Source organism: Convolutriloba macropyga, chromosome 1 (assembly GCF_964194025.1).
Source record: "Convolutriloba macropyga chromosome 1, txConMacr16.3, whole genome shotgun sequence".
Classification (NCBI taxonomy): Eukaryota; Metazoa; Xenacoelomorpha; order Acoela; family Convolutidae; genus Convolutriloba; species Convolutriloba macropyga.
The window spans coordinates 24433839-24578017 of record NC_134468.1 but is presented as its reverse complement, the minus strand read 5'-3'; the positions used below and the strand labels follow the sequence as shown (position 1 = coordinate 24578017).

Below are 144179 nucleotides of genomic sequence, written 5' to 3'. Positions count from 1 at the left end.
GACTAGATAGACTAGGCAATTCAGACAAATCAGATAGATTAGATAGATCAAACAGACTAGATAGATAGATCCGGTAGATTAAATAGATCAGATAGATTAGATAGATCAGATAGACCAGACTGATCAGTTTAATAAGATAGATCAGAAAGACTAGATTTATCCGACAGATTAGATAGATGATATTGACTCGATAGATCAAATAAATTCGATGGAACAGATAGATTAGATAGATAGATCAGATAAACTCGATAGATTAGAAAGGTCAGATAGTGTAGATACAATAGATAGCTGAAAAAAAATTAAATAGATCAGATAGAATAGATAGATAAGAGAGACTAGATATGTCACAAAGATTCACAACATTAGTTGTATCAGATAGATTAGGTAGATTAGAGAGTCTAGACAGATTAGACAAGTCAGACAAATCAGATAGATTAGATAGATCAGATAGACCAGACTGATCAGTTCGATTAGATAGAACAGATAGACTAGATAAATTAGACAGATCAAACAGATTAGTTAGATCAAATAGACTAGATAAATCAGATAGATTCAAAAGAATAGATAGATTAGGTGGATTAGTTAGATCAGATTGAATGAATAGATTAGACAAATCAAACAAATCAGATAGATTAGATAGATCAGATAGACTAGACTGATCAATTTAATAAGATAGATCAGAAAGACTAGGTTTATCCGACAGATTAGATAGGTGAGATTGACACGATAGATCAAATAATTTAGATGGAACTGATAGATTAGATCGATAGATCACATAAACTAGATAGATTAGAAAGGTCAGATAGAGTAGATACAATAGATAGCTCAAAAAAATTAAATAGATCTGATAGAATAGATAGATATGAGAGACTAGATATGTCACAAAGACTCACAACAATAGTTGTATCAGATAGATTAAGTAGATTAGAGAGTCTAGACAGATTAGACAAGTCAGACAAATCAGATATATTAGATAGATCAAATAGACTAGATAAATAGATCCGGTAGATTAAATAGATCAGATAGATTAGATAGATCAGATAGACCAGACTGATGAGTTCGATTAGATAGAACAGACAGACTAGATAAATTAGACAGATCAAACAGATTAGTTAGATCAAATAGACTAGATAAATCAGATAGATTCAAAAGAATAGATAGATTAGGTGGATTAGTTAGATCAGATTGAATGAATAGATTAGAAAAATCAAACAAATCAGATAGATTAGATAGATCAGATAGACTAGACTGATCAGTTTAATAAGATAGATCAGATAGACTAGATTTATCCGACAGATTAGATAGATGAGATTGACACGATAGATCAAATAAATTTGATGGAACAGATAGATTAGATAGATAGATCAGATAAACTCGATAGATTAGAAGGGTCAGATAGTGTAGATACAATAGATAGCTGAAAAAAATTAAATAGATCAGATAGAATAGATAGATAAGAGAGACTAGATATGTCAAAAAGATTCACAACAACAGTTGGATCAGATAGGTTAGGTAGATTAGATAGACTAGATAGATTAGGCAGTTCAGACAAATCAGATAGATTAGATAGATCAAACAGACTAGATAGATAGATCCGGTAGATTAAATAGATCAGATAGATTAGATAGATCAGATAGACCAGACTGATCAGTTTAATAAGATAGATCAGAAAGACTAGATTTATCCGACAGATTAGATAGATGATATTGACTCGATAGATCAAATAAATTCGATGGAACAGATAGATTAGATAGATAGATCAGATAAACTCGATAGATTAGAAAGGTCAGATAGTGTAAATACAATAGATAGATAAGAGAGACTCGATATGTCACAAAGATTCACAACAATAGTTGTAACAGATAGATTAGGTAGATTAGAGAGTCTAGACAGATTAGACAAGTCAGACAAATCAGATAGATTAGATAGATCAGATAGACCAGACTGATCAGTTCGATTAGATAGAACAGATAGACTAGATAAATTAGACAGATCAAACAGATTAGTTAGATCAAATAGACTAGATAAATCAGATAGATTCAAAAAAATAGATAGATTAGGTGGATTAGTTAGATCAGATTGAATGAATAGATTAGACAAATCAAACAAATCAGATAGATTAGATAGATCAGATAGACTAGACTGATCAGTTTAATAAGATAGATCAGAAAGACTAGATTTATCCGACAGATTAGATAGGTGAGATTGACACGATAGATCAAATAATTTAGATGGAACTGATAGATTAGATAGATAGATCACATAAACTTGATAGATTAGAAAGGTCAGATAGAGTAGATACAATAGATAGCTCAAAAAAATTAAATAGATCTGATAGAGTAGATAGATATGAGAGACTAGATATGTCACAAAGACTCACAACAATAGTTGTATCAGATAGATTAGGTAGATTAGAGAGTCTAGACAGATTAGACAAGTCAGACAAATCAGCTATATTAGATAGATCAAATAGACTAGATAGATAGATCCGGTAGATTAAATAGATCAGATAGATTAGATAGATCAGATAGACCAGACTGATCAGTTCGATTAGGTAGAACAGATAGACTAGATAAATTAGACAGATCAAACAGATTAGTTAGATCAAACTGACTAGATAAATCAGATAGATTCAAAAGAATAGATAGATTAGGTGGATTAGTTAGATCAGATTGAATGAGTAGATTAGACAAATCAAACAAATCAGATAGATTAGATAGATCAGATAGACTAGACTGATCAGTTTAATAAGATAGATCAGATAGACTAGATTTATCCGACAGATTAGATAGATGAGATTGACACGATAGATCAAATAAATTTGATGGAACAGATAGATTAGATAGATAGATCAGATAAACTCGATAGATTAGAAGGGTCAGATAGTGTAGATACAATAGATAGCTGAAAAAAATTAAATAGATCAGATAGAATAGATAGATAAGAGAGACTAGATATGTCAAAAAGATTCACAACAACAGTTGGATCAAATAAGTTAGGTAGATTAGATAGACTAGATAGATTAGGCAATTCAGACAAATCAGATAGATTAGATAGATCAAATAGACTAGATAGATAGATCCGATAGATTAAATAGATCAGATAGATTAGATAGATCAGATAGACCAGAATGATCAGTTTAATCAGATAGATCAGAAAGACTAGATTTATCCGACAGATTAGATAGGTGAGATTGACACGATAGATCAAATAATTTAGATGGAACTGATAGATTAGATAGATAGATCACATAAACTTGATAGATTAGAAAGGTCAGATAGAGTAGATACAATAGATAGCTCAAAAAATTAAATAGATCTGATAGAATAGATAGATATGAGAGAATAGATATGTCACAAAGATTCACAACAATAGTTGTATCAGATAGATTAGGTAGATTAGAGAGTCTAGACAGATTAGACAAGTCAGACAAATCAAATATATTTGATAGATCAAATAGACTAGATAGATAGATCCGGTAGATTAAATAGATCAGATAGATTAGATAGATCAGATAGACCAGACTGATCAGTTCGATTAGATAGAACAGATAGACTAGATAAATTAGACAGATCAAACAGATTAGTTAGATCAAACTGACTAGATAAATCAGATAGATTCAAAAGAATAGATAGATTAGGTGGATTAGTTAGATCAGATTGAATGAATAGATTAGACAAGTCCAACAAATCAGATAGATTAGATAGATCAGATAGACTAGACTGATCAGTTTAGTAAGATAGATCAGATAGACTAGATTTATCCGACAGATTAGATAGATGAGATTGACACGATAGATCAAATTAATTTGATGGAACAGATAGATTAGATAGATAGATCAGATAAACTCGATAGATTAGAAGGGTCAGATAGTGTAGATATAATAGATAGCTGAAAAAAGTTAAATAGATCAGATAGAATAGATAGATAAGAGAGACTAGATATGTCAAAAAGATTCACAACAACAGTTGGATCAGATAGGTTAGGTAGATTAGATAGACTAGATAGATTAGGCAATTCAGACAAATCAGATAGATTAGATAGATCAAACAGACTAGATAGATAGATCCGGTAGATTAAATAGATCAGATAGATTAGATAGATCAGATAGACCAGACTGATCAGTTTAATAAGATAGATCAGAAAGACTAGATTTATCCGACAGATTAGATATATGATATTGACTCGATAGATCAAATAAATTCGATGGAACAGATAGATTAGATAGATAGATCAGATAAACTCGATAGATTAGAAAGATCAGATAGTGTAGATACAATAGATAGCTGAAAAAAATTAATTAGATCAGATAGAATAGATAGATAAGAGAGACTAGATATGTCACAAAGATTCACAACAATAGTTGTATCAGATAGATTAGGTAGATTAGAGAGTCTAGACAGATTAGACAAGTCAGACAAATCAGATAGATTAGATAGATCAGATAGACCAGACTGATCAATTCGATTAGATAGAACAGATAGACTAGATAAATTAGACAGATCAAACAGATAAGTTAGATCAAATAGACTAGATAAATCAGATAGATTCAAAATAATAGATAGATTAGGTGGATTAGTTAGATCAGATTGAATGAATAGATTAGACAAATCAGACAAATCAGATAGATTAGATAGATCAGATAGACTAGACTGATCAGTTTAATAAGATAGATCAGAAAGATTAGATTTATCCGACAGATTAGATAGGTGAGATTGACACGATAGATCAAATAATTTAGATGGAACTGATAGATTAGATAGATAGATCACATAAACTTGATAGATTAGAAAGGTCAGATAGAGTAGATACAATAGATAGCTCAAAAAAATTAAATAGATCTGATAGAATAGATAGATATGAAAGACTAGATATGTCACAAAGACTCACAACAATAGTTGTATCAGATAGATTAGGTAGATTAGAGATTCTAGACAGATTAGACAAGTCAGACAAATCAGATAGATTAGATAGAACAGATAGAATAGATAAATTAGACAGATCAAACAGATTAGTTAGATCAAATAGACTAGATAAATCAGATAGATTCAAAATAATAGATAGATTAGGTGGATTAGTTAGATCAGATTGAATGAATAGATTAGACAAATCAGACAAATCAGATAGATTAGATAGATCAGATAGACTAGACTGATCAGTTTAATAAGATAAGTCAGAAAGACTAGATTTATCCGACAGATTAGATAGACGAGATTGACACGATAGATCAAATAAATTAGATGGAACTGATGGATTAGATGGATAGATCAGATAAAATTGATAGATTAGAAAGGTGAGATCGAGTAAATACAATAGATAACTCAAAAAAATTAAATAGATCAGATAGAATAGATAGATATGAGAGACTAGATATGTCACAAAGATTCACAACAATAGTTGGATTAGATAGATTAGGTAGATTAAACAGACTAGACAGATTAGACAAGTCAGACAAATCAGATAGATTAGATAGATCAAATAGACTAGATAAATGTATCCGGTAGATTGAATAGATCAGATAGATTAGATAGATCAGATAGACTAGACTGATCAGCTCGACTAGATAGATCAGATAGACTAGATTTATCACACAGATTAGATGGATCAGATTGACTCAATAGATTGAATAAAATAGATGGAACAGATAGATTAGATAGATAGATCAGATACATTCGGTAGATTAGAGAGGTCAAATAGTGTACATACAATAGATAGCTCAAATAAATTAATTAGATCAGATAGAATAGATAGATATGAGAGACTAGATATATCACATTGATTCCACACAATAGGTGGAGCAGATAGATTGAGTAGATTAGATATTAGATAGACTAGATAGATTAAACAAGTCAGACAATCATATAGATTAGATAGATCAGACAGACTAGGTAAATCCGGTATGTTAAATAGATTAGATAAATTAGATCGATCAGACAGACTAGACTGATCAGTTCAATTAGAAAGATCAGACACACTAGATAAATCAGAGAGATCAAAAAAATTAGACACATCAGAGAGATTAGGTTTATCCGACAGATTTGATTGATCAGATTGTCTTGATAGATGAGATAAACTAGATCGAACAGATAGATTAGATAGTTAGATCAGATAAATTTGATAGATTAGATAGGTCAGATATAGTAGATACAGTAGATAGCTCAAAGAAATTAAATAGATCAAATAGAATAGATGGATATGAGAGACTAGATATATCACATAGATTCCAAACAACAGGTGGATCAGATAGATTAGTTAGATTACATAGATTAGATAGATTAGACAAGTGAGACAAATCAGATAGATTAGATAGATCAAATAGACTAGACAGATCCGGTATGTTAAATAGATTAGATAAATTAGATAGATCAGATAGACTAGACTGATCAGTTCGATTAGATAGAACAGATAGACTAGATAAATTAGACAGATCAAACAGATTAGTTATATCAGATAGACTGGATATATCAGATAGATTCTAAGGAATATATAGATTAGGTGGAATAGATAGATTAGATAGAATAAATAGATTAGACATATCAAACAAATCAGATAGATTAGATACATCAGATAGACTAGATAGATCCGGTAGATTAAAGAGATAAGATAGATTAGATAGATCAGATAGACTAGATATATCAGATAGAATTGGATGAATAGATAGATCAGATAGCATAGGTAGATCTCATAGAGTTGTTAGGTTACACAGATCAGACAAATTAGATAGATTAGATAGATCAGATAAACTAGAAGGATCCGGTGGATTAAACTGATCAGATAAATTATATAGATCAGATAGAATAGATATATATAAGATTGAATTGGAGGAATAGATAGATCAGATAGCGTAGGTAGATCACATAGAGTTGTTAGGTTACACAGATCAGACAAATCAGATAGATTAGATAAATCAGATAAACTGGACAGATTCGGTAGATTAAATAGATCAAATAGTTTAGATATATCAGATAGACTAGAGTAATCAGTTCTATTTGACAGTTAAAGCAGACTAGGTTAATTAGATAGATCAGACAGATTATATTGATGAGATAGACTAGATTGATCATAAAAAATAGATGAAACAGATAGATTACACAGATAGGTCAGAAAAAAATGATATGTTATATAGGTCAGATAGATTAGATAGAATAGATAGATCAGATGGACTATATAAATTAGATAACTCAGAGAGATTATATAGATCAGATAGAATAGAGAAATCAGAGAGTCTAGATATATCAGATAGTTTCGAAAGAATAGATGGATCAGATAGATTAACTCAATAAGATGGATTAGATTGATCAGTTGATTTAGATGGATCAGATAGTGTAGGTAATTTAGATAGATCAAACAGATTAACTGGATAAAGTCGACTAGATATATTCGATAGTTTACAAAGATCAGATAGACTAGATAGATCAGGTAAAATAGATGGAAATTTAATTTAGATAGATATATCAGTTAGCTTCGACAGAAAAGATAGATCAGATAGATTAGGTTGATCAGATAGAATAGTTAGAATACACCGACCAGACAAACCAGATAGATTAGATAGATCAGATAAACTGTAAAATCCGGTAGATTTTTTAGATCAGATAGTTTAGAATTATCAGATAGACCAGAGTGATCAGTTCTATTAGATAGAACAGGCAGACTTGGTTAATTAGATAGATCAAACAGATTATATAGATCAGATAGACTAGATATATCAGATAGCATTGGAAGAATACATAGATCAGATAGAGTAGGTAGATCACATAGAATAGCTATGTTACACAGATCAGACAAATCAGATAGATTAGATAGATCAGATAAACCGGAAAGATCCGGTAAATTTTTTAGATCAGATAGTTTAGAAATATCAGATAGACCAGAGTGATCAGTTCTATTAGATAGAACAGGCAGACTTGGTTAATTACATAGATCAAACAGATTATATAGATCAGATAGACTAGATAGATCACATAAAATAGATGAAACAGACAGATTACATAAATATATCAGAAAAAATTGATAGATTAGATAGGTCAGACAGAGTAGATAGAATAGATAGATCAGATGGACTAGGTAAATTAGATAGCTCAGGGAGATTATATAGATCAGATAGAACAGAGAAATCAGAGAGTTAAGATATATCATATAGATTCAAAAGAATAGATGGATCGGATAGATTACGTAGATCAGATAGATCAAACAGATTAGAAAGGTCAGATAGACTAGAAGCATCCGGTATATTAAATAGATGAGATAGATTAGGTAGATCAGATAGACTAGACTGATCAGTTCGATTAGATAGAACAGATAGACCAGATAAGTCAGACAGATCAAACATATTAAGTTGATCAGATAGACTAAAATATCAGATAGATTCGAAAGAATAGATAGAATAGATGCATTAGGTAGATCAGATTGAATAAAAAGATTAGACAGATCAAATAAATCAAATGGATGAGATAAATCAGATAGACCAGATAGATCCGGTAGAATAAAAAGATCAGGTAGGTTATATAGATCAGATAGACTAAACCGATCAGTTCGATTAGATAGAACAGATAGACTAGATAAATTAGACAGATCAAACAGATTAGTTAGATCAAAAAGCTAGATATATCAGATAGATTCGAAAAAATAGATAGATTAAATGGATTGACTAGATCAGATTGAATGAATAGATTAGACAGATCAAACAAATCAGATAGTTTAGTTAGATCAGATAGACCAGATAGATTAGGTAAAACAGATGGAAAAATTAATTTAGATCGATAGATCAGATAGCTTTGATAGAATAGATAGATCAGATAAAAAGATAAAACAGATAGGTCAGATAGACTAGATGACTTAGATAGCTCAGCCAGACTAGCTGTATCAGATAGATTCAAAACAAACTACATCTCAGATAGATTTCAACCAAAATTTCACGTTTCTTGTCAAAATATGATTAAATTTTGAAGTATGAACTCAAAGAAGGACTTTTGTAAGCCTTATCCATAATCTTTACAGTTAGATGAAAGCGTAAGAGTCAGCAGCAATTGGCACACCATTATATTTACCTTGTTTCAAGCTCATATGACAGAAAACTTAGAATCAGACCCGATCATTTTAATTGCGCGAAACAGTAATTGAAGCATGTAAAATCAAATTTTTGATAAGTAGCTTCAGATTTTTTTTATTTAAATCACTCTCGGCTGTTTTTAATGATGAAACTAAGTTTTTTGAATTAACAATCCATTTAGCTGTTCCTTTTTCTGGCAAATTAATATTTTATTTATTTCAATGGAAATCCCCCAGTGCTGTTTTTCATTATGGATAAAATTATACTTCTAATTGTTTTAATAAACAACCCCTCAATGTTATTTATTTTTCATTTGCAGATTGGGTCATTAGATTATATAGATCAGATAGAATAGAGAAATCAGAGAGACTAGATATATCAGATAGTTTCGAAAGAATAGATGAATCAGATAGATTACGTAGATGAGATAGATTAGATTGATCAGTTGAATTAGATAGATCAGATAGTGTAAGTAATTTTGATAACTCAAACGGATCAGCTGGATAAAGTCGACTAGATATATACGATAGTTTGGATAGATCAGATAGACTAGATAGATCAGATAAAATAGATGGAGAAGTTAATTGAGATAGATGTATCAGTTAGCTTCGATAGAATAGATAGATCAGATAGATTATATAGATCAGATAGAATAGTTAGAATACACAGATCAGACAAATCAGATAGATTAGATAGATAAGATAAACTGGAAAGAACCGGTAGATTAAATTGATCAGATAGATTAGATAGATCAGATGGACTAGATATATCAGTTAGAATTGGAAAACTAGATAGATCAGATGAAGTAGGTAGATCACATAGAATAGCTATGTTACACAGATCAGACACATCAGATAGATTAGATAGATCGGATAAACTGGAAAGATCCGGTAGATTTTTTTAGATCAGATAGTTTAGAAATATCAGATAGACTAGAGTGATCAGTTCTATTAGATAGAACAGGCAGATTGGTTAATTAGATAGATCAAACAGATTATATAGATCAGATAGACTAGATAGATCATACAAAATAGATAAAACAGATAGATTACATAGATAGGTCAGAACAAATTGATAGATTAGATAGGTCAGGTAGAGTAGATAGAATAAATAGATCAGATGCACTAGATAAAATAGATAGCTTAGAGAGATTATACAGATCAGATAGAATAGAAAAATCAGAGAGACCAGATATATCGGATAGTTTCGAAAGATTAGATGGATCAGACAAATTACGTAGATCAGATAGATTAGATTGATCAGTTGAATTAGATAGATCAGATAGTGTAGGTAATTTAGATAGATCAAACAGATTAGCCGGACAAAGTCGAATAGAAATATTCGATAGGTTAGATAGATCAGATAGACTAGATAGATCAGATAAAATAGATGGAAAAGTTAATTTAGAGAGATATATCAGATAGCTTTGATAGAATAGATGGATCAGATAGATTAGACAGATCAGATAGAATAGTTAAAATACACAGATCAGACCAATCAGATAGATTAGATAGATCAGATAAACTGGAAAGATCCGGTAGATTAAATAGATCAGATATTTTAGATAGATCAGATGGACTAGATATATCAGAAAGAATTGGAAGAATAGATAGATCAGATAAAGCAGGTAGATCACATAGAATAGCTATGTTACACAGATCAGACACATCAGATAGATTAGATAGATCAGATAAACTGGAAAGATCCGGTAGATTTTTTAGATCAGATAGTTAAGAAATATCAGATAGACTAGAGTGATCAATTCTATTAGATAGAACAGGCAGATTGGTTAATTAGATAGATCAAACAGATTATATAGATCAGATAGACTAGATAGATCATACAAAATAGATAAAACAGATATATTACATAGATAGGTCAGAACAAATTGATAGATTAGATAGGTCAGGTAGAGTAGATAGAATAAATAGATCAGATGCACTAGATAAAATAGATAGCTTAGGGAGATTATATACATCAGATAAAATAGAAAAATCAGAGAGACCAGATATATCGGATAGTTTCGAAAGATTAGATGGATCAGACAGATTACGTAGATCAGATAGATTAGATTGATCAGTTGAATTAGATAGATCAGATAGTGTAGGTAATTTAGATAGATCAAACAGATTAGCCGGAAAAAGTCGAATAGAACTATTCGATAGGTTAGATAGATCAGATAGACTAGATGGATCAGATAAAATAGATGGAAAAGTTAATTTAGAGAGATATATCAGATAGCTTTGATAGAATAGATGGATCAGATAGATTAGACAGATCAGATAGAATAGTTAAAATACACAGATCAGACCAATCAGATAGATTAGATAGATCAGATAAACTGGAAAGATCCGGTAGATTAAATAGATCAGATATATTAGATAAATCAGATGGACTAGATATATCAGAAAGAATTGGAAGATTAGATAGATCAGACAGAGTAGGTAGATCACATAGATTAGTTATGTTACACAGATCAGACAAGTCAGATAGATTAGATAGATGAGATAAACTGGAAAGGCCCGGTAGATTAAATAGATCAGAGAGTTCAGATATTTCAGATAGACTAGAGTTATCAGTTCTATCAGTGAGAACAGGCAGATTGGGTTAATTATACAGATATAACAAATTATATAGATCAGATAGACTAGATAGATCATTTAAAATAGATGAAACAGAAAGATTACATAGATATATCAGAAAAAATTGATAGATTAGATAGGTCAGATAGAGTAGATAGAATAGATAGATCAGATGGACTATATAAAACAGATAGCTCGGAGATTTTATATAAATAGCAAAGAAAAATCAGAGAGAACAGATACATCAGATGGTTTCGAAAGAATAGATGGATTAGACAGATTACGTAGATCAGATAGATTAGACAGATCAGATAAACTGGAAAGATCCGGTAGATTAAATAGATCAGATAGATTAGATTGATCAGATAGACTAGATAGATCAGATAAAATAGATGGAGAAGTTAATTGAGATAGATATATCAGTTAGCTCCGATAGAATAGATAGATCAGATAGATTATGTAGATCAGATAGAATAGTTAGAATACCCAGATCAGACAAATCAGATAGATTAGATAGATCAGATAAACTGGAAAGCTCCGGTAGATTAAATAGATCAGATAGATTAGATTGATCAGATAGACTAGATAGATCAGATAAAATAGATGGAGAAGTTAATTGAGATAGATATATCAGTTAGCTTCGATAGAATAGATAGTTCAGATAGATTATGTAGATCAGATAGAATAGTTAGAATACACAGATCAGACAAATCAGATAGATTAGATAGATAAGACAAACTGGAAAGAACCGGTAGATTAAATTGATCAGATAGATTAGATAGATCAGATGGACTAGATATATCAGATAGAATTGGAAGACTAGATAGATCAGATAAAGTAGGTAGATCACATAGAATAGCTATGTTACACAGATCAGACACATCAGATAGATTAGATAGATCAGATAAATGGAAAGATCCGGAAGATTTTTTAGATCAGATAGTTTAGAAATATCAGATAGACCAGCGTGATCAGTTCTATTAGAAAGAACAGGCAGATTGGTTCATTAGATAGATCAAACAGATTATATAGATCAGATAGACTAGATAGATCATACAAAATAGATAAAACAGATAGATTACGTAGATAGGTCAGAAAAAATTGATAGATTAGATAGGTCAGGTAGAGTAGATAGAATAAATAGATCAGATGCACTAGATAAAATAGATAGCTTACAGAGATTATATACATCAGATAAAATAGAAAAATCAGAGAGACCAGATATATCGGATAGTTTCGAAAGATTAGATGGATCAGACAGATTACTTAGATCAGATAGATTAGATTGATCAGTTGAATTAGATAGATCAGATAGTGTAGGTAATTTAGATAGATCAAACAGATTAGCCGTACAAAGTCGAATAGAAATATTCGATAGGTTAGATAGATCAGATAGACTAGATAGATCAGATAAAATAGATGGAAAAGTTAATTTAGAGAGATATATCAGATAGCTTTGATTGAATAGATGGATCAGATAGATTAGACAGATCAGATAGAATAGTTAAAATACACAGATCAGACCAATCAGATAGTTTAGATAGATCAGATAAACTGGAAAGATCCGGTAGATTAAATAGATCAGATAGATTAGATAGATCAGATGGACTAGATATATCAGATAGAATTGGAAGAATAGATAGATCAGACAGAGTAGGTAGATCACATAGATTAGTTATGTTACACAGATCAGACAAGTCAGATAGATTAGATAGATGAGATAAACTGGAAAGGCCCGGTAGATTAAATAGATCAGAGAGTTCAGATATTTCAGATAGACTAGAGTTATCAGTTCTATCAGTGAGAACAGGCAGATTGGGTTAATTATACAGATATAACAAATTATATGGATCAGATAGACTAGATAGATCATTTAAAATAGATGAAACAGAAAGATTACATAGATATATCAGAAAAAATTGATAGATTAGATAGGTCAGATAGAGTAGATAGAATAGATAGATCAGATGGACTAGATAAAACAGATAGCTCGGAGATTTTATATAGATAGCAAAGAAAAATCAGAGAGAATAGATATATCAGATGGTTTCGAAAAAATAGATAGATTAGACAGATTACGTAGATCAGATAGATTAGATTGATCAGTTGAATTAGATAGATCAGATAGTATATGTAATTCAGATAGATCAAACAGATTAGCTGGATAAAGTCGAATAGAATTATTCGATAGTTTAGATAGATCAGATAGACTAGATAGATCAGATAAAATAGATGGAAAAGTTGATTTAGATAGATATATCAGATAGCTTCGATAGAATAGATGGATCAGATAGATTGAACAGATCAGATAGAATAGTTAGAATACACAGATCAGACCAATCAGATAGATTAGATAGATCAGATAAACTGGAAAGATCCGGTGGATGAAATGGATCAGACAGATTAGATAGATCAAATGGACTAGATATATATGAGATAGAATTGGAAGAATAGATAGATCAGATAGAGTAGGTATATCACATAGATTATATGTGTTACACAGATCAGACCAATCAGATAGATTAGATAGATCAGATAAACTGGAAATATCCGGTGGATGAAATGGATCAGACAGATTAGATAGATCAAATGGACTAGATATATATGAGATAGAATTGGAAGAATAGATAGATCAGATAGAGTAGGTATATCACATAGAATATATGTGTTACACATATCAGACACGTCAGATAGATTAGATAGATCAGATAAACGGGAAAGATCCGGTAGATTAAATAAATCAGATAGTTTAGAAATATCAGATAGACTAGAGTTATCAGTTCTATCAGTGAGAACAGGCAGATTGGGTTAATTATACAGATATAACAAATTATATAGATCAGATAGACTAGATAGATCATATAGATCATTTAAAATAGATGAAACAGAAAGATTACATAGATATATCAGAAAAAATTGATAGATTAGATAGGTCAGATAGAGTAGATAGAATAGATAGATCAGATGGACTAGATAAAACAGATAACTCGGAGATTTTATATAGATAGCAAAGAAAAATCAGAGAGAATAGATATATCAGATGGTTTCGAAAAAATAGATGGATTAGACAGATTACGTAGATCAGATAGATTAGATTGATCAGTTGAATTAGATAGATCAGATAGTATAGGTAATTCAGATAGATCAAACAGATTAGCTGGATAAAGTCGAACAGAATTATTCGATAGTTTAGATAGATCAGATAGACTAGATAGATCAGATAAAATAGATGGAAAAGTTGATTTAGATAGATATATCAGATAGCTTCGATAGAATAGATGGATCAGATAGATTGAACAGATCAGATAGAATAGTTAGAATACACAGATCAGACCAATCAGATAGATTAGATAGATCAGATAAACTGGAAAGATCCGGTGGATGAAATGGATCAGACAGATTAGATAGATCAAATGGACTAGATATATATGAAATAGAATTGGAAGAATAGATAGATCAGATAGAGTAGGTATATCACATAGAATATATGTGTTACACATATCAGACACGTCAGATAGATTAGATAGATCAGATAAACGGGAAAGATCCGGTAGATTAAATAAATCAGATAGTTTAGAAATATCAGATAGACTAGAGTGATCAGTTCTATTAGATAGAACAGGCAGACTGGTTTAATTATACAGATCAAACAGATTATATAGATCAGATAGACTAGATAGATCATATAAAACAGATGAAACAGTTAGATTGCATAGATAGGTCAGAACAAATTGATAGATTAGATAGGTCAGGTAGAGTAGATAGAATAAATAGATCAGATGCACTAGATAAAATAGATAGCTTAGAGAGATTATATAGATCAGATAAAATAGAAAAATCAGAGAGACCAGATATATCGGATAGTTTCGAAAGATTAGATGGATCAGACAGATTACGTAGATCAGATAGATTAGATTGATCAGTTGAATTAGATAGATCAGATAGTGCAGCTAATTTAGATAGATCAAACAGATTAGTTGGATAAAGTCGAATAGATATATTCGATAGTTTAGATAGGTGAGATAGACTAGATAGATCAGATAAAATAGATGGAAAAGTTCATTTAGATCGATAGATCAGATAGCTTTGATAGAATAGATAGATCAGATAAGAAGACAAAACAGATAGATCAGATAGACTAGATGCCTTAGATAGCTCAGACAGACTAGATATATCAAATAGACTCAAAACAAACTATATCTCAGATAGACCTAACCCGAAATTTCACGTTTTTATGTCAAAATTTGATTAAATGTTGAAATAAGAACTCAAAGAAGGACTTCTGCAAGCCTCATCCATAATCTTTACAGTCAGATGAAAGCGTAAGAATCAGCAGCAATTGGCACACCTTTATAATTTTTTATTTCAAGCTCATATGACAGAAAACTTAGAATCAGTCCCGATCATTTTGATTGCGCGAAACAGTAATTGAAGCATGAAAAATCAAATTTTTGATAAGTAGCGTCAGATTTTTTTATTTAAATCACTCTGTGCTGTTTTTAATGATGAAACTAAGTTTTCTGATTTAACAATCCTTATTGCTATCGCTCTTTCTGGCAAATTATTATTTTATTTATTTTAATGGTAATCCCTCAGTGCTGTTTTTCATTATGGATTAAATTATACTTCTGATTGTTTTAATAAAAATCTCTCAATTTTATTTGATTTTCATTTGCTGATGTTTGGGCTCAGGAAAAACAATTGTATGGAAATTGTTGAAATGATCATGCAAATTCTAATAAAATAGATTTCATATGGATCTAACTATAATATAATCATTATATCATTGGCGCAATGAATATAACGGAAAATGTTGGACAAATTGCAAACACAAAGGGTCAGTTTTAGTCCAAAATTTACGTATGGCACGTAATTAAAAGCAAAAAGAACGCCATTTTACTTTACTGCAATAAATTCGCAAAATTGGAAAACAAAATTTTTCCATAATTGAATTGTCATTGGGGGAACACTTGGTATTTGTTGTATGCATTGTTTTTTCAACAGTTTTAAAACATCAGGGCATTAGGATGTGTTTATGCCTGTAATAACGTTATGTTGTCTCTCTATTTTAATCAAATCACAGTGATCTCTACAAAACAGTTCCAATGTCAAATTCGCTATATCGCCAGATTTTGCAGTTTTCAGCGAATAACGGGCTGATGATGTGTGTCTAAGAGACCCAATGCACGACAAATTAGTTGCGTCAAAATCAATAATTCCTGAGTACTCCGAATTTAATTTTTAGTCGCCTTTTATTATTTTACCAAACTTAGTTTCTCTTCTTTTAAAGTCAAAATTCACGTTAGAAGTCAAAAACATATGGAAATAATTAATTTCATTTGTTATTGATTTAAAATACAGTAATTACTGAGGGACATTTATACAAAATCCGTCATATATCAACTTTCATTGTTAATTTGTCATTGTTCATCGGTCATGTGTTGTAGTTTTTTCTTTGTTAGTGTTCTTTCATCAGCTTTGAATTTAGACTCTACTCCTACTCTATTGGGATGACAGTTTCCCTTCTTTCTGTATGAAACATTCTTTAAAGCAATTAGAAAGAATTGGAGCAATTAATCTGATTTTTAACTAAAAATTAAAGATGGTTGTGAAATTCAAAAAAAGGATGATAAATACGCAGATAAAAGTGACATTGAGGTTCTAGATAATAGCGCCGCTGATAATGCTGACAATGAAGTCAAAATTGGCCCAAAATATTTAGCTTAAAGTCGCAGCAATTAGTTAGTATAGCGCGAATGTCAGTGACATAAATTTCTCGAAAACAAGGACACAGATCCCTCGGTGCTAATTGCTTGTCGTTAAATTCAGCAATCGTTCATATCGGTAACGATTATTTCCAATTTTTAACAGATTGGAACTCGTTTTACTTACTGTTTTTGCTTTCCATGAAAGCCTATAACTCCGCAACTCAAAACATGGGGGAGTGGACAATGATGACATTTGCTAGCGAAATTGCATGCTCAAAATGTAGGTTTGACAACATATTGACTGAAATTGCCTGAATTTTTTTTTATTATTTCAGATTGAGGTTGTACGATATCAGTTTAACTTGTTTGATATAATTTTATATAAAATTTTGCTAAACTTTCTTGGGTACTTTTTTCCTTTAATACAGTTTTCGTCGAATGAAATTTCCCATTTTAAGATCTCGACGCGAAAATATAGTTGCAGCAAGCAGCTCAACCTAAAAGACCGTTGTAGTTGTAGCCAAAAAAAACTGTAGAGAACTTAGGAAAGATTAATTTTTATGTCAAATTAGATGTCGTTAATACGCTTTCTTGGAAATTTAATTCATTGAATCGAGATAGTTAGTATGTCATTGTCAACTTATAAGCAATGAATTTAGTTGGAGGTAATATAGTTGTTTTGATTAAAGAAAATTATATGTTTTTATATTTGTAATAGCACAGTTCCTTTCCAAAATTAACTTCATCAACACCAAGAATTTTTAACTGCTATTATGTTGAATAAGTTATATCTGCACTAGCTGATTTTCAAAGTTCATGTAAAATGTTTGGTTCTATGGAAAAAATATGATCAAACTAAGTTGGGCATCACTTTTGGGTTGAGTTATTGGCAAGTACCGTAACTAGCGTCCAGTTAAAAGTCAATAATTTTGGTCAGGCTGAAGTTGAGACCAACACATAATTTGAACTAATGTTCTTTCAAGGACTCTTTGAGCCAATCAAGGGCTTTTCATAGAATTTTTTTGAACGAGCTTGGTCTTTTATAAGTACTTTATTCCTTGCTAGTGACATAAATTTTTAAAAAATATGGATTGATCAAATAATTTTTGTCAAAATATAGTAAACCGCGCTCGTCAATAATAGTGAAAACTATTTAAAGGATAACCCAATATAAGGTTGAACAAAGTCCCCAAAATCACCAGATTGTTTTTATTATATCAGATTTATCAATTATTATTACATACACATCGAAATAACTTGCATCCTTTTAATCAATTGCTCTCTGTAAACGGTCACACTGTTTCATAGTTGAATACCTACCCACGACTTCAAGTCAAAGAGGGTTTTCGGCCTCTCTAGAAGCTCGATTAATGGAAAATGGCGAACGAAAGACCTGGACCCTAAACAGATAATGGCAATAAGTTACTCCTTCAGAGGTGCTACCATAGCAGAACTGACCAGAAACCTTCAAAAAATGGAGTAAAAAAAGCATTACGCACTGTAATGATAATTGGTGGTTGTAATGATGGTTATTTGAAGGCAAATGATTTTTCCATTATCTCGACAAACTTAAGGAAAAAAAAACAATGACAAAATTTATCAGCGCTTCTTTTTCGTTCCGAAACTATTGTCTCCAGAGATAATTGATTCACATTTAATCAAACTAGCAATCTAAGTTATGCTCTATATGAACAATTAGTTGTTTTAATTGTTTAGCAATTCAATGTGTTTCCTCATACCTCAACTTCCAAGTTAATGACCTCTGCAAAAATTGAAAAGTTGTATACATGTTTCTATCTATGCTAACCATATTTTTGCTTGTTATTTGACCGGTATGTGTGAATTCTTAAATAATTTAAGGTTTTTAAACAATCTTTAAATATTTGTATGTTGTTCAGACTACTAAAAGCCTGCTTTACACAAATCCATCTCACAAACGCCCAAGCAGTCACAATGCTCAAAATGTTTGAAACATCTTAGAGGTGGAGGTAATTGATGTTCATCATGCACTGCTTTTTACCACATTAACTGTAGTGGACTCAGCACTAGGCAGGAACATCATCAGAACGTCTGCTGTGAAAGCTCCGAAACAAAAACAACACTATACACCTCAATGTCAACAACTCTAAGCTATGCAGCTGACGACGACCAGACATCGCAGACTATTAGGGAAGACTGATCTAACCTCAGCAGCTACTTGCTTCACCTTAGGCAATACATAAAAGAGCCCTGGAGGAACGCAGGCATCTATCAGCAATTTGTTCAGTGGAAAGCAATCTTTTTACGTTGCGAAGAAACAGAAAAGACTCATTTTCACCTATAGCTTGAATTGAAACCTGTCTCCGTCTCTAAAAGGTTCGGCCGCAGAAATGGCAGTCTACTGCGCAATGGTTATGTCTCATCTCGTTCTTGCCAGCATAAGAACAAAAGACGACGCATCAAAACAACAAAAGCATTGCAAGAGGAATAGATCAATTGACAAAGTGGGACTTCGACTCCCTATTTCGCGATGCAAAGGATATCCGGGAGCCCTTGATTTTAACTATAGCAAACAGATCTGGTGATGAGTAAACAAAATTTGATAAATACATAACGGGAAAAACATTCCGATGCAATTCGAAGTGTTACCGAAGAAATTTATTGTGGTTTCTCTTCTCCTGTTGATAAAGTTGACAATAAAACAGTGATTGATTTCCAATTTGAAGAACCTCCAGAACCAAGCAAGGCAAATTTAAGTTAATCTAGTTGGCAGTCCTTACATCAGTCCTTATTTGTTAAAAATTCTGCTATGAAGACGCATGGTTACCATGGCCCTTGTGGTACGGTTATGTCCTAATTTGAAAAGCGTACTAAACTCTTAGTTGTCCTTGTATCATTAAAGTAAAAGTTTATTCCGCATTGCAATTCACCTAGGTAAACTTTACCTCCGACTATAAAGTCAAATTTTCAATTGTGTTCACACTCTCCCTTTTTATTACTTAAGCTAACTTTCATTCACTTATTAACATTTCTGAAATTCAGGTGTTCTCAATATCTCTTGTTTTGATACAAGAATAGCTCTCTAAGAAATCGAGACCACATTCCACGTCATCAGAATAGTGCCACATTTGTAACACTATTGCTTGTTATAGTTAAGAACTGTAATCTTAAACTAAACATAGTACAGTGGATTCGCTCCTCGAATCCAATTTCTCTAAATCAACAAGCGTTCTTGGCGCAAATACATACCTTCAAAGTAAGAGGTATCACATGGCGCAGTCAGCAACTAAAGAACGAGCCCCTCTGGGAACAGAGCCCTTTTGGGAACGTCCTACATCGGAACCACCGTTGAAAGAGGAACGTTGGAGAATAATTCTCAAGCTGACCATTTTTTGCTAAAGAGGCGTTTTGATCAACATCTTACAGGAAGCACCACCAGATAGGGTTACTTTTCCCCCTAAACCTATCTATGAAGATGTGGGCAATAATTCAACTGAAAGTGAAAAAGACCGAAGAATTGGGAACGAACAACTTAAGATTGCGTGGCTCAACAAATGTGAGAAGATTGAAGCGGCGGGAATATTGTGTGGTGATAGTCCATGGAAACTCTGTGACACCAAAACCGTCTCTCTCACCTATCTTACCTCTGGCATGGAAGGCCGTCAGATATTTGGTTCTCAGGAACAAAACATTCAAATTGATCAAATCTCGACAAAGGACCTTTGAGAAGGTTTAGATAACGTTCTAACTGAGCAGAGAAATATAAACTTCGATTGTTATACTTTTCTAACACGAAAACAACTCAAAGGGAGCCGGTTGAAAAATTCTACGGATGTCACGAAAAACCTATAATTAGAGATGTTTTCATTGCGAATTTGTAAGATGGAGAAATACAGAGAGAGCTACTAAAAGAAAAGAGGTCGGCTGAAAAAGATTAAAAGAGGCGATAAACAACAAGATGGGCATCCAAAACCAACTGAAAAAATCCGGAACAGCTGCTCACACAATTTCGAATCAGGTAGTGAATACGTTAGTCAATAGCATCCTAAACCTTTGGAACAGAGCCAGAGCATCATCAAATACCTTTGTCAAGCCTACGATTTGCCCTAATTGTGGTTATGGATGCTCAGCTAGTGACCGTCAGAACTTTTCTGAACGAAGAAAAAACTGCAAAAATTGCGGAATAGCAAATCATTTTGCAAAAGTTTGTCGAAAGACGAAAGTACAAAAGGAGCCAAAAGCAACAGTAAACACTGTAGGTAATACTTCTTCTGAAACTGCAACTATCGATACTTCCGTCACGGCAGGAGAACAAATAAATCAGATTGAGACTATGTTGCAAAGATATAAATGATTATGATTCTAACTACGACTCTGATTATGATGAATTTAGTGACCAATTTTTTTAATATGCTTGTACAATATCAGTTTAATTTGTCTGATATATGTATTTTTAAAACTTTCCGAAATTTTCCTGGGTACTTTTTTCCTTTATTACAATTTTCGTTGAAAGAATTTTCCCATTTTAAGATCTCGACGTCGAAAATTGCAGTAAGCAGCTCAACGTAAAAAGTCGTTGGATTTTTATTTTTAAAAGAACTTTACAGAACTTAGGAAAGACTAATTCTTATGTTAAATTAGATGTTGTTAGTACTCTTTCTTGGAAACCTAATTCTTTGAATTAAAATAATTAGTATATCATCGTCAACTTATAAGCAATGAATTTAGTTTGAGGTAATATATTTGTTTTGCTCATAGAAATTTATATGCTTTTTGTATTTGTAATAACACAGTTCCTTTTAAAAAAATAAATTCATCTACACTAAAAATTCTTAGTCTATTTTGTTGAATAAGTTATATCTGCACTAGCCGATTGTCAAAGTTCTTGTAAAATGTTTGGTTCTAATTAAAAAGTATGATCGAACTAAATTGGGCATCCCTTTTTGTTGAGTTATTGGCAAGTACCGTAACTAGCGTCGGGTTAAAAGTCATTTATTTTGACAGACTAAAGTCGAGATCAACACATAGGTTGAACTTTTGCTCCTCCTTGGATTCTTTGAGTCAGGTATGGTCTTTTCATAGATTTGTTTTAATCGCGCATGGTCTTTTTATATGTGCTTGTTTCATTGCTGGTGACATAATTCTCTAAATAATCAGGACAATTTGGTCAAATAATTCTTGTCAAATTAAATTAAACCGCGCTTGTCAATAATAGTAAAAACTATTTAAAAGAGAACCCGATATGAGGATAAACGCAGTCCCCAGATTGTTTTTATCATATCAGATTTTTCAATTATTGTTATATACACTTTGATACAAGTTGCATCCTTTTAATCAATTGTTCTGTGTAAACGGTCACAGCGTTTCGTAGTTTGATACCGACCCACAGCTTCAAACCAAAGAGAGTTTGAGGATTCTCTAGAAACTCGATCATCGGAAAATGATGGACGAAGTACATGGACCCTAAACAGACAAAGGCAATGATTTACTTTAGGTGCTACCATAGGTGCTACCATAGCAGACTTGTCCACAAATCTAGAAAAATATAGGAAAAAAGCGTTACGCACTGTATTGATAATTGGTGGTTTTCTAATGATGATTACCTAAATGAAAATGAACTGTCCATTATCCCGATAAACTTAATGAACAAAACCAATGACGTATTTCATCAGCGCTTCTTTTTCGTTCCATAACTGTTGTCTCCACAGATAGTCGTTTTACAGTTAATCAAACAATTAATCTAAACTATGCTCTATATAAAAAGTTAGTAGTTGTATTCATTTAGCAATTCAATATGTGTCCTCATAATTCAATTTCCAAGTTAATGATTTCTGTAGAAGTGGTATACAGGTCTCTTTTTAGGCCAAACATATTATTGCTTGTTACTTTACCTGTATGTTTGAATTCTTATTTAGTCGTTTGTTTTTAGATAATCTTAAAATAATTGTATTTTTTCAGACTACCAACAGCCTGCCTAGCCCATATACCACTCAAAAACGTCCGAGCAGTTGTAATGCTCAAAATGTTTGAAACAATTTAGAGGTGGAGATAGTTGATATTCATCATGCGCCGCTCTTTATCACGTTAGCTGTAGCGGATTCAGCACTAGGCAGGTATATCATCGAAAGGTCCGCCGTGTAAGCTACGAAACAAAAGCAATTCTATGCACCTCAATGTCAGCAAATCTGAGCCATGCAGCTGATGACAACCACAAATCGCAGAATTTTAGTTCTTTTAGTTAAGCCTCATCTAACCCCAGCAGCTACTTGCTTAACCTTGAGCAATAAAAAAAGAGCCCTGGAGGAATGTGTGCACCTATCAGCAATTTGTTTAGTGAAAGCAATCTTTTTACGTTGCGAAGAAACAGAAAGGTCTCTATTTTTACCTATACCTTGAATTGAAACCTCTCTCCGACTCAAAAGGTTCGGCCGCAGCAATGGCAGTCTACTGGGCGCTGGTTGTGTCTCATCTCGTTCTTGCCAGCATAAGAACGAAAGACGGCGCATCAAAACCACAAAAGCATTGCAGGAGGGCTGGATCAGTTGATATAGTGAGACATCGACTCTCTATTTCGCGATGCAAAAGGTCTCCTGGAGTCTATGATTAGAACTATAGCAAAAAGATCTATTGATGAATACACAAAATTTGATAAATAAATAATGGAAAAACTTTCCAATGCAACTCGAAATGTTACTGAAGAATTGTAAGATGGTTTCCTTTCTCCTGCTGATAAAGTTGACAATAAAACAATGATTGATCTGAACATTTGAATGTAAAAGAAACCAATTTGTCAAATTAAAATTACTTCCAATACTTAAAACAAACGTTTTCGAACTTTACGTTCATCGTCAGGTTAAAACTGTTTTAAAAATTGTTAAAAGATAAAATGAATATGTATTTACATTTGTCTGAGATGACAATTAAAACAATTCTAGGAAACATTCTAAAAAATTCAATCGAAAATTTTTCCTTATGTACAATATTTAGCCTATTTACAACACATATTTACATCTGTTATCAATTTACTTAAAAACATTCCTATTCCGGATTTTTCGATTTTGTCCATGTTCTTGTATTTTTAGGGTTATTCCGAATTTGCCCTAACCATAAGTATCCCTCTTGTGGAGGTTTTGCAAATTTCGTTTTGTCATGCACAAAATGTTTTTTGCCCTATGCATTCACATTTAGTCAAAATTATGATTTGAACTAATATTTTAGCGTGAGTTCCCTCCCCCTATATTCGTCGCGTGTGTTTAGTGCCGGCTTCAGCTTGCTGATATATATAGCTTCGATGATCATTAGTTTTTCTACTGACCGACAGGCGTCCAGAATTCTCCATTCAATGTCATTCGTGGCGCCACGACATTCAACTAGATGTTGACCTACCTGTGAATCCTTCTTTTGATGTTCTGTTATCCTTGTGGTAACATGCCGGCTTGTTTGCCCAACATAGATGGATCCGCATCCATTACATTTAATTTCATATACCACGTGGGATTTCAGATCTCTATCAAAGGATGATTTCAGGGTGGGGAGGCACGATCTTAATTTTCGCGTTGTAAAAACTACTTGCAATTCGCATAGTTTCTTCAATTTGCTTGCGAAGTTTTGAGTGAGGTTGCCTCTGTATTGTAGAAAAATAGTTGGCTTATCATTAGATTTAGTCTTGCTTTTTTGATGCTCTTTTGGTGTTGTTCTTAATTGGTCTTTACCGCCACTTATTATTTTTTCTAGAGGTACTTCCGGAACCAAGATAGGCAAGTTTAATTCAATCTAGTTAACATTGACCATCAAAAAATTTTGTTGTACCGTCCTAATTTGAAAAACTTGACGGTTGAAAAATCTGTCATGAGGACCCATGGATGCCCTGGCCCTTTAGGTCTAGATGTCAACGATTTGCAAAGGACTTTGACATTTTTCAATGCGTCGTCGACTGGTCTATGAAAAAACCATAAAAAAACTGGCTGTTCGCATAGCAACTTCGTATTTGACATACATTCCTCAGAATATTTCATGTCAGCTGGTAGCTTTTGATAAATGCCCAGGTGTACGCAGTTAGGAATTTGAGAAATTCCAATGCGAACTACTGGAGGAATTATTGTTAGGTGTGTTAAATCAGAAAATTTGATATTAATAAAGCTGATCTTATCCTCGGCATTCATTTAATCACCTCGTACAACCTAAAATTGAAGATTTGTTTTAAGATTTGAGAACTCAATCAGGGAAAGCTGTTACCAAATACTGTATAGAATCCGGCGTACAAACAAAAGTACAGGAATATCTTTGTTGCCAATAAAGGAGGGTGGCTAAATATCCTTAAACCTGAGGACCTTTCAAACAACCTATCAGTTGAACGTTTACATCCTTTATGCGCAATTCGAAGCTGAACTAAAACGGCATATCATATATGAAATTTAAAAAAAAAAGAGGAAGAACTTGGTATCAATTGGCAAAGACAACAATTAAGAGAGAAGTCGATAAGAACGAGATTCGATCACTTGACTTAGCTGGTGAAAAAGTGATTATACATCAGGGCCAACGGATTTGGGATACAAATTTAATTAATTCTTTTTTGATGTAAAACTTTGCTACCCGCTACCAAAAAAGGAGAAAATCGCCCGAGTTCATAGCAGCGGCCTGGTACGGCAGTTATCTCTGATGAAAATTTTTATCCATTTACAAGGATAAGTCTGTTCCCAGTTCATACCGGAGTAGTTTCAAGTCAACTTCTTTAATTTAGGCTTGACGTTCGGCATGACGTTTAATTTTGGCCTGACCTTTAAATCGTGAAATATATTGGTTCCCTGCTGTTGCAGAAAATTGACACGGAAACCAGATCTGTGCCAAAAATTCTGTCTCGAGGCTTCATACTTGATTTTTAGTGTTTTAGTTTATTAATAGCAGCGAAGCGATAGCGACTGTTATCGGGGAAATCTGGGTTTTTCTTAAAATTCAAAGATTTTTAAACATTCTGTTTCTTACCCCCCCCCCCCCCCCCCAGCTTAGTGATCATAATTTTTTTATGACCCCAGGCGCATCTGCTGCTTACATACATAATAACGTCCTATATAACAACATATAATTTGTAACGGAGGGTAAAAAAACAGGGCGGCTCTCAAACAGAATAGATCCAGTTTTGAATTGTATTGGGGCGCTGTCTTGAGATCTGTTCACACATATGATTTTTCAGGTCAAATTGGAGTTGTGATTTTGGTAACGCCGAAACAGGAAGTGGAGCGAAAAAGCGAGTGAGTTTTGCGGCGTGAATTTTTTTTTCACTCGAATATTCAGGTAGAGTAAGAAATCGATGTTTGAACAAAAATTCGCTCTCTCGCTAGTGGTTTTTTTGCTTACACGCGGTGATTTCATTTGGTTTTTACTGTTTTTTAGATTTTTTGGTTAAGATTTTTTTTCTAAACAGGCTTCCCAATCCATTTATGGTTCATTCTAGGCCTAGTTTTTTGTATGAAACAATTGTCTTTTCTCGCTAGTGGTTTTTTGTTCACTTTCGGCAGTTTGACTTTGATTTTGTTTAAGTTTTTTTATTTGAGTTTTTTCGATGTGGTTTTCCCAATTCACTCAAAAAATGACTTCTGAACTTAATTAATGAACTTTAAATTTTATGAACATATACTGGTTAAAGATCAATAGTGAGCATCTAAGTAGTGCCCAACGTATATGCCCTCATTCTTGAGTATGAGTGTTCAGTTTTTGGAGTATTAATTTTGAATAAGCTCTATTAGGGCTTTTTCCTTATAGAGCAAATGTGTCTCATAAAATTGACAGTCCAAATCTAACCCAAAAAGTATAGTGGTGGTCTATTAAAGGACTGGGGTCAATCTGTCTATCTTATATCTTTAGTTGTTTCAATTCCATGGAATGCCACAAGCGTCTATCACGGCTATTTTCCGGCAATCTGCCGGTTATGTTTTCTACTGTTGCTCTGATACGCGGGATTCAAGAGGAGAAGGGGCACAAAATAAAAACATACGCAGATTTCAATTAACTCAACAAATTTGAAATGAGGACTGTTTTGTGTAATTGGCCCTCATTGGGTTACGATACCTTTCCACTGTTAGAAATCATATTTCATTTACATAGCAATACATTAGGCATTAATATAGCAGTTAAGCTTTAGCATTTATCTGCTGCCTCTTGGCTAAGGGAACAAACGGCGAATACTTGTATCATTCATATCATTCGTATTTCAAATCCGAAATGTGAATACTATCATTCTTATTTCAGAGGTACGAAGTTCCAATGAACGCCAAAAATTTTAAATTGAGACTTTTAGAAGAATACTTGATCGAAAATTTATCCATAAACAGTTTTTCGACAGCTCGACTCGCCCTTCCTCTCTATGCCTTATTTGGAGACGTTTTCTACAAAGCGCTTGATGTTGTTGAAAACGGAATTGTTCGCAAATGCGTCCTCCTAGATAACCAATCCCATGTGTTGTTCACCGTAAGCTGTGATAAAGTTGATAGCAGCTACATTGTGCTGCCTGGTGACTACATCTGTTCATGTAATGAAGGAGATGTTGATTTTGATCAACTAGAATGTGACGATGTATGTGAACATTCTGTAGCAGTTGTGCTCTGTGAAAAGCTGAAGGTTGTTTCCTCATCTTTCTATAACAAAGAAGAATTCGCATCTAATTTATCTCACTTCAAATTGAAAACTCTTCTGTTATCGGGTTTCTAAGGATGGCGCGCGCCTGAACTGATGGTTAATCCATCTCAAAGATTTGACTGCTATTGCAGATAATATGGACAATTATAAATTGATTTCACATTTCAAAGAAGTTGAAAAGGTCGGATTGGATATCCAGCGGAAAAGAAAAGACATTGTGGCTTTTGATTCGCAGCGGCAAAGCAACCGAGAAGCTGTACGGGCTTTGGCGAAAAGTGACGAGAACACAGTTTGGTGTTGTGTTGGTTCTACTTTTCTGAAACTTTCGGTGAACAATGTCTCTGGGAGGCTTAAAGATGATGTGCGAAAATTGGACCTTCAAATTAAAACAATCAACGATGAACTTAAAAAAGATGTAAATTCGTTAAATGATTTAGAAAACAAAGAACCACTCAAAGGTTTTGATTTGGAGGCTGTCAATAAAATCGTATAATTTTAATCCTCCGTTTTACTTTTTACCGTTGATCTCCGGTTTTATCTGTTCTAGCGTTGTATTTTAGATATTGTTTATTATGTCTAGCACATCGGAACATTTTTGTCGCAAGAGGCCTGTGGATAAGTTAGAAAACACCATACGAGTTAATAACAGTAATCAGTCAATATATATAAATAATAAGTCGTCGTTCAAAGCACAGTTATCCAAAGTACAGAAAGCAGTAGATTCTGGATTCAATGAAATTTATATTCACGCAACTGGTGGTAGTATTACTCGAGCAGCACAAATAGCTCTACAAGTCAACGAAGATAATTACGATTGCTTCGATATTCGTCCGTTCACAGATACAGTAACAGTTTCGGATGATATGGAAGCGCTGCATGATGATGCTGAAAGTTTTAAGAAAACTAGATTGAATCCGGCTATTCATCTGCACTTGATTTTAAAATCGTCATAAATGTATTTTTAAATTGTTTAATTTAAGTTGTGTTTTGTGGATAATTATTTAATAGCTTTTTAAACGGAACAGGTAAGTTATTTGGCAAGTTTTTCAGATAGATTCTTGTGCCATTTAGTGTCCCGTCAGTTACGATGTCTTTTGCTTACGATGATGATGAAAGCAATCCTTTTGCCGATCCATCAGTGAGGCAACATACACAGTTCACCCCCGCTGGTACGGGTCAGCAGCCGTACGGTGGAACTGCGAGACAGGTATGCCTATCACTCAATTCTTAACAAGTGTCAACTGATTTGAACTAAACTGACTTTTGCTGAGATCTATTGTGTGGGAATTTTAGGGACCAATTAATCTCGACGAATTTTAATTTTGTCAATCGTTAGTTTGAAAAGTAAGACAATCTATAAATAATATCCGCTTTTATGGAATTCCTATGAAAACAATTTAATTGTTAGGAGACTAACAGAGATAGCGGAATTATGTTACGATTTAATTAGCAACGAAGGTCTCTTTATCCAGAAAGTTTGTGTCTGGCATTTTTCGTTTCTGAGACTCGTGCCCTTGGCTTTAATTTGTGTCAGAAAAGAATTTTGCCTATAGAATATCGGTTTCTTGAATTTTGCATAGCTTGATTTCTTGTTGCTTGCCTGTTCGCACTGCTGTTTTTTGCATGTTTACTCGTTAACTAGGGAAGCCTGATTTCAACTCAGAAGATAAATGCAAGTTAAAAATGGGTTGGTTTGATCCATTTTGCTGTTTCAAGTATTTTGTTGAGCATTGGCCCCATGCAATTCTGTGTCGACTTGCCCCCTGTCTTCGAATCACAAAATATTGTAGCCCCGCTTGACTATGCAGTTCTAACAAGTCTCTAAGTAAAGGATTGAGCAAAAAACTGCTGAGAAAAAGCTTCATATTGTTTATGCGAATTTTATTTCTGGACGACTTTATTTAGAATCGAATCTGCAAGTCTTCCTTATTCCTTTTACTTGTTTTCTGCTACAAAATTTGCCGTGAATTGTTGTTTTGTATTAGTTAAGTATTGAAGAGAAATGTCACTATTTTTGAACTGAGGAATTTTGCTCCGTTTTTCCGTATTGAGTTTATCCGTATTTCTCTGTTGATCCGTATTTCTCCGTAGAAATGACGGTAAATTTTTCTGTTTATGTTTGATATATATTTGAGGAGACTATTAATCTTTTTTGATGTAAAAGCACAGTTAAGTGGAGTTTACCCGAACGTGATCGTACTTTTGTGTTTCGCTATTTGATTCGATGCATTTTCCGAAATTGAACATGATCATTGTGTATTCATAATAATTATGACGATTCTTTGTCAATATACTTTCTTGCAGATAGATATTTACTCCGATGACATAAGAAATGTTGTATCCACACATGTGCGGGCTAGACATCTATTCTTTTTAAGTCTGTTTCAAATTTTTATCTCAAATGTCTCGGTCTCCTTTATATAGCAGGACCTATGTAACGTTGATTTTAATGAAAAAGTTAGTTCTGTAATGCTATTTTCTTCGTTATAATACGGCTCAAAGATTTGGCATCTTTTAATGTTTTTTTTTTGTTTGAAAGAAAAAAGTTCGGGTTTTTTTGGTTTCCAAAATTTTGGTTTCATCTGTTAACGAAAACGTGCCATTCAGTTTATGGTATGCTGATAGCGATTTCGTATTTTACTAGTAAGTTTCATTAATTCATGCTCTGAGTTGTTTCTCGAATTATTTCAGACATGTTATCATATTTTATCATTGTTAATTGTCCAACATTTATGTATGTGCAATATAAATTGTCCAATTGTGCAATTGTCCACATGTGCAATATAAATTGTCCAATTGTGCAATTGTCCACATGTGCAATTTTCCAACATTATATGTGCAATTTTGTTGTTAATTGTCCAACATATAATTAACATCCAAATTTTTGTGTCTAGCTTTTCAGTGCAAATTATGCACAAAGTTCAAAATCTTTGTAGGTGAGTGACGTGGTTCCTCAATGAGAGAAGTTGGAGCGGAAAATGCAATTTCGCAAGGAATGCAAATCAGAGAAAAATGTAAATTTGTTTTTGTTATGAAAATCAGATTTGTCTCTTTTTGTCTTAACCTCTGCTTGCTGACAATTTTTCCTTGTTACTTTGGTAGTGTAATGAAGTTTTCGAACTGAAAACAAGCCTTTGAAAAAGAATTGTTTAATGATTTATTAAAGTTAAATTTTTCAATTATTAAGTTTATTTTCCCGTAGATTTTTTTTTGATATATAATCATTAGCCGAGCATATGGCAAACCGGTGCTTCTGTTTAATTGAGATCTTTTAATCTTTGTTTTGTAATATAGCATTTCATCTGATGGTAAAAACAGATTAAAGCAGGAATAAGAAATTGTTTGTTGGTCAGTTTCCTACTTTTTGAAGTAAAAATTGATTTTTCTATTCCCGTTACTCTTCCATTGCTGTTGCTGCGAAAGACAACACCTGGTCAACTTTTCTAACTTGCTTGGAATGAGTTAGTTTATCTAATTTCCAATTTTGTGCTGTTTTAGAATAAAATGAACTGTAAATTTTTGAAACAATCAATTCATGCCACAATTTTGTTTTGGTTGAAAACAACTTGTTTATATTACTTACAACTATCCAATCATCAAAAATGGTGAATAATTATATTTCGTTTTTTAAACAAGAATACTGGAGCTGGTTGAATAAGAACACTGGAGCTGGTTGAAGTTAAAGATCATTTTAAAATATGTTTTTGATCATATATGGTGTTTAAAGTATTTTTTTTCCTTTTCACTAGGGAACTCAACTAGATTTCTGTTAATCCTTAATGAGAGAAATTGGAGCGGAGAATGCAAATTTTGTAAAGAAAATGGCGGAAAACGAGAAACTGTAAATTTGTTTTTTGAAAATAAATTTCTCTTTTTTTAACATCTGCTGCCTTTAGTTATTCCTTGTTAATTTGGTATTGTATTGACGTTTTTGAACTGAAAACATGCCTTTGAAGAAGAATTGTTTGATGATTTATTAAAATTAAATTTTTCAATTGTTAATTTTTTCTCGTAGATTTTTTCAGATATATAATCATTAGCAGAGCAAATGACAAACCGGTGCTTCTGTTAAATGAGATCTGTTAATCTTTGTTTGGTAATATAGCATTTCATCTGATAGGAACAACAATAAGGCAGGAATACAAAATTGTTTGTTGGGCGCTTTCTTACTTTTTGGAGGACAAATTGATTTTTGTACTCGTCCAGTTGCTCTTCATTGCTGTTGCTGCGAAAGACAACACCTGGTCAACTTTTCTAACTTGTTTGGAATGAGGTTATCTAATTTTCAATTTTTGCTGTTGTAGAACAAAATGAACTGTACATTTTTGAAACCATCAATTCATGTCACGTTTTTGTTGAAAACAGCTTTATAGCACTAACTACTGGAGCTGGTTGAAGTTAAAGATCATTTTAAGTTATGTTTTTGATGATGTATGGTGTTCAAAGTATTATTTCCTTTTTAGTGTATTTTTTCCTTCCACTAGGGAACGCAGCAAGATTTCTGTTAATCTTGTTTGAGTTATCCATTTTGAAAGCCCCGAAGACAAAAATATTACCCCAAGTTAAATGAAAACTAAAAGGTTTTTAAAAACAATGTTTTTCATCGTTTTGTTGCGAGCTTTGAGATGCTTAGTTTTCTCATCCTTTTCTGACAATCAAATAGGTTTATATACTAGAACGGCTCAGGTAAATGAAAATAGCAAATGTTCAGTCTTTTAATCGTTGTTTTCAAATTTTACATTGAGCCTAACTTCAGAGTTTAGTCTTTTGCTTCCTTACCTAGCCAATGCCAGCTAAGAAGCAAACTTTTTTAAACTTTGTTTGTTTGATTTGAATTGGTGATAGACTGCTATCGAAATTCATTTTGTAGTTTTTTATTTGCTTTTTCGAGTGCTTCCTAAACAAAGTGTCTAAGTTGGCCATTATATAACTGGAGCAAAAACTGGTGCAAAAATTAGTGTTTCACGGATATATTCAAACACATATGAGCTCATTAACAGAAAATTTTTCACAAGACGTACTGCTTTTCAAGTGTTTTGCTTTAACTCCTCAAATATTTTGCCTTGATATGTTATAGCTTTCTCAAGCGGAAAACTTGGAGCTCAATATTAAAATGCCATTGAAAGTCAGAATTTCTATAGAAAAAATAGTCAGAAGCAGATCTAACAAAAAGGCAGCTAATTTTGTTTCTCTGGATGCATTTTAAATCAATTGAAGATTTTCATCTCTTTTTTTCTCGTCTAGTTGCTTTAGTTGTTACTAGGTTGTTGTAAAGCATAAAAATTTTCTTTCTTTGTTTCAGTTCATTTTTTGTTTTCAGATTGAAGTATCTGCTTTTATAATTTACGAACTTATATCGATGCTTCACTTTGTCCTTATAATGTATTAACCAGACCACGGTGAGCTTTCAACTAATTTCATACTATTTGGCGTGTTTTGTTGAAGTTTTGTTCTATCAAATGATTTGTCCGCTTTCTTACATGACTTTATTTCGCAGTTTTAAAGCATTGTTGAAAGATTTCGGCTCAAAAAGCATGTAATTGTTGAAAAACACGTTAGAAAAGGAGACGAATATTTCGAAAAATGCAGTAAAGGGATTTTACAAAACATGCAGTTCAGCTCTTTGTTTTGTTTTACATCAATGGGAAAATTGTCTTCTTTTGATCTTTATTTTTTGCTTTGGTAATAACTAGTCATGAAGCGTCATTGAGAATTGCATTTTATAATTTTATCTTTAAAATTCATAACTGTTGTTGAAAAACGAATGCTCTTCAAAAGCTTGGCCTTTTTTTCTGGTCTTATGTGCTGTGCGCAATTGATTACAAAATTAAATATTTCTGTTTTGTAGGCATAAATTTATATTAAATCACCGAATGAAGTGAAAATTGGATCTCAAAATTATTTGTTACCAAAAATGAGTTTTAACCTTCCTTCTAATTGATGGAATGTCGTTTCATTTTATCACAGAAAAATGTTTAGAAGTTGTTCGATATCGTTTTTCAATTGTATTCAATGATTATTTATTGTGTGTGTGTTCTTTTTTCCTAACAACTAGGGAAAATAAGCGATTTAAAAGAAAATCAAGTTCACTTTTAACAATCAACAACTATAAAACTGAGATTTCCCTGAACAATTTTCCATGAACTGATAGCCATTTTTCGTGAAGAGCATTTTATACCTGGGGGCAGGTTTCATTATTGTAAGAACATCTGATTCTTCTCATTTTTGCTGCAAAGACAACATTGTTAGATCAGTTAAAGTTTATTTCGAAGACATATTTTGGAGCCATAATATGCTTTCACATAGAATTTTGAATTGAATTTTATGAGATCTTTTTCTGACTGCATTTTGACAAGCTTTTAAGAGCGCTGTAATCTTATTGCTTTTCAGTGGTTTAGTTTTTTTCTGCTGCCCTCAGCAATGTCTCCAAATTAATATCCGGCGTATTTTGATGGTTATAGCATGTGTTCTGGAGCAAGTAGTTAATTATATAGTTTGAATTGATCTCCACCCATCAAATGTGGCTGCGGAAAGAATATTGAAATAATCGTTAAAATATAAATACGTATTTTAATTGCATTATTAGTTTTTGAGACTTTGTATCTGGATTATACAATTCATCTTAAACGTTCAAAGTTAGTATACTGAAAGACTAATGGGCTATTATTTGAAAAGCTAGATTAAGATTCAAAGATATGTATTGGCATACACCTTTCTAATTATTTTCATCTTATGCTTCAGTTCAAAATTTTTAGTCTATACATTTTCCATCGGTTTCATTTGAAATTGTTCGTCTCGTGGATGTTCTCCACTTTTTCATTTATTTTGGCAACAATTTTTGTAACGGGGAAGCTGGAATATCGCTCTACGTCATACTTGTTACAGTAGCTCCCCCGTTACTATAACGAGCTATGCGTCGTCTTTCTTCTCTCCAGCCAAAACCGAAAACTTTTCCACGCACTCTAGACAAATAAAAGTGGTACCATTTGACAGCTCAGTGCAGAATTCAAAGCCAAAAAGCCAAATGAATTTTAGGTAACTTCTTGAAAGTAACTTCTTTGTCTTTCTTAGACCTATTTCTCGTTTATACGTTAAGCAACGTTTTGATGGCCTACAAACTTATTTATATGTAGTTTTTGGAAGGAGTTGAGTTTAGAGTCACTATGTTCTAACAAACAAAGCATCTGTCGTTTTTTGGACCTGAAGGGCTCAAGAGGATTACTCTGAGCTGTCAAATGTTATGTTTTCTAACATAAAAGTCGGTTTTGGTACATTCAGACAAAGGCAAGCATTTGTTTTTTAAAATAAATTTGTACTTTTTTTTACCGATTTGAATACCAAATCATAAAAATTGTATTAAACTTTGCTCTTATCGGTAGGGCGCTGTAATTAGTTCCAGTAACTTTTCAAACAAAATTTAGAATTGTTTTCGATATGCAAAAATTTTTTAAAATTTTTGGATATTGTTATTTGTTTCCAGTGACCCAAATAATTCTTTTTGAATCTGGACCTTGCATTCAAATTCATAGCCGATCATTTGGCTGAAACAATGCTTTGAGATTTGTTTAAATTGTGTTAAAACAATTGTTTTACCCCTTTGAGCTTTTTAACCGATATAAAAAATTATTATAAATGCGTCGTGTTAGGGCCTAAGAATAACTGTTCTTACAAATGGTAGACTAGCTAAGTTGATAGATTGGCAGGAATTTAAAGCAGTTTTGTATTTCTTGGATATTTTTTATTATTGATGTCGGTCTCAGAACATGTGTGCTATCTGTTTATGACTATTAGTCATAAGGCGAATGTATTCTTTTTGACTACAAAAACAGCAGTAATAATAAGAATACGAGCCAGAATACGAACCAAGTTCAATCAATGGGAGTCACTTAGCTTCAATAATTTTTTTGAATAAATATTAGTGAAATACATCGTTAATCAGTGTCTGGGTTGAAAACTACAGAGAACAAACGTTTCAACGAACGGCAGGAAAAGTTCTCAAAAAGCTCTAATTGTGCTAATGTTTTGCGAATGATTTTCTTGATATTACTTCTCTCTGATTGCTGCTATTGCAGCAATGACATGGCTTTATTTCTTGTTACTTGGTCTCGAACGAAGTTGTTGCAATTGTTGTAAACGTGTATCTATTTTTATATGCAAAATTTTCGATTGACCTTTTTGTAAAATATTCTTTTGATTTTAGTTCTCGATCAACTTTTTCGATTTATTTTTTTGATTTTTTTGTGATTTGAGTTGCGCGCATTCACACATGAAGTCTGTTGCTAAAATAAAACCGTCTGCGAGAGCTCACAGTACATAGCCCCCCTTCGTAGTCAGAAGTTTTTGCATCATAAAAGTTCCTCTAGCCTATGCGCCCGTTCTAAGTTGTTTGCCTCGCCAGTAGTTGAAGACCAATTCGTCCGACGTTAGTCGGTTTTTTTGTGCATGAACTATTTCATTTCCTTTCGTAGCATGCACAGAACTGCACGAGCTATCTTGTTTTTGTTTCGAGATTGCTGTTTCCACTAGTGTCGTGAACGAAGATAAGCCAAATTGAGACATTTAAAATATGTACTTTAAAGCCACTGAAATTTTTAGCATAGCTCGTAGATAGCATTCAATCAGCGGATCATGAGAAGTAGGATGTACACACCCTAAAAGTTTTCAATTTTTTTGGACCTCGTTTATTGTTCTCGAACGAAGCTTGGAACAATTTTTTTGCCGCGTGCGTCCTTTTTTTCGTAAAATATTTGCTTGACCGCTATTATTTCTCAGCGATTCTTTCATCCTTCACTAGTCGAGAAAGCAGCTGAACTCAATTGCGGGCAGTCTACTTAAAGTCAGATGAAGTTCAGCAAAATTGATTTCATTTTTCGACTTTAAATCTTAATTGTTTTTGATTAAATGTAACAACTTCATTTGAAGCTTATAAGTGGATTTAATACCCAACACCATCAGCTTGTTTCAAAAGATTCGAGCCCCGCCAGTCGTTACGGGGCAATTCGTTCGACGTTGGTCGGATATGTTTAATTAAATTGTTAATTTACTTTCGCATGATTTTGATCAAATTTAGCAAAGTGTTTAAAAGGGATATTATCCTGCAAATCGTGCGTGATGTGTGTGGTGAATGCGTAGTTGATGGTAATGTATGCCTACTGTTGGTGTATATTAATTTATATCTGTTTGTCAGTCTAAAGTAGATAGAAAGTGCACCAGTATAGCTCTTGCAAACTTATCTTAAAATGACGCAATTGCAATAGTTCTATAAGTATTTCTGAGTTGTAAACTGAAGTATTGAATAGCAAACCTGTTTATTTAAAATCGCCTATATAAAATTATTGCTCACGAAATTAGGTGCAGCCCCCAGCGACCACAATTCCTGCTCAACAAATGCCACCTCCCCAGTACCAACAGACTGCACCTAGGATAAACAACGAGGACCTGCTTAGGAGACAAGAGGAATTAGACAGGAAGGCGGAGGAACTACAAAGGAAGGAACAGGTCAGCTAACTCTATTCAAATGCTCAAAAGTGTGGGCTGGACGTTTCTCTATCTCTGGAATGTCCTGATATTGGAATCAGTTCTCACTAGTTGTGCACCTGAGTCCTTTTTGAAGTTCTTTTGCTGCCGTGTTATCCAATTTTCTCGCAGGATTTTATTAATAATTGCAGAGCTTTTTATTGACATCGACTGCAGAATGCTCAGCTGAAATTGTGTGTATAATGTGCATAAGAACCAAGTTTTGAGCTGCCTTAGACCGTCTATAACTCTCAATGCTTTTTCATCTAACCAATTGTTTTTTTTTCAGGAATTACGCAACCAGGCTGCAGCGAGTGGACCAAGAGAGAATAATTTTCCCCCTCTGCCCTCCTTCATTCCCATTCGGCCCTGTTTCTACCAAGATTTCGATGTCGACATTCCCGCTCAGTTCCGACGCACGGTGCAGATGGTATACTATTCATGGATGGCTTACGTAGTGACATTACTAGTCAACTGGTTTGCAGGAATTGTGTTTTATGTATGTGACCCGGATGGAAGTGGAACTTTCAAATCTGTCCGTAAGTTGATCTATTAAAAGTTGCATCACTAAACAGTGGCTACAAATTTTTACGAGTAAAATTGTTGTATTGGAGTCATTTGGCACTGCTTTCTTTGCCAAATAAACAGATGTGGGCAAAAATGTTTTGATAAAAGTTTTTGGTCCATTTTTGCATCTGACTTAATTGACTCTGTCTTGTTAAGTCTCTTCTGGTGATTTTAAAGTCAACTTCTCTTCTTTCAATTAGTGCTTGATGGAAATCCTTTTTATTGGAAAAAATGTGGAACTCAACTTGATCTCGCTCGTAGTGATAAGCGGAAATTCACCGTTACAAGAAGTGGATTTAAATGTGCAACGGAAGTAATTCTTATCTTTGGGCAGCTTGAGGCAATTAAACAGCTGGATTGTCAATAATGAATTTTTGACTGGGGGGGGGGGGGGGCAGTTTTATCATTTGCGCGGAGAGTTCTTTTTGTAACAAAGGTCATGCCCTGTCTCAAAAAGACTTTCTCTAACTTTATTTGAGGAGCAGTAAGATAATTTTTCAATGGAATGTTTAAAAACGTAGTTTATGACAACTAACGCCAATTCAAGTTCACTTAAAAAAATCATATCATCTGTAAGTTTATACATGGCATGTATTGTCGGACAATCTGCTGGCTATGCTCTTTCATGGTCAGCTCTGAACTGACTATATTTTGCTTCAGTTGATTTTATTTTCTTGTGATCATGCCATAAATTTAATAAAACTGAATCCTATTTTTTACATTGCAGCAAATTGACTTCTGTGCAATTTTGAGACGTCCCCGTTTTCACGTCTCTCCATTTCGCTGCATTTCTCATGAAATTTTTTGAAAGTCAAGTTTTGCAAGCTATCCCACAAATCAATTATCGAGAGCTATTTTTTTCACTTCTGGAATTTCTTGGAAAATACTTTTGGGGCTGAAGACGGGGTCGCCGTACACTCGATAAAAAATTCGTAAATATTTTCTTAGCACCTCAAACAGTTCATACCTCCTAAATAGTGTTTTGTTATAGTGAAAACTTTTTGATAAAAGTTAAAACTGTTTTTTTTAACTTACAAGAAAATTAAGCGAGTACGTTTATGGCGACAAAATTTTTACCCAAAAAATTGTTTCATTATTTGAAAAAATACTTTTTCTCTTTAACTTATGAGCTGTCAAGAGGAGCGTAGTTATGTGCTGTTGTCTTAGGATATACTACTCGGGGAGGATTGGTTCTGTTCAGATTTAATCGAAGGCGAGTAGTGGTTTTTATAAAATTTTTTCGTGGTGTGTTTGATCCAAATCTGTTAGTTTTTGTTCGCCAAATTCCCTTACTTCCTACTTTACTTCATCCACTAAAGATGATTTTGAGTTCTTGACCATATTAACTAAGTAATGAAAGATAGTATCTTGCCTTTATTTAAAAAATGAGTTTTTTGTAAATCGTTTTCAATTGCTCTCAAAGCTAATTTTAACAATTATATTAGTGCTGCGGTCTGTCTTATGCTCACAACCCCCGCGCCTCATGTCCGCCGCAGCCCCTACTTCAATTAAACTACAGATAGTCTCCGTAAGCCGCGCAGCTATCTACTGTCAAAGCCAAATAGTCGTTTGAGAGCAGCAATTCGCCCGACGTTAGTCGGTTTTATTTTTTCAGAACAAAGTCCGGCTTTTTTGTTATGGTCGCTTTATTATAGAATAATGAATGAAGTAAAATTTACTGACCAGAACCATTATACTCAGGAAGTTCTCTTTGTTGCTGTATGTATGAATCGCTAAAAGCACTCAGGAAGTTCTCTGCTGCTATCTTTATGAATTGCTAAAATCTCTTAGAAGTTAAAATATATTGATTATTAAAATAAAAGATGGTTTATTGAGTGTCTTCAGTCCAAAGGTCTCAAAAATTTCCAAGACCAACGCTTTCGGTAACCATTAGGTTGTCATTAGTAGATGTGAGGAAATTTTTATTGTTTCAGCTGCTAAATTCTTTTCTTACTGCGGTTAGTCCGGATATCATATCTGACATATTTCCATTGCAATCTGCTTGCCGATCTTACAATATTAACTGAAAACCTAACAAGGCTTTGAAAAAATATGGATTACTGTAACCTTTAATCACTAGTTTATTTTGAATAGCATGTGCTGTACAGTTTGGATTGATTAATTGTCAGCGTAATATGAAAGGGCAGTGTTTTTCTATGGTTGTGTTGAACTTGTTTCAGTGTTACCGGCAATCTACCTGGCGGCTTTCACCCCGTGCTCGTACGCTTGTTGGTTCCGAGCGGCGTACAATGCTTTCAGGAATGATTCATCGTTCAACTTCTTTCTATTCTTCTTCATGTTCTTCTTCCAGTTCTGCACCTGTGTCCTCTTCGCAGTTGGGCCCAACAACTCCGACTGGGGCATGATGGGCTGGCTGTGTCTGATTGACGCGTTCAAAAACATCTTCTGTGGCATCGTCGTCCTCATCTCCGCCGTCTTTTTCACTCTCCTCAGTGTGGGTAAGTGTCCAGCAGACAAAAATGCCTTTTTCCAATGCTTTTTAAACACTAAATTTAATTCATATAGTAACGAATGAGCGTATACTCGTGACGAGTCTTCTTAAGAAATCCTTGACATCTAAAGATTTTGTTTGCGTTGTCGTGCGCTGTCTGCTTGCTGCTTCTATTATTGTTTCCTAATTCATTTGTTAATAGCCATGTTAAAAAACCAATTAAAAGAGACAATAATAGCCATGTTAAAAAACCAATTGTTAATAGCCATGTTAAAAAGAGTTCTACCAAAATATTTTAACGACTGCAAGAAACAACTCATAAAACTTCAACACCATTAGAAATTTAAAAGGTGAAAATAAAAAACGCAGGAGATTATCCCTTCAAGAGACAGAAAATTTTAATAGGTTTTTTACTACTATTGGCTAAACTGGCTGACAAACTAAACTCCGTTGAGAGAAATCTTATTATAAAACGAAATTTGAATAGCATGTTTTTGATGGCAACTAATGAAAGATGTCACTGAAAATTGACTCTTTGAAAAACGAGTACAGAACTGACTATGGTGGACTTAATAATTTCCTAAACAAAATAAAGTATGCGTTGGTTCAGCACTTGCTATTCTAGTTAACAATTGTTTTGAAGAAGGAGTTTTCTCGAAGTGCTTAAAGAGAGCTATTGTCCTGCCAAGTCAAAAGGTTGGAAGTTTGATGAAGTGGAAAATTACAGAGCCATTAACCTACCAGCGATAGCTAAAGCTCTAGAAAAGTTAGTCAACAAACGTATGACATCTTTTCTTGCCAAATATGGCATACTCAATAGTCAATTGGTCTTTCAGCAAAAAAGGGAACTATTGAAGCACTCGTAACATTTTTGGAAAGTATCAGAGAGGGTTGGAAAAGCAATGCCAAAGAGACAACGGCTGTGTTCACAGATCTAAAAAAGCATTTGACACTGTCAAACACAGCATGTAACTTGAGAAACTGGAATTTGTATGAATGCGAGACAAATGCAAGAGCTTTTAAAATCTTATTTGACGGGCAGCAATACAGTCAATCCTTTCACGATCCAGTCTTCTTAAATTTCCTTACAGTGTGCCACAAGGGTCAGTTCTTGGCTCACTTTGTTTTCTGATTTAATAAACAATATTACCGACTTTTTCACACCACGTCAACGTTGTAGGCCGATAACACTGATCTGAAACATACATCAGGTAAAAATTTTGACTTGAATACGTCCCTTAATTCAATCGGAAAATATTTTGTTGGCAATAAGCTGACACTCAACTGTGAGAAAACACAATTTTTTTTAACCCGAAGGCCAGTGGTCAAACTCTTCAGAGTAAATTATCAATTAACGGCAATTTATTAACACAAAAGAAAAGTGTAATGGGATTCCGAATAAATGAAAAACTTAATAATAATAATAATCATGTAAAATGTCCTATGACAGAAAATGTCAAAATTCTGAGGACTCTTTTATTGGCTAAAAGCTATACTAACAACTCAACTACTAACTATATAGCGAATATATGTCCAGCCATTCATAAACTACGGATATATGGTAAAAGCAGCTATTGAGTCAAAATTAAAGAAAATAAGATGGTTAGTCTTCAGAAAAAAAAGAAATCATAGTCTACCTCAGTCCTAAGAGAAGAGCAAAAGATCTACTCTGTAAAAACATTGAATATTTTTGAGATATTCGAAAAATTAATTGAATTGCTAAGAAAGAATGTGAAATCAGCTTTCTTGATGGCTTTATAACGGAAAGAGAAATTGAAACTATTCAGTCAAAATGCACAAAAGCGCGACAACTAAAAGTAGCCAACAAGGTAAGTAGTTTAAACTCAAAAAGAATTGGTGTTAGAATTCGAAAACTAACTGAATACTAAAATTCGAGCCCGATTTGCTGTGAAAAAAGTGCAGAAATATAAGCAAAACGAGGTAAAATGTTTCAGAATAATTTTAGAGATAACAATTTTGCCAATAACGAATATGTTTCCACTCTCTTTTATTGATCTACCCTGATTTTTTATTCTACTTTTCTCACGAACAAATTCTCGCATAAACCTTATTGCTGCTACTTGGCATCATTCGACTGTGACCGTACGGACCTTTCGATGACTTAGCGAGTGGGTTGTGTTTTTCTGTAGCTTTTTTAGTTACGGTAATGCTCATAGCCTACTTGAAAACTTTTTATTCTTAATGCTAGCAAGGTCTGTTTTTTCATCTTTTTTCGGTACCGAGATTTTGGATTGTATTGATCGCATTTGGATTGCATTGTAGAACTCCTCCAGTGGAATAAGTCAGGCGAGCATTTGCTTTTGGAATGTACACGTCTATATGTGCTAGCATATCAGTTGCTCTCAAACGAATTCGGTAGCAATTATAGTAGTCCTGCTGGTTTTTATGTAATTTTTCCTACTAGCAATTTTTTGTCGATAGCTTTTGCCTGAACAACCATTTTGTGACCTTTTGTCTTGAGAAACGGGATGAACTGGTAGTGCGCGAGGACAAAGGTATTAAGTCTCTGAGCAGCTCTGAGTAGTTGCTAACGGATGTTCAGCAGATCTGTTGAGGAAAGCTTGAGGAGGCAGCTATTATGGGTTGGAAGGGCGGATCTTCATTTTTACCCCCTCTTATATCTGCGCCCTCGGAATCTTATCTATTCCTTAGATAGGTAACGGAAGCTATGCTCCCTATGTTTAAGCTAGCTACAACGAAAGCCAACCCTTCGCTTGTCGTTTGAGAGCAATTCGCCCGACGGTAATGGGTTTGTATTGTATTTGCAGTGAGTTGAATATTCTAGTTGGTTCAAGAATTTCTTTGCGTAGGAATGCCGGGCAGTCATTTCCTTTTATCGTGTTTATACCTCAGTTGTGACCTTAATTTTCAATTGATTTTTTGAAGTTCTAATAATGAAATGTGTACCATTTCGTGCTGTCGACAACGACATTAAATGTTTTCGATTTGCGCTGTTATGAAGTTCTTAACAAGCTGGTGCACATAATAACAGCGTCGACTCGCTGTGACAAGTGAATACAATCAAATACTTGAAACCAATAGAGACACCACTGAATCATATCTGGCCATGTTTTTGTTCAAAAAATATGCGTGGAAACTTAAAAATAGTGTTCGCATAGGTATAAGCTCAAAGAAGAAATCAGAAAACTCCATTTTGTTTTTCTTCCTGTTTTTTGATATCATTTGCAGTTTTGAGGAGCGGATTTCTTTACTGGACATCGTGGATTAATGTATTGGTAGCTTTTTAAAGTTAATGTTTCCCAAGTTTTCATGCAATTTTGTACGTTCGCCTTCATTTTTAATCTTTATTTTCCTGCGAGCGCTGAGTAAGCATTGAACCCCGCCCACCCCGAAACATACCCAGAGCACAAGCACGCGCATGTTGTTATTGTGGGTTATAACCGGCTCTGGGGTGGAGGACGAAACATATATATCCTATTTTAGTCTAAAAATTTCTCATCAGTCTAATTAAAACGATTTGTGTTCCAGCCATGGCCCTGCTTCTACAGAGAGTGCATGCTCTCTACCGCACCACGGACGCCAGTTTCAGCAAAGCTCAGGCCGAATTCTCTACTGGTGTGATGAGCAATCAACACGTGCAGAAGGCTACAGCCACCGCAGCTACTGCAGCCGCCAAAAATGCTTTCAATGCCCAGAACCCATAAGTTGGGATTGTTCTGTCTGGGAAAGATTAAAGGGTAATGTCGCGGCACATAAACACAACCAAGAAACAGATGAAGCACAAAAAGCGATACAGTAAAGTAGAATACATTTGAATCTACCTTGAATTGTTACAATGTACAAGTCACCGCCACAACCACAGTAAGTGTCGTCGACAAAAGGGGAATGTTGCATCATCTAAATGTAAATTGAAGAATGGTATTTAGTGTTAGAGTATTCAAGTATCAGTAAAACTCGCTTGGATCTGTAGTTACATCGTATGATTAAGCGTCAATTTAAGTATCAAATCATGTTGTCTTTTTGATCTTGTGTAAAAATACTGAATGTATAGCAATAAGCTTTTATACATCACAAAGACACTCGATATGGTGATTGCAACTAATTTTTAAATCTTTGCCTATTTTCGCAAGGTCAAAAACCAATGTTGACAATTTTTTCGCAGTTAATTATGATGGAAGTAAAAAAAATACATGTGTATAATAGAAGTGTAAGTTGTTATATCTCTGTAGCCTGAATTTCATATGAGTTTGAAGTGAAGTCCTCTTTTGGATGGATGTTTGATTTGAATTGAATGTACTATTTTGTTGCTTTGAATGAATTGCTATTACTACACTGTACCTACATCCCTGTCATTCCTACTCCTGTTGTCGCAGTTTGTCCTTACCTTACTTCTATCTATCTATCTAATCTTATTTATGGATGAGCTACACTCAACTCATATATTAATACATCTTAGTGTTCGAACCACAAATACTTGAGCGAATGATTTTATTAACTCTCTGTATATCATGTATAGATGTTAACGCGAATAAATCTACCCCCGTAATGCTGTAACTTAGATATTTGATAACTACTACTGTCTTGATGGTAGGATAGAACATTTGATAATAATTGCATAAATATTTTCGAATCCAATATTTCAATTCAATATTTCGTTTTTCATTGTTTTTTTTTTCAATTTGATCAGATTTCCTGAAAATGGTAACTATATAGCTGCTCTCCAAAATTTTTAAAGTTATTTGGATTTTTGTCTTGTTTTTTGTATGTTTCGATTTTTAAATTGCTCACAATCAAAGTTTGCCGCACTCATTTGGTTCCTGTTGGCCTTTTATGCAATTTTTTACTTGATCATCCTTTGTATGATTGATTGTTCCGACCTAAATATTGGGGGAGGATCTATATTCTCAACTGTGTTTTTTGTTTTCCGTCAATTTTGGGCGACAGATATATTTGACGTGGAAAGACATGAGTGGTATCATCATTTTTAATATGCATCGTACATAAGCATCATTGAATGCAGCATCACCTGAGTTTCATTTGAATTTGAGGTGTCAAGTGTTTGCGAATTTTTCGGCGCTCAATATTTGATTTCACTCAACTAACTGATCGAGTAGGTATCGGATACATTTTCGAATTTTTAAAGATTGTTTTTTAGAAAACTCAAATAATATTGAAAAGTTCATCAACTGTTCTTTTCTAGCTGTCAAAACACTCGAACTTCAATTACCATTGAAAAACACAATATACCAGTCAATGCATCCGTTTTGTAAGTCATAATTTTAACCAGGTGACGTTTTAATGAATAAAATAGCTTTTTGTTCCCACATTTTTGAAAAAAATGGGAGAACTTTCTGCTAGCCCCACTTTTTTGTTGACAATTTTTGAGTTTTTTGAGGGCATCCAAGGCTAGCATATGAGGTATCAATTTGAAGCTTTCTGCGTCCAGAAGTTTCACTTCAAAGAGAAATTAGAGTTTTGTTTTTTGGGAAAAAATTCACCATTTTCCACCCTCAATTTCAGGCAATTTAGACCATTTTTCGATCAAGTTTAGCTAAAAATTTGGTCGAAATTCAGTAATTTACGACTACCCGTTCCTCACCTGTGTAAAACTAAATTTTCATCCAATGTTCAGTTCGTTTTAAATCTTTGTTCAGATCTTGATAAACGAGACAAATAATTTGAGATCTGTCTATTATGAGTAATTGTTGACAAAAATTTGAAAATAAAAAAAATAGTTTATCGAACCTGAAAACTAAGAGATTTTAAACTCAATGATAACGTGCACTTTCTCTGCATGCAAAATTGACTGAACAGCAATTAACAATAACGCATTCTGCTTTTTGTACTGAGGTTTGAACTAGAATTCAGATAACTATTGAATTTTTTCATATGTGTCATTCATTAAAGCAACACCAGTTCTATTCATTGTCCTTTTTTGGCGGCTTGCCTGATTATAAATAATGATGAGAATGCGTATTGAAAAGAGGCAATTTATCGATCGTCCTTGTTTGAACTTTGTAATCAGAAAGCGGATAAACTAGTAAGTCCCGAGAGCATTCGGTTGCATTGCTAATTAAGATTAACCTCTTGGTACACATTTCACCGAATCCGCTGAAGACACTAAAATTCATGACGGTAAGGACAATTTCTGCACAATGGCTTATTATTTAGCGTCTAGCCTTTTATGACATGGGCTGCATTATTGGTTTTAAATTGCCCGCAAACAAAGTTCGCATGAATTTTATTAGTCGCGCTGTTCTTACGCATTTCATCGTGCCGCCAATTATTGTTCCGACCCACTTTAGGGGGGGGGGACTATATGCTCAAATGGGTTTTTTTGATCAGTCAAATTTAGCCGATCGATATAATCATCGTAAATAGCTGTGAGTGGTTTCTTTAGAAAGCCCTTCCACCGTAGAATATAGAAGTAAAAATATTTTTTTAATTTCGTTTTTTACAAGGAGTTATCGAGATTTCAAGTTTGAATAGTAGACGGCATTCCGTTGTTTTTATTCACATTTTCCGTATTTTTGACCAATTTTGCTGAAATTAGTTAAAATTGTTAACGGTAGTGTTATTTGGTGTCATCTTCAAAGATAGAGGAGTTTTGCTGATTTGTTTGATCCGAGTTTTTTGGCTATATTTTGTGCTAAATTTTTCAAAATTCAGACTTTCCATCAGAAACATGACCAAATATGCTTTCTTTGAACTTACTGGACGTAGACGCCTAAAAAATTCATACATATCCTCTGTAAATGTATTAAGAGAGCTATTTGTACTCTCGCTGGCTTTAAGAGCTTCTGGAATTATAATTTTGTCGTTTTTGGCAAATAGAATGATAATTCTACAAAATGCATAATTTTGATATACAGGAAAATTTTGTTTAAAAACTGATCTATTTTGCAAGTTTTTGAACAATTAAGTGTTTTCTTAGACGCACAGCAATATCTGGGCTGTTCTTGATTGCACCATGGATCCTTACACTAAAATTTTGATGTTTTTTGGGCGCGGCCTTTTTAAAAATATTTCGGCATTTCTAGTTTTTTATGTTCATTGTTGACAAAAATTTCATATCAGGGCTCCATTATTGACAGATATTATTTGGAAAAAATGTGGCCTAACGAACATAGAATGATTTCATAGTTAATCTCATTATTTTTATGGCTTTGAGCACATGTTTTTGTATGTTTTATGGGCTTCTGATGTTTCGCTTCCATTTTTATACTTTTTGTAGACCAATAACATAGTCCTTTTTGTAGTCCAATCGGATTCTTTAAGAGCTATAATCGAGCCTAGGCAATGCTTTCATTTGTTATTTAATGTTTCTTGTGACTTTTCATACTTGTTTTCAGAAAGTGTCGATGAATTTTTGAACCTTGCCAATATTTTATCTTATCTCTTAACTTGTGGCATAGTATCAGTAAAGACAGGCCAAAACACATTTCTTGTGGGTTTGAAATTGATGTTTATAGCGGAACGGTTTTTTAAACTAATGGTTTCTTGGTTTCGACACTCGAGTATCAAAAAAAAAATCATTTTTAGTTATAATTGCACATTTTGTAGGTTCATTTTGTTTCTGACGAATTGTCAGTTTATTTAAATGTACAATTTAATGAATGCAGTGTTGGAAGAATGCGCAGCGTTAGAAAAGGTGTCAACTGTATATGTTCATAGTTTTCGTGGAAGAATTTTTTTATGGGCTGAGACACAGCTCTCTCGCAACTTTGGGGATTTTTTGCCTGTGTCTCACTCTTTTTAATGTTGTACGACATATATCTGATAATAATGGGTCTCAATTGCTTCTTCAAGACGCATAATTTAACCTACTTGACGATTTCATGTATTAGCTAAATTTTTTAATGTCTTTCAAAAGACGTTAAAAAAATTTCAACTGTCCTCTTATTGCTCTTATTTTTTTTATCATGTAACTCAACCTCAAAAATAAGAAGTCGCGACTACATTTTTTGATTTAAACTTTAAATTCTCTGTTGCCTATATGTTATAACTGATGGCTTCAAACATTTAAGATTATAAGAATTTTTCGAGTTTTCGAAACTTTTCTGTTTTTGGGTTTATTTTTGTTATTTCTACGTAGTCCTTTTATAGGGAAGACCGTTTGATATTCAGACGAGAAGCAATAAATGATCTGCATTGCTTGCAGATAACATCCTATAAATAGTCATAGTGCCTTCAACACTGATGTAAAGTTGTTTGAAGTTTTGGCTTCTGCCTGTATTTGTTTTTTTGCTGTCTTGCGACTCATTCTCATTTTTAACATGCCCAATTCGCTCACTGAGGAGTTGCGAGTTAATCTATCCCTATTAGTTGCGATTTTATGCATGTTTCAACTTTTGAAATTTTTTTCTCAGAACATATTTGGATTTTTCAGCTTCGCCATTTTTCAAATTTTTTTGGTCATTTTGTAGTTTAGTCTTTGTAAAGTCAGCTCACAACCCATTTCCAATGTGGTATAATTTAATTTTTTAACGGTTTTAGTGTCGAGCATTTGTTTTTCTTTTTGTTTCTACGAGATTTTACAAAATATTTGTGATTTTTACATACTTGTACATTTTATAGGTTTGTTTGCTTTTTAAATTATAACTTAAATGATAGGTCCCAGTGGCTTTGAAAAATTGCGCTACTGATCAATTTTAATGTTCTTTGAGATAAACTTATGGTTTTAACGGCTTCACTACCTTGTTCGCGCATAGTTCGAACTATTCAGTTTTGCGGTCTTTGTCCCTCTTTTTTTGTCTTATGACATAAGCTGGATAATGTTAGGTCTCAACTGCTTCCTATGGAGATATAAATGAACATTTTAGTAGTTTCAGTTAATATATACTGATTCTAATCACTTTGAAATTTATTGTTTTCAAAGATAGAATGACTTTTCTAGTAGTCCTATCAGCAAGTTCCACTTTTCTAGTAGTCCTATCAGTAAGTTTCATAGGCCCTCTAAAGTGGCATGATTATATTCCATTAGTGGTTTGTTTAACGATATGTAAGTTTTTGAAAGTTTTCTATTCCTCATTTGGTAGCCAATTAAGAATATGGATACACTGGGTGGGAACATTGGGCAAACGCACATCACCGAGCCTCCTTGTTTTCTCTAATTTTGTCGGTTGTAGTTCGTGTTCTCATGCAATGCAAATCATGCAATGTCGTTTGTAGTTCGTGTTCTCATGCATTTGGTAGCCAATTAAGTCAAGAATGTGGATAAACTGGGTGGGAACATTGGGCAAACGCACATTACCGAGCCTCCTTGTTTTCTTAATTTTGTTGGTTGTGGTTCGTGTTCTCATGCAATGCAAATCTACACCCAAAATTGCGTTAATCGAGGTTTATGCAGTTTCTCCGATTTACCGGTAACAACACTACAAAAGAAAAGCTTGTCTAAAAGAAAATCGATTCTATTCAATTTATTTTGAATATCATGCTGGTTCTTCGTTTTTTTTTCGCGTACAGAAAGTGTTTTTCCTTAAAAAGAGTAAGTGTTGGAACGAATATCTGTTACTCTAGTCGGTAGCAGTTGGCATTATAGTAGAATTGAAAAAAAGGCCGTACTGAAAAATTTTTTCAATCGCCAAAACTGTGGCTTTATTTGTTTCTACTTCTGCTGTCATCTTTCTAAGGAATATGGAATTTGAGCTCTTGATTTTTGTATGTGCAAATTGTCTATTCAGGGCTTAATAAATATTTGTCTGTCTCTCTTATACCTTGCTCTCTTTTTATACCTTGGTCTCTTTTTATGCCTTTTTCACAAATAGTTTTTTCTCTTTTGACCAGGACCTGGGCCAATTCAGTCTTCTGAAAATAATACCATAATTGTTTGTGAACTGATGCACGTGACTCTTTTATATATTTTTACACTGCAGTCTGCAATGATTACCTGCTTGTGAAAGTAAATGGTTTTGAGTTTTCCTAGAAAACTGTATCGGGATCTTGATTTGGTCTCTTCTCGTGCACCCTATATTTAGAACTGTATATCGAATTAGGTCCCAAACTTTTTGACCATGAAAATTATTCAGTTTGAATGAACATGGAATGGAGTCCTTAACCATGTTATCATGAAATGTTGACTCGCTGACCGTGGATCTTGGGCAACAGCCGTCATTAAGTGCAACCATGCTGTTCCGATCTAGAAATTTCTCCAGAGCAGCTTGTAGTTTGCTTGCAGAGTACTTGCCAAAAACGTACGTATTAAGGAGGTGCTGCCTTGTAGATGCCTCCTTGATTCGCAACTTTGCAATCATTGCACACGTTGACCACGGTAAGAGCACTCTAGCTGACAGAATGCTTGAAGAGACGGGAACTATTAAGAAGGGAGTGCACAATGAGAGATTGTTGGACAACTTAGAGGTTGAGAAGCAACGAGGAATCACGGTGAAATCTCAGACAGCTACAATGTAAGTAAGCCAAGAAAATGAGTTTTGCTCAAATGGCCAGCCAACTGAAAATATTGAACTGAATAATGGCTTGATGACCTTGAGTGAATTTTTCTCTCCAGAACAGACCGCAGCTTCAATTTTGGTTGTTTATTTTGACTGCTGTTTTTGGGCTCCCGATTTGGTGGCGGTCGAGCGATCCGATAGGCAAGCAAAACCAATTTTGAAAATGGTCAAGTAATGCACAAATATTGGAAATGGTGGTCTGTTGGCGAGCTTCGTGCGTGTCGCGGTTCAGCCCTGATAACCGGACAGTGGTTTCTGGATTACATCCCAGAGTCTGAGAAAGGCACCGCAGTGAAATGCGGGCTGCTCGGAATCGCAACCACTAGATGACTGAAAAATGTTTATTTTCTCTTTCTGTGGTGGTTTGGAAAGCATTATAAGTGGCAAATATTATGCTCTGTCTTGATTGTAACGGTAAACAATGTTTGCATGACATTCGGCTTGCTTTTACGTCGGCTTACGTTGCTTTCACCTCCCGATTTGACTTAGGTTTGTTAAATTGTTTCAATCATCCCGCAAAGTGGCATCTACTGCTTATTCTAAACAGGTAATTCAGGATATTGAAAATGTGTTGAACTTAATAATCGTTCACTTCAAATTCGAATAACGGATCGAATATAGTTTCATTGCTCGATGTAGGTCAAACTAGTGGACAACAAGGAGAACCGGTAATGCGTATTCACACAATGTTCCAACCCTTCGAATGAAAAACAATTTATTTAATCTAATAATCAAATTTAACTTCGCCCTCGATGTTAATATCAGCTGCACGTACCTAACGCCAAGTCAATATCAGTACTGGGCAAGTCTAATTCCAAGTCTAAATATCAGTACTGATTCAGAGCTATGATTATAAAAAATTTAAGACTTGTCAGACTTGGCCAAGACTTGGCAAATCTTAATCCAGGTGAGAAAATAAAGTTCCTTACTGGGATCGAACCCTGGCTCTCCGTCCTCCTAGATGTTTGTCCCTCTTACTGCGCCACCTCGCCTGTTGGAAGCGTCTCGTTTGCGCCGTTCAAATACGCTTGAAAGAAGCAAATTTCGAGCGAGAAAGCGAGCAAATCATATTACATGGGAGAATTGCATTTACAATTGCCCAGTACTGATTTACACTCGGAGTTCGGTACGGGTGAGTTTTTTTAGAATCGAATCATATTTATTTTTGATTAGTTGCTAATTTGACGGTCTGCTTGTTCAAAATGGCAACAGTTCTCAAATAATTTGCTACAAAAAAGTATTGTTGACTATTTTGATTCAATTTTTTTGTCTAATTTTTTTCTTTTGCCTTTTTCATCAAAATTGCCCGATATAAGCTTGTTTAGTCCACTTTGATTAAATTTGCCGACACCCAAGAACAACTAACACGACCTTTGTAAACTTGAAAGGGAGCTAGTCCTTGTACTTCCATTGAGACTAGTCTGGAATTATAGTTTTGCCGTTTTTGTTAACTTTACTGTATGATTATAAGAAAAGCAGCACTCATTTTTGATCTTTTAACTAGCAATTTATCTAGATCTATAACATTCGAAACACTTCAGTGTTCTTAATGGACAAACAGCAATAGCAGGGCTCGTTTTGGTCCAATCTTGGGGTGTTACAATCCAAAAATAATTCGGGTTGTATCAGTCGGTCTTTTTTTAAAAAATCGGTCTTTTTATATTAAAGAACAGAGCAATTCAAATGAAAGGTCGCTGGTGATAGATCCAATTGGCTTCCTAATCAGCTCCAAATAATGTATCTAGTTTGTTCACTCGAAATATTGTGATCGTTTTGGCTTTTAAAAATGTTTTGTATGTAAGCTATGGCTTATTGAACTTTGTCACTGTTTTGCTCTCAATTTGGTCAACTTGTAGCATAGTGACCGCAAAGAAAGAATGCTTCTTCTTCCTCTCCTTTCTACAAAATTAAAGTTTAATCTTTGTGGTTTTGCGCGTTGAGTTATGGTTTTCTGGCTTTGATACTACTAGATATCACAATTTTTTTTTATTTTTAGCCATTGGCCCATTTTTTACGCTTTTTTCTCGTTTTGTCACATTTACATTATTGAAAGTTCAAATATTACAATATTTGCGTCCAAAATAATGCGCATTATATGAAAACTTTTGAAGACATGCAATATGGTTCTAACGGCTTCGACCGTATGATATTTCCTGAATTTCGAAATTTCTGATCGGTTTTTTATTCAGTAATAAATGCGCTTATATTTTGATTTGAGTAGATAGCTGATGGCTTTCGTGACTTTGAAAACAGTTGTTTTAAAATAAACATTTTTCAACTCTTGTTCTTTTTGTCTATTTGTTGCCGAGTTTCGTTAATTACAGGTCAAATTTCACATTATTATTGTCGAAGGAATGCGCAAGTATACATAACCTAATTTTTTTTAAAGAATTCGTTATGAATTTACTGACTTCGACACGGTTTTATCGCAAAAAAGTAACTAATTTTTTATTCTTTTATATATTTGACGTTTTTTGTAGACGTAAGACTTTTTCTGAATAATTACAGGTCTCAAGCGCTTCCTTTGGTTGAATAAACGCACCTTTTTAATTATTTCTTTTTGTAGCTACTGGCTTTCGTGACTTTGAAAATATTTTTTCGAAAAATACAAACGTATTACTTAATTTTGCCTTTCTCCTTTTTTGTATATTTGTTACCTATTCGCATAGAGAGATGGCATACCACATTATTGGCGTTCGAATGAGGGACAAAATATGGCTTTACGGCTTCGACAGCGTTTTCTCGCAAATTTTAAATGAATTTTTGTTTGTCTCTTTAATGTTCTTTCTTTAACCGCATAAAAAATTGAATAATGACAGATCTTAATGCCCACCTATGATTTGACGCTTTTTTGACCTTATTAATAAGTTTTTTATAAATGGACATAAAGTTTTGGACCTAATTAATATTTGTGGTTATTGTTGTTTGATTTTGTTGTTCGTCTTGACTTGCTTTCTTAATAATGGTTGATCTCATCAATCTAATGAGTTATTTGCGTTGGAGACGATATTTTTGTTCATACACAATTTTTTAGAAAAATACTTGATTTTTGGGGGGTTTTCTATCACTTCCTCATTTGGTAGACATATATGCCGAAAATATGGATGAGCGGGGTCGGAACACTTTTTACCCAGCCTCCTTGTTGAATACCAAGTTCAACATAAAATTGTACGAAAGGGAGAAACAAAACTTGTTGGCATGTAAGAAATTGGGTTGTGAAATTTAGGCTTGACAACATATAAGAGGCAGGTAAAACTAGTGTCAAAAATTAGCTAAATTTTCCTGATTGTTATATCTTCGAAACTAACATTTTCATGCTTATATGTACGCTCAAAATTTGTTTGACTACCAAAATTGTTGAAATTGGAAAACCTGATGAAAATTTTCAAAACGCTTGAAAAAAAGTAATTGCGAATTTTTTGTTCATCTGACACTGCAACCTAATGTACCGAAACCAAATCAATTTTGCTAATGTCTAACTTACGAACAGTCTAGCAGAAACCTGGTGAAATATATAGGGAAATTGTGAGAAAAATTAAAAAAAAAACAAAATTGGGAAAAATTAGCCAAAATTAATAAGAAGGCGCTAAAATAATTGAGGCTAACGTCCTCAAAAACAGTTTTTACTGCTAAAATCTAGTAACCTACGCGAAAGATTTGGAGAAGATTCATTGACCCATAAAAGTCTAAAAATGTCAAAAACTTCGCAAATAATTGCAAAAATCAGTGGCAAAATTCACTAACAGTTCAATATATACAGAAAACAGACATGAAGAAAAATTTTAATTTGCCTAAATTTATCTATGAATAATGACCAACGTCAGTTTAGGACCCATGTTACCTCAAAACGGCAACAAAAATACATGCGAAACTGCACAATTTTATGCTCAAAACTTTAAGACGCGACCCCTGGAACTTAATACCGTCTGGGAGTCATGCCTGTTTTCTCGTTCTGAAAGCTCAAATTGATCAAAACAATTTGTGAACGCATCTTACAACAATAGACAGCACCATAAATTCCAAGTTACTGGTCGTAAAAACAAAAGGCCTATAAATGCTCGTTTCATCTATTGCTATTGCAACTAATAATAGCTCCTAATTGTTAAAGATTAAATTAGATTAAAAGATCAGACACAAAGAGAGATCAATGAGACCAACTTTTGTGAAAACATTTTTAATCTCAATAATCGATGCAATTATTTATCCAGCATTTCAGTTTTTAAAATTAATGCAATTTTTGCCCAGTTAATACAAATTGTCGAAGTTGACTCCAAAGCTACTCCATCAAATCTGATCGTGTCTTCATCTACACGACCGTTAAGGTTTTCATGCTAATATACGCTTTCAGTGGAACAAACTCCTTGATTGATAGTAATTTTTTTACAAGAATTTTAAAAAAAAAACGTTTCAGAAAAACAAGGAAAAACATAGCCGGCAGATGGACGGAAAATAGCCGCGATGGACGCTTCTGGCCTTCCATTAATTGAAACAACTAAAGATATAAGACAGACAGACAGATTGACCACCACTAGTCACTTAATAGACCACTAAGACTTTTTAGTTAGATTCGGACTGTCTTTTTTGAGCACATACGCTCTATAAGGAAAAAGCCCCAATGGAGCTTTTTAGTAGTGGATAAAACAAGGGATTCAACCACCAGTAAAATTTGTCCCTTTCTCCTAACGCTAATCGCGCATGTCGAATCGGGCCAAATTTTACTGTTTGTTGAATCCCTTGTTTTATCCACTACTATATTCACCACTATAAATACATACTACGCGCACAATTTTGTGTACAAAAATGTACATAGCTAGTATAATTTATGCAAATCATACACTAATATCCAAAAGTTCTCAAAGCTAGATTTAAGCCTAATTTCATATCTAATATGCCAAACTATACTGAAATAAATCAGGTTAATCATCTCACAAAGTTTTTATTCAATAGAATCGGATGGACTGAAAATAACTCAAAATTGCTTAGAATTGGATAATAAGAAACAAGTTTCTTTAAAATTTTTGACTTTAACCAGGAGACGATTGATCTATGATGTTTAACTGAGTGATTCTATGTACCTGGTTACATTTTTGAGCCGAGTCTTGGGAGGTCTTGATAAAAGGTTGACTCGCCTTTACCACGCTACTGCAGTACTGCTCGACCTTTCTTAATGGCAACTGTGGGGGAGGGTGCAACTACAGAATGCTTGAACACTTTTAATTTTAATTATTAGGCTGACTGAAGTCTAATATTAAGCTGACTGAACAATATTAATGTATCATTTTACAGTTTTTGTAGTGAAGTGAAACTCATGATGAATAGCCAAAAAATGCCGTGGAGAATAAAGGTCCCCACGTGGAGAATTATTCTAGAACATTCTTTTTTCTAGAATATTCTGACATGATTTTTAACTTAAAATTAGTTATCATTTCCCAAGTAATTACATGTTTTAAAGTAAAATAACAATTAAATCCTTCTATTAAATTGAATGATTTGTATAATCTATTAAAAATTAAATATAGATTTTAATAAATACTCACTTTACTAGCTAATTTTTAAGGGTATCTTATATTCGAAATTTTCACTTGTTTTCATTCTGTTAGTGGTGGTGGCTTTCTTTGTCAATGGCGGCGGCCATTTTAGCATGACATGCACTTTTCATTCGATCTGCTAAGCAGTGTAATGCGATGTTAAACCAAGCTTGTTGACTTCTTATACTATTAGCGGTTGCTAAATATGAAAGAAAGCGAACAATAATAGCACAGTCAAAAACACTGAGATCGGTGGAAACACAGTGATTAGTGTTTTTCTATGTCTTCTTGAATATTATACTTATAAACATGCTCTCTGAATTGATTTCTAGTGTGACCATATCTATATCTATGAAGATAAATACATAGTCTACATTTCCTATTTCTAAATCTATATAATGATATATGTTTATAAACATTACACATACTACACGTTAGATATTGATCAGGATCAGAATAATGATATCCCAAATGTTCTATATAATCTTTAACCTTAACCATATTTTTACATACATAACAAGAATATTCTAATTCTTTACAATTATTACAACATTCTTTCCAAGGTTTATTTATACACTTATCGCATTTCATTTTCATTTTTCGAAAAATTATTTTTTGATTATTTCCCTAAAAAAATACATCATGTCTCAATCAACTAATACTAGTGTCATAAACTTCTGCGATGTCTGTAATCTATCCTTTGAATCAAAGAAGCTTTATAAAGGCATCAATCATACGATCTCAAACATAAGGAACTATTGGAGAAAATGTTTGAGTCTGAAGAAGAGGAAATCTCGGAGAGGGTGTATAATTTGGATGAAGATGATTATATTATTAAAACTAAACCAGCCACCAAACCTAAAACTAAAACTGAAGAGGATATCTACACCAGAATTAAGTATGAATGTAAAGAATGTCATGAAGAATTTAGAAGTAAAGTAGCTCTAACTACTCATTCATATAGTCACAATCGCATGTATCTAGAAAACACAGAAGACTTCGATATAAACTCAAGTCAGAACATGAGAGAATTTTATACTACTGATAAAGGTGGGAATTACATTGAAGATATAGATGAAGCAACTAATTACTCTTTAGAAGAAATTAAAAACTGTTACCAGTTTCGTAAAGTTAAGAGTTTTAAATATAAGATCACGGCTGAATGTGATTATAAGAAGAGAACCAAAGAAGAAGTTAAAACTACTAAAATATTTTTCAATACTGATTATATTAATAATAATGCAATATATGAATGGTGACTTCAATCGGTGGCTAGATTTCGAAAAGGAAATATATGAAGGTTATGGTTATGATTTTGAGTTTCTTGGAATAAGAAGTATTCAGTTAAACATTGAACCAACTAAAGCATCTATTGGTAGTTATATAGATTTACCTCCAGATCTCAAAAACTCTAAATCGATATTAAATATACGTAGTTATAAATACAATTGCTTACAACTAACTATAACTGCTTGGCCACATCCCGCCCCACACCATGCAACTCGAGAAAGTAAATATGTAGATAAACTAATTGAACCAAGACAACAACATGAAGATGATTTTGCTTATATAATAAGAATACAGAAATTGTATAACATTAATATTTGGGTATACACACCTTGTGGTAATGGTAAAATAGAATTGTTTAAACAAGTGGATGATTTTAATAAAGATAGAAAAGATGTAAGAATACTAGTTTGGAGTAATGGTCTAATAGAACACTGTGCCCTAATAAAAAATATAGAAACCCTGTTAGAACGACCAAATAAAAATAACATAAAATATTATTATTGTGATAGGTATACCTATTGGTTTAACTCACAAATTAAATATGATAAACACGAATGCAGCACCTCATTCAAACCAGAGATTGTTTGTCCTAAGAAAAAACATATTACTTTTGTAAATGAACACAAACGTCAGAATATAAAAAATATTGTAACTGCCGATATAGAATGCTGCATTGTTGAAGTCTCAACTAATGATTCAAAATGAGTAATAGCTGAACATATTCCAATAGCTGTGGGTTACACCTGGCAAGGTAACTTCAAACACTACTTCGGTCTAGGCTGCATCAAAAGATTTGCTAGTGATCTGTTAGAAATAGAAACTGAGAATAATTTCAAACATAATGAAAAGATGATATTCACAGAAGAAGATAAATTATAACATGAAACTATTAACACTTGTCATATCTGCAGCAAAACATGTATTAATAAAGTAAGAGATCATTGTCATGAAACTGGTAAATATAGAGGACCAGCATGTAAAATATGTAATCTAAGATACAAACAACAAAACTTCATTCCAGTAATATTCCATAATGGCTCTGGCTATGACTTCAAGCTACTATACAGTGAACTCTTTAAACAGAATAATGATAAAAGAAAAGTAGATAACATACCACTAGCTGCTGGTAAATCTAAGATGTTTAGCATTGGTTGTCTCAAATTCTTAGACAGTTATAACTTCTTAGCTATGCCTCTAAATCAAATGGCAAAGATATACGGATGTAAAACTAAAACATTATATCCATATGAATACTTTGGTTTGGATGATTACCAAGAAGTTATAGGTAATCTAAAAATTGAAGACTTTAAATCCTCTCTACATAATAAATTACCAACACAAGAAGAAGTAGATAACTTTAATAATGAAAACAGTAATAAAACTGGTAAAGATCTAACTATAGAGTATTTACAAAATGATGTGGAAATATTAGACTATTGCATGAATGAATATGTTAAACTAAGCATGAAAGAATTCAAGCTCAACCCACTACATTACGTTAGTCTCCCGGGTTATAGTTTTGATTGTTGGTTAATGTCAAGCGGTGTAACAATAGATACATTACAAGATAAACAAATGCTAAATGATTTTGTTGGAGCAAAGAGAGGTGGTATATGTGGAATAATGGGAGATAGATATATAAATACTAGTAATACTAATGCTAATATTAATGATAATACTAATACTAATACTAGTACTAATACTAATACTAATGATAAAGTTATTAATAGAAATGTATGGTACATCGATGCAAACAACCTATACGGTTATGCAATGATGCAAAAGTTACCTTATAAGGATTTTGAGTTTATTACTACTACTACTACTCTAGATGTAATATTGAATACTCCAGATGATGGTGATCATGGTTACTATATAGTTTGTGATATTGATTATACTAATGAATGTAAACAGAGAGCAGAACAGTTAGCACTAATGCCTAATAAAAGAAAGATAAATTATAATGAATTGGGATGCAGAGAAAGAGAGAAAAGTAAAGCAAGAACAGAGAAATTAATCTTAGTTCAAAACAACAAAACAGAATATTTGGTTCATTAAAGGATGTTAAAGTTCTATGTTAAGATGGGAGTAAAAGTAACAAAAATACAGAGTAATTAAATTTAAACAAGATTATATATATAGCGATTATATACATAACAATACAAATAAAAGAGCAACAGCTAAAACTGAAGCAGAAAAGGATGTAAGGAAATTAATGAATAACTCATTATATGGAAGAATGTGCATGAATCCCCTGCACTTCTTTCAAAGCAAGTTCTTGCATGATGAAGAAAAGATAATGAAAAGTGTAAGTAAACGAACATTTAAGAATATAACCAGATATAGAGATTATAGCCAAATAGAATATATGAAAAAAATAGAATATATTTCTCCGGTATATGTAGGTGTTACTATATTAGAATTATGCAAATTACACATGTATGATGTATTCTATAATATTCTACAACCATCCCTCAAAGATCTAACACTTCACTATATGGATACGGACAGTTTCGTATTAAGTTATAGTGAAGGTAAAGTTAGTGATGAGCATATGGACTTAAGTAGTCTAGACATACCTATAAAAACTAATAATAAAGTCCCCGGCAAGTTTAAGCACGAGATGGGAAGTAGGATTATTGAGGAATTTATAGCATTGTCCCCCAAAACATATAGCTTCAAAAATTATCCTAAAAACACTAAAGAAAAAGGAATAAAGAAGCATAATAATGCTAGGCACATAGATTATTATGATGCATTAATGAATAATACACAGAGAACAGTAGATGAATGTAGAATACAAAAAGTTGGTGATAACATGACAACAACAAAAACAAGTAAGATAAGTCTAAACACATTTGATGATAAAAGATTTTATGTAAATAATATTAAAAGCTATCCTCATGATGAGAATCTATATCTATTCAAAAGAGATTTAATAAAAATGATCCGCCAAGCATCATTAGATGAAGACAAAGATCTACTGGTTAATAATATTCTAGAACTAACCATTAATGTTGATAGATGGTTAATTGAAGTTGCTATTATGTTATATAACGAGCTTTGCTAATTTTTATAACAAATAATTATAGACCTAATTCATTCATTACATCCATATGGTTGGTAGTTAGTATATTATAAATCATTATCTGAGCCATATATTTTTCCATAGTGTCTCCCATGATTTTATTCTTATGTAGTGTAGCTCCAGCTATTATATTTTTATTATATTCTAGAAATTTTATTATCTTCCCAGCCCCATCTACATATTTAGAATAAGTGGAAATTATTAAATCATCATGATTTGGTTCCTTAATATGATCAATAAACTCATCTATAGTATTACAACGTCTTTTACAAGCTAAACATCTTTTTAGATTAAGAGAGAAGCTGTTTTCATTATCCATTTTTTTACTCTTATTATAATTTTTCAATACATATAAAATGACTAAACTAGATAAACTTATAGAATTAAACCATCTAGAAAAACAAAACAGAAGAAATAGATTAGAAGATAAATTAAAACAACAAGAGTTTTATGGTGAAATAGAAGAGTTTTTTGATCCTCTAACCAAAACTTTAAGCGCAAACAATGAACAGAATCTAGCATTAAGTGAACAAACATTAAGAGCAATAGATTGGCAAAATCAAGAGTTAGATAAACAAACTAAGATGATTGGTGAAACTGCTTCGCAGATCGAGCAAGCTGGTTCCCAGTTTAATGAAACTGCTGCCAAGATGGGTGAAACTGCTTCGCAGATTGGTGAAACGTTAAAGGTGACCATAAATCAAACTCAAGATATAGCACCAGCCAAACTTCTACATGACATGGGGGCTCAAACTAATCCTCAATTAAAATTAGAACTCGTAGATTTACCTAGTAGGAGATATAAAATGAATGGTGTTGATATAACTCTAGAGCAGGGTGCATTTTTAGTTAGGGATAATGTATATGAGTTTTCAGAAGGATTTACTGATTTTCTTACTAAATCAAATGTAACATATGATGATAAAGTTGAGGAAGATGGAAACAAAATTAAAAGGTTTTTAAAGGATATTAGATATGATTTAGGAAAAGGGGATAAGAAAAGCGCTAGATATAGAACAATAAAACGTATAATGGAGGTAAGAGATGATATATTTGGCAGGGGATTAAATGGCAACCCAAATAATTTAGTAGAAAGACTAGATTTATTAATACTAGAAACAAAAGCTGGTCATCATGGGTTATATGATGAAATGCTAGATATATCTAAGCAACTATTATCTATGAATATTATTAATCAAAACCAACTAGATAATTTTGTTTTTTATTATGGTAAATAGGTGAAACCATGACTACGTCCATCAGGGAACCTGCTTCGCAGATGACTATGTCCATAAATAAAACGTTAGAAAAACAACAACAACTAGCTAAAGAAGTATTCAGTCCTCAAATAACAAAGTTTAAAAGACAAAGAATAATACCACTATATAAAGATGAAACATGGTCAGCTGATTTAATTGATATGTCATCTCTAAGTAAATACAATAATAATTATAGGTTTATATTAACAGTTATACATATATATTCACAAAATATGCATGGGCTATTCTTTTAAAGAATAAATCTGGTTTATCTATAACTAATGGTTTTGAAATAGTATTAAGTGAACATCCACAAGGTGGCTCTGAACCTAGAAAACCAGAAAAGTTATGGGTAGATAGAGGTAGTGAGTTTTACAATAAAACATTTAAATCTTTACTTAAAGAATATGGAACCGGCAAAGCCGCTTCAGGGATAGAGCTATATTCTACTTATAGTGATTTAAAGGCTGTGTTTATAGAGAGATTTATTGGAACATTATTACACATAATAAATAAACCAATGTTCATCAACGGTGATGGTAATTGGGTAAATATTTTAAATGATGCTGTTGTAACATATAACAATAACATTCACTCAACAATTAATATGACACCAGTTGACGCTTCTAATAATCCTGATAAAGTTAAATACTATGTTAATTCTACCAAAGCAACACCAAAATTTAAAGTTGGTGATTATGTTAGAAATGCAGATAAACGTAATATCTTCTCTAAAGGTTACACTTCTAATTGGAATAGAGAATTGTTTAAAGTGAATGAAGTTCTAAAAACACATCAACCAACATATAAAATAGAAGATATTAATGGAGAGATAATAGAAGGTAAATATTATGAACAGGAACTATTGAAATCCGAGTTTGATTTTGAATCTAATAATAAGGTTTTGGAATCATTAAATATATTTCTTAATATAAATAATGACAAGAAATAGATTTAACCAAGCGAAACGTCATATAGGGAATGGAAACAACTTAACACTAAGTAAGGCTCGTGGGTTATTTCTAGAAGATAATGATGATATTGATATGAAGGATACCTATAAAATTACAAATGTTCATCCTCCTAGAGATGAAAAAGATGTTGTTAATAAAGAGTATTGTGACAATAACTTATTATCCTCTTCTAATGAAATAGACATTTTAAGTAGAAACATAACTGAACTAAGAAATGGTGACTTTGATAAAGTTACAACTAAAACATTACAACTAAATGAAACACAAGTTAATGAAGAACTAATTCATGAGTTTATTGAATCAACAAATGAGGTCAGAAATACTGTTAAGTTTTGTAATAAAGTTGCTGCAGATACTATCTCCAAATATAATCAATTAAAGCAAGAATTTGATAATAATAAGTTTAATCAGAATATAACTAACATACACTTAGATGAAATGTTTACTAACGGTCTGAGAGAAATGAAAGAATACAATAAATCTCTTAGAGGTGTTATAGTACAATATATAATTCCTATACTTTTACAAAGTAAGTTACTTGATAATAAAGAGAAAGACAGACTTGAGATGCATTATAGTTTTAATCAAGAAGATATAATGAAAGAAATAGAAAGAATTTTTACTAATGAAAATAAGCAAAGCAATGACCAATCCAACAGCACCGAGTGAGAGATTACTATATCCCAACTTGTCAACCGTTAATGAACAATACATAAACGAAGATTCAAGCTAATAATAAATTTAACAACAATATTAACATTATAAAAGATATTAGAAATTTTTATGAAACTGAAACTAATAACTATAATAAGAAGTTAAGTAGATATAAGAATTATATTAACATAGCTGAGATAACAGAAATAGTATTATCATCAATAGCAACAACTGCAACAACAACATCAGTTTCATTAACAGGTATAGGATTAGCTTATTCTATACCAACAGCTTTTGCTACAGCAACTGTTTTTGGTTCATTATCAAAAACAATTAATACTAAAATTAGATATAAAATTATAAAGTATTCACAAATGTATATTTTAAGTAAACAGTTTAGTGATAAGTTTAATAAACTATATACTAAATCAATGAATGATACTAAAATAGATAACGATGAGTATAATGAATTTGTTAAGTTATATGAGGATTATAAGAAGAACAAGAAAAACAAGCTGAGTATTTTTTTAGATTAAAGATATCAGTGCTTAGTAATAACAATGTTTTTAGTAATAATAATATTAGTATTAATATTTATCGATAAATGTATAATCATAATCATAGCTATTATCATAATCGTAAACATAATATAATCATGGATATAATCATGGATATAATCTTAAGCATAATCATAATTATAATCAAATAATTATCTTTTCTTTGTACCTAAGTATAACCCTCTTCCTTTTTGTACTACTTTTATACCTTCACCAGTAGTTGCAAATTTAATTAAATCAGGTGTAGCCGCTAGAGCTGCTTTAGGGTTTCTAGATGCAGCTGCACTTCCTATTTTATTTGCTATTTCTAATGCTCTTACTGGATTATTAGCAACTTTCTTTCCAAAATTAACCGTAGCTTTACCAACACTTTTAAAGAAATCTTTCAGTCCTTCTGCTTCTATTGTTGCATCAGATACTGTCATTGATTTATTCCTTCTACATAAAACACAATTACCTTTCAACATTTTAGTACCTTTTGAAGTAATAGCTCCTCTTATATTAACAGTACCACTATAATGTCTACCTCCAACACAATATGAATTAGTTTTGAACTTATTTAAAAGACTCATTTCTATATATAAAAAATAATGGAAGTTAAAAAGTATAATCCTTTTGTTGTTATTAAACCCAAGCCTAAGGTTAGGCCCAAGGCTAAGATTAAGCTTGAAGCTAGAGGCTTGGCTCTAGAGAATAAAAAGAAATTAGACATTATTTATGCTAAAGGTTTTGTTAATACTAATAAGAAATAGTTAGGTATTAACAAGAGTAACAATTAGAGCTGACTAGCTATAAGTATAAGTATAAGTATATGGTTATGTGTATAATTATAACAATGACTATATTATACTATAATTATAAATTATCGCTAGAGTTATATCTAAAATTATAAATATCGCTAGAGTTATATCTAACATTATAATTATATCTTTGACTTAAATTATATCTATGATATTATATCAACCATCTTATTACCATCACTATTAACACTAATAACCTTTCTAGTTAATACTAATGCATGACATATAACATCTGCAACTGCAGCACCAAAATTTAAAATTAAGTTGTATTGGTTGTGGACCTATATGATCCCTTTGATATCTAGTATCGAATACATATATTCTATAATTACTTTTGAATGTTCTATGATTATATGGTTTTATATTATGTGGTAGCTCATTATAATCTTTATTAAAGCTAACAATCTCTCTAATAATTAATTTTCATTCTATCATCGGGATAAAACTCACTACCAATCTTACAATAACATTCAGTAACATTCATTACATCAAATGTACTTGCATCATGAGTTTGTTCATTAACATTATTATTTTCAAAACCAACTATTATATATTGTGGTCTTTCCATACCACTTTCCATACCAAGATCAAACAAGAAGTTAGTAGCATTGGGCACATTCTTATAAAATGTCTTTCATAATAACTAAAGTCTACATTATTCTTTTTACTTAAACCCGTTTGTACAATAATTCTATTATCATTACTAGGCTCAATACTAGGTACACACCATGATATATCTCTAATTTCTATATTACCATCATTGGCAACTGCACCAGGATTAGCATTAACTCTATATAGAGCTCTATCATTATTATTTCTTTTTAATAATAGTTTAAATCCTAAACCATATATAATCTTTTCTAAATCATTTACGAAACCAAATAGATCACTCATCTTAACCATCATATACATATGTCCTCGTTGTGCAGCAATATGGTCACCTTTAAGTTGACTATCTCTATTGCCCTGATTTCTAACAAAACCACTCATATTCATCACCAGTACTAGTTAATAACTTATACATCAATAGATTAGGATGACAATGATCTATATATTCAATAGTCCTACCACCACTAGTTTCAAGCTTAATTGAACTAAACAATGCCATCATACCATAATTAACTAGTCTAATATTAGCATCATTAGCAAATACACCACCAGCATCATCTGATACAACAAACTATCTCTAGATATGAATCACGCAAATTTAAGTGATTCTCTTCTCTATTGAGTATGATATTAATGTTAGTATTGACCGTATTCATTGTTGCCAGATTATTAGGTTTATATTTTATAATCTTACTTTTGTGTATATCATTATTATAACTATAAGTTGTATCCAAATTAAAATCCATTTTTATAAGATAAAAAATGACAGACAACTCGATATTATATGAACTACAACAGATACATGAAGCTTTAACTAAAACTAAAGAAGAGCATACACTTGACTTTAGAATGATAAAACCAACAGTAAAGTTTAACTTTAGTGAACCTATACTTAATACAACAAAATTAGGTTTAATTAGATTATCTGTTTATAATTCGGTGTTTAATGTGAATAGGAGAAATAATCAATTCTCATATGCTAGTACTGTTATAGAAGATGATGAAGCTTTACCTCGGGCTCTTAGCTCTGACCCTAACCTTAACCCTATCTCTACCTCAAGCCCAAACATTACATCTATACTTAATTATAATTATAAAGGAATCCCGTTGCTATATTCAACTATTACACTGGGAGCATATGAGTTAACTGAAATAGCAGAATTAATAAAAGAAGAAACTGATGGTAATGTTATAATAGAACTTGATAAAAATACGATGAAATGTTTAATGGAAATAAAACAAGGAGCAATCAGCTTTGATATAGAAAACTCACTAGCCTCATTACTAGGATTTAGAAAAATAATTTATAAAAAAGGTAGATATAAATCTCAGAAAATTATTGATATTATGGGTTTTAGTACTATTAACATTCATTGCAATATTATATCTGGAGCTAAAGATAATGGTAAAGATACAGACATACTATATACTTTTAATCTAACTGAACCCCCAGGTTACTTGATAAATATTATACCAACTAATATCTTGTATCAAAATGTAACTAAAGATAGAATAGAATATATTGAACTTCATATTAATGATGAGAATGGAAGACCTATAGACTTTAATGGTGATGTATTAAGTTTTACTTTACTTCTGTGTTAACAACTTCGTTGATCTGATTTACACTTACACTTATCTGCGAAGCAGGTTCCCCGATACTTGTACTTACACTTATCTACGAAGCAAGTTCCCTGATACTTGTACTTAGACTTAGACTTACACTTAAACTAAACTACAAAACTATCCGATCCCAATTAATTCTTAGTTTACCAATAATATTTTTATTTTTAGTTATATCAATGACAATATAATTATAAGGCTCTTTCCATACCTTATTACATATATTAGCAAAATCATTATAACTAAGTTCAACATTATTAAAGAAATCTTGATATATAGATATGAGGACTTTACCTCTCTGTTCAAATAAAATAAATAGATTACAGTTCTCTCTAACACTCTGCCTATCCAGAGAGAACAGGTTTTGATTAAGATATATCATATTACAAATATTATGTCTACCTCTACAAAAGTATTTATTAATAACTGGTTCTTTGGCTCTAATATCATCAAATATCATTAGTTTCTTTAAGTTTTTGGGTAGTTTATCAGGAGATGGTAAATATTTTATATCTTTAATAAATTCAACATCTGCTTTTGGGTTTATTCTTTCTATACCATGGTACTGATCACCAGTAGGTCCAATGATGTATAGCTTATCAAAGTATATACTAGCTAGAATTAGTTTTTTCAATAAGAATGTCTTACCATATTCACTAGGACCAGATATTATACATCTAAAGTTATCTGGGAATGCGGCTTCAGTAATTATATCATCATCATTTAGCCATGAATATAGATCATCATTTATGTTTACAGATATCGGTGAAACCGCTTCACGGATATTATTAGTAGGACTATTACTAATGCTATTACTATTGCTATTCCTATTAGATTTACTCCTTTGATATTTTTCATCAAATAGATATATAAAATTATCATTATCATTATCAATGACATTATCCTTATCATTAACATTATCATTATCATTAACATTATCATTATCATTATTAGCAAAGCTACTTCGTAGATCATTAACATTATCATTAACATTATCCTTATCTTTATCACCACCTCTACTACAACTTAAACAAAAACACTCATTATATATTCCTGGATATTTACATTGATTAACTAGAATATTCAAAGCACTTTTAATTCTAAATCCTCTATCAATAAGATAGATCATATATAAACAATAAGCCCCACAATAAGATTCATCATATTGTTGTATTCTCTCATTGGAGCCTAGATCAACATATTCTTCTAGGAATAATGGTGGGGTTTCTACACCAAAACTATCAAAGTAATATGTTGGACCACCTTCTCTTCTTATAACTAAAACCCAATGTGTACCCTCAGTTGGATGTAGATTTACAATAATGTTAGAGTTAGGTTCACTTACCATTTCTGGTTTATCATCTCTCATTACAATCTCAATTGGTGTTAGACTTATATCTTTACCTATATCTTTTATTCTGATATCACTCATAGCATTATTATCAATATTAAATTTATTATTGAATTCCTCAAAAGTTAAGATGAGCATTTTTGTATAATAAATTTATTAAATCTAAGTCTAATTATAAGTCTAAGTCTAAATCTAAATCAAATCTATATTTATTATATAAAAATGGAAACAGGTAGTGCAGTTTTTATTTTTGTTATTATAATTGGAATTTGTTATATAATATATGATTCAAGACCAAGTAAATATACAAAACTAGAAAGCTTTGGTGGATTTATGAATAGGAGTCTAGTTAGATTTGAATATGAAAAGTCACCACTACATACTATTCTTTATGGTGGAACTGGAACGGGTAAAACATATTTTATTAGACAATACTTAAAGTTATACTTAGACCATGATCAAGTTCAAGATCAAGTTCAACATCAAGTTCAAGATCAAGTTCAAGATCAAGTTCAACATCAAGTTCAAGATCAAGTTCAAGATCAAGTTCAACATCAAGTTCAAGATCAAGACCAAAGGTCCATAGTTATAGTTTGTAAAGATGACAGAGACTGGATAGATCCTGAGTCTAATAAGTTTTATGCTGGGTTTAATAAATGTGATATAAATATGATCACAAAAAATAATATGCATAAATTTCAAAATTGTGTAATAGTATTTGATGATATGGGTGATAGGTTAAATAAGGATATAGGTTATTATTTTACTGAAGGTAGACATTATAATATTCAAATGATTGTAATGTGTCATAAACCAGCTCAAATAATTAATACAGCAAGAATGAGTTGTGATACTATTTATTTAACAACTTATAATGGACCTGACCTATTTAAAAACTTTAATGAGATATATAAATGTGAACATGACTTCAATAAAATAATTAGTGAATTAAATAGTAACTATTATAATTGTACAGATGGAATGTCAGATGAACTTCGTTATGGTATAATTAAATATAATAAAAAGGAAAATACTTTTATTATTATTAGTAGTAATAGAACAATGATATATGATTCAAGAGTTGGTTTCCTTGATTTAAAAGCTCTTAGTTTAAAAGATGATTTAGAAAGAGAAGATGTAAATAAACTTATAGCATATATGAAACCACTAATGATTAATGCAACAGATAGAAATGTTATTAATCATGATAATTATCAGTTTTATTTTAATAAACTCCTTACTTTAAATAATATTAAAATTCAGAATGATGTTTTAACAAAAGAGATGAAAAGAGGGAAAGGGTATGAAAATTTTATAAATATTGGTGGAATTATAGGCACAGGTTTATTTATATTTAATTGTTTTTATCCTAATTCAATATCAAGAAATGCTGGAACTGTAGCAATGGGAGCAAGCACAATGTTGAGTAGAGTAAATATATTAGTTAATGTTGGATATGGATAAGAGTTGGAAGGTGAAACACGAAGCAGTTATACTGATCAGGGAAGCAGTTTGGTAAACCACGAACTTTGTTCGTATATTGATCAGTGTAACTGTGACTTCGTCAATGAAGAGATGGGAATTTTGAATAGAAAGGGGGAAAGTTTTTAAACAAACTATATATAAAAAATGAAGAATTTAGAGAAGAGATTATAAATTTTGTTAAAGATAAAAAAGAATTAGACCTTGATTTGATCTTAGATAAGAGATGTAAAACTAATACACTCAATACTTTAGGAAATAAATATTTAGCAGAGTGTATCACATCTAAAGATAATACTAAAGATTTAATTGAAATCATAGCTAAATATTATCTGCGAAGCAGTTTCACTGATCCACAAAGTTTGTACACCGATTCTACAGCATAGCTATTATTATCTGTGAATTTGCAAAACAACTCCGTTGAGCAGTTTGGTAAACCACGAACAAAGTTCGTTGGAGAACCACGAGCAAAGCTCGTTCACTGATAATTTTATCTATTAAAAATGCTTTTTCAATGTTTAGAGTGTAACTATAAATGTGGAAACATTGCTGTTTTAAAATATCATTATGAATCATTTCATAAAGATAAAACTGATAAATGTATGTGTGGTAATATAATATTAAGCGGTATTTGTGCTAATGATTTTTCCCCATGGGGTTGTTCTTTAAAAAATGAATCTAGTTCTAATTCTAGTTCTAACCCTAGTTCTAATTCTAGTTCTAGCCCTAGTTCTAGTTCTAACCCTAATTCTAACTCTAGTTCTAACCCTAGTTCTGGTTCTGGTTCTAACCCCAGTTCTAGGTCTAGTTCTGGTTCTGGTTCTATCTATGACTACAACTCTAACTCAGATCCTAGCCCCAACCCTAACCCTAACCTTATCCCCAACCCTAACCTTATCCCTAACCCTAACCTTAACCCCAGCTCAGAAGTATTAACTAGATGTTGTAATAAGTGTAATTATATAAAACCACTAAATAATTTTGATGAGGGTAAGTATACATGTAGAAGTTGTACTTCAGCTAAAGTTAATTGTCCATATTGTACTTCTGTTGTGAGATATGATGGGATACGGGCTCATGTAAAGAAACAACATCCAGATATAGAATTGACTAGAGGATTTAGTAGAAATATAACTGATCGGTGTAACCGCTTCGCGGATAAAACAATTAATCCTAGTTGGCAAAGTCCTAGAGCTGTAAGTCCTTTAGTTATTAACCAAACAGAGGATCTGCGAAGCAGTTTCACTGATAGTTGTTCATGTAAATGCTATAATTTTGTATCATTTCTTATTAATAATGGAATAAATATAGAAAAAATAAAAGAAAATATAAATTTATTGAAAAGTATAGATAATTTGAAATAAAAAGTATAAAAAAATATAAAAATATCAAAAAAGAGGGATTCACTCTTTAAGAGCGAAAAAGAGCGATCTTTTCTACTGGGGATCACTCCGAATAAGAGTGAATCACTCTTAAAGAGCGAAATGTAAATTTTGCTTTGATTTTTTTGATTTTTTGTTTTATTTTTGATTTTAATTGATTTTTTTATTGAGTTTAGAGCTAATATATAGTAGTGGATAAAACAAGGGATTCAACAAACAGTAAAATTTGGCCCGATTCGACATGCGCGATTAGGGTTAGGAGAAAGGGACAAATTTTACTGGTGGTTGAATCCCTTGTTTTATCCACTACTCTTTTTCAAAATCAATATTCAAAACCAAAAACTCAAGACTCTAATACTCAAGAATTAAGGCATGTACGTTTGGCAATACTTAGATGCGCACTATTGATCTTTAACTAATAAATGTTCATAAAAATTAAAGTTCATTAAGCAAGTTCAGAAATCATGTTTTTGAGTGAGGTAAGTCACGCAATTGACCTTAAAAGCAGAAATGACGTCACGAACAAACAAATTTTAACTACAAAGCAGTAGAATTCACTGCAGTCATTGAAAAAGTGCAGTCATTGAAAAAGTCAGGTCGAAAGAGTCATCGATGGAGAGGGTGAATTAAAAACATAACCGGCAGATTGCCGGAAAATAGCTGCGATAGACGCTTGTGGCCTTCCATGAATTGAAGTGACTAAAGAAATACTATAGACAGATTGACCACCAGTATTTTGATAGACCACTAGACTTTTTGTGTTAGATTAGGGTTGTAATTCTTTTGAGACAGATACGCTCTATAAGGAAAAGGCCCTAATGAGTTCGAAATCAAGAACTCAAGACTCTATTACGCAAAATTTAGGGCATATACGTTTGGCACTGATTAGATACAAACTATTGATCTTCAACTAAAAAAGTTTCATAAAATTTAAAGTTTAAGTGATTTCTGAAATCATTTTTTAGAGTGAGGTAAGTCACACATTTGAACTGAAGGCAGAACAAGTGAAGTGAGTCACGCATACAAATTATAACTGCAAAGCAATAGAAGTCACTGAAATATAAAAATGTCAATTCCAAGAAGTCAGGTCGCAAGAATCATCGATGGAGACGGCAAATTAAAAAAAACAGCAGGACACGTCCTGACGTACAATTTAAAGACTTTCCATTGACTAAACAAGAAACTAGACCTAGAACGGACTATGAGTTAATTGGGAAAACCATTTCCGAAAAAAAAATCATAACCGAAAATCAATGTCAAAATGCCGCAGGTGAACAAAAAATCACTAGCGAGAAAGGGAATTTCGGTTCAAATAAAAAATTAGGCCGAGAATGAATTATGAATTGATTGGGAAAACCATTTAGATAAAATGCGGATCTAAAAAACCGCAAAAACAGTTAAAATTGAAGTTAAATTTTCGCATGTGAACAAAAAAACCACTACCGAGAAAGAGAATTTTTGTTCAAACACCGTTTTCCCACTCTACTTCAAAATTAGAGTGAAAAAATTTACCCGACTCGCTTTTTTGCTCAACTTGGCGTGACCAAAATCACTACTCCAATTTGACTTCAAAAATCATGAAAATGTATGAACAGATCTTAAAAATAGACATTGCCCCAATACAATTAAAATTCTTTTAATTGTAGATAAAACCACGATGTCCCCAATAATAGCCGCTATCGCTTCGCGGCTTTTGAAAAAACCACGATGTCCCCAATAATAGCCGCTATCGCTTCGCGGCTATTAATGAAATGTATGTAAAATGCTTACAAAACGTACGTACAAATTTTGTAAACGTCGGAAATCTGAATAATGTCAAAATCTTTGAGCCTCAATTTTCCTACGACAAACGGAAAATTTGAAACAATCTTTCGATGGATTAGACCACTTGATTTATACGAGTCAGAAGTAAACCGGGATAATAGTGCTAGAAAATTTAGTGTTGTCTTTCGATTGAATTTCGAATTGATGAAATATGTGCATAGCAGAAGTTCGCAGCATATTTTGATTAGTTTGCATGTTGTGTTTGAGGAAGGCGTCATAAAGTGGGCGGGCGTGAGTACACTCTGAATCTAATCGACACTCCTGGGCACATTGACTTCAACTTTGAAGTGTCCAGGTCCCTCTCGGCAATACAAGGAGTCATCCTTCTTGTAGATGCCAATGAGGGCATACAGGCACAGACTATAGGTGAGTTGTAGTTAAACTTATGATGAGAATCATGCCTATTAGACTCTTTGAACGGCGAAGTTACTTTGTATTTCGTAGTTGTAGATCTGGTTTCGAATGGCAATCAATGAGTGTCAGTTGATTGAAATCAAACCGTTTTTAGCAGCCAGAAATTGGTAGCGGCTATTATTGATCTCATCATCGTCGTGTAATCGAATTTGCTTGCAAGTATGTCTTTACTTGACACTTGATTTTTTGCATGACTACAAACAGTCCTCATCTTTAATATGCATTCGTGAAGTTTTTTTGCTCACATTAGCATAAAATTTTTGGTCAATTGCCTGGTTAGAGTTTTGATGATGCACGACTCTTCTCTGGAGAAATGACTTCTATGCTCGCTAAATTACTGATGTTATAAACCTGAATTTAATTGCAATCCCCTTTTTTTAAACGAAGCCCTAAAATGGAGATGGGAACTTCTCCTCGAAAAACATAGTGGGGATTTTTGACAAGTCGTTAACACTATGTCAATTTAGTGTGTGTAATGTTGGTTCATTGCTTTGGAGGTAACGTTTGATTTATTTTTATTATTACAGCCTTTAAGTGGATTAAGACTCTCGGATAACTGATGATTTATTCAGACCTATAGAATCAAAGGCCGTATTTTTTCCGAATTTCTATTCTTCAAAATTATAATTTCTCCTGGCTATGCTATCAAATTTAACCCACACAAAAAGTCACTGACAAATTTTACATTTTGACTGATGGAGAAAATTCATTCTAATTCATTAAATTTCTTAATTTGCATAATTTTCCTCTTAGTCTTAAAGCTAGCAGTTTGGAGTTGCCATCGATGTATAAGGACACTGCTATTTTTTCACCAATGTCTGTTTTCCATGCTTTCTATGCATTAAAAAGATAAATATTATTCAGTGTTGAATATCGATATATTCAAGACGTGAGAGCTGTTAGTGAGTCCACTGCATGAAGCAGAAAGCATTTCTTTTTGTTTCATTTTTTATTTGCACGCCCCAAAGAAGTTTAGTTGACATTTTTGTTTCTCTTGAGATATTTTTAATATAAAGGTTTTATTTCATTTTATTTTTTGCATGCTACTTTTCAGGCTCTTCTCATTTCAGAGCTACAATATTTTGTACAATTGTACAGTTATACGTTGGCTGGTAAATATTTAGCTAAAGTAGGCTTATGAACAAAGCGGCCTCCAGTAAAGATGCATTCAGAGCAAAATCGAGAGAAGACATATAGATTGATTGAGAGCGACATTAAATTTTCTTTGCAGTAGGTTTACAGATTTGTTTTCAATCAGTCCTAATTAGTGTTAGAATTAAGCTTTTTTCTTAATTTGTTATCAAAATACTCTCCGCCAATATCATTTGTTAGTTTTTCTGTTTCAAACCTTTATGCAGCTCAATCTTTGCATCAATTGAATATCTTTAATGTACACATAGATGGAAGCAACTCTTATTGATTGTCAAGACAAAACAACTTACACAGAGTAACAAAGCAGTTTTTTGCAGCTTTTGAACATTTATAAACAAGGAGGCGTTCGCACTTAGATTCCGACAACCCCCCCCCCCCCCCTTGTCCACTTTTTTTTAACTTCATTATCTACCAAATGAGAAAGGAAAGGAAAGTTTCAAAAATACACATACTGTTCGAAATTAGTTATTAATGAGTTCCAGCTGCAAACCACTAAGTGAAAAAATAATGTCGGATTACAGAGCCAATGATACCTACCATTAATAAGACTACGATACAAGACAAACAACGAGAAAATAAAAAAAAACAATTACGGTCAAATTCAATATCCTTTGTTAAAAAATGCAACGTCGGAGATAGCATCAGATAAAACTTAAACTGAACAAATCAACTTGTACTTCACTTCAAATGAGTTTGAAGCTTTCCGTAATAAGACTCGGCAACAAGTGAACAAAAACAAGAATAAAAAAGCAAAGTCATAACAACCATCAGCTTTCATCTAAGATTACTAGATAGATTCTTATGTAACTCCATCATTTAGACATTCAATTAATTAATGTCACGTTGGGGAGCTGATGAGACTTGCCACTGATTAAGCTATGAGACAAATTAAACAAAATAACAGCTAACGAAAACGTTAATTACGTCCGAAAATCTATATTTTTACAGACACTTAATAACTATGTCAAAATGGCATCAGATAAAACCAGACGAAAGTCTAAATAGCCTCAGAAAAAGCACCAGATGAAAACTTAAATGGCATCAGAATAAAGAATAATTCGTACATCTGCAGAAAATATGTGGGACAGGTCTATAATGAGACTATATAAAAAATGGAGAAAAAACAACAAAAGGGCAACATTTGAAAATGCTTTCACATGTCTGAAAGCAATTAAATTCAGTAAAAGTCAGTAAAACTATTAGCTATCAATTGAAAATAATACTGCGTTCTTGTATACTGCGTTAGGAGGCCATGGAGATCTGTCATTATCCAGAATATGTCATAAGACTACAAAAAAGCAACAAATACTTTCAAAAATAAAAAAAATCAGATAAACTTTCAAAGAAGAATTCAGAAAACTGTTGTTGAAGCCGTTACAGTCACGAGGTGTTCTTTCGAGCCATTTTGCTATACTGTATGCGAACCGTCATTTGTGTTGTAATGGCACAATAATGTTAAAAAGAAAATTTAAAACTGGCAATTATCCAGAAACTTTAAAATTTTTACGAAAACCTGGAAGCATTAGAGGCACGAAACCATTAATTAAAAATGATCCTAGATGATGCAACCTATGTACAATAAAACTATGCTACTTTGACAGAAATAAAATTGTAAAACGGCAATTTTCAGAAAATCGCTGATTTTTTTTAAAAAAATCACAATAAGTTTCCAACATAGAAACTAGAAAGATTTAATTGTAGCTTCATAGGAAGCCAGTTGTACATATTCTTTGAGATTAAGTCTTAACCAACAAAATAACAACGAATTCGATGGAACTCAAAATTCTATAAACAATAATACAAAACACATGTGCAGCCATAAAAACCATAAGCTATCAACGGGAAAATTCTTGAATATTCAATTGAGTCACATTAAAACATCAATAGGCCCTCTTTTTTCCAATAAGAAAATACAAAATTGAAACAAAAATATAACCACATGGAATGATCAATCTAAAGAATTTCAAAACATTTTCATAAACCACGTGGTGTCAGAGCCAAAATCAATAGCCTGCAACAATAAAGGCATCAACGTTTGCTTCATGAAAAATTGGATCAGACTTATCATTATTGAGACCAAGTTACTAATTGTCAAAAAAGAACAAGCGGGGCAGAGTTCAAATTTCAATCTTTTATTTTTTCAAAACCGATTTAAACTGTGACCAGTCATCCAGAATGTGTAATACGTCTACGAAAAGAGCAACAAATACTGGTAAAAATTTAATAACATTTTGCACGAAAAGTGTTTCGAAGCTGTTAAAATGAATTCGCGATTCAGTTAATATTGTCTGGATGTTCCTTTGGGTTATGTTTCTTTCAAAGTCAATTGGACCTGTTAAGAAAGTGATTATCTGACACGGCAACACAAAACTAACTTCGAAATTGGGCAAATGTCAAAAAGTAAAAGAAAAACATTTTGAAAACTCTGGTATGAAAGCCAGGAAACCAATAACTAAAAATTGTAAGCACCAGAGACATTGAAATCTTCATTCACTAGAAAGAAGACGCAAAGTAATTTTACTGAGACTGAGCAATGAGTTGTAGGAATGCAGAAGTTGTCCAAAATATAACTAAGATTTTAAAACTAATATATTTAGAGCCATTAAATATCAGCTGAAGGAATAAAAAAGTTTCTCCTAAACTAGTTAGGGAAGCCAACAGCATCTTTTAATATTGAAACACAGTTATGAGACTGCAAAAAGATCTACAAATGCGGGTAAAACAAGACTTCAATTTAAGTTTACCAAGACATTTTTATTGGAAGCCATAAAAACCATGAATTTTACTCTGAAAAGATAACATGTGGTAATTGGGCCTCATCGTCATGTAAATTTCAGCTGTCAATAGTTTTCTTTTAAGAGGAAACAATTTTCGTCTGTAATAAACATAGAATAAAAACAAAAAAGTTCTAAAATTGTTTTTAGAAAAGGCATCGCCCTAATAGAATCATACAAATTTTCATTGTCGAAAACCACGACGAGTCCAAAAGTAGCCTTGATTTTTCTGCCCGTTTGACAACAACAAGTAATTGCTCCAATTGTAATCGATAAAGATAATTGGCAACAAAAATTTCAATGTAAAAATAATGCATTTTGTATATTGATTGTATTGGTTAGCGAAAAACCGTGGAGTATTTTGTTCCAGAACACTATTAAAGAATGGAAAAGTAAAACTAGCCTCTTTTGAGTTTATTCAAAAATGTGTCGGCAGTTTCTATGTCTCAAATTCCGGCAAATTTAAAAGAGGGGGCTAAACAAACCTATTTGATGCCATTTTGGATGAAAAAAGGCTGAATTTTGAAAAATTCTGGAAATTTGAGATCAAAATTTTGGATCAAACGAGTCAGCAAACCATCTCTGTATTCATCAACAAAACTAATAAAACCATTGATAACAAATTTAAATTTAAGCAAAATTGACGAAAATTTGAGCAAAAATTTCGTAAAAATTGAACAGAAACAACGAATATCATTCTAATGTTCACAAACCTCTATAACTGCCTGGAAAAACCGAATTAAAAAACTGTTTAATTCTATATTCCACGCTGTACGAGCTTTTCAATGATGTCACCAAAAAACAGTTGGGCATATAGTTCCTCCTCCGCTAAAGTGGGTCAGAACAACTATAATTTTTTTGCTGCGGCTTCCAGTTGTGTGAATGACCTAGAATACATGCGTTGTTACATTACTCGTGTCTATGCGTTAAAGTAGCGCGTGCGTGTGGGGCAATGAACAGAAATTATAATGCTAGAAATGACCTGAAATATGTGGCTTAGCTGAAGGTCAACACTTTAATAAAACCCTGGATAGTTTAATAAATTACCCTGGAACAATTTTTTCGCTTTTAGCAGCCCTTGAACCAGTGCTCTCTTTGATTCATTTTTGGCCACCTCAATTTTGGGTTTTTAATTCGTTGTCTCCGTTAGTGCTCCTATCGACCATTTGTTCACTCTTCACGGCGATAGCAGTAATTTTCAGTTCCTTTAAGCCCTCAACAATTTGATTTTGTGCTCGGGATGTCATTTCCTCCTCTGTTTGTACTTTGATTCTTAGATAAGTTACGTGATTACTGTTTTTGATCATGTTCAATTTACCCCAGTTAAAAATTTAACTTAATTATCAAATGTTCTATGTTCATACGAATTCTAACTGAAGGTTAATAGAGTGCGCTTCTCCTAAACCCCTATTTGCAGGGCTCTATCTTTTGACGATTGAAATTAAAGTTTTTCAATATAGCGAGGATTAAATAATTATCAGTTTTTGCTTGAAGCTGATTTCTCCTTCCAGTTTTGTTTCAAACAAAAATTTGAGAATTTGAGCTATTTAACTAGTTTAACCATTTTGCTAGTCATTTGAGCTCCTCCACCTGAAACAAAGTGGGGAATCTTTCATGGCGACATGATGGTTTTTCCTGATTTTTTTTCAAATTTGCCCATTTACAAGGCTAAGAGGACCCAATTTTTGTGTTCATATCATAATGTAGAGGATAAGAAACAAAATGACTGTCAAAGTTCACCAATCTCCTTTTTGTAATTTCCCGCCAAATTGCTGTACGTTGGTTTCGTAAGAGAATTTTTTCAAATTGGAAATACGTTGATACCACGTTTATTAGAGCAAAAAAATTGGAAGTCATCATTTTTGCGTAGAGTTTTGCGAAAGCAACAATCCTAAGGCCAGGATGACAATTTTTCTTATCGGGCAATAGACTAGTGAAATATAAGAACAATGAAAGTAGTAAACGGAGTAAAATCAGTTCGAATCTGTTATATCTAACTAATGGGCTAATTTATGAAGTTTTAATTTAATCTTGACTGCTGTAATATGTAGGTAACTTCTTCCTGGCCTTTGAAAGGAACCTGGTCATCATACCTACTCTCAATAAAATAGATCTGAAGTCTGCAGTTCCTGATCTCGTTACAAAACAGATGAAAGAAGTATTTGATATGAATGATAAAGAATTCATTCGTGTCAGTGCTAAAACTGGAATTGGCATCACCGAATTGCTAGACTCAATTGTGGAAAGAATACCTCCTCCCACAGTGCAGCCTGAAGAGCCGTTGAAGGCGATGATATTTGACTCGCAGTTTGTGGGTGGAAAAGGTTACAGATGTAGTGTATTTGTAACTGATGGTGATTTGAAGAAAGGACAAGATGTCCAGTTATACACAAGGTGATAAATAATTTTCAAAAGGTGTAAAATATATAATGGACCTTTTAACTTAGCTATCATTCTGTTTGTCCGAGTTCTGCTCTTTTTAATAGCCGCACAGCGATAGCTGGGGCTATTATTGGACTTCTCTTGGTTTTTACGATTCGAAGAGGAGTATTGGTTTTCTTAAAGTTTTTACGACTCGAAGAGGAGTATTGGTTTTCTCTCGGTTTTTTTTACGACTCGAAGAGGAGTATTGGTTTTCTCTCGGTCTTTTTTTTACAGGAAGTAGATTTGTTCACGCGGCATTTTGACCTGAAAGCAAAAGTGAGAAAAGCTGTCTTGGTGAACAGATTTTCGCTAAGCGAGAGAAGTTTTTTGATCATGCGCTGCGTTTAGTGAATGACTTTTTGACTTTGAAAAGTAGTTTTTGACTGAATGGCACATATAGATAACCGTTTTTAGCCGTTTTTTCGTCTAAGTGGCCTAGTTTTTTTGCTTGTAATTTGGTTTTTTTGAAGAAATAATTTTTAATCGATGCTATGTTGAAATGTAAACCCCGGAAATTGATAGCACAGTATTTTGCATAGCCTGAAATTGCGTTTCAAATGCGAAATTGGCACATATTTCTTGATTTTTTAGTTAATTTTTGGCTTTTTTCCTATTAATTTCTTCATTTTTGGATCTTTTAGCTGTTTTTTTGTCAAAAATCAGTTAATATGGCAACTTCCCTTTGATAATTCATATACTCATTGCCTCTTTCTACCTCTATGTAATTTTGTTTCATAAAATTGTACATTTGCTAATCCGATTTTCGTAGTTTTTTTCCGATTTTCGTCAGTTTTTTTGTTTGTATTTTGGTTGTAATTGTTAGAAATAGCCTTTTTGTGCATTATGAGGAACTTTAATTTGGTTTCAATAGAAATTCATTTATTTTTTGGCATTAAGTGTTTGAAAAAAGTTAAAACTTTTTCATAAATGTAGTCTTAAAAGTTTTTTGACTATTTTTTTGTTTCAATGTGTCGTACTCATGAATTCTGCTTTTTCCTATTTTTTGTTCTCTTCAGGAGGATAGATGTTTGTATCGGATGACTAGTTATCGTTTCTATGTCTTGAATGCTGAACAATGAAATGTATTTGTTTTTCTTGAAATTTTTAAATTGATTTTTAACTTTCAAAATCAATTATGTCTTTTTGTTACGGTGTTCCTTACATTGTGCCCATATTCCTCACATTCTAGTTAGTATCTTTCTCTGGAACCTACATTTATTTTTGGTATATTGATTTTTTCAGTTGTTAAAAATGAATGATTTCAGCTTTTTCTTAGATTTTCGTCATTTCTTTGGTTTGCAATTGATTTCATTCAACATAAGGCAATACTGAGAGTTTGATAGCCAGCCTTTTCCAAAATTTCCACTTTTGACTATTTACTGCAACTTTCTTCCGGCCTTGGTATTAATTCAAACGATATTAATTCAAACTATTTTTTGCCTTTGAATATTCTTCTGCTGCTTATGTCTTTTCTATGATCAATTTAATTTTCGATTTAGTATGAATTCATGTTGCCTAGCATATGTAGAACGAGGAACAAGTGTGTGTTGTTTTTTGTCTTAATTGCAGTGAATAGAAGAGTAATCATAGGTGTTTTCTGTTTCTTAAATTTCAGATTTCTGTTTTGAAAAGATTTAACTTAGTTTCTAAGATTATTATCTGCGGTTTGCTTTCGCGATCTTTTTCGGATTAGAATCATGAATTATTTGAGGGCAATTGATGACCTTGCCAGTTTTTTCAGACCATCATTTTTTTGACCACCTTGATCATTTCGGTTTTTTTAACGTTACCAAACGGTTTCAATAATAAATAGCCGCACAGCGATAGCTGGGGCTATTATTGGCCTTCTCTTGTTTTTTTTTATTTCGTCGTCACGATTTTTGTTACGACCATATGACGTCACAACCGCTTTAAATCTGCTTTTTGTTCATTCCTGCAATTTCAACTGATGTGCGTGTGTGACGTCATTTTTCGCTCTTAGTGGAGCGAGTTTTTGTTCATTTGCGTGATTAAATTTATGGTCACACTCGACTTACCTCACTCTCAAAAATGACTTCCTCACTTTGAAATTGACTTTTATTTACTTTAATTCAAAGAGATAAGGTCAAATGGGTGTGTGTCACTCTAAATGAAGTAGTTTTTGAAAGTAGTTTTTGACTGAATGGCACATATAGATAACCGTTTTTAGCCGTTTTTTCGTCTAAGTGGCCTAGTTTTTTTGCTTGTAATTTGGTTTTTTTGAAGAAATAATTTTTATTCGATGCTATGTTGAAATGTAAACCCCGGAAATTGATAGCACATTATTTTGCATAGCCTGAAATTGCGTTTCAAATGCGAAATTGGCACATATTTCTTGATTTTTTAGTTAATTTTTGGCTTTTTTCCTATTAATTTCTTCATTTTTGGATCTTTTAGCTGTTTTTTTGTCAAAAATCAGTTAATATGGCAACTTCCCTTTGATAATTCATATACTCATTGCCTCTTTCTACCTCTATGTAATTTTGTTTCATAAAATTGTACATTTGCTAATCCGATTTTCGTAGTTTTTTTCCGATTTTCGTCAGTTTTTTTGTTTGTATTTTGGTTGTAATTGTTAGAAATAGTCTTTTTGTGCAACTTGAGGAACTTTAATTTGGTTTCAATAGAAATTCATTTATTTTTTGGCATTAAGTTTTTGAAAAAAGTTAAAACTTTTTCATAAATGCAGTCTTAAAAATTTTTTGACTATTTTTTTGTTTCAATGTGTCGTACTCATGAATTCTGCTTTTTCCTATTTTTTGTTCTCTTCAGGAGGATAGATGTTTGTATCGGATGACTAGTTATCGTTTCTATGTCTTGAATGCTGAACAATGAAATGTATTTGTTTTTCTTGAAATTTTTGAATTGATTTTTAACTTTCAAAATCAATTGTGTCTTTTTGTTACGGTGTTCCTTACATTGTGCCCATATTCCTCACATTCTAGTTAGTATCTTTCTCTGGAACCTACATTTATTTTTGGTATATTGATTTTTTCAGTTGTTAAAAATGAATGATTTCAGCTTTTTCTTAGATTTTCGTCATTTCTTTGGTTTGCAATTGATTTCATTCAACATAAGGCAGTACTGAGAGTTTCATAGCCAGCCTTTTCCAAAATTTTCACTTTTGACTATTTACTGCAACTTTCTTCCGGCCTTGGTATTAATTCAAACGATATTAATTAAAACTATTTTTTGCCTTTGAATATTCTTCTGCTGCTTATGTCTTTTCTATGATCAATTTAATTTTCGATTTAGTATGAATTCATGTTGCCTAGCATATGTAGAACGAGGAACAAGTGTGTGTGTTGTTTTTTGTCTTAATTGCAGTGAATAGAAGAGTAATCATAGGTGTTTTCTGTTTCTTAAATTTCAGATTTCTGTTTTGAAAAGATTTAACTTAGTTTCTAAGATTATTATCTGCGGTTTGCTTTCGCGATCTTTTTCGGATTAGAATCATGAATTATTTGAGGGCAATTGATGACCTTGCCAGTTTTTTCAGACCATCACTTTTTTGACCACCTTGATCTTTTCGGTTTTTTTAACGTTACCAAACGGTTACAATAATAAATAGCCGCACAGCGATAGCTGGGGCTATTATTGGCCTTCTCTTGTTTTTTTTTATTTCGTCGTCACGATTTTTGTTACGACCATATGACGTCACAACCACTTTAAATCTGCTTTTTGTTCATTCCTGCAATTTCAACTGAAGTGCGTGTGTGACGTCATTTTTCGCTCTTAGTGGAGCGAGTTTTTGTTCATTTGCGTGATTAAATTTATGGTCACACTCGACTTACCTCACTCTCAAAAATGACTTCCTCACTTTGAAATTGACTTTTATTTACTTTAATTCAAAGAGATAAGGTCAAATGGGTGTGTGTCACTCTAAATGAAGGTTATTTGAGAGCAGCTAATAGAGGCAGCAAAAACTTATACAGATTTTTAATCAAAGTATACATATCAGCCTTCAATGAAAAGACGATTTTTTGGTCTGTCTTTCTATTGTTTTTTTAGACTGCAGATCTATGAAGCTATTGCGGTTATTTTCTGGCAATCTACCAGCTATATGATAAAATTCTGCTGTATTTTGTTTCTCTTGGTGACAGTGCTTTAAGTTTCACCAATTTTTATAGCAGACCTGGTGAGGTAGTGAGTTAATGGTTTAATACAAAAGGTAGTGTGTTCCGCTGCAATTACGGTTTTGTTAGTGAAGTTTTGACGCTTCGAGTTGCTTCCAGAATTCTTCCGGCTATGTTCTTAAGGTTTTTTTTTACCTGAAGTACTATTCGTTCAGACGATGTTTTGACCTAAAAGCGAAAGCGAGTAAAATTGCAATGTGAACTAATTTTCCTGAGCGAGAGAAGTTTTTTGATCATGCGCAGCGTTTAGTGAATGACTTTTTGACATTGAAAAGTAGTTTTTGACTGAATGGCACATATAGATAACCGTGTTTAGCCGTTTTATCGTCTAAGCGGCCCAATTTTTTTGCTTTTAATTTGATTTCTTGTAGAAAAAAAATTATTCGATACTAAATTGAAATGTCAACCTCTGAAATTGATGCCACAGTGTTTTGCATAGCCTGAAATTGCGTTTCAAATGCGAAATTGGCACATATTTCTTGATTTTTTAGTTAATTTTTGGCTTTTTTCTTTTAATTTCTTCATTTTTGGATCTTTTAGCTGTTTTTTTGTCAAAAATCAGTTAATATGGCAACTTCCTTTTGATAATTCATATACTCATTGCCTCTTTCTACCTCTATGTAATTTTGTTTCATAAAATTGTACATTTGCTAATCCGATTTTCGTAGTTTTTTTCCGATTTTCGTCAGTTTTTTTGTTTGTATTTTGGTTGTAATTGTTAGAAATAGTCTTTTTGTGCAACATGAGGATCTTTAATTTGGTTTCAATAGAAATTCATTTTTTTTTGGCATTAAGTTTTTGAAAAAAGTTAAAACTTTTTCATAAATGCAGTCTTAAAAGTTTTTTGACTATTTTTTTGTTTCAATGTGTCGTACTCATGAATTCTGCTTTTTCCTATTTTTTGTTCTCTTCAGGAGGATAGATGTTTGTATCGGATGACTAGTTATCGTTTCTATGTCTTGAATGCTGAACAATGAAATGTATTTGTTTTTCTTGAAAATTTTAAATTGATTCTTAACTTTCAAAATCAATTATGCCTTTTTGTTACGGTGTTCCTTACATTGTGCCCATATTCTTCACATTCTAGTTAGTATCTTTCTCTGGAACCTACATTTATTTATGGTATATTGATTTTTTCAGTTGTTAAAAATGAATGATTTCAGCTTTTTCATAGATTTTCGTCATTTCTTTGGTTTGCAATTGATTTCATTCAACATAAGGCAGTACTGAGAGTTTGATAGCCAGCCTTTTTCCAAAATTTCCACTTTTGACTATTTACTGCAACTTTCTTCCGGCCTTGGTATTAATTCAAACGATATTAATTCAAACTATTTCTTGCCTTTGAATATTCTTCTGCTGCTTATGTCTTCTCTATGATCAATTTAATTTTCGATTTAGTATGAATTCATGTTGCCTAACATATGTAGAACGAGGAACAAGTGTGTGTTGGTTTTTGTCTTAATTGCAGTGAATAGAAGTGTAATCATAGGTGTTTTCTGTTTCTTAAATTTCAGATTTCTGTTTTGAAAAGATTTAACTTAGTTTCTAAGATTATTATCTGCGGTTTGCTTTCGCGATCTTTTTCGGATTAGAATCATGAATTATTTGAGGGCAATTGATGACCTTGCCAGTTTTTCCAGACCATCACTTTTTTTACCACCCTGATCATTTCGATTTTTTTAACGTTACCAAACGGTTTCAAAAATAAATAGCCGCACAGCGATAGCTGGGGCCATTATTGGCCTTCTCTTGGTTTTTTTTTTATTTCGTCACGATTTTTGTTACGACCATATGACGTCACAACCTCTTTAAATCTGCTTTTTGTTCATTCTTTCATGCAATTTCAACTGAAGTGCGTGTGTGACGTCATTTTTCGCTCTTAGTGGAGCGCGTTTTTGTTCATTTGCGTGATTAAATTTATGGTCACACTCGACTTACCTCACTCTCAAAAATGACTTCCTCACTTTGAAATTGACTTTTATTTACTTTAATTCAAAGAGATAAGGTCAAATGGGTGTGTGTCACTCTAAATGAAGGTTATTTGAGAGCAGCTTATAGAGGCAGCAAAAACTTATACAGATTTTTAATCAAAGTATACATATCAGCCTTCAATGAAAAGACGATTTTTTGGTCTGTCTTTCTATTGTTTTTTTTAGACTGCAGATCTATGAAGCTATTGCGGTTATTTTCTGGCAATCTACCAGCTATATTTTAAATATCTGCTGTATTTTGTTTCTCTTGGTGACAGTGCTTTAAGTTTCACCAATTTTTATAGCAGACCTGGTGAGGTAGTGAGTTAATGGTTTAATACAAAAGGTAGTGGCTTCCGCTGCAATTACGGTTTTGTTAGTGAAGTTTTGACGCTTCGAGTCGCTTCCGGAATTCTTCCGGCTATGTTCTTAAGGTTTTTTTACCTGAAGTACTATTCGTTCAGACGATGTTTTGACCTAGAAGCGAAAGCGAGTAAAATTGCAATGTGAACTAATTTTCCTGAGCGAGAGAAGTTTTTTGATCATGCGCTGAGTTTAGTGAATAACTTTTTGACATTGAAAGTAGTTTTTGACTGAATGGCACATATAGATCATATAGATAACCGTTTTTAGCCGTTTTTTCGTCTAAGTGGCCTAGTTTTTTTGCTTGTAATATGGTTTTTTTGAAGAAATAATTTTTAATCGATGCTATGTTGAAATGTAAACCCCGGAAATTGATAGCACAGTATTTTGCATAGCCTGAAATTGCGTTTCAAATGCGAAATTGGCACATATTTCTTTATTTTTTAGTTAATTTTTGGCTTTTTTTCTATTAATTTCTTCATTTTTGGATCTTTTAGCTGATTTTTTGTCAAAAATCAGTTAATATGGCAACTTCCCTTTGATAATTCATATACTCATTGCCTCTTTCTACCTCTATGTAATTTTGTTTCATAAAATTGTACATTTGCTAATCCGATTTTGGTAGTTTTTTGCCAATTTTTTTCAATTTTTTGTTTGTATTTTGCTTTTAATTACTAGAAAGTATTTTGGGGAACATGAGGGACTCTAATTTCGTTTCAATAAAAATTCACTTATTTTTTGGTGTTAAGTTTTTGAAAAAACAGATAAATTTTTTTCTTAAATGCAGTCTTAAATATTTTTTGACCACTTTTTTGCAAAATGTTTCATTGTTTCGTATGTCTGAATTCTGCTTTTTTCTTGTTTTATTCTGTTCAGCAAGTTGGATTTTTTTCTCGAATGACTCGTTGTCTTTTCTATGTCTCGAATGCTGATCAATGAAATGTACTCGTTTTTCTTGATTTTTTTAAATTTGATTTTCAACTTTCAAAAATCAAGAATTGGTCTTTTTGTTACGGTGTTCCTAACATTGTGTCCACATTCTTCACCTACTTTTGTATTCGTTATATTGATTTTTTCAGTTTTTAAAAAATTGAATGATTTCAGCTTTTTCTTAGATCTTGGTTTCTTCGGTTTGCAATTGATTTAATTCAAAATAAGGTAGTACTGGGAGTTTGTTAGAAAGTCTTTTCCAACATTTTGACTAATTACTATTCATTGCAATTTTCTTCCGGGCTTGGTATTGTTTTTAGACGATTGTTTGCCTTTGAATATTATTCTGTTGCTTTTGTTTTTCTATGATTAATTTAATTTTTGAATTAGTATGAAATCATGTTGTCTAGCATATATACAACAAGGAAGAATCATGTATTATTTTTGTCTCAATTGCCGCGATTAGAAATCTAATTGTAGTGGTTCTCTGATTCTTAAGTTTGAGCACTCTTTTTTGAATAATTTTGTCTTTCCTGTCTTTTGAAAAGTTTTTATCTGCCGTTTGCTTTCGCGATCTTTTTGAGATTAGAATAATTAATTATCTGAGGGCAATTCATGAACCTGTCAGCTTTGTCAGGCTATCAGTTTTTTGACCATCCTAAAAACGTCAGACTTTTTTACCGTTACCAAACTTTTTCAATAATAAAATTTTGCTGGTTTTTCTTTCTCTTGGTGACAATGGTTTAAATTTCACCGATTTTTAGATCAGACCCGCGGAGGTAATGAGTTATTGGTTTAATACAAAAGGTAATGGCTTCAGCTTTTTGTGAAGTTTTGGTGCTTCGAGTCGCTTCCGGATTTCTGCCGGCTATGTTTTTTTTACAGGAAGTAGATTTGTTCACGCGGCATTTTGACCTAAAAGCGAAAGTGAGAAAAGCTGTCTTGGTGAACAGATATTCGCTAAGCGAGAGAAGTTTTTTTGATCATGCGCTGCGATTAGTGAATGACTTTTTGACTTTGAAAAGTAGTTTTTGACTGAATTGCACATATAGATGACCGTTTTTAGCCGTTTTTTCATCTAAGTGGCCCAATTTTTTTGCTTTTAGTTTGGTTTATTGTAGAAATAAATTTTATTCGATACTATATTGAAATGTCAGCCTCGGAAATTGATACCACAGTGTTTCGCAGAGCCTGAAAATGCGTTTCAAGTTGAAAATTGACACCTAATTTTTTATTTTTTAGTTAGTTTTTGGCTTTTTTGATATTAATTTCATCATTTTTGGATCTTTTAACCGTCTTTTTGTCAAAAATCAGTTAATATGGCAACTTCTCTTTGATAATTCCTATACTCAACGCCTCTTTCTACCTCGATGTAATTTGGTTTCATAAAATTGTACATATGCTAATCCGATTTTGGTTGTTTTTTTTCGATTTTCGTCAGTTTTTTGTTTGTATTTTGGTTGTAATGGCTAAAAAAGTTTTTTTAATGCAACATGAGGGACTTTGATTTCGTTTCAATAAAAATTCAATCATTTTTGGCGTTAAGTTTTGAAAAAACAGTTAAAATTTTTTCATAAATGCAGTCTTAACTTAAGTTCTTTGGCCATTTTTTTGCAAGATGTTTCAATATTTCGTATTTATGAATTCTGCTTTTTCCTATTTTTTGTTCTCTTCCGGAGGATAAATCTTTGTATCGGATGACTAGTTATCTTTTCTAGGTCTTAAATGCTGAACAATGAAATGTATTCGTTTTTCTTGAATTTTTTAAATTGATTTTCAACTTTCAAAAATCAAGAATGTCTTTTTGTTACGGTGTTCCTTACATTGTGCCCATATTTACATTCTAATTAGTATCATTCTAGCTTTGTCCTGACACCTACTTTTGTTTTCGGTATATTGATCTTTTCAGTTGTAAAAAAATCAATGATTTCAGCTTTTTCTTAGATTTTTGTCATTTCTTTGGTTTGCAATTGATTTCATTCAACATAAGGCAGTACTGAGAGTTTGAGAGCAAGCTTTTTCCAAAATCTCCACTTATGATTTTTTACTACAGCTTTCTTCAGGCCTTGGTATTAAATAAAACGATTTTTTGCCTTTGAATATTCTGCTGCTTATGTCTTTTCTATGATCATTTTTATTTTTGATTTAGTATGAAATCATGTTGTCTAGCTTATGTACAAGAAGGAACAGGTGTGTGTTGTTTTTTGTCTTAATTGCAGTGTGAACTAATTTTTTCTGAGCGAGAGAAGTTTTTTGATCATGCGCTGCGTTTAGTGAATGACTTTTTGACATTGAAAAGTAGTTTTTGACTGAATGGCACATATAGATAACCGTGTTTAGCCGTTTTATCGTCTAAGCGGCCCAATTTTTTTGCTTTTAATTTGATTTCTTGTAGAAAAAAAATTATTCGATACTAAATTGAAATGTCAACCTCTGAAATTGATGCCACAGTGTTTTGCATAGCCTGAAATTGCGTTTCAAATGCGAAATTGGCACATATTTCTTGATTTTTTAGTTAATTTTTGGCTTTTTTTCTTTTAATTTCTTCATTTTTGGATCTTTTAGCTGTTTTTTTTGTCAAAAATCAGTTAATATGGCAACTTCCTTTTGATAATTCATATACTCATTGCCTCTTTTTACCTCTAAGTAATTTTGTTTCATAAAATTGTACATTTGCTAATCCGATTTTCGTAGTTTTTTGCCAATTTTTTTCAGTTTTTTGTCTATATTTTGCTTTTAATTACTAGAAATAGTTTTTTGGGCAACATGAGGGACTCTAATTTCGTTTCAATAAAAATTCAATCATTTTTGGCGTTAAGTTTTGAAAAAACAGTTAAAATTTTTTCATAAATGCAGTCTTAACTTAAGTTCTTTGGCCATTTTTTTGCAAGATGTTTCAATATTTCGTATTTATGAATTCTGCTTTTTCCTATTTTTTGTTCTCTTCCGGAGGATAAATCTTTGTATCGGATGACTAGTTAACTTTTCTAGGTCTTAAAAGCTGAACAATGAAATGTATTCGTTTTTCTTGAATTTTTTAAAATGATTTTCAACTTTCAAAAATCAAGAATGTCTTTTTGTTACGGTGTTCCTTACATTGTGCCCATATTTACATTCTAATTAGTATCATTCTAGCTTTGTCCTGACACCTACTTTTGTTTTCGGTATATTGATCTTTTCAGTTGTAAAAAAATCAATGATTTCAGCTTTTTCTTAGATTTTCGTCATTTCTTTGGTTTGCAATTGATTTCATTCAACATAAGGCAGTTCTGAGAGTTTAAAAATTTCCAATTATGATTATTTACTACAGCTTTTTTCAGGCCTTGGTATTAAATAAAACGATTTTTTGCCTTTGAATATTCTGCTGCTTATGTCTTTTCTATGATCAATTTTATTTTTGATTTAGTATGAAATCATGTTGTCTAGCTTATGTACAAGAAGGAACAGGTGTGTGTTGTATTTTGTCTTAATTGCAGTTATTTGAAGTGTAATTATAGGTGTTTTCTTGTTCTTAAATTTGAGCTTTTTTGAAAAGTTTAAACTTAGTTTCTAAGATCATTATCTGCCGTTTGCTTTCGCGATCTTTTTCAGATTAGAATCTTGAGTTATTTGAGGGCTATTGATAACCTTGTCAGCTTTTTCAGACTATCAGGTTTTTGGTTTTAACCACCTTAATTATTTTGGATTTTTTAACGTTACCAAAGGTTTTCAATAATATAAAATTTTTCTGCATTTTGTTTCTCTTGTTGACAGTGGTTTAAGTTTCACCAGTTTTAGAGCAGACCTGGGGAGGTAGTGTTTTAATGGTTTTATACAAAAGGTAGTGGCTTCCGTTGCAATTACGGTTTTGTTAGTGAAGTTCTGACGCTTTGAGTCGCTTCCGGAATTCTTCCGGCTATGTTTTTTTTACCGGAAGTACTATTCGTTCAGACGCTGTTTTAACCTAAAAGCGAAAGTGAGTAAAACTAATTTCGTGTGAACTAATTTTTTCAGAGCGAGAGAAGTTTTTTGATCATGCGCTGCGTTTAGTGAATGACTTTTTGACTTTGAAAAGTAGTTTTTGACTGAATGGCACATATAGATAACCGTTTTTCGTCTAGGTAGCCCAGTTTTTTTCTTGCAATTTGGTATTTTGTAGAACTAAATTTTATTCGATGCTATATTGAATTTTAAACCTCGGAAATTGATGCCACAGTGTTTTGCGGAGCCTGAAAATGCGTTTTAAGTTCAAAATTGGCACATATTTCTTGATTTTTTAGTTTATTTTTTCGATTAATTTGTGGATCTTTCAGCCGTCTTTTTGTCAAAAATCAATTAATATGGCAAGTTCCCTTTGATATTTCATATACTCAATCCCTCTTTCTACCTCGATTTATTTTTGTTTTATAAAATTGTACATATGCTAATCCTATTTTGGTAGGTTTTTTTTCCAATTTTCAGATTTTTATTTGTATTTTGGTTTTAATTACTAGAAATTGTCTTTTTGTGCAACATGAGGGACTTCAAATTTGTTCCAATTAAAATTCAAACGGTTTTTGGCGTTAAGTTTTTAAAAAACAGTTTTTTGACTTTTTTACAAAATTTCTCAATATTTCGTATGTTTGATATCTGCTTTTCTCTTTTTTGTTCTGTTCAGGAGGACTGATCTTGGTCTCTTATGACTCGTTTTCTTTTCTGTCTCGAATTCTGAACAATGGAAGGTATTCGTTTTTTTGTTTTGTTTTGATTTTTTACTATCAAAATTTAGTCTTTTATTACGGTGTTCCTTACATTGTGTCCATATTCTTTACATTCTAGTTTGTATCATTTTAGCTTTGTCATGGCACTTCTTTTTGTATTCGTTTTATTGATTTTTTCGGTTTCCAGAAAATTGAATGATTTCAGCTTTTTATTAGGTTTTCGCCATTTCTTTGGTTTGCAATTGGTTTCATTGAACATAAGATAGTACTGAGAGTTTACTAAAAAAACCTTTTCCAGAAGTTTCACTTATTAGTCTTTTTTGCTATTTTCTTCCGGCCTTGGTATTGTTTTTAAAAGACTTTTTGCCTTTGAATTTTATTCTGTTAATTTGTCTTTTCTATGCTTAATTTGAATAAAGTTGAATAAAAATGAAATCATAATCCGAGCATATTTACAACAAGGCAGAAGTATTTGTTGTTTTCTTATTTGCAGTGATTAGAAATCTTTTTGTAGTGGTTCTCTGTTTCCTTAATTAGCATTATTTTAAAAATTTAACTTAGTTTCGTATATCATTATCTGCCGTTTGTTTTGGCGATCTTTTTTGAGATTAGAATCATGAATGATTTGAGGGCATTTCATAGCCCTGTCAAATTTTTCAGCCTATCAGTATTTTGACCATCCTAATTGTTTTGGACGCTTTTAACGTTACCAAACGTTTTCAATAAAAAATTTTGCTGCCTTTTGTTTCTTGGTGACCGTGGTTAAAGTTTCACTAATTTTTAGATCAGACATGTTGAGGTAATGAGGTAATGGTTTAATACAAAACAAAAAGCAATGGCTTCAGTTGCAATTCCGGTTTTTTTGAAGTTCTGACACTTCGAGTCGCTTTCGGAATTCTTCTGGCTATGTTTTTTGTCTTCGTCAAGATTTTTGTCACGACCATATGACGTCACAACCACTTCAAATCTGCTTTTTGTTCATTCTTTTTGATGCATTTTCAACTAAAGTGTGTGCTTGACGTCATTTTTCGCTCTTATTGGAGCGAGTTTTTTTGTTCATTGTTCTGATTGAATTTTTGGTCACACTTGACTTACCTCACTCTCAAAAATCTTTTCCTTACTTTGAAATTGACTTATTTACTTTAATTCAAATAGGTAAGTTCGAATGGATGTGTGTCACTCTAAATGAAAGTTACTTGAGAGCCGCTAATAGAGGCATCAAAAACTTTTCTTGATCTCTTTCTGTTTTTTTGAGACTGCAAATCTACGAATCTAGTATTTCTTGTGCGAGTTTTTGTGTCGTGTCTGGTGTTCTCACAGTTGTGGTTTTTTCATTGGATTGACGCCCTTTTTTACATTTGCTTTCGCAAAATGAGCTAAAACAAAAATTGATTGATTTTCCCCTCATTGACGGCTTTTTCGCGCGTGGTGTTATTGCTCTCTCTCTCTCTCTCTCTCTCTCTCTCTCTCTCTCTCTCTCTCTCTCTCTCTCTTTCTCTTTCTCTTTCTCACTAGACAATGCTTTTAAGTTGTTTGAATTAAGAGATTTTGATCCTACGTGCCCTACCTCAATCAAGAAAGTGACTTTGCACTTTTCTAATTAATAAATTGGTTAGAGGGCAAAGAAAATCATTTGTTTGAATAACTTCCCTAGTAAAAAAAGCTTCTGCTGATTGAGATTGGACAGGCGTCTTATACTGAGTTTTTTCAAACATTTGTAAGAGTTGTCGATAACTTAACCAAATCAACCCACTTCATCTCATTCCACCCCTAAACCCAAACCTTTGACTCTTCTCCCCCTCACCCTTCCCCATCCCAGCTCCATTCAATCCCTCCTCATTAAAGCTAAAGCAAGCATCTCAGCTGCAGCTAGCTTCTGACGAAGCCAACCGCTCGCCGTTCGGTTGAAAGCAATTCGCCTGAAGTTATTCATGTATGTTCTGCCTCAAAAGCAAAGAAGCTACTATTATTTGGGGCAAAATGATAAGTCTTGTTTTTTATCCAGTTAAATTGTGCTTCTTGATGTAGAAACAATAGAAATGTTACAAAGGTTATTGCTGGAAAATTTTTCCTAAAATCGCAGAATTTTAATTTGAACTTTCGTTTTCGTTTTCTTTTTTGTTCTAGAAAACAATCTCTAGTGGTCTTTACATTGCATGTTTTGGAATTGCACAAGTTCAAGTGAGATAACGAGAATGAATCTGAAATTTGACACGGTTTTTCCTATTTCGGGAAAGCGGAAAACCGCGTAAAAACCGCAAAAACTGGTGTCCTGAAAAGATTATTCCTCACAAAACTTTTCAGGCACCTTAAACAAAATTAAGCTGTTAGTGGATAATCGTGCTGAGCCCTTCAATTTTCTCAGCCAGCAAAAGCTCAAATTCTTGCCATAAACGTTCAATGATATGTTTTGCGTACTGGTGCTAGGAATTTTTCTGTGAATTTCCTCGTTTGTTTTCCTTGACGTTAAAATGTCAATGGTTTTGTTTGTGGTTTTTACAATGGGTTTTTTTAGACTTTAATTTTTGAATAGAAATGGGCAAATTTGTTAAATAAAAATGTAAACTTCATCTAGTCTTACTTTCTCAAAATTTCTATTTAAATGCGCAAAATATGCTATCGTCCCAGCTATCACTCTTGTTACTTTATTCTTATCATTCAAGTCCTCTAGTTAATTCAAAGTTTTAGAGTACTGTTAAACAGCAAGTTTTTATCTTTTGGGTGCCGCCATATTTAATAGTTCATTTTTTGCATATTGCTGGATGTAGTGTTTCTTGTATAAGTTTTCGTGTCGTGTCTGGTGTTCTGACAGTTGTTTTTTTTTCATTGATTTGAGAAAAATCCTTAACTTTTACGATAGTAGCAACAAAGAACCTACTATTATTTCGTGCAAAATTGTAAAATGTCATGTCTTTTATCCAGTCAAATTTTGCTTCTTGCTGTAAAAACAAGAGAAATGTTACAGACTTTTTGCAGTAAAATTTCCCTAAAATGCCAGATTTTTAATTATCCTATAGGTCTGTCAAAGATTTATTACCTGGCAATGAACCCACATTCCAAATTGAAATTCTCTATTGTAAAGTATTTTTAATTTGAATTTAGTTTTCGCTTTTGCTCTAGAAAGCATTTTTTGCATATTGCTGGATGTAGTGTTTCTTGTATAAGTTTTCGTGTCGCGTCTGGTGTTCTGACAGTTGTTGTTTTTTCATTGATTTGACGATCTTTTTATTTTTTCATTTCTTTGCGCAAAACGAGCTGAAACAAAAATTAATTGATTTTCCCCTCCATGACGGCATTTTCGCGCATGGTCTTATTGCTCTCTCTACCTCTCTCTCTCTCACACACTCATTCACTCAATCACTAGACGTAGCTTTTAAGTTATTTGAATTAATAGATTTTGGTCTTACACGCCCTACCTCGATCACGAAAATGACTTTGCACTTTTATAATTAATAAATTAGTTAGAGGGCAAAGAAAATCGTTTGTTTGAGTAACTTCCCTAGTATAAAGGCTTCTGCTGATTATGATTGGACAGGCATCTAATACTGAGTTTTTTTTAAACAATTGTAAGCGTTGTCGATAACTTACCCAAATCATTTCTGGTTCTGCTCTCTGAATATAGGCTTTCTTTCACAGCTCTTTCTGCTATGTTTCAAGACATCCCCTTTATTGTTGCGACCCAATACAGTGGGCGAGGAACTATATTCTCAACTGCGCTTTCTTCTTTGTTCAGCAAATTTTCGCCGATCGTTATAATCATCGTACAGGATTGTAAGTTGTAGCAGTAGAAAGCTTGTTAAGTGTAAAATTTTTGATTTAAAAAGATTTGTCTGATTTTTTTCTGAGGAGCCGCTCTAAGCTGCATTAAGCTTCTGACGAAGCCAACTGCTCGCCATTCGTATAACAGCAATTCGCCTGAAGTTGTTCGGTTATGTATGTTTTGCCTATTTTGACTGATAGATATTATTAGCGCTGTGAAACATTAGCGGCTTTATTTGGAAGACTTAGTGAATTTTTGGGCAATGCTCTTTTTCTAAAAGTGTATATTGTTATGAAGTTCAAATATGTAAGAATAAACAATTTTCTCTATGATTGTGGAGAAAGATTCTTAACTCTTACGATAGTAGCAACAAAGAACCTACTATTATTTCGTGCAAAATTGAAAAATGTCATGTCTTTTATCCAGTCAAATTTTGCTTCTTGCTGTAAGAACCCGAGAAATGTTACAGACTTTTTGCTGTAAAATTTCCCTAAAATCCCAGATTTTTATTTATCCTATAGGTCTGTCAAAGATTTATTACCTGGCAATGAACCCACATTCCAAATTGAAATTCTCTATTGTAAAGTATTTTTAATTTGAACTTAGTTTTCGCTTTTGCTCTAGAAAACAATCCCTAGTGGTCTTTACATTACATGTTTTTGAATTGTACAATAAGTTCTAATGAGATAACAAGGATTACTTTGAAATTTGACAGGGTTTTTCGTACTTTGGGAAAGCAGAAATTGGTAAAAACCGCAAAAACTGGTGTACTGAAAAGATTATTCCCCACAACACTTTTCAGGCACCTTAAACAAAATTAAGCTGTTATTGCATAATCGTGCTGCGCCCATCAATTTTCTCAGCCAGCAAAAGCTTAACTTCTTGCCATAAACGTTCAATGATTTGTTTTGCCTACTGGTGCTAGGGATTGTTCTGTGCAATTCCTCGGCGTTTCTTTTTTTGACGTAATAATGTCAAAGGTTTTGTTTGTGGTTTTTACCATGGGTTTTTTTATAGACTTCAATTTTTGAATAGAAATGGGCAATTTTGTTAAATAAAAATGTAAACTTCATCTAGTCTTACTTTCTCAAAATTTCTATTTAAATCCGAAAAATATGCTATCGTCTCAGCTATCACTCTTGTTGCTTTATTCTTATCATTGAAGTCCTCTAGGTAATTCAAAGTTTTAGAGTACTGTTAAGCAGCAAGTTTTTATCTTTTCGGTGCTTCCATTTTTAATTGTTCAAGTTTTTGCATATTGCTGGATGTAGTGTTTCTTGTACGAGTTTTCGTGACGTGTCTGGTGTTCTGACAGTTGTTGTTTTTCATTGGTTTGGCGCTCTTTCTTTTATTTCATTTGCTTGCGCAAAACGAGCTAAAACAAAAATTGATTTTTTCCCCTCCATGACGGCATTTTCGCGCATGTTATTGCTCTCTCTCTCTCTCTCTCTCTCTCTCTCTCTCTCTCTCTCTCTCTCTCACACACACACACTCACTAGCCATAGCTTTTAACTTATATGAATTATTAGATTTTGATCTTTCGTGCCCCACCTCAATCAAGAGAATGACTTTGCACTTTTCTAATTAATAAATAAGTTAGAGGGCAATGAAAATCAATTTTTTGAGTAACTTCCCTAGTATAAAGGCTTCTGCTGATTGAGATTGGACAGGCATCTAATACTGAGTTTTTTCAAACTTTTGTAAGCGTTGTCGATAATTTACCCAAATCATTTCTGGTTCTGCTTCTGTCTGAATATAGGCTTTATTTCTCAGCTCCTGGTATGTTTCAAGACATCCCTTTTTATGTTCCGGCCCACTTTAATGGGCAGGGAACTATATACTCAACTGCGCTTTCTTGGTTCAGTCAATTTTTGCCGATCGTTATAATCATCGTACAAGATTGTGAGTTTTAGCAGTAGAATGCTTGTTAAGTGTAATATTTTTGAATTAAAAAGATTTGTTTGAATTTGCTTTTTTGCGAGCTGCTGAGGTTTTTGCCAAATTTGGCCAAATTTTCAGCTAAATTTTTGCATTTTCCTCATTTTTTTCCTGTATGACCGGTGTTGCAGACATAAACACTGCTGACACAAAATGGTTTTTTACTCACATATGGGCCTCGGGTTCCAAGAACAATCTCTCGAAATTAAAATTTCGTCTTCCTGCAAATTAAACCGATATTTGTAAAAATGCAGTTTACTTTCAACATATTAATCTTTGGTGGCCAAAAACCTATAATGAAGTGTGTTGGAACAGTTACGTTATATAACAGCCGAGCAGCGATAGCAGGGCAATTTTAAGTCTCATCGTTGAGTCGTGATGAAAAAGGATTCGGATTGTATTTTGAGTCAGTCTTATTGCATTTTTTCTTTTGCATTTTTTTCATCACACTTATTAGTCTTTTCTCATTTAAGGGTGCAATAAATAAGAGGTCAATTGTTTTTCCAATAAGATCTAATGAAATTATTTTTGTGGTTTATGAGTAAAGCTCATGGTTTTGATGGCTGCGGCAAATTGTTTTAGTAAATTTTAGTAAATTTTTAATTATCAAGCATTTGATGTTTTTGTGGTCTTATGACAGAGCTAATGAACCAAAGTTTTGTTTGGTTGTCTAGGGAGCTGTTAAGGAAATTATCTAGTGCTTTCAGTTGACACATAATGCTTGTTGGGTAATATAACTTGATAAGTATCCGAAATTCATCGTTTATTTTTGATATAATGACTGTTCAGTCAAACTACCTATTTGGGTAACAGTTGGTACTTTTTTGTTTCAATGGGAAAGCAGTAGAGGAAAGATTTGTTTTGGTCTAGTTATGAAAAATTTAAATTCAAAATTTTTTCACATTTTAATAACGCGCTGTATGTTCTTTGAAATACTTTCGCCTTTTTGTTTGTTTGTTACAGACCAGAAAGTTTCCAAAAAAACTTCACTTATTGACATGTCCAATTGACAGGCAATGAACATAATATTAATTCCAGCCAAAAGCATATGGTTTTCTGGCTTCAACGCCGTTTGCGTAAAAGTGTTTGCGAAATTTTCAGTTTTGTAGATGTGATTTTTGTATTTTTAATGTTGCAGGTGTGAATGCGTAGTCTTTTGACTTTTTCTCGCTACTTACAGGGCTTTCTAAGCAGTAACGTGTTAAACTATTTATAATTTTTTAGTTGAAAACAAACGGTTATTATGTCTTACGGTTTCAAAAATGTTTTCGGAAAATTAAATGGTTTTGCCAATTTCAGTCTTATTTTGCTATCTTTAATCGTAGTATCATTAAAGAGAGAGGTCGCATTCTTTTTTAAGTGAATAATTTTGTTGTCTTAATTGTTTATTTTTTAATTAAATAAGTGTTTTTCGGCGTTAATACTACGAGTTTTCATAAACTTTCTGTTTATTTTTTTTTATTTTTCAAATTTTTAGGTTCTTTTGCTGTTTTGTCCCATCATCATATTAATCGCACATATCACATTATTGGTATCGAAATAAGTTGTAAACAGTTTTTTCAATATTTTTGCTGAGTAGATTTTGATCTCATAGGCCTCACACCGTTTCCTCGCAAAATTGAAATGACTTTTTGATTTTTGCCTGTCTTTGTTCTTTTGTTTTAGTCGTTTGACATTCTGGATAATGACAAGTATCAATGGTTTTGCATGAAGGTATAGATAAAGCCATTGAATGACTTTAGTTTATAGCTAACTATTTTTATTACTTTGAGTTTTGAAAACGGTAAACGTATTTTCTGACTTAGCCGTTTTGTTTTCTTTCGACTTGTTAATTGTTCTCAATAAAAACAGTTCCCATATCTTTTCTGGTAAAATGCAAATCATTGGTATTTGAATTTACATTTAATCTGATGCTGTTTTGGCTTTCTCCTTAAATAAAAAAAATGGATAGACTTTGAGTTTTGGTCGTAAGTAATGCTTATTGTTTTTATCTGATTTTGTTGTTTGTCTTGTCGCTTACTCTCTTTAATGGCAGTTACCATCGGCTATCTAATGAATTATTGTTTGATTTGTATATTGATTAGAGCTTGAAGCAATTTTTTAAATGGATAACTCCATTATTTTTGAACAGTAAGTGATTTTTGAAAGTTTTCTATCTTCCTCATTTGATGGACAATTAAGTCAAAAGCGTGGTTGAGCGTGGTCGGAACGTTATGTGCGGACGCAAATTACTGAGCCTCCTTGCTCAGTCTTTCTCTTCGTTTTATAAAATAGTTCTTCATTCATATCTTAAAGTGGATTGATTGATTCATTTTGAATAATAGTGGGCATTTTAGTGCAATCCTTGTTCCGACTAATTCTTGTGGTTTTTTATTGTGTATGCAATTGGTTGTAATCAATTTTTTTGCTATTGGTGAAATCATTGTCTGGCATTTGTTGTGTGCTAAAGAAGTATTTTGAAAATATATGCTGTTGCTTTGTTAGTCTGGGAGCTTTACCATTTGGGATAACATTTAGGATTGGATTTCAACACAGCAGCATTTTTTAAATCTTCCATGACTGATCATTAAGCGGGAAAGGTCTTTTTTTTCAGCAACAGCTTGCTACATTTTCTATATTTTAGAGCATTTTCTATATGCTTGCTATATTCTAGAGATGTTGTTCTTAACAAATAAATAAATCTATTCTTTCTGCTTGTCTTTTTACAGCGGACTGAATTATTATAGCAAAGATTTTGTGATGAAAAAAATTGTAGAATCCACCCTTTTTTAAATGAATGCTAGAACATTTATTAGAAATCTAATAATGCTATCTGAAACGACTTCCAACTTTTTTCACATAAACTTGGGGATAATTACATACAAGAAGGAAACGAACTCCTTTTGAAGCAATTCTGGTAGGGGTTAGTAAAATACCGCTTCATTTTGTTCAATGTCTGTAAAGAGACATCACTCGATAGGCCTATTTGAATGTCTTTCAAGCGCTGATTGTACTAATGTTCTGTACTTTTTAGACAGCGTTTGGAAATTCTAATCGAAACTTTGAGGGGCTGTTAAAAAGCGATGAGTTGAAGTTAATGTAATTTTTTTCCTTGCAGCGACATCATCTGCCCTGTTAAAGAAGTTGGTACGTTTTCTCCGGAGCCCACCGAGTGTGAAGAACTACAAGCGGGTCAGGTGGGCTACGCTCTCGTGAATCCAAAGAGACTGGAGGATGTGCGCTATTTAGTGGGAGATTTAGTGTGAAGAACTGAATTATTATAGCAAAGATTTTGTGATGAAAAAAATTGTAGAATCCACCCTTTTTTAAATGAATGCTAGAACATTTATTAGAAATCTAATAATGCTATCTGAAACGACTTCCAACTTTTTTCACATAAACTTGGGGATAATTACATACAAGAAGGAAACGAACTCCTTTTGAAGCAATTCTGGTAGGGGTTAGTAAAATACCGCTTCATTTTGTTCAATGTCTGTAAAGAGACATCACTCGATAGGCCTATTTGAATGTCTTTCAAGCGCTGATTGTACTAATGTTCTGTACTTTTTAGACAGCGTTTGGAAATTCTAATCGAAACTTTGAGGGGCTGTTAAAAAGCGATGAGTGAAGTTAATGTAATTTTTTTCCTTGCAGCGACATCATCTGCCCTGTTAAAGAAGTTGGTACGTTTTCTCCGGAGCCCACCGAGTGTGAAGAACTACAAGCGGGTCAGGTGGGCTACGCTCTCGTGAATCCAAAGAGACTGGAGGATGTGCGCTATTTAGTGGGAGATACCATGTTCCATACAGACACTAAACGAGAGTCCATAGACGCGCACTCAAGGTATATAATCAGTAGCAATTAGCAATTTTCTTTATTTCATTAATGCAAGCGGCAGGGGCAATATGACCTCAAAACCCTGGAATTGTGACCTGGTGTTCGATATGCGTAGCTGATGTGCTTTGCAATTTCCTCATTTTTTATTATAGCGGTAAAGTGAGCGGAGCTATATTGCGGTGCTCTTGGTTTTCTACAATTCAAAAAATTTGTACGACTCGAAAAGGAGTTTGTATTGGGGCGCTGTCTTACGACTCGAAAAGGAGTATTGGGGAAGTCCTTTTTTAAAATCAATTTTCTTGGAGTGATTTTTGAAGCGGGACATGAAACGCGTGAAAAAATTTGGAGTGATTTTGGTGTTGAACAACAGTGAAGAGCGGAGTGAAAAGAGAGTGGTTTTTGTTCATGCCACTGTTTTTGAGAGAGTGAGAATTTGATGTGTAAAAAAATTTTCTCTACGCGAGCGAAATTTTTTTGTTCACGTGCGACTTTTAAAAGCAGTTTTTTTTGCAAATTTTGATAGTTATGAAGTTTGATTATGATGTTGTATTAGTTTTCGGCTTGTTTTGATAGGAATTGAAGGTCTCAAGTAGTTAATTTGAGTTGAATGCTAATTTGGAGGTTTTTGATTAGTTTTGCTGATTTTTAGACGAAATTTAATGATTTTTTACCTTTTTTTGTTTTACTGCTTTAAGTGGTATTTGAATAGAAGCTTGTTACTAAAGGAATTTTCAGATACCAATTGATTGAAGTTTTATTGGTATAAATCATTTTTATCTTGGGAAAAATGACAGAAAAATTGAGAAATTTTAAACCACTTTTCTTATTTTTTTGCGGTTTTTCTTTTTTAATCTTAGACATGTTTCTTAGCCTATAATGACTTGACCGTCGTTTTGCGAGCTTTTCATTGCTCTAATTGCAAAGGAATTTTATTCGGCTTTATGTTTCCTTGTACCATTAAAGAAAACTCATTAAGGTTCTATAGTTTTTCCTTGTTCAATTTGTGTTTGACTGCCGTTTCTATTCTTCCTTAATTTTTTATCGCATTCGTGGAGGTTTGGGGTTCACAATAAGTGTTCTAGTTGTTTAGTCATAAGTTTGGGCAATTTTCTCCTTCGAGTCGTTTCCGGAATTCTTCCGGCTATGTTTTTTTTAAGATCTGTTCACACATTTTCATGATTTTTGAAGTCAAATTGGAGTAGTGATTTTGGTCACGCCGATACGGGAAATGGAGCGAAAAAGCTAGTGGTTTTGCGGTATGAAATTTTTTCGCTAATTTTAAAGTAGAGTGAGAAAACGGTGTATGAACAAAAATTCGCTTTCTCGCTAGTGATTTTTTTTTCACATGTGGCAATTTCACTTTGATTTTTACTGTTTTTTTTTCGATTTTTTGGAGCAGATTTTTTTCTATATGGTATGCCCAATCCATTCATAGTTGATTCTAGATCTAGTTTTTTTGTTTGAACCAAATTTCCATTTCTCGCTTGTGGTTTTTATTCACATGCGGTATTTTGACATTGATTTTCTGTTTTTTTTATTTTTTATCTGATTTTTTTAGGAAATGGTTTTCCCAATTCACTCAAAGTGTATTCTAGGTCTATTTTTCCTTTAGTCAATAAAAATTCGTTGAATTGTACGTCAGGACTTGTCCTGCTATGTTTTTTGCTTCGTCGTCTGACTCTTTTTTTCGTTTTACATTTGTTCACACCTCAAAGCTGAAAAGTCAAATTTTCTTAATGACTTCTTCCTCTCATTAACTGTTTTTGCGCGCGTGGCGTCTTTTCTCACTCTTTCTAGCAAAATGTTTTTTTGCGTGATTAGATTTTGATCGTAAGTGACTTACCTCACTCAATATAATGACTTTTGCACTTTAAAATTTAAGTTTATTTTGAATTAGTTTAAGGTCAAAGGAACTCAAGCTTTATTAATTTATCCTTTATTTTTTATATAGCTTTTTGCGTCGATAACTTTTTCAACTTATATCGTTATCTGTTTCTATCTCTACCATACGACACGCAAGTCTATTCTTTCGCAGGTTTTCCGGCAATCTGTCGGCTATGTTAATTTATGTAGTCTGTTTAAATCCTGGGTGTCTAATAAAAGCTGCTTTTCTGAACTTTTTGGAGAAATTATGGAGAGAGTAATTTCTGTCAAATGAAAGGCCGTTTTTGCCTGACCTAGTAAAAATGGTCAACTGAGATTTAAACCCGAGAGTATTAAATACTCTGTCAGCTATACTTCTACACTGAAAGCAACATGTTCTTTGTCAGAATTTGGACTGTATTGGTGCAGTGTCTTTTCAAGGAATTTGGATTATTTTGGGGCGCTGTCTTTTTTACAATCCACAGAACTTGAATTGTATCGGTGCTCCGTCTTTTTTTGTTAAGATGTTTTTAATTGCTCTCGAATGAAGTTCCTAGCAATTATTAATAGCCTCCGTCAGCCTCTCAACGGCTATTATTTAGGCGCTCTCCTTTTACAAAAATTCGCTGTACCTTTTGATCACGTTTTTATAGCTGCGAAGCTGTAAGCTGAGCGAAGCTTTATTGCGGTACTTTTTGTTTTTTTTACAATTCAAAGAATTTGAATTGTATTGGGGCGCTGTCTTTTTTTTAAGATCTGTTCACACATTTTCATGATTTTCGAAGTCAAATTGGAGTAGTGATTTTGGTCACGCCGAAAAAGGAAATGGAGGGAAAAAGCGAGTAGTTTTGTGGCGTGAATTTTTTTTGCTCTAATTTTAAAGTAGAGTGAGAAAACGGTGTTTGAACAAAAATCGCTTTCTCGCTAATGATTTGTTGTTCACATGCGGCAATTTCATTTTGATGTTTACTGTTTTTCCAATTTTTTGGATAGGAATTTTTTCTAAATAGTTTTCCCAATCCATTCACAGCTCATTCTAGGCCTAGTTTTTTGTTTGAATTAAATTTTCGTTTCTCGCTAGTGGTTTTTTTTGTTCACATGCGGCATTTTGACATTGATTTTCTGTATTTTTCTTTTTTTATCTGATTTTGTTAAAATGCACTCGTCCATTCTAGGACTAAGTTTTCTTTTTAGTCAATGAAAATTCTTTGAATTGTACGTCAGGACTTGTCCTGCTATGTTTTTTGCTTCGTCGTCTGACTCTTTTTTTCGTTTTACATTTGTTCACACCTCAAAGCTGAAAAGTCAAATTTTCTTAATGACTTCTTCCTCTCATTAACTGCTTTTGCGCGCGTGGCGTCTTTACTCACTCTTTCTAGCAAAAGTTTTTTGCGTGATTAGATTTTGATCGTAAGTGACTTACCTCACTCAATAAAATGACTTTTGCACTTTAAAATTTAAGTTTCTTTTGAATTAGTTTAAGGTCAAAGGAACTCAAGCTTTATTAATTTATCCTTTATTTTTTTATATAGCTTTTTGCGTCGATAACTTTTTCAACTTATATCGTTATCTGTTTCTATCTCTACCATACGGCACGCAAGTCTATTCTTTCGCAGGTTTTCCGGCAATCTGTCGGCTATACTAATTTATGTAGTCTGTTTAAATCCTGGGTGTCTAATAAAAGCTTCTTTTCTGAACTTTTTGGAGAAATTATGGAGAGAGTAATTTCTGTCAAATGAAAGGCCGTTTTTGCCTGACCTAGTAAAAATGATCAACTGAGATTTAAACCCGAGAGTATTAAATACTCTGTCAGCTATACTTCTACACTGAAAGCAACATGTTCTTTGTCAGAATTTGGACTGTATTGGTGCAGTGTCTTTTCAAGGAATTTGGATTATTTTGGGGCGCTGTCTTTTTTACAATCCACAGAACTTGAATTGTATCGGTGCTCCGTCTTTTTTTGTTAAGATGTTTTAAATTGCTCTCGAATGAAGTTCCTAGCAATTATTAATAGCCTCCGTCAGCCTCTCAACGGCTATTATTTAGGCGCTCTCCTTTTTTAAAAATTCGCTGTACCTTTTGATCACGTTTTTATAGCTGCGAAGCTGTAAGCTGAGCGAAGCTTTATTGCGGTACTTTTTGTTTTTTTACAATTCAAAGAATTTGAATTGTATTGGGGCGCTGTCTTTATTTTAAGATCTGTTCACACATTTTCATGATTTTCGAAGTCAAATTGGAGTAGTGATTTTGGTCACGCCGAAAAAGGAAACGGAGGGAAAAAGCGAGTGGTTTTGTGGCGTGAATTTTTTTTGCTCTAATTTTAAAGTAGTGAGAAAACGGTGTTTGAACAAAAATCGCTTTCTCGCTAATGATTTGTTGTTCACATGCGGCAATTTCATTTTGATGTTTACTGTTTTTCCAATTTTTTGGATAGGAATTTTTTCTAAATAGTTTTCCCAATCCATTCACAGCTCATTCTAGGCCTAGTTTTATGTTTGAATTAATTTTTCGTTTCTCGCTAGTGGTTTTTTTTGTTCACATGCGGCATTTTGACATTGATTTTCTGAATTTTTCTTTTTTTATCTGATTTTGTTAAAATGCACTCGTCCATTCTAGGACTAAGTTTTCTTTTTAGTCAATGAAAATTCTTTGAATTGTACGTCAGGACTTGTCCTGCTATGTTTTTTTGTTTCGTTGCTCTTTTTCGTTTTACATTTGTTCACACAGCAAAGCTGAAGAAGTCAAATTTTCTGAATGACTTCTTTCTCTCACTAACGGCGTGAAGTCATTTCTCAATCTCATTAGAAAAAGTATTTAAGGCATTTGCGTGATTAGATTTTGATCATACGTGACTTACCTCTCAATAAAATGACTTTTGCACTTTAAAACTTAAGTTTAAATTGAATTAATTTAAGGTCAAAGGAACTCATATATGTAGTGAAGGTCCCTAATAAAAGGCTTCTGAGGAATGAATTTTAACAAGCTTTATTAATTTATCGCTGAAGGTTTGTTACCTAGATTTTTGAGAGGCGTCGATTTTTTTTTCAATTTAGATCTGTATCTGTTTCTATCTCTATTATACGGCACGCAAGTCAATTCTTTCGCAGCTATTCCGGCAATCTGCCGGCTATGTTTTCAGATTTTGCCTTATTGCTCAACTAGGCTTTCAAATTATTAAAACTAACGTTATTTAAGTTTTTTATCCTTCCAGATTGAAGTTCTGTCTATTATTTGTTCTGCATAATTTTTTGAAGTATTGATTCTAGAGTGAAGAGTCCCCAGCCAATGGTGTTTGCCGGAGTGTTCACAGATCAGTTATCTGAGCTATCCAGCCTCGCATCTGCAATCGACAAGCTCTGTCTCAATGACAGCAGTGTCTTAGTAGCCAAAGATAGCAACCACGCTCTTGGACAGGGATGGAGACTTGGATTTCTGGGTTAGATCTTGTCATTTTGCTATAGAGCAATCTATCTATTTATATCTATTTATTTCAGCTTTGTGAATAAGAATACGCTAATTGGTTCAAATGTTGCGAAGAATATAACCTTGTTGGCACAGAATTTGGATTTATAATTTTCGGATGTGACTATTTTGGCTTTAGGTGCCTATTTGATTTTGCTATGAAACAAATAGTGCAAACCTTTGTTTTGTACCTGTTTTCGTCTGACTCGAATGGGACGATAAAATCCATTTGTCGATATCAGAATTTTGATATTGTTCTAAATTTGTTCCTATAGGTGTCCTTCACATGGAAATCTTCATGCAGAGGTTAGAGCAGGAGTTTGGGGCGTCTCCCGTTGTGACACTTCCCAGTGTACCATACAAAGTGAAACTGAAGTATGACAAGCATATCAAAGAGAACCACGGACAAGACATCCTCGACATCCAGTCACCTCTTAAACTACCGAATCACATGCACGTCGCTGCGTACTATGAGCCCTTTGTGCAAGCCACAATAATCAGTCCAATGCATTACCTGGATACTATTTTGGAATTGGTATCTATGAGACGGAGCAAAGGGGAGAATGTTTCCTCAATCACAGACACGAGGTACATGGTCACGTGTAAAATGCCACTAGCTGAAGTCATCACTGATTTCAACGATGCTCTGAAAAGAGCTACCTCCGGTAAATTTGCTGATCATACTGATTTTTCTACTTGATGTACCAACCTCGTCCTGAGCAATGAAATTGGTTGAAGCATTACTCGAATCTTGCTCGCCTGTAGTTTTCAGCATTCATCTCATCATTAGTGTTCGTAATAAGTTGTTGAATTTATTCTAAATTTAGCATACGAAAAACAGCGCATCTACTTTGCATGTCAACTTTTATTGTGCCATTTAACGAGCCATGTAATTTGTCATAAATTGAAATCGGGGTTAATAATGGCTAAATTTTTTGGGAAGTGGAGTTACATGGTCACTAAATTGACCCAAAATAATTTTTTTCAAGTTTTCTTGTCTCTGTTTGTGTGAGCATACCTTCATTTGCCCAGCATTTTGATTCTTGTTTCTTGCGTTCTCTAGTAGAAGCTAAATAAACTCTGTTTGTCAATTTACATAGGTCTTGCCAGTTTTGACTACGAGGACAGTGGTTTCGAGGAGGCGGACCTTGTGCGAATAGATTTCCTGGTGAACAAAGTTCTGATAGAGGAGTTCTCTATGATCTGCCATCGGGATTTAATGAGGACTAAGAGTAAACACATGATTGACAAACTGGTGGAGAACATTCCCAAGCAGCAGTTTGAGATCAAAGTGCAGGCAGTCATCTCTGATACCTCAACAGTTGTTGCAAAGTTAGTGTGCAATCTTTCGTTCAGCGTATAATTGCTCTCAGACAAAGTTTGTAGCAATTATGTTAGTTCTGCGGTTTTTATGCAATTTTTTGCTTAACTGATTTTTTATCTGACCCATTCGACTTTTTGCCCTCGAAAACACGATAAACCGGTAACGACCGGACTGCATTAAGTGGCCGAGTAGCTTTCTTAGAGCCTTTCTAGTCCCTATGCGAATCACCGAAACTGTTTTGAAGCGACATGAATTCATGGCATTGAAATGCGGTTCTTAATCTTAACAGTTTGACCCCCACTCCCGTCCACCCTTCTCCACCTGTCGAATTGGACCTCTGTCCAGCCCTCCCAACGGAGCAATTCGCCTTACGCTCATCGGTAATGGATTTTTACATTTTTGGCGTTACAATATTTTTCTCAGATCTCTACCTCAGTTAAGTAATACTCAATTTCAGGCTCTGACTGTAGTAAAAACTGGTCATCAAAGGCCAGAATAATCGTTGCATTCTTTTAAACAGAAATTACAAAACTGGAGTTTGAAACATTTTTGAAAAAAATTGCTTTCTCGATTTTATCATTTTCCGGCCCTAATATTTCACTAGGGATATGCTATGGGAATTCGTGTAAACGAGTTGGGCAAAAATATTGAAATTCGACTTTGTAATAAACACGTGAAACAGCGGAACAATAAATGTGTCCTAATTCATGAGAAAATTTTACATTTATTTTCAAACTTTTCAAAAGTTTACAGCACGCTATAAGTTGCCGATTGTTTTCAATTAGCCCCTGCATGCATCCAAGTGCAAATACAAGTTAGAGGAAGAATTTAAAACATAAATTGAAAACATGGAATTGATCAATTCTCAATTTGTCAGCTTTTTTTGTTCACATTTTCAATAAAAAAGCAAATTATCATTTATTCGCAGTAATTTTTAAGTGTAAAATCAACTAATTGAGACAAAAACAGCATTTATCAGAATAGCGGAATACAAAAAATTTGGAAAATGACGGCAAAATGAATAAGTAATTCGTTTAAGTTAATTGCCGGAAAGGCAGTGTTCAAGTAGTTTTCAAGCAATTACTGCGCTCCTAATTTTGCTAGACAAAACATTGTTCCGCTTTACATTAGTTCACGGCTTGTTCAAAATTTTGGGTGAAAATGGGTGGAGTCAATATCGAAAAACTAAATCAAAAATATAATCGGGATAAGCCCATAAAGCACAGTTTTTAATGCCCAATACTTGAACTTTGTTCTTTCAAGTTTTATTTATCTTCACCAGTGCTTATTGGTATTGTTACTAATTCCTGTATCCTCGAATTAAGAAACCAGAGTTTGACTTGCTACAAAATCCAATCAAAATAACTCGCACTTTTAAAAAGTTTTTATAATAAATTTTTATTCGGTTCTTTTGATCTCAAGGAGTCAATGGCGGCTTTTATATTTCTTAATACACAAAAAGTTAGAAGCGAAAGGAATGTTTCAAATCTATTCAAAGTTCTAGCTTTGTTTTTTCGAAGCAAAGATGTATACGGATATTGCTTCCTTAAATCAATGGAAGCTTGTTATTTAGGTCTATAATATTTTTAATTGCTCTTGAACGTAACTCATAGCAATTATTGCAAAAGTGTGTCTTTTTTATGCAAAATTTTCGCTTGACAATTTTGACTTTTCGAGTGACTTTTACGCCCTTGACTTTTTGTATTTCGCGTGATCTAAAATTCTCTCTCAATCACAATTTCAAGCAGCTGAACTGAATTGGCGGCAATTTATTGCTAAAAGTCAAATGAAAAGTGAGTCGAAACTGGTGTCATTTTTACTTTAAATCTTAATAGTGGTATATGTTAACCTCTAATGTGGTTATTTGAAGCCCACTATAGAACTTCTTAGTCCCATGTAGGCTCCCCCCCCCCCGACTGAAGCAGGCTGCAATTGATTAGAGCTCCCACTAGTCGTTCAAGAGCAATTCTTCCGACGTTTAGTCGGTTATGTTTTGTACTTCGGTGCGGTGGGAAAATACGAAATCAGAAAAATTTTCAAAAATTTTAAAAACTTTAAAAACGGGATTATTCCTTCGGAGACATATCCTTCTTTGCTATTTAAATTTGCCCTCATTTTAATGGTTTCTTGGTTTCTAAATTGAGCTCTTTGGCCTCTGTTAACTTTTTTAAAATCTAATGTATACGGCTTTTTGACGGTTTGATTTTTGACGGAGAGATGAATTTAAAGATAACCGAAATTGATTCATTTTCATGTAAGTTGGATCTCTTCAATTTTATCAATGAGGTACTATTTCTTCTCATTGAAAACTATTTTTTGGATATCAGAACATTGCTTTCGAAATGTATATATTGGATCGGGGCGAAAGCAACTCCAATTCAGATATCAGGTTACAAAATCTTGCTCTAAGAGTTTTTTTATGTAGTGTTAACTCGTAAATATTTCTCTCAAGTTGTTTTGCACATTTTAGAGGCCGTTTACAAGCTTATAGGAAAGATGTGTTCCGTAAGCTACATGGAGCTATCGGGAATGAGCGGAGATCTGCAATGCTGAAGGCACAGGTCGAAGGAAAGAAGAAACTGCGAATGGTTGGCAATATTCAGATACCAAAGACTGTATTCGTTGAAGTTTTCAGAACAGTCTCTAAATAATGATTATTTGTTTAATGTCAGATTGTCATTTACATTTTAACACAGTTTTCTTTTGAGTGAGATGCTCTTGAAATCTAAACAAAAACTCGTCTTTTCAAGTTGTTTCAATGAGATCTCAATGAAACCTCTTAAAAAACTTAGTTCTTCTTAAACTTTAGTTCTTCAATTTTGAATTTCTTCCCGAATCGAAGGACGTGCTTGTATTTTCACGAGGAATCTTGGGGTCACTTATTTTGTTAGGTATGTTTTTCTGATGATCTATGAGATAAATTCAACTAAACTTCCGACATATCAAAAATGTTTCCCTGCATGAACTGATTTTTCTAGCGTTATTGAAGCAGTGCACTCATTGGTCTGGGTTGGCGAAAATGGGGACGTGCTTCAACCAGGTGTTGTGTTTACAGCTCCATAACAGAGGCTGTAGACTTTAAAACAGCTCCACCAATTGGAGTTGTTTACCTTGTTTATATTTCCTTGGTTCCTCCCAGTGGATCATAAATGGGTGGCGCACCTATAATATTTTATGAAAAAAGGGCATAAACAGCTGCTGGAATCAAGGCTGTTTATTCGCAGGTGTGTCGCAATTCTAATGGATTGAAGGTTAATGCTTGAGAAAATTTAGGCAGTTTGAATTTTGGCTGCAGATATAGTAAAATCTATTCAATCGAAAACAATTTTTTTTTCGTCGGCGCAAAATGAAGAATCTTTGAGAAAGTTGAGGGTATTTTCAACAAAATTTTTTGATTGAATTAGTAACGAATGTCCTGCAAATGAATTGTTGATTATCATCGGTTCTGTGGATTAGTTTTGATTCGTTTGTAATTGTAGGACCACGAATGAATGAACTGTAGTTAGTAAGGAACTACTTTAAGACAGATGTTCTTTCGGTTCCGCGCTAAATTTTTGGGATTTCTTTACTTTCGCGCTTTCAAATTCAACGGTTGATTTTCGTTTCCTTATTGACCATTTCAGTAACATCCCTTATTGTTTTCATCCGTTATTCAGCGAACCGGGAATAATGCTGCAAATGATTTTTGGACAAGAATAAGGTAACGGAAACATTTTTGCGTTAAATAAACTCAAATTTGGAAGTCGGTGTTATCCTTGAGAGCATGAATTGCTCACAAACTAATTGGATACAGTGCTTGTAGTTATTGCATTGTTTTGGACTGTACGAGGTGAATCGACGGGAAATCTCAGCAGTCGTATGAATTTTTGGCATCTCAACCGCGGGAGGCTTTTATATATCACTACCAAAATTTAGTAGGCAAGACGACGCAGTTATAAAATAAAACCTAAAAAAATTAGCTTTATCAACTATCAAATAATCTGTAAAATAAAAGAAAAGGAATTGTGATTTGCTGTACAGAGCACACCAACTGTTATAACCCTGACTTTTCTCGACGGCAGATTCACATCATTGACATGCTTCGAAAACAAATTATCAAGCGAGAAGGAGGACATGACTCTGTTGTGCTTGGAACGTCATTATCGTTGTTGGCGGCATGCAGTGAATATCACTGCATTTGTTGGAATGTTGCAAATTTAAAAGAGTGAACTCTTGGAATTATCGTGTTCTCAGAATTATAGTATTTGCAAGAACAATGTCAGTCTCATAAGAATTTTTTGAATGCCTCTGACTGTGCTTCATCAGTTCATGATATTTAATAGCCGCCGTCAGCCTCTCGGCTATTATTTAAGCGCTCTTTTTTAAGATCTTCACACATTTTCATTTTCATGATGGTCGAAGTTAATTTGAAGATGACGCCGAAACAGGAAGTGGAGCAAAAAGCGAGTGGTTTTGCTGCATGATTTTTTTTGCTGTGATTTTCAAGTAGACAGAAAGCTGTGTTAAAAAAAGTTTGCTTTCTCTATGTGATTCTATTGTTCACGTGTGTCGCATGTTTTTTTTGAGATTTTACTTGCAATCCATTCGTAGTCCATTATAGGTCTAGGTCTAGTTTTTTGTCTAGTCAACGAAAATTTCGAGATATGTCTAGTCATATCTCAAAGAAAATAAGAATATATTGGTGATCAAATATATTCCGAGTGAAAGCAATTGTCCTAAAAATTGAGCAATCTGTTGCGACCACATTATGTAACAATTTTTAAAATTGTTTTTCCCAGTAAATCTTCAAAACAAAGTTATCTATCGCACTCTGAATAGACCTCTCCTCATTGTTGTGGAGAATGCATTAAAAAATTCAAAACCTTCACATAAATTGTCATAAACACTTAAATAGTCCTGTAATGCTAAATAGTACCAGAAAAAAAGTTTCAAAAGGAGACAAAACAATGGCAGACAAAATAGTCCCGAAAATATTAATTCAAAACTTTAAGTAACAAAAAATAATATCACAAATGAACTATCACCAAATAAGGTTATCAAAATTTTCAAAGTATCAATTTTTTTAGTACATTTTATTTTAGTATTAAAATTTTTACCAAAGTTTCGTTATAATTGACAAGCATTTAAAAGAGCCTTACGGTGTTCGGTGCCATAATATTGATGCAAATTGTTACCTTGGAATTCATTCAGGCAAACAAAAAAATCAAAATTGCTCCTTTCTGAAGGCTATGGCTATATTGGGCTCCACCCAATTTCCGGCGGCATATCTTTTTGCTGCTGCTCTATTACGAAATGCAATGGCAGGGAAAGACTACGCAATGAAGAAATTGCGGTTATCACATTTCATAGCCATTTTCAATTTCCAACAGATATTGGAAAGAGAAGCTTCCGCTTGTCATTGAAAGACAGAGGAGCAAAGGCTGATGAGACTTCACGCCCAACAATATTTGCTGCTCAAAAAGATACCAGTTGAGAAAAAGCGAGCAATATTCAAGCTTACAACTTAAACCAAAAGACAGTAAACAAAATGCGGCAACAAAAGCATCCACAAATGAGTGATTCCTTGTCACTGAAAAGATTTTTTTTCTGCTCCCTCGGACTGGAATAAACGACTTCCAAATGTGGGTCAAGCGCACTAACGGCTATACTACGATGATTTTAGTTTGCCGACCTCGAAGCGTTTTTTTTCAGATTAAAGCTGCACGTTCAGTTTGATCTATCTAATGACCTCATTAACCGGGACTTTTTGGTCTGGGAGTGTTTTGCAGTATTTAGAATTATTTTTTCTGGGGGACAGTTCACCATGAGAAATAAATATAGATTTTTAATTCAACATTTCTTTGATGTCAGTTGTATGCGGTGTCTAAATTATAATATGTATGCTAATAAATTGCATTAGTTGTTTTTCATCAAAAGACATTTCCCAATTTTATTTAAATCTCAACGGCTACCGTCTTAACAATTGCAGCTTGATGCAACAATGTTTTGGCAATGGCACCATTTGCAATGGCATAACAGCGGCAGGTACTGAAATGTAATCCACAAAATTGAATTCCCCCACTGACCTGACTTCTAACAAGAGAGATTTATTTTTAGTGAACTAGTGTTGTCGCATGCACCAAAAATAACTATTAGATGCGAAGATCCCATTCAAAATAGGCAGCTTTATATATCACAAAATCACTCTGTATCTGTTATCAAAAATGGAAACTTCATTAAAGTTGAGCAGAAAAAGTGACACCAAAGCTGTGCAACTCGTAACAACATATTGAAACATGTCACCAGACTAAATTTATATTTGAAATGCATATACTACTTATTATTAAATTTGCTCTGGGAAATATATCAGAACAAAAAAATGTTAAAACACAAAGTTCACTTTGACAACAAACCTCATCTCAGACAACAGAATAATTGGCTACCCAAAAAAATTCAAATAAAGCGAATTAAGACTCCTTGTAAACCTTATGAGACCTGTAAAAACGAAAAAACAAAAAAAACAAATCTGAAGTAAAATCAGAAATCAACAAGGATGCTCGTGAAAATGCGTTCGCACATGATGTTCCGACCCGAGCTCATCTACATTTTTGACATAATTGTCAACCTAATGATGAGATAATTAAAATAGATGTTTGAGTGTAAAAAAATCGTTACACAACCGAACTATAAATTGAAATGCCTAACCCCGCGCCTCATTACAGCGCTCAAAAAATCTGCCATTAGAAAGACTACGCGAACTAAGACGACAAAACAAGCAAAAACATAAATTTTTTAGTGAATGTGCTAAAAGAAGAGAAAAAGAAACAAATATTGACCACTCACAAAACTTATATGAAAACGCATATTGTCCAACAAGCGTATATGAAAACGCATATATGAAAACGCATATTGTCCAACAAACAAAACATCAGCTACGACATGATATTAATGGAAAGTGGTTTTTGAGTTACAATGAATTGGATGGAACCTCTCAATGATGAGAAAAATTAAAAGTTGACGAAAAGAACAAAAACTGAAAAGTAAAATAAGTCTTTGAAGACCAACAATATCATGAACATTAATACTATTCGTTATAAACTGACTGCATTTAGTATCATCATTCAATTAATTCTCACTTAGAAGCCTATGAGACCAGTCAGCATTTCAAGACCACATGAAGAATTTCAGAAAATTTCAGAAAAAATTGAGCGGGAAAAGTGTCAGATCCAATAAAAAATTTGGCAAAAAATTTGCTTGTTTCATACACTAATTAATAGCGATGGCGTGGTTCTTTCCCTAACAACATGACTTCAAGAGTAGAAAGAAGTATAATAAAACCACGAAAATTTTGAGAAAAACAGTTATATCTACGCCATTAAAACCAATGGTTTTCAACGGAAGTCAAAAAGTACGCTAAGTTATACCTCAATGACAAAAAAATGATGTTTGTCAATCAAAAGTAGTCAACGGGACATCAAAAAAGTCGTTGCGAAAAAAGTTTCGAAGCCGTTGAAACCATAAGCAGTTCTCTGAAATCTTTATCTATGATCCATTGGACGTCTTTCTTAAACCAAAGGGAACTATTAATGATGAGATTATGAGATAAGATATCAAAAGGAACCAAAATTACAAAAATCCGATTTTTTTTAATTACAAGATTCGTGGCATCGAAGTCATAAAACCAATAGTTAGTAGTTGAAACCACTTACCAGATTATTTTTGTATGCAATAAAAGGAAAGGAGTCACTTCATTACTTAGATTTACTTACATATCATGGCAATAGATTTAATAGAGGTTAGCGCTCAAAAAAATTCCGGAATTTTTTTTAAAAAGTGTTAACAGCCACTCAATTCAATAGATCTCAGCGGAAGTCAATTAAAACGGAAAGATTGTCTCCAATAGGATCATAGGGATGTTTGTCATTCTTAAGTCATCAAAAAAACATCATAATAAGTCTTATGATTATGAAAACAACAAAAAAAAACCTGGCAAAACCCAAAAAAGTCAGTAGAAAAGTGTAAGACAGTGTCAAAGCTATTTGAATCACAAATTTTCTTCTGCGAACTTTATCTATGATTAATTGAAAATTTTGTTTAAGCTACTGGGAATTTTCAATATTGCAATACTGTGATAAAAAATGAAAGGTAATCAAAACTACAAAAAGAATATATCAAAAATTTTTGATAAAAAATTGTGAGAACTCGTGTCATCGAAGTCATAAAACCAGTAGTTAGAAGATAAAATTACTAACCAGATTCGTTTTAGATGCAGTTGCAAAGAAAGAGGTCATTTTATTACTGAGATTGACTTACAGTTCACGAAAATATGTTTAAGTTAGGTTAATAATCAAAAAAATTTATAAGAAATTGCTTTTGGAAGTCTTAACAGCCACTAAATTTAAGAGCTTTCAAGAAATCCAAATAATACGCCACCTTATGACTTGATGGGAAGAATGGGATGTTTGTCATCAATATATTATCAATAAGACATCACTATAAGTCCCATGATTATGAGGACAACGACAAATACAGGCAAAAATCAACGAAACTTCAGCCGAAATTTCCAGAAGAAAGCATCGAAGCCAATTCAGCCATAATCTTTGCTCTGAACATTTTATCTCTGATCCATTGGTTGTCTTTTATAAGCCAATGGAACTATCAATTTTTAGGATTATAGGAAAATTTTTCAAAAGGAATCAAAATTACAAAAAAAAATCCGCATTTTTTTTTTAAAAATTTTGAAAACTCGTGTTATCGAAGTCCTGAAATTAAAAGTCATGAGGTGAAACCACCTAGCAGATAATCTTTTTTTGCATTAAAAAGCATTAAAAAAGAAGGTGGTCCGGTCATTGCTGAGACTGACTTATTGTTCATGAAATTAAATTTAATATCGATTTAAAGTTAAAGAAATTCGAAAAATTGATTTTTAAAGTCTTATCAGCCATTAGGTGTCCACTCAAAGCACTATATGGCACAGTAGGAAGTCGATTGCACTTTTTGTTTGCGAGTCTATGCCATAGGACACCGAAAATTTAGCGAAATCTTAAAAGAAAATCAAAATTTCATAAAAAATTTCGAAAACAGATTCGAAGACAAAAAAAACATGAGAGATTCCTTGAAAACGACTACTTTGTTCATTGGATATCAGTTCGATAACTATAAATCAGGTTTGATCTCTACAGAACATCGATATGAAAATTGACTAGTCTCTAAGTGATTGAAAAAACAATAATGAATAGGAAATTTTTCTAAAAAAAAAACAGCTCTCAAATTGAATTCGAAATTTTTTGATAGTAAACTTCCTCAAGAGACCAGAACTACCTTTTTTATCGGTCTATTGGTAACACAAAATTGCTTCAATTTAAAGCGTGAAATGTAATTTGAAATAATATTTTTATAGAAAGGCCTTAAACTGAACAAAAATTTTGCTAAAAGTGAACTAAATCATGCAAATATCGCGTGTTCACACAAAATTTAAACCTAGATAACTCTCCGAAAAACACGAAATTCAAAAAAATCTTTTTAATTTTGAGTTGTACGCTGGACACGCTTTTTAATGATACCACTCACATTTCTCTACGATGAATATATCGATCGGCCAGAAATGAATGAACAAAAAAAACCCAATTGAGTGGGGTCGGAACAATAAACTCGTCTTTAAATAAAATTATTGTTAAAGTCAAGAAAACCCTAGCTATAAAGTGAAGATCTATAAACTGAAGACAGCATTAATTAAAGATCGTTCAGTTACTGCTTCCTATACGATAATAGAACCCAAAGTAATGCTGATTTTCATCAACTAGGCTCAGAAAAGGCGATAAAGACAAAAAAAATCTAGAGATAAGTCTCCACAATTAATTAGTATTTTTAGAAAACAAATTGAACCAAAGTCAAACTATGCACTCTTTGCACTCCAAAACCACTATAGAAACTCCACAAGGAATACTTTACTACATTAGAAAACCACGGTTAACTAAATGGCGAGATTCAGGTTCACGGCAAAAAAATGATTTGCTAGGTGTAAAACTTAAATAGTCACTAACAGTTTTTGAAAGCAAAGAAGTTAAGCGACTAAAAGTATTGACTAGATGCTAAATTAATTTCGTCAACTACGTTTTTTTAGCAACTTTGAGCAACTTAGATATTTTAACATCGAGAAGACGTAAGTGGAAATCACACGAAATCAAACTTTGAACAAGTACGTTTATGAGATTTGTGTGATTGAAAATCATGCCTATGGTAAACGAAGTTTTCACTTTTCATAATAAAACCTTAAGGATTCAGTAAGGATCCACCTTAAGGATCCACTTACGCACTTGGTTCATAAAAGCATTTGGTAAAAAAACATGAATTTAGATGTCCGGAAAATATCAAATATGTCAGAACAAACGTGAGAAAAACTGAATCAACCTGTTTGAATGAAAATTTGTGAAAATAATTGTTATTTCAACAAAAATGAATGTGGGAACAATAGGACATGAGAAAAACAAAATAAAAGTGGGAGAGGGCATATATGCCCTAGTCGATTTAGGATGTTAATCTTGCAAAATCTTGCAAGATTATGCATAATCTTGCAAGATTTTCTTGCAAGATCTTGCAAGATTAACAAAATTTTGCAAGACTTTCTTGCAAGATTAACATCCTCTTGCAAGATCTTGCAAGATTAACAGCTTTTTTGCAGATTTTTTTCGCTCCTTAACTTATCCTAAACAAAAAAGCGCCTAAAAAGCCGCGGAAGCCCAAGCCTATCCTATTTTAGTAACAAAAAACAACGTTCCTATCCTAAACCTAAGTCTTATGAGAAGAAACTCAGGAAAGCAGATGAAATTTTAATTTAAAAGAAACAACACAAAAAAAATTAATAAATACATCACATCGAAAAAACCAATCTAGCACAAGAAAACAACAGGCAACAGACGACTCCCTTCGCTGATCTGACCATGGTGGTTGGATTAACAATATGCTATTCAAAAACTTTTTATTTGGCGCAGATCTACAATTGTGTTTGAATATTTTATTTTATGCCTTGAGATTGTATCCATGTAGATGTCAACTAGGATTTCAAAACTTCTTTGTTGAACATTCAAACAGCCAAAATTGACCCTCTATTTGTAATTAATTAATAAGTTCTTTTTATATGCATATTTGTTTGTGCTTTACTTAGTTCGTTGAATTCTCTGTGCAATCTGAACGTGAGAGAAAAGTAGGAAACGAACAACTCAAGATCATTTGGCAAGACATGTCAAAAGCTAATTGTCGTTGATATAATATGTAATATGCCTTTGACTCAAGCAGACTGAAGAACTCTTTCTAGAGTATTTCTCAGTATAGGGACCATTGGACGTTATTTTTTAAGTAGTCGTAAACGAAATCTCATGTCAAAATTCGTTGTTGCATGAAAAAAGCTTTTCATTCGACCTCGCAATATCAAACTCCATCGATATGTTATTTATTATATTGGGGAAGCTGATGCTCTCTATCGGATGTCAAATTCAAGAACCAGAGTCAGTTTCCTTCATCACTAAGCTTAATGTTAAAAGCAATTCAGATTTCTCAAATTGTTTTGATCTAGATATCACACAAAATTTAAAGTAATTACCTGTGCAACTTCCACAGTTTAAAAGATTGCGATTTATAGCATTCTCTAAAATTAATTTTGATGAGCAAAACATCAAAAATAAACCAACAGTTTCTCAGAAATTCAGCTGTCCGCAAAAACAAACTGCACTGCCAGAACGCCCTGGCATCTGTTTCAAAACGCTGCTCTCGTTTCAGGTTCTCTATAAAAAATTGAGACTATGAAGTTATTTCGACAATCAAGAAAAATTCCCGGTGCAATACATGGGAAGCTCTGTTTACTTTTCGTGTGCGACGGTGATACATAGAACAAAAACAAAGGACGCCAACTGCATTGATCGGTTAACAGGCAAAATTATGCCAGATAGACTTCAATTTATAATACAGCACAGCAAATCCTAAATCAAGGAATAGAAGTGACAATTCACACTTGCATTGAGCATTATGATTTTTTAATAATAAAAGGGGCATAGTTAACGTCAAAAGTTAACAACTTTAAAAAAAGTATTGTGTTAATTCCTACTGCCCTTTTGCGACGTACAGTAACTTTTTAAAGAAGTTTTTTGTGCGCAGCATGTGTTAAGAAGGCCATCCACAAGGTCCAGTTCTTTTTCTGACTTGCTAATCTGTAGTTAAGAAGAACAAACAATCGTTCAGTTATTTTCATCAACGCGCCCAACATTTGTGAACATAGTCTAATAGGCTCTCAATAAATTACTCAATGCAGTTCTATTGCATTAGAGTAACCGGAATTCTCGCTTCATGAATTAGACTGTAATGAAAGTGAGAATAAAAACAATCAGTTCAGTTGAATTTGACGAACAACTCGTAAGAAGATTTTCCTGAAAATCTGTGGTATTTTCTCATTGTGGCAATAAAAAGAATCGAAAGGAAAACTGTTTAACCGTGATCGATTAATGTTATCACACGGCCGTTTTGGCTTGCTTTATACTTAGTTCATTTGCCATTGAAGCATGCCGAAAATAACAAATTTTTGTAAAATTTTGAGATTGATGACAACAAAACGGCGAAGACTTTGATGCCCAAGGCAGAACAAAAAACATGAATTGTTCGAGTTATTTCATGTTTCCTGATTTTCGGAAAAACAGATTGCATCTTGAAAAAAAAACAAAAACAAGATAAAGGTGGCATAAAATGACAGACCAAATTTCAGGAAAAATGTGGCAAAACTTTCTCAAATCTGCTGATTTGGGAAAATATTGGTAAGCCTCACGAAAACATTTTAGCCTTTTAATTTTTGTTCTATCAGCAGTTAATATTTTTTCTGTAATTCCAGTATGGTCTTCAGTAAACTGGTTTATCGAGAGGTTTATCGAGTTTAAACTTTTTATCGAGAGGATATATGTATATTAAAGCCACTTCAAAATTTTTTTATCTCTATTGTTATCAATATTGAGTACAAATTAAGATTGAATGTCAAAAAAGTAAATAAATTGCTGTCTGATCAATTTGTTCTACGGATTCATTAACGATTAATGCATTAAAATATGAAATGATAGAATTCAGCTCTCTAGAAATGGGATAAACTCTCAATTTTTCGGTGGACAATTTCTCAATATTGCTTCGAAAAATTATCTAGGCATCAAACAAGATAATAAGTTAAAAAGTGTCTAACATTTTAAGCGAGCATATCACAAAAATTGTCAGATTTGTGTCTTCTCAGATTTCAAAAAAATGCTGAAACACATTAAACATTTTGGAACCTGTCTCAGGATTTTTCAAAGAGCAGAATTTCTTATGGAAGAAATGGAGAAAGATGTCATTTGAGCCCTATTTGAGTGTCAATTTTTGTTCAACTTTAAATTAAGAAAGGATGCTCGGTAATGTGCGGTTGCACATACTGTACCGACCCCTCTCAAAATGTTTGACTCAAATTCTTGACTTAATTTACTACCCATCTTTCAGAAAATCACAAATGTAATAAACAATGCCAAGTTAGAAGGCCAGACAAGGTATTTAAAAATCAAATAACAATCATTAATTACAATCGAATCTCGACGTCTATGTTAAGAAAAGTAATGAGAAAATCAAACTCGCATCCGATAAAACGTGAACAAAACAAATTGACCTATATTTAATTAGAGAAGACATGAGAACTGTCCTCAATGCGACTGGGTAACAGGTCGACAAAAAAGAGCGAAAAAAGGCGAATTTCAAAAAATTCCTCTTTTTGAAAGCAATAAATTCAAAATGAATAAATTTCTTAGGTTTTAACGGAAATCCTCGATAAGTTCATTTATATTTCCTTAAAAAGCAATCGAGACCTTTCATTATCAAGTGTACCTTATACGACTGCAAAAAGAAGGACAAATACCAGCAAAATTAAAAATTTAATTTAACTTAAACCGTTTATTTTCACCAGAAAGTCTTATATAGTTCAATTCGGCAATTTATCCAAATCCAATGAAACCTAACGTTAATGTTAGAATTTAAAAGGTGAAGATAATTTCTATAAAATGTACAAATACAAAAAGTCAACAACAATTTATGAGATCTCGTAATAAAAAAATACCTTCAAAGGTCATAACAGACAACGTATTTCAGCTTAAAACACTAGATTAACTTGCAGCACTTCAGGAAAACAATTGCTCTTCTTGTTAATGAGACTACGTCACGAGACTAAAAAATAACAACAAATGAAGGCCGAAGCCAATCTTCAAAAAAAATTTTACAATACTATTGGAGAAATTATATTTATCAGATGATTCCTGCAAAAACTGTAAATCATCATTTGCTTCTCATCTAAACATCAACAGCTCCTTCTTATAAAAGGACTACGTAGAAATGACAATAAAATAAAGCCCAAAAAAAGAACAGTATTGAAAATTCGAGTAGTTATAAAATTACATGGTCTAAGCCATCAATCAAAGCTTATAAAAAACAGACAAATTAGTTTTTGAAACAACAAAAGTAGTTGACACTTCTCAACAATGAAGCTAAGTTACATGCAGGCAAAAATGAGACCAAAATTGTGGGAGTTTTGTTCATTTTGTTCTTAAAGAAGTCTTTTGACAGTCATTAAACAGTTAGCTTTAAGTTTAAATCTGTAAAAGATTCAACTGTTTATCTTGGTAAAACAATTCAGACTTAGTAGTATCTTTCGTATGAGAGCCAACACGAAAGAGTAAGACAAACACAGGTAACATAAAAAAAACTTGCTTTGAATTTTTTGCGGGACCAGTGTCTCAGGCCATAAAAGAATAAACTAAAAAACAAAAACAAAAGTCATATTCGAATTTAACTTTTTTCAGCGCCTGGATTTTTTCAACTATGTTTTCCTTCATTATTGTCATAAATCGACAAAGAAACAAAATGAACCTATAAAACGTGCAATAATGCTCATTTAAACCTCTTGTAATCAAAAACAAAAAACGATTGGTTAAAACTGAAACCGTTACAAACATCAATTGATAACTTACATTAAATGGGCTTTGGCTGTTCTTTGCTGAGACTACGCCGGAAGCTGAATGAAATCCGATAAAATAGTGGTAAAGTTCAAAAAATCATTGATAGTTCTATTTTTTTTATAACAAATATATTCAAAGTCAAAAAACCTTTGATAACAACTGGAAGCATTGTCAAATTTCATTTGTACCAAAAAAATCAATGGGATCTTTTATTAGGAAGACAAAGTCATTGGACTTCAAAATTTATAACAAATAAAAGCAAAACATAAGAATTCATTAAAAATTTACGGAAAAGCTTAGTCAAAGCTATAAAAAAACATGAGCTTGACTCTGCAATTATACAATATGTTCGTTTTGCTTCTTTTTTGTTATTAATATTTCTCAATAATTAAGCCTTGATTTGATATTTTTTATCAGTATTTAACATAAAATACTCTAAATGCTGACAGTTTTTTAAAAAGTGGCCGCGCCCCTACAAAATCTAAAAAAATGTCTACTGTAAAAATCCACGGTGAGATCAAGATCAGCACTCATATTGTTTCGCGGTTAAATAAACATTTAATTGTTCAATGGGTTGAGAAGAAAGACAGTTTTTAAAAAAATTTTTGGATTAAAAAATAAAATTTGCTTTTTGTAGAATTATCGAGTTTTAATTTGCAAAAGTGCAATATTATAATTCCAGAAGCTCTTAAAGCCAACTAGCTCTCTTTCTACAAACTCTCTCGCTTATAAATGATATGTACGCGTTTTTACATTTCTACGTCCAGCAAGTTCAAAGAAAGCTTATTTGGTCCCATTTTTGACGAAAAAGCTCTGAAATTTAAAAAATTTTAGCACACTTTATAGCCAAAAAACTCGGATCGGACAATTCAGCAACACTCTTTTATCTTTGAAGATGAAACCAATAACACTGCCGTTTACCCAAATTGACAAAAATAGTACAAAAATTTTGGAACATTCGAACGAAAGCAACGTAATTCGGCCAAATTTTAACAAAATTTGAAGTCGCGACAACTCCCAGGGAAAAACGAAATTCAAAAAAAAATCTTTTTATTTCATTATTCTACGCTGGACGCGCTTCCTAATGATACCGCTCACAACTCTCTACGATGATTATATCGATTGGCAAATTTGACTGAACAAAAAAATCATTTGAGTATATAGTTCCTCCTCCCACTAAAGTGGTTGGGGGACAACTATTGCGGAGGCTGAAAAGTATTATCACAGCTATGATTCGAGAACAAAAAAACAGAAACTATTTTGCACAGAAACTATTAAGAATTAATATAAATTGTTCATCATTTGGGCTTATATCAAGCTATAACAAATGAGCAAAAAATATTTACAATCCGAGAGTTACAAAAATAAAAACAAAAAAACTTGCGCTGATATCTGATTCTCATTCGACTTGGCAAAAACTAGTGAGTAATAGAAAAGTATTTGCCGTCCGCAGCAAAAAAACGCGATGATGGGGCTGCCTTTTAATCTGACCTCTTAAAGCTCTTTTTGTTGTTCTCGTTGAAGTACCCTTGTTAGCGGGAACTTTAGTGATTTGTTTTTAAAACTTTGACTAATCAAAATAAGTCCAAATTCAAATGGTCGCATGACAATTAATTTGTTATGCCTCAAATGATTAAGACTTAAAAAATAGGTTTCAACTACATTTTTAACAATATCAGCATTTGCAACAAATTAGAAGTTTTTGTAATTAGACGCAATAAATTATGCTATAAATCTTCAATTATAAAATTCAATTTTGTATCATTTGGGCAGTTACCCAATTGATAGGTCGAGTCATGAAAAGATCGTGGTCTACCGACATAAGATATAAAAACACTTTGTGCCGAATCTAATGGTCATAGTAAATGATGGGTCGACTGATATTTGTTGGGGTTAATCATTGGTGCAGAATTCACGTGTAAAGCTCCTCTGAACCGCCAAGTAAAAAAAAACTTGATACACCTTGCCATGTTATGCAAGATTTTGATAATAACTCTTGCGAAACTTGAAACATTTTGCCAAAGTCTTGATAGGCAAAAATTTCTTGGAACACCCTGGTAACATCAGTTTTAATAAGCTCTTTGTCAAGATGCTTCAAATTTCGGTTTTTAGCAAGTGTCGGTTTTTAGCATAATTAGCAAAGAGAAGACCCATGAAAAGACCCTGGATCGACCAATGAAACGGTTGTGAGTCAACTTATGAAAAGACTGGATTGATCGCGTTTTGGGTGACAACAAAAGACTTGCGATAGCTTGTGAAAAGACCGCAGTCGACCAACTTGGGTTTGAAAAGATTGTTGATTTTGATGAACAATTCAAGGTGTGATTGTTCGGGATTGTGCGCTTGTTCGGAAATATTAGGACAATACACAACTGCGCGTTAGTTTAGATAGACGATCAACAAATTGTATATAAATTGCCGTTGTTTTTGAATCGATAGCTTTCACAAATTTGAAAAAATATAGGCATTACCTATGCAATTCGGTGTTGAAGTCATTTCTGTCAAGGACAGCAACGATTTGTCTCATAAATTATTTACTTCTCAATCTAAAATTTTGTTCGAGTTTAAGATGAATGTGAATGTTTTTGGGAGGTTCAGCCCCTTTTGAAGACATTTACTGGCGCTTATTTATGTACCATCAGCTGTAAAAACGGATACCAGACAAGCGCGAGTTGACAACCATATAAACTAACAACTTATTTAACCCCAAAAAAGGTATTTCATAGGCCTGTACAGCGACTTTTCTTATAAGTTTTCCTTGTAACTGCACAGTTTTTACTTCTCTAATTAATCAAAACTGATTCTTACGCAGTGCATTTCCCTTGCCGAATTCTTGTTTACAACCACGGCCAGAAAAATGTTTTCTGATTATTGGAGCAAATAACTACAAAACTTTGTCAAACAAACAGTTTTTTTTTGTTTCTCTCGGCCGACCATTCAGTTTTTCTCTTCAACTTTTTGGATTAGCATCCAATAGTTTCAGAGATTAAATTCCTAAATGGCATTTACACAAAAAAAAAACACTTTTCGTCGTAGAAGTATTCGGATCTTTGTGCCTAAATAAGTACAATATTATGCATATTATGCACCCCCCCCCCCCCCCGTTACAGAGCACGTGCCATTACATAGTAAATCATTATATAAAAATAGGGCATGTGTATAGTAACGTCTTATATAACAGCACATAATATGTTTATTGGGGACATTTAGAACAATGGGGACAGAATAGATCCCATGAATTTTATCAACTACATGGAGTTGTTTCAAAACTTCGCAACTCTTATGACTCCTTTTTTTACCACTTTATCAGACAACAAAAGCATTTTTGTGAAGAACAATCAGATGACTCAAACGGTGGTAAATCAAGGCTTAAGAGAGAGTAATATAGTTACATGCTGTAAAATTTTAAGCTCTCACCAAACATTTAAGTCAAGCACTTCTTTGCAAATGTTGAAGACAGGTCAACGTTTTGCATGCAATATAAAAGCACAATAGCCGTTCTGAGTTTCCTTTGTGGTACTCCTTAAATTACGCGTTTTATTCCTGTCTGCTTTTTCATCTGGAAATAAAACTGCATGTCTTCATTTGAAACTATCGTGTGTTTTCACAAACAAGTGCTGTGAGTACCCGGGCCGAGGTTTCACCCTTAATCCACCCCTAATTAGCGGGGATTTGGGGTGTAATGTGTATTCCACTCCTATTTATTGGACAAAAGAGTGTAAGGGTGTAATTTTAAAAAAATTACACTATTTACACTTTTTTCTGCACTCTCTTTACACTCTCTTTACAAAGAGTGTAATTTAGGATGGAATCATGAATAATTATACTTCTACACATTTAACATTATAACCAAAGTGAAACGTTCAATGGTAGTATCAGTTGGCGCAAGGGTTAGTGCGCTAAGAGAAAGTAGCATGCTCGACAGAGAGAAAATGGGGTATCAAGCCCCACTACCTCGTTCCATTTTTACTGTTTCAAATTACACTCATAATTAATTACATTCTTCCACCCTTAATTAAGCAGAGAAACAGGGGTGTAATTTTTCCTATTTTTAAAATCATTTTCACCGTTTTTTTGCAGAAAAACATTTTCACCGTTTTTTTTGTAAAAAATCCTTGCCCCGGAATGACCGAAAAAACGTAAGCAAAGAAGTAAGATTTCTTAACAACAATTTGATGTGGAAAAAATTATTGAATAGTTTTGAGAGACTGTCAAGCAAAATAGGAGAGTTAATTGAAGCAAGGATAGGTTAATAGTTAAAAAAAAATCGCAGTTTAATTTTTTAGGAAAACTGCGGAACTGTATGTAAATTCAACAATATAAGTTAAACTGTTTCATGGAATGTACCAAAACAGGTCAAACGACAACATATTAAGGCCAAAATAGCCAATGTGTCAAAATACTTATGCCATTGTACCCAATTTATTCCTTTTGATCCTTCCGCTCAATAATCGGATTACAAATTAGCATTGGATATTACAATTGTATTTCATCAAATTGAAGCGGATAGTTTAATCCCGTGTTTGGTTGCGATTGGTTCATACGTAGTTGCTTGGGCCGCTGGTGCTCAGCCATTGTTCGTGAGGCATGGCCAAATTAGTCTTACTTTTATTGTTTGCTAGGCACTATAAATTATCTCGCCATGATACTATTAAGATTACTACCCATTCTGGCCACCTTATCAATAGGTTAAAATTTTGGGTATGTTTTTGCCAGAATGTTCAAATTTTGGCAGAATGGGCAATTTGGCATTGGATTTTTGTCCTGACATCTTTTCTGTGAAGTTTGAAAATTGATCGATATTAGGTTTCTCGCACTGAATTATCGTCCAGTGAAACTTAATTCGTTTTCCATACAAGATTGATGATCAAAGAAAGGCTAGATATAAATTCAAACCCAGGGTTCCTTTTTTTAAAATCCCAAGATTTATTCCAAACTTGTTCGAAAATAATCGCAAGCAAAATTTCCTGGACCAGATGTTGTCCAAAAATTCTGACAATTTTTTCGTTGAAATGTTAAATCGGTTCACTTAGTAACTTCACAATATTCATGAACGAAAAAGTTCTTTTGAAAAATAACTTAATGGAAGCGATTTATATTGTTCAATTTGGCTGGTTTTGTGTGATTCAAGATATAATCTAACTAACTTCAGCTTAAAAAAACCGATACACAAAGCCTAATGGAACTCACAATCAAGAAACAAAAACAATGAGAAATGATCTTATAAAACGGCATCAGTGTAATAATATCGAACAATTTAGATTACAAATTATCCATCTTACAATTTTTTTATCTGCTCTTTTTTGAAAAACTCGGATATCTTGATGAAATTCTACCAGAGCAAAAAGATTTAGAAAGCATCGAAAAACAAAAAATTTTTGCAGAACAAATATGCCCGAAAATTATGAAAATTGATGCAAAATGACTGAATTCTAACAAAACAGTAATTTTAAAAACAGAAGTTGAACAAAATTCGTAATATATAAACAGACGTCCGATCTGTTATGGCAAATTGAGCCAAGAATTGTTAAAATATGTGGAAAACTAAATTGAGGCAAAAGTGGACAGTTTTGCAAAAATCAAATGTTCCGAACAACTGTGCAACTTTTTTCGTCTATTTAGCAATGAAGTCAATATTGAATTGTTAAAAATGTTCAGCAATTTTTCCAAAGTTTTCAGTATTTGAAATAAAATTACAGAAAGAACGATCGAAAACAACAAAAACTGCCAGACTATAGCTACAAACTAAAACACAATTTTCAACGAAACCTCTCTAACTACTCAAGAGAGATATTAAAAAACTACAAACAAAATGCTCACTTTTTCTCGGCCATTATAGCAAAAAAGTTTTTTTTCTACGTGAAAAAAATTGATCCGCCAAACATTTGCGGAACAAAAAACAAAAAAATCCATGACCGATGTTATTAATTTTGACTAGGGACGCCTTTAAAAAGAACTTTAGCGAAAAAATGTGCAAGCACATTATCTTGTCGTTCCCACCTTTTTTGAAACAATGGGAGAACTTTGTGCTGCACCTACTTTTCTTTGTTCAGACATGTTTTGACTTTTTGAGGAAATCGGACTCTAGCATATGAGGTATCAATTTGAAGCTCTTAGCGTCTTACACTTCAATCAGAAATATTTCTGAGGAGAAGGATTGAGGTCAAAGTAGATTTTATCGGAATTTTGAAGAACTTTGCTTTTTGGAAAAAATTTTTTAATTTTTTACACCCACAATTCCAGGCCATTCAGTGCAATTTTTGATCCAATTTAGCTATAATTTTGGTCAAAACTCAACCATACACAAAAACTAGTGGCTTTTTGCGTATCTCTTTGTCTTTTTCAGGGTCTCCATATAGTACGGAAATTTCTTTAAAAAATGCGAGAAAATTTGTGACAATTTTTCTGCAATGTTTATGAGTTTTTAACCTCTCTCTAACATGTTGTTACATTTTTTCATACAATGTTCAGTTTGTTCTAAATCTTTGTTCAAGCGTTGATGCACAGGGAGAAAAAAACTTTGAAGTCTGTCTATAAATTATCGTGTTAAAAAATTCTAAATTTTGGTGATAGCATGCACTTTGTCCGTAAACACAATTGACTGAACAAAAAAATAAAATTGACCTGTTCTGCATGATGTACTGAGATTCAAAGTGGAAACTGCATTTTTTTCAGCAATTTTTAAAGTTTTGATAAATGTTTTTAAACTGATGATATTTTTTATTTTTTAATAACTGCTTCATTCATTAAAGCAATAACTTATGGATTTCTCCTTTCAAATAATTTAATTTACATTAGGGTGCAGTCTTTTTTTCACGGAAACCATTCAAAATTTCTGTTAATTTTAATGCCAATTGGGAGTCAAAAGTGCAGGGCCATCAATGGACAAAAATTTTTTGTAATTTAATTTCTAAAGTATCTACTGCGATTCTTTTTCATTGGAACCAACGAAAATTAAAAGTGCAAAGGATTTTTTTAAAGGTTTTGTGTCTTATTTTGAAAATTTCAATTTTTGCAGAACAAATATGCAGGAAAATTATGAAAAAAATGATGCAAAATGACTGAATTCTAAAAAAACAGTAATTTTAAAAACAGAAGTCGAACAAAATTCGTAATATATTTCATTAAATAGACGTCCAATCTGTTATGGCAAATTGAGCCAAGAATTGTTGAAATATGTGGAAAACTAAATTAGGCAAAAGTGGACAATTTTGCAAAAATCAAATGTTCCGAACAACTGTTCAATTTTTTTGTCTATTTAGCAATGAAGTCTATATTGTATTGTTAAAAATGTTCAGCAATTTTTCTTGTTTTCAGTATTTAAATAAAATTACAGAAAGAACGCTCGAAAACAACAAAAACTTCCAGACTATAGCAACAAATTAAAACATAATTTTCAACAAAACCTCTCTAACTACTCGAGAGAGACATAATTAAAAACTACAAACAAAATGCTCTCTTTTTTGTGGCCATTCTAGCAAAAAAGTTGTTTTCTACGTGAAAAAAATTGATCCGCCAAACATTTTCAGAACAAAAAACAAAAACTTCCCGGACCCATGTTTTTAATTTTGATTAGGAACGCCTTTAATGAGAACTTTGGCAAAAAAACTGTGCAAGCACATTATCTTGTTGTTCCCAAGTTTTTTGAAACGATGGGAGAACTTTGTGCTGCACCTACTTTTCTTTGTTCAGACATGTTTTGAATTCGTTCAGGAAATCGGACTCTTGCATATGAGGTATCAATTTGAAGCTCTTTGCGTCTTACATTTCACTCAGAAATATTTTTGAGGAGAAGGATTGATGACAAAGTAGCTTTTATCAGAATTTTGAAGAACTTTGCTTTTTGGAAAAATTTTTTAATTTTTTTGCACCCACAACTCCAGGCCACTTAGTCCAATTTTTGATCCAGTTTAGCTAAAATTTTGGTCAAAACTCAACCATACACAAATACTAATGGTTTTTGACGTATCTTTTTGTCTTTTTCAGGGCCTCCATATAGTACAGAAATATTTTTAAAATGCGAGAAAATTTGTGACAATTTTTCTGCAATGTTTATCAGTTTTTAACCTGTCCCTCACATGTTGTAACGTCTTTTTATCCAATGTTCAGTTTGTTCAAGCGTTGATACACAGGGAGGAAAATACTATGAAGTCTGTGAAGTTGGTGATAGCATGCATTTTGTCCGCAAACTCAATTGACTGAACACAAATTAAAAGTGACCTGTTCTGCATGATGTACTGAGATTCAAATTAAAAGTGGATACTTTTTCAGCAACTTTTAAAGTTTTGATATATGTTTTTGCAACTGATGATATTTTTTTAAATAATTGCTTCATTCATTAAAGCAACAACTTATGGAATTCTCGTTTCAAATAATTTAATTTGCTTTTGCGTGCAGTCTTTTTTTCACGAAAACAATTCAAAATTTTTGTTGATTATAATGTCAATTGGGAGTCAAAGGTGCAGGACCATCAGGTAGCAGGACGGGTAAATCCACTCACTCAAAACAGATAACGAAAAACGTTTAACTTCAGAGCGCAAAAAATTATTTCCAATAGAAAAGGAAATCAGATTTTTGCGATCTTTTTGCCTTTTTCATCTTCAATTTTTTATGACTATTTTTTTAAAGTTTATTTACATTAGTGCTCATCTTTATCATTTTGAATCCCTTTTCATTATTCTAATATTGTTTTTGACTTTGAAAATTTTTGCTTTGAAATTTGTCGACATAATTCCATACCATTTTCCTATTCACCGTCTTTTTTGCTATTGCTTGATTATCAAGATAATTCGGATCAAAAAGAAGAAATTTTTGTGCATTCAGTTTAATTTACACTCAGAGCTATTGTCCTCTGATAAACGACAGGTTTTTTCAAAAAAAAAATTTTACTACTACAGTTTTTTCTGTTTTCCTTCCTGTTGTTGACAGCTTCTATGAGTAAGCAAATTTAAGCATTTCAGAACAATTCGGATGTCAATTATCATGCTCTGTCCTTTGTTTTTAAGAGTTTTACTTCAGATTTGTCATGAAACAATTTTTGAAAATCGGGTGAAAGATTAAGTTAATGTTTTAATTATTTATTGATGAAAATTTTGTCTTTCCAATCAAAACTAAAACAATCATGAGGTCTGAAACGCTTTCTAAGAAAATTTATTGTCTTCGTTTTGACTCCTCTTGTAGGTACCTTGCCAAATTTGATTTATATTTGTTGAGAGTTTTAATGTTTTTGATTTGATGTTCATATAAAAACGATTTATTTGTTCTCGGAGTGCTCAAAACAAAACTACAGCATAAATTAATTTTTACTTGTAAGGTCCCCCAAATTTTTGTTGTTCGACTTCACATTTATGAAAGCTAGACATAAAAAAACAACTCTCAAAATGCGTAGAATAAAATTGAGTTCTTCATTATTTAATACACAATTTTATACTCGCTTTTCAACTCGCCGTAATTTTTGTTGTAACTCTATTAACATGTGGCGTGGGACGTCATGGAGCAGTCCAATCTGTGTATTAACAAAATTTTTGATTATTTTGAAACCACAGATTTCAGAAAGCATTTATAAACTTTCTTTCCTGACTGTGTAACCCATTTTCTTTATCGTTAGCAGAACACGTCAGTACTCCTGAAGTCAATCACTTAGTCCGAACTGCATTTTTTGTTTCTCTATTGTATTGTTTTCCATGATTTTTCATGCTATGCTTCTGAGTTTCATAATAAGTTTCACCTGATTTTGCCGCTTGTTTATACAACTGCCGAAAATCGTTTTCAGTTCCACATACTTGTTATTTCTTTCGTTCTACCAGAACACCGTTTATGGGATGTTTGAAGACAAAATATCAGACCAATTGAGACAATTTTGTACCATTGATAATGGAAGCCACATAATCGAAAAAGTTCTGACAATTTCTTGAAAAAACTTTTCAGTTTCCAGTTTTTTGAAATTCTGAAGCAAAGTGATAAGGCTGTTTCCGTGATGATTTGTGGATTCGTTTTCTGTTAAGTACTTAAAACTTGATAAATTATTTTATTGAATTTTTCCTTGTTTTATTAACACTATCGTAATATCTACAGCCAAATTTCCGAATATTATCAATAAAACTAGATAAATTATGTAGATGAAATCTTTATTCTTTTTATAAAAACTATTGTAACCTCTACAGCCACAATTACCAAACTTTTTGACAAATTCTTGCTGAGAATATTAGATAGTATGAAAAACAATTAACGTGGAATCGGAGTCATCAATTTGACTCTAGAACTGTTTAAAAAATGTTAATTTTTTAAAGCTAAGAAATGTAAATAAGCAGTTGCCAATCGTCAAAAGAATTCAGAATTAACGGGTTCGTGTTTTGTTACAACACGTTTCACGAAAACTCTTTTGATTGTATTTATGTATGTTTTTTTGGTTCCTCAGTAAACTCAAATATTTTCATCCGTTGTTCTTTATTCAAAATTCACGTAAAGGATTTTCTTTCGTAGCAGATTGAGAAAAACAATGTTTGGTACTAAGACAAACGTTTATGAAATATCATTTTCGATATATTATTACGATATGTTATGCTTTCTAATGCGAAAATGGGAACATTATATGCCACGCACAGAACAAGCGATTCTACTTGAATTTTTTCACAACAAGAAAAACTGCTAGTCGAAGCAGCAAATCTTATAATTTTGCTGAGAGTTTTTAACGGAATCGGAAAAAGTTATGCCATAATATCTTTCCGCTTTACAGAAGAAAATGTGGCATCCAGAGATACCTTTTCTTTTTGGGGCCCTTAACTTCTGAGGTTGTGATCTTGCATGAAAACCCTGAGCAATCATCTTTAGAATATTAGGAAAAGTCCTTAAGATAGACCGCGATGGCTATTCAGAGTGCTTCAGGCTGTATAGTATCTGGCACCTAAAATCCTCAATGAACAATCTAAATTTGAAAGATCTAAAACTTGAGAACCAGTTTATAAGATGAAAAGAAGTGCAAATGCTGCTAAATTATTAATAGAATTGCTTTGCCGTCTGTGAAGTTAGATACTTAATCTGCGATTCGGATACAATCAGTTTACTCTAAATTATTCAGCCTATATTTATAACTAAATTTACATATATAATAGTCTGTCTGGTGTCTATATGCAGCCTAATGTTAGCCAGACCAACTCCGGCTGCCACATTGTTTAAAAACGCACAATCAAAAGCTGCAAATTATAGCTTTGATTTTTAAGAGTTGTCTGTAATTGAAATATGACATTGAATAAAACATCCAATCAGAGAACACCATCAGCCTGCTTAAGCGAAAGTGCCTTTTTAGATTACCGTCCCTTTTGAAATTTTGTTTTTCTTATTCTGAAAAGCGTGTGCACAAAATTTACTAAGTTGTTAAAAAATAGAAGGACAAAATACGAAGTCAAAGTTGCTCAACAATTTTGTTTTCGAAAGAGTCATAAGGAAAAACGTAAAAAGATGACCGAGGACAGTCCGTTAGTTGGAACACTGCATCGATTTTCACAGGAGAGTGCGCTCCATTCTCTCCATATATTCTTCAGCCCCATTCGCAAGTGGCGTGTGAGGTTGTGTTGGATGATGTTGCTCATGAGTTCGGTTCTGTTTGGAGTGTACATGAGTTTCAATGAGCTCACTCTTTTCTTCTCAGACCGTCCAACTGTCACTGAGGTGAAGATGGTCGACAACACATATCTCGATCTACCTCAGGTTAGAAAAGGAATAAATATAGAATAGGATGTAAATTTTTATATATTTTTTATAAATAGAAAACGATAGCAAAATTTTTTTAAATGCTAAATATTTCGGATATAATAAGATTTCGGATACTGAATTATGATTAGTCGTTTCCTTGACCGTGACAGACTTTATTGTTTTTTGAGCCATTACTTGATTGAGGTGATCGATACATGGGAGAGTAGAGCATTGTGGCATACATATAGTCGAGGAATCTTAGAAATTTTGAATTTGTTTGATTGCATAGAAATTATCAAGCCATATTTGGCTTATTATGACTATTAAAATTATACATTTGCTCTACAAAATGAGTTCTAAACTCTTTCTATGGTGTGTAAACCGGTTATGACAAGTTGAGGTCCCGGACCGAAATAGACTGCATGATTAGACTGTCTCAGATCGAATTGACCTCTGATCAAACTTTCTTACGCTCATAATTTTTTGCGCGTTCAAAGTGCGCTCGGAGTCACCTCCAGACAAAATGACCTCAAATCAGACCAGTTCCAGGCCATCGTTCTAACGAAACTTTCATGCGCTCGAAGATTTTTCCAGACAAAGATGGTCTGATTAGAGGTCGCTTTCGTCTGGGGCTTCAACCTGCCGTTTTCCACGTCTTTTTTCAGGTGATGATCTGTCCAGTGTTGCCGAACAACAAAGCGATGCGAAGTGTGATGCCTCCTGGCTCTGCAGATGTGATGACCTTGATTGTGGACATGGCTTTCAACAGACTCTTCGGCAACATCCGCCACGACCTGCAGATGCAGATGCCAAACGTCTCTGGAGTCTTCGAGAAGTACCATCATCTGGAGGGCCACTATGCCAAAATGATACAACATATAGATCCCCTTATTCTCGCCTCACTTAGTAAGTTCTGCTCAATTCTGTAGTTGGTCGAAGAACTGCGAAATGTTTGTAATTTCTTCTAGACGTCCCTTCAATTTTTTCTAAAAGACAATTTGTGTTCTAAAGTTTTACATCGGCTATTGGATAAGCTAAGAAAAGCTGGTTTTTCAGTAGTTGTGACTAATAAATAACGTAACCACTGGATTGCAAAACCGCTATCAAACGCTGATTTCAGAATGGTGGCCTCTAGGAACTTGCAATTGGTAAAAAAAAACTTTCTCGAAAAGAATTCTCACTTATCTTAACTTCCGCCTACATATACCTTTTTAAAATCTTATAAATTTTGTTACAATCTGTTATCTCAAAAATGTCAATATCACTTACTTTCAGAAATGTAGAAAAAATCAGATAATTAAAAGTTATTTAAAAGATAATTAAAAAATCAGAAAAAGATTAATTTTCAATTGAAGCTGAATAGAAATTCTCATTTAATTGATTTCTATTTGTCTTTTTTCATAGTCAACCCCAGCATTACATGGCCAATGTCCGAAATAGTAAAATTTGTCACAGGCATACCTTTTGTCACTGGTATCCACGCACCACCATTTGGAGCATTTATTTCATTTAATTAGCTTACAACTTTATTGCCCGAATCTTATTTGTAATTACCTGAGAACCAATTCAAAGCCTTGATTGTTCTTGTGAACATTGATATTTGTAATTGGAAAACTACTCATTTTCTTCTTAATCCACAATTAATATCGAGATTGAAATTTGTGAAATTAAATTCCAATTAGTTTTTCGTTAATTTTGGTCTAACTGACACTATCTTATTTATTAGATAACGCATTGAATTGAGTTACTTCTAGAGTTGAAAATGGTGGCAAAACTGATCATCAAAAGTTTTGATCATAGCAGCAGTAGTAAAGGAAAGTGACCAGAACCTGAACGGGGGGACGGACAATTTTTGTATCGCACATCTACAACTGGGGGGGGGGGGGGCAGTGAGTTTTGAAGTGTCCCCCCGTTGTAGATGTGCATTGCAGAAATTGTCCGTCCTCCCGTTGAGGTTCTAGTCCCTTTCCTTTACTACTCATTGCCAATGAAAGAAATTGTCAAACGAATTTTTCTTTATCACAAAAGTTTTCACCAAACAAAGTAAAAAGTAGGAAAAAGAACCAGCTAAAAACATCAAAGGACAATATCAAAGCATCAAAAGCAGCCAAATATAAGAGTTAACAAAATTATGTTGAATGGTATACCTAAAAACTGGAATTTATCTTTAATCGTTAATTGAAGAATTGGAAGCAAATTGGCTATTGAAAGGCTGCATTAGAAAACAAAAACAAAAGACAAAAGGAAGAAAAAGCTGCAGTTCCCAAAATAAAGTAACGCAGTTGAAAAAAAACCCGATGATTCGCACGAATTGGTCTTTTTTGTTACTCATATATAGCAAAATTTTTACAAACTTTTTTTGTTTCTCGTTCTTACAGTTGAAACTTAAATTGGAATTGAAATTGTTCTCGTCCGATAATACGCTATAAAGTATTCAATAAACATTGACATTAGATTGTTTTCTGGGAATCATAAGGATTTGAAAATGAAAAGAAACGAAAGAAACGTTGCAAACTGCAAATAGAACGACAAATATCAGCCAATAAGTTGTATTTTGTAAAGAAAAAGTTTTACATTCTATCATGTTGAGTTTATTGTACCCTGATTTTTTGCTCAATTATTTTCTTTTCTTCAGCCGTCTGTTTTTTCGGCTATTCATAACTACCATACGATGTTTTAAATTGCGCGAAACTTGCGACACAATTAATGTAAAAAACAGTACAGTACAGTTTCTGATTAGCTATTTCATACTTCTAGACTTCCATACATCTTAAATCAGTTTCTACCGCTGTTGCAAAAAACTTTTATTTTTAAAGAAAAAAACTAAAATTCTAGGCCACAAGAGGTTGTCTGTTTGTGCAAATGTATGTGCTTTAGGTGTTAGTGTGCCTTCGCATGCATTTAAGTTGGAGTAAGCACACGTGAGTGTGCGTGGTGAGGTATGACAAATTTTGTCGCGGATTTGAAAGATGAACTCGAGCAATTAGCGCAACCATAGAAATTAATTAGTTGCTGGTTTTATAATACAAGCTACTCTCAACTTGAGCATATAGTTGTTCTAGTTTTTAACCGAAGTTCCTTTTTCAATCTTATATCCCAAATACCTTGTTTCCTTGGCAATTAATTTTGCGCGACCGAGCCAAGAACTCAATTCATAATTTTCGTACCGATAATGCATAACTACCAGAAAATAGACAGGGTTTTCCAAAACTCTAAACGAATTTTAATTATTTTCCGTTGGCTTCGAATGTGAATATCAGTACAAGGTTCGCCTCACGACTGGAAGATATAATTCTTCCTTCAAATATTCGATGAAAAGGGAAGGAAAAACATGTTCAAAGTGCAATTATACACTTACTTTCTGCAGGTTTAAAGAGCACATTTGAGGAGACAATAGTGAATACATACGAAGGTCTACAGAACATTGTAAGTGGATTGGACAACTCTGACACTCTGTGGGATGCTTTCCTCGTTGACTTCGATCAGATGTTCATTATATGCAAGTGGAAAGGTTACAATTGTCAATACAAATAACGTCAATACAATTTTTTTAAGTTTTAAATTATGATTTGTTAATACTGATGCGGGCTAAGAGTCAGAAGACAAGAGGATTGCATGATCCCGTTATCTATCCTTTGCTGAGTCTCATCTCTTTATTCAAATTCTCACTAACTTCTTGTGACCCCTTGTGACTCAGATAAACTAATTCTTTATAATATTTTTAAAGAGCTCTACATTTAACTATTAGTAAGTTCTACCAATCCAATTAACAACACAATTGTGTAGGTTCTGATTCACATAATAAATCAACAGTGACGAGGGGCCAATAATCTGAGAGTTGCTGATTCAGAACTTGGATTATGACTTTGAACTGATAAGTAATAGCACAACAATGAGTTAATAAAGTCGACTAAGATTATCTTACCAAGCCATATATTAATTGAGATTTTACTACGTAAGGCTTGGCAGGTACTTTTTATAGAGAGCAAGGATCCAAAAAAGTTATCTCAATTTGAAAATTTAATTCTTAAAAACTTGGCGCTGATTAAATAATTATCATCACATTTTGTGTTCAAATCAGACATCGTATCATTTGTAAGCTGTAAACACGGATATTCCGGATACGACTCTAGTTCTGGGGTTTTTATAATTTGTCTTCAAGGTTCTCGACTTCAATGACTTTAATTATGCAAAGGATTGTTAGGTCGCCTCACATTTTGCAAGTGTAGATTTTTTTCAAATAGTCTTATCGTTGTACTAGCTATGAATGCAAATTATTTTTCTCCGATACGGGCAAAAGTTTGGCGCTTTTCTTCATATTCAGGAAACAAAAATAAAGTATCATAGAGCTGATATCAAATTAAAGGGACAATATACTCTAATATTGCACCTCTAAGTCGAGTAATTTCTGCAATTTTTTTCCACATTTTGATTTTTTTCACAACAAAAAGAAATTTGACAAATGACTCTGTTGTGGTCATATATGTTATGGTCATCTATGTTATGATAACTATGGTCATCAGCTCAACGGGTCAACAGTGAATAACATAACAACAGCTAATTTATTTTTTAAACCCATAGAGTGGGTCTGTCTTGATTGATGCATGTTAAAGAGATTGCTCAATTCAGGTAAAGACTGCCGCACCAAGTATGTCGACTGGAAGATCATTCAGTCATCATGGGGACCTTGCTTCAAGTTCGAAACCGACGACACTAGAGCATTCGGACCCTTCGACGCCCTGGAACTCACCGTGTTCATAAACGGATCCAACGGACATCCGGCTCTATTCAGGAATCTGCTCCTTGCAACTTGCTAAATAAATAATAACATTGTTGGGGTGAATTCTCCAAATACCCGCTAGGGAAGTTTTTATGTAACTAAAAGAAAGATCGACAATAACAATTGCTTCAATTCCATTTATTTTGACATCCAATGCGTGAGTGTTGCTAAAATGCAAATACAGATACAGCGAGGCACCACTTGATCTTGTCCTTTTGTGAAAGTCCACAGGATAACAGGTATGCGCCGGACGGACATTGGTCGCAGACAGGGGGTGCATGCTATTAAGATTATATTATGGATAAATTTGTCGCGCTTTCCGTATGGACCTTACACGAGTTTTGGTCTGCTCGGTTTTGAACAGCTGTTGGCGAATCCAGTTAGTCTGATCCATACCTGTTTTGGGCCCAAGAACTCATTTTGGGTCGCACACAAATTCTTGCAATTTTCGATGAACCTCTTGTGTAAAAAAACACTAATTTTCTCTCCAAAAGGACGTGAATAATTGAGGTAGGAAGCAGATTTCTTTTATATGCAGTGATGTCCATTTCCACATGTTTCTTTTTGCCAAAGACGAGCCAGAGTCTATTGAGAATGGAAAGATGGAGTTCAAACTGCAGCCTGGAATGCATCACGATGTTGCTCTTGAGAAGTTCAGGTAACAGCTACAAGGTGCATTTTTTTACCTCAGCTATAGGCTGCAGACTCCTTGAAAGAAACAGTTAACACCTTGCTTCATTTCAGTCATCGGAGCTATATTCTTTATCAAAACTGTCTACTTTTGTAGAACTGCACATATTAACAAACACTTGGTTAGATATAATACATTTTTACAAATGTCTAAGTTAAAGGGACAAGACAAAAACTGAATACTTAAAATGCCTATTTAAAACTTTTTTTAGAACATTCTTTGGTAAATAGAATCATAGAAAATATTGCTCAATAATTTGGTTTCCAAAACTTTTCGAAACGATTTTTTACGTAGGTTTTAAACCGGCATTGAATCAGACGGTTTTAGCAAGATATCTGCATATGAACGACTGTCCTATCCTTTTAGCTATACCGATACAGCACAGAAAGACCCCTGTGTGCAGCCAGGCAGTCAGGGTTTCATGTATGCATCGGATGCCTATTGGAGGTCTGCTTGTATTGTGGAGTGCATGAGCAACCTGGCTGAGACCTCCTGTGGCTGTCTCACTATGGGATACACTCTGGTGGGGGAGGGGGAACAGCTACCCACGTGTGCTTTTCTTGAAACAATCCTTTGCATCCCAGTGGATGCGAGAGAGAGTAATCTACTTTCTAAGCAATATATGATCAACCAGAAACTAGTTCTTTTGAATGATGCATACTATATTCACACAGATTTGGCAAATCAAATTTTGATTTTGCCACCCAGGTTATGAAAAGACAATGCTCGACCAAAAAGTGGTACGAAAAGTTGGGGAAAATTATAAGTCGAGGTCTAGACCTGGGCAGCTGTACAAGATCGTGTATTACTTTTGTTTATAAGCTCGGTTATATTGACACAGATTTGTTACCCTTTGTTGAAAGTTCATTTGTCTACGTTTTTTGTACTCTGGAGGACAATTAATCAGTAACTCAGTAATCAGATATTTTGTGATCAAATTATGAAGATGTGAAAATACAGACTGCCTCAAAAATATGCTTTACAAGTTAATCGAAGATTTCAAACCAAGTTGAAGTTAACCAAACGGCACAATTTAAATTATTTCTTTAAAAAATATATTGACAAGATAGTCGAAATCGGGTTTTTCTTCTCTCACAATCAGTACAGATATGTGAACCCTTTTTTATTTTGCGTAGAACTGAAGAAACGAATGTGCTGTTGGTAACATTAGATGTGCCGTTTTAACAAAAAATATCCCCGGGTCTGTTCACGAAAAAAGTATTTCATGTCGTTGATTAGGTGAATGCAACGATGCCTGTTTGCCCGAATGCAGTTTCACCAGCTACAAACTCATGAAGAAATTCACCAAATTCCCCAACCCGAAACAGGTCACAACACTCAACTCAATCACTGGTCGCGACTATGAATACTCCACCTGGGCAAGCAGTGTGGCCCAGATTCGAATCCACTTCGCGTCTCTCGAATCACAAGAGATGCTGGTCCGGTTCAAGTTCAACTTCATCAATTTGATTGGCTCAATTGGTGGCGTCTGGGGCCTGTGCATGGGAGCGAGTGTCTTAACTACAGTTGAAATTATCAATTTTCTACTCGACTTCGTTAAAGCTGCACTTCGCTCTCTGGCAGTTTGCCAAGCTTCACGACATCAGAGGAGAGTTGCTGACACTGCTCTATCAACATAACCAAAACCATCGCTCTTTGCGAGTACATAAGTTGCTTTCAAAGATACTGTAACGCTTTAAAAATAGACTAATTGCCCTCAATGCTCAGTAATTGCTTTCAATAAATACTTTTGATCAAACATGTTCAAACCAACAATTCAATCCCCTTATTACACAAATGAATTCTTTTACAACTAGGCCCAGTAGAGACAGTTCTATGCAAAGTTTTTTGATCATTGGAAATAATGTTTTGATAAAGAAAAGACCCTATATTTACTCATCATTTTTATGTTTACCGAATTAACTTTCAAAGACATTTTTGCAAGCATTTAGATCTCACTTTAAGAAAAGTTTTCTTCATGCCGAAACTCGCGGCTCGATATATGTCCCATTGAATCATTGATACATTTTTCGATACAGATTGACCGCCCGGTATAACTCTCGTAGAAGCGTATAATAAATAAATGACGAGACGAGAAGAGATGACTCTTAGAAGAGTTCTCGAGCTTTAAAGATTTGCAGAAAAACTTTAATTGCGAAAAAATCTGCACATAAATGATGCATAAACAATTAGAAACAAAATAATAAATTTGGAATGATTCGAAAGTCAGTCGCTCTATTTTAAAATATAAACGTAAACCGAACAACGTCGGATGAATTGCTCTCGAGCGACAGGCGAGGGGCATTTAAGTTTTTTTTTTTTTGGGGGGGGGGGGGGGGGCGTGGCTAAGAAGTATTTTATGAGTGCGAAAACTCCCGACCCATCAGGAGTTCGCACCTATGACCTCAAGGAGAGCAATCTGACATCTTAATCACTAGCCTATAAAAGCTTTGGTTGTCAATTGCTCACAAGCACTCTAATTAGAGCAGCAAGCTTTATTTTGGAAAACGAACAATTGAGATCACACAAAAATTAATAAATTAAGCACAAACAGGTTTGTATGTGTGCGCGTGAGAGGGATGGGGTTTAGAATGGGTGTGGCTAGATGTGTGTAATTTGTCTAGAGAGGAGGGACTGTTAAAAGAAAAAATCTTCTCAAAATGACCTTTCGACCTTGAATATCTCCAGCAGTTTCGAATTACAATATAATAGAAACTAAGCTACAGTTCAAGTCCAAAGTGCGAACATAGAAGTCAAGGTCACAAAACAGAAGTCAATGTTTGAGTGATGGGGGTTCTCCGTGCTGGGAATTGGTTCTCCGTGTAGTGATTCCCACCTTGTTTTGAGTTTGAATAAAAATTAATGACCCTGAAACTAAAATAAATTGACAATTTCTATCAAATGGCCCACAAAATCTAAAACTATTAAATTTGAACCTCGATCAGTGAAACTTGTTAATTTCAGGAATTACTCAACAATGGTTTTTTCATATAAAAACAAAATATAGCGGAATTGGAATTGCTCATGATTTGTTATGCTGCAAATCTTATCAAAACAATTGTAATAGCAAACAGTTCTGTGTTTCAACCAAACAATCAGAGCAGACAGCTCAAAAATTTGTTTTTCTTTTCACTCGCGAATTCAAACGAGAAAAGAAAGCTTTAAAAATGTTGTCCCTCATCTATTGGTCAAGTTTTTCTTCTTTTCCACTGACAACTGTTTATTTCAACGCTGGGAATACACCAGTCCACGATGCGTTCAAAATTGTTAGCATTTCTGCAAAATTTTGACAAAACTCTAAAAACTACCTTTTTCTTTCGAGAACGGAAAAAAAACTTGAAAATGCCATAGAAAACGTTGAAAGTCGTCTTGATAAATATAGTTCAGGTCGCATCTAATTGGTTTTGGATCAAAAACCTATTAGATAGTGAAAAATGTTGGAGTTCCATCCTACAGCAAATTGTACCAGTAATTTGAGAATCACCTAAAAAACCCAACTAGTAAATCATTCAGCAAAAAATCACATCATAGATGCGATTAACAAGTTTTCATCTTATTGCAACTTTGTCACAAAGAAGGCGATGTCTAAGAAAATGTTTGTATTCATTACAACGTTTAGTTTGTTCTTTCTTCAATTTCGGACCTTTGTCTTTTCCGAAGTAAGGAAATTT

At 33.0% G+C, this 144179-nt stretch overlaps 3 protein-coding genes across 5 annotated transcripts; all 3 read left to right on the top strand.

Moving 5' to 3' along the window:
* The first annotated feature begins 28974 nt into the window (after positions 1–28974).
* Positions 28975–45129, top strand: LOC142337003 (secretory carrier-associated membrane protein 1-like). 2 transcript variants are annotated; one of them, XM_075386016.1, is made up of 5 exons: positions 28975–29157; positions 37302–37448; positions 37756–38005; positions 40214–40492; positions 43996–45129. In XM_075386016.1, exons 1-5 carry the CDS (start codon positions 29038–29040, stop codon positions 44169–44171), a joined length of 972 nt encoding a protein of 323 aa, XP_075242131.1. In that variant the 5' UTR covers positions 28975–29037; the 3' UTR covers positions 44172–45129. The 2 variants fall into 2 exon arrangements, with proteins under 2 accessions (XP_075242131.1, XP_075242140.1); XM_075386025.1 differs by lacking the exon at positions 28975–29157 and adding an exon at positions 34493–34585.
* Positions 45130–50492: 5363 nt separating this feature from the next.
* On the top strand, positions 50493–111058 carry LOC142336988 (translation factor Guf1, mitochondrial-like). Of its 2 annotated transcripts, none has more exons than XM_075385998.1 (9): positions 50493–50873; positions 73551–73705; positions 79731–80073; positions 100995–101138; positions 101531–101719; positions 106843–107012; positions 107314–107703; positions 108139–108370; positions 110833–111058. In XM_075385998.1, exons 1-9 carry the CDS (start codon positions 50593–50595, stop codon positions 111011–111013), a joined length of 2085 nt encoding a protein of 694 aa, XP_075242113.1. In that variant the 5' UTR covers positions 50493–50592; the 3' UTR covers positions 111014–111058. The 2 variants fall into 2 exon arrangements, with proteins under 2 accessions (XP_075242113.1, XP_075242120.1); XM_075386005.1 differs by lacking the exon at positions 50493–50873 and adding an exon at positions 51809–51825 and having other exon boundaries at positions 73547–73705.
* A 23785-nt stretch (positions 111059–134843) lies between these two features.
* Positions 134844–142430, top strand: LOC142347526 (acid-sensing ion channel 1B-like). The gene is made up of 7 exons (XM_075398939.1): positions 134844–135052; positions 135703–135943; positions 138405–138548; positions 139667–139829; positions 140356–140475; positions 140875–141107; positions 141748–142430. The coding sequence occupies exons 1-7, from the start codon at positions 134921–134923 to the stop codon at positions 142146–142148; spliced, it is 1434 nt and encodes a 477-aa protein (XP_075255054.1). The 5' UTR covers positions 134844–134920; the 3' UTR covers positions 142149–142430.
* Positions 142431–144179: the final 1749 nt, after the last annotated feature.

Excerpts from the sequence above, each read along its gene's own strand:
- LOC142336988 (XM_075385998.1), top strand. The coding sequence starts at position 50,593 with ATGCTGTTCCGATCTAGAAATTTCTCCAGAGCAGCTTGTAGTTTGCTT. Across the intron at positions 107,704-108,138 it reads TCTGAAAAGAGCTACCTCCG|GTCTTGCCAGTTTTGACTAC; the intron begins GTAAATTTGCTG and ends CAATTTACATAG. Across the intron at positions 108,371-110,832 it reads ACCTCAACAGTTGTTGCAAA|AGGCCGTTTACAAGCTTATA; the intron begins GTTAGTGTGCAA and ends TGCACATTTTAG.
- LOC142337003 (XM_075386016.1), top strand. The coding sequence starts at position 29,038 with ATGTCTTTTGCTTACGATGATGATGAAAGCAATCCTTTTGCCGATCCA. Across the intron at positions 29,158-37,301 it reads ACGGTGGAACTGCGAGACAG|GTGCAGCCCCCAGCGACCAC; the intron begins GTATGCCTATCA and ends TCACGAAATTAG. Across the intron at positions 37,449-37,755 it reads AACTACAAAGGAAGGAACAG|GAATTACGCAACCAGGCTGC; the intron begins GTCAGCTAACTC and ends TTTTTTTTTCAG.
- LOC142347526 (XM_075398939.1), top strand. The coding sequence starts at position 134,921 with ATGATGTTGCTCATGAGTTCGGTTCTGTTTGGAGTGTACATGAGTTTC. Across the intron at positions 135,944-138,404 it reads CCTTATTCTCGCCTCACTTA|GTTTAAAGAGCACATTTGAG; the intron begins GTAAGTTCTGCT and ends TACTTTCTGCAG. Across the intron at positions 139,830-140,355 it reads GGACATCCGGCTCTATTCAG|TGATGTCCATTTCCACATGT; the intron begins GAATCTGCTCCT and ends TTTTATATGCAG.